The sequence below is a fragment of the Trichomycterus rosablanca genome, chromosome 1 (genome assembly GCF_030014385.1).
Source record: "Trichomycterus rosablanca isolate fTriRos1 chromosome 1, fTriRos1.hap1, whole genome shotgun sequence".
Classification (NCBI taxonomy): Eukaryota; Metazoa; Chordata; class Actinopteri; order Siluriformes; family Trichomycteridae; genus Trichomycterus; species Trichomycterus rosablanca.
The window spans coordinates 19666816-19786697 of record NC_085988.1 but is presented as its reverse complement, the minus strand read 5'-3'; the positions used below and the strand labels follow the sequence as shown (position 1 = coordinate 19786697).

Sequence of the window (119882 nt, the reverse complement as noted above, 5' to 3'; positions counted from 1 at the left end):
CTTGAGCCGGACAGCAGTGGGGTTAATGATCCTTTGGATGGTATAAGGTCCAATAAAACGAGGCGCCAGCTTCCTGGACTCAGAGTGTAGGGGTATGTTTCTGGAGGACAACCAAACAGACTGGCCCGGGAGATACTGCGGACTGGGTCTTCTGTGGCGGTTGGCCGAACGCTGGGTGACGGTCTGGGACTTAAGCAGGGTAGCTCGTACGGACCTCCAGATCTTCCTGCAGCGCCGTAAGTGGTGCTCAACTGAGGGAACTGCCACCTCTGCCTCTTGTTCAGAGAATAGTGGTGGCTGGTAGCCAAGGGAGGCCTCAAACGGGGATCGGCCGGTGGCAGAGCAGATGAGGGTATTATGGGCATATTCGGCCCAGGCGAGGTGGGTGCTCCAGAGAGAGGGGCTGTTGGCCGACATACAACGCAGGGCGGCTTCCACCTCCTGGTTAGCTCTTTCCGCTTGCCCGTTGGATTGGGGGTGGAAACCGGACGAGAGGCTGACTGTGGCTCCCAGGGCTTTACAAAAAGCACGCCAGACCTGGGACACGAATTGGGGACCCCGGTCGGATACAATGTCCAGGGGAATACCGTGGATCTTGAAGACCTGGTCAAATAAGAGCTGAGCCATTTCAAGGGCTGAAGGGAGCTTGGGTAAGGCTACCAGCCGAACCGCCTTGGAGAAACGGTCCACTACCGTCAAAATGGTCGTCATTCCCTGAGACTCCGGAAGGCCAGTGACGAAATCCAGGGCGATGTGAGACCAGGGACGTCCAGGGACAGAAAGAGGCTGGAGCAGACCCGCAGGGGGTGTGTGGGAGGACTTACTGCGGGCGCAGGTGGCGCAGGCAGCCACAAACTGCCTGGTGTCTGCTTCCAGGGAAGGCCACCAGAAATGGCACTTAAGGAGGGACTCAGTGCGATTAGCTCCAGGATGGCTGGCGAAATTGGAGCAGTGGCCCCATCTGAGGACAGCCGGTCGTACAGCAGTCGGGACAAACAGGCGGTTGGAAGGCCCATCTCCAGGGTCGGGTTCCTGTTCTAGGGCCTCTTTAATAGCTTCCTGGATATCCCAGGTGACACCGGCTAGGACGCAATTGGGAGGCAAGATGGAGTCGTCGGAGGGTGGAGTGTCCTCGGAAATGAACTGGCGCGAGAGCGCGTCAGGTTTGGTGTTGCGGGAGCCTGGGCGGTAAGTCAGGGTAAAGTCGAAACGACTAAAGAATAGAGCCCATCTGGCTTGGCGGGAGTTCAGCCGTTTTGCTGTCTGGACATAAGAAAGATTCTTATGATCCGTGCAGACCACAAAAGGCTGTCTTGCTCCCTCCAGCAAGTGCCTCCACTCTTCCAGGGCGAGTTTGACTGCCAGGAGCTCGCGATTACCCACATCGTAATTGACCTCCGAGGGGGTGAGCCGTTTGGAGAAGAATGCACAGGGATGAAACTTGTTGTCCGGGCTAGAGCGTTGGGAAAGGACCGCTCCAACTCCACAAGAAGATGCGTCAACCTCCACAAGGAATTGCTTCGAGGGATCTGGTTGAGAAAGAACGGGAGCAGAGGTGAACAGAACCTTGAGACGGTCAAAGGCGGCCTGAGCTTCCAGGGGCCAGGAGAAGGGGACTTTGGTGGAGGTCAAGCGAGTTAGGGGGGCCGCTACCCTGCTGTAGTCGCGGATGAACCTCCTATAAAAGTTTGCGAATCCTAGGAAGCGTTGCAAGGCCTTACGGCAGGAAGGAACAGGCCACTCAGTAACGGCACGGATCTTTTCGGGGTCAGCCCTAATTCGTCCTGGCTGGATGACAAAGCCGAGGAAGGCGATGGAATTCGTGTGGAACTCGCATTTCTCAGCCTTGATGAATAACCTGTTCTCCAACAGGCGAGACAGGACCCGCCGGACGTGAATGATGTGCTCCTCAGGGGACCGGGAAAAAATCAATATGTCGTCCAAATAAACAAACACGAACCGGTACAGGAAATCGCGTAGGACGTCATTTACCAGGGCCTGGAAGACCGCGGGGGCGTTGGTCAGTCCAAAGGGCATCACCAAGTATTCGAAATGGCCGAGGGGGGTGTTAAAGGCCGTCTTCCACTCATCACCTTCCCGAATACGCACCAGGTGGTAGGCGTTCCGGAGGTCAAGTTTACTAAAAATGACAGCACCCTGCAGAGATTCGAAAACAGAGGATGAAAGTGGAAGGGGATACTTGTTCCTGACCGTGATCTGGTTCAGCGCCCGATAGTCTATGCAAGGCCTCAATGACTTATCCTTCTTCTCCACAAAGAAGAACCCTGCACCGAGGGGAGAGGAGGAAGGACGGATGAGACCAGTTTCGAGACACTCAGAGATGTAATTCTCCATGGCTTCACGCTCCGGATGAGACAGGTGGTAAAGACGGCTGGTGGGAAGTGTGGCTCCGGAGAGGAGATCGATAGCGCAGTCGTAGGGCCGGTGGGGAGGAAGAGATCGAGCTCGGTCCTTACTAAATACTTCCCGAAGATCATGATACTTGGAGGGGACCTGGGAGAGGTCAACATCATCGATGAAAGGAGGGGGGTCGGTACGAGGGCTAGAAGGATGGACTGCTGACTGTAAACACCGGGAGTGGCAGAGATCGCTCCAAGCAGTGATCTTACCCTGCTGCCAATCAAGTTGAGGATTATGTGTTGAGAGCCATGGGAATCCCAAAACCAGAGGGGACTTGGGAGTCTTGACTACCGAGAAACGGATGGACTCGCGATGATTGCCCGAAAGGACTAGGGTTACCGGGGCCGTACGGTGAGTAATACGAGCGAGCATGCGCCCATCCAGAGCAAAAGCGGTTACAGGGGTGTCGAGAACCTCCAAGACGCACCCTTTCTGGGTAACAAGACTTTCATCGATAAGATTGTCCTCCGATCCGGAGTCGACGAGTGCAAGGAGGGACACTGGATTCCCGGGGAAGCATAGGGTAGCAGGGACCTGGAGGCGAGGACGAAGAGGTGGGGTTGTGGTTCTTGAGCTCGTCAGAATCCCCACTCCTACTGGCGAGCTCCCCCTTTTGGGCGTATGGGGCACGAAGCGAGAAGGTGCCCGGTTTGGCCACAATAGAGGCATTCGCCCGAACGCAATCTTTTTAGACGTTCCTCTGGGGCGAGCCGGGCTCGTCCAAGCTGCATGGGTTCGTCCCCCTCAGCAGTGGGGGAAGCTGGAAAAGGAACAGGCGTTTCATGAAGGGAGGATCTAGGAAGAACTGGCCTCGGGGTCAGAGCAGGACGTGACGACCGCTCCCGGCGGCGCTCCCGGAGCCGGCCGTCCAGACGAATAGCCAGGTCAATGAGACCCTGAAGACTAGAAGGCTCATCCCGGGCTGCCAACTCATCTTTAAGACGCTCTTCTAGGCCACGGCGGAAAGCTCCCCGGAGGGCGGCGTCATTCCAGCCGGCATCAGCCGCAAGCGTCCAGAACTCAACGGCATAATCAGCAACAGACCGGGAGCCCTGGTGTAGCCCCAAAAGACGACTGGCCGCATCTCCGGCATGATTCGGGTGATCGAACACCGCCTGAAACCGACAGAGGAAATCTTCATAAGAACCCACATGTGGACCCACAGATGACTGGGCGGCCTCGGCCCAAGTTAGGGCTCTTCCCCTGAGGAGTCCAATCACATAGGCTATCTTGCTAGCGTCGTTGGAGAAGGTGGTGGGTCGCTGGCTAAAGACCAGGCCGCACTGGTACAGGAAACCCCGGCATTTATCCAACTCACCATGGTAAGGCTCCGGATGGGTGGTGAGACCCTCAGCCAGGGACGGGGCTGGGGAACCAAACTCGGAAACAGGTACGTGTGGCGCGGTGCTGGGGTTCAGGGACGAGATAGGTTGGGCGGAGGTAAGGGCTTCAACCTGCCGGGAGACCTGCCCTAATTGCTGCACAAGCTGGCAGTTGCTCTCAATGAGAGACCTGAGCAATTGGTCGTGCTGAACCAGCTGAGTGGCCTGGTGGCTCAGCAGGGACTCCAGGGTTCCCTGTCCATCTGTGGAAGGGTTCGCGGGTTCCATAGTGATGACCAGATTGTACTGTTAAGAGGGGTTTGGAATTGGAACCACGATGCGAACACAACCACAGAGACAGGAGCAGGGTTTAAGTGATTTATTAAGAATAATAGTCCAGAAAGAGAACCAGGGAACGAGGGTGAAGGCGAGGGTACGAGTGGCTACGCTTGGGGGTAGGAGGCTGACAGGAACCGCAGGTGGCAGGTGGATGAGAGATCCAGGGACCAGGCAGGGAAGGCAGGAACACAGGAACAGAGAGCCGGTGAGGGATCCAGGAACCAGGCAGAGAAGGCAGGAACACAGGAACTGAGAGTCGGCGAGGGATCCAGGTACCTAGGCAGAGAAGTCAGGAACACAGGAACAGAGAGCCGGCGAGGGATCCAGGTACCAGGCAGAGAAGGCAGGAACACAGGAACAGAGAGCCGGCGAGGGATCCAGGTACCAGGCAGAGAAGGCAGGAACACAGGAACAGAGAGCCGGCGAGGGATCCAGGAACCAGGCAGAGAAGTCAGGAACACAGGAACAGATTGCAGGCGCAAGGGAAACCAGACAGTGTGCATAGCAAACAACAACTGACAATCTGGTCCTGACTGAGAGGAAGGCATGGGCTTATAACCAGGAGGCTGATGAGAAGGTAATTAGGGCCAGGTGAGTCAAATTAGGCAGGGGAGAGATCTATTGGCTGGAATGGGAGGAGAAGTACCTTCAGCCACCGCTAGATGTCACCAAAACCACCAGAGGAGCGGCCACAGAGAACAGCAGCTCAGGAGGAGCTCTTAACAGTGTGATGTCAAAAGTCCAACCTCTGACAGCATCACTTTTAGATTCCTTAAATAGAATTAGAAAGCAATATCCTCAAGGGACCAACCAATAAGAATCCTTTTACTGCTATCCCATCTGAGCAGTAAAAATAAATCAAAGCTTAAAAATTGGTTGGATGTCGTAGTGATTTATTTAATAGTTGCCAATTATTTTCAGATATTCAGTAAAACTGTGATTTTATGTGGCTAGTTGCGTTTGGGATGCTGCAGGACTGAACTGCTAATGAACTTGCACTGGTCTCAGGTACCAATAAGTAAGTTTCAGTAACAAGTCTTAGATGACTTTTTTATATTCTCAGTAACGTACACTATATTGCCAAAAGTATTCACTCACCCATCTAAATCATTGAATTCAGGTGTTCCAATCACTTCCATGGCCACCAAGCACCTAGGCATGCACACTGCTTCTACAAACATTTGTGAAAGAATGGGTCACTCTCAGGAGCTCAGTGAATTCCAGCGTGGTACCGTGATAAGATGCCACCTGTGCAACAAGTCCAGTCATGAAATTTCCTCACTACTAAATATTCCACAGTCCACTGTCAGTGGTATTATAACAAAGTAGAAGCGATTTGGGATGACAGCAACTCAGCCATGAAGAGCGGGGTCAGCGGATGCTGAGGTGCATAGTGCGCAGAGGTCTTCAACTTTCTGCAGAGTCAATCGCTACAGACTTCCAAACTTCATGTGGCCTTCAGATTAGCTCAAGAACAGTGTGTAGAGAGCTTCATGGAATGGGTTTCCATGGCCGAGCAGCTGCATCCAAGCCTTACATCACCAAGCGCAATGCAAAGCGTCGGATGCAGTGGTGTAAAACACACCGCCACTGGACTCTAGAGCAGTGGAGACGTGTTCTCTGGAGTGATGAATCACGCTTCTTCCGTCTGGCAATGCGATGGACGAGTCTGGGTTTGGCGGTTGCCAGGAGAACGGTACTTGTCTGACTTCATTGTGCTAAGTGTAAAGTTTGGTGGAGGGGGGATTATGGTGTGGGGGTGTTTTTCAGGAGTTGGTCTCGGCCCCTTAGTTCCAGTGAAAGGAACTCTTAATGCTTCACCAAAGAGATTTTGGAAAATTTATGTTCCCAACTTTGTGGGAACAGTTTGGGGATGGCCCCTTCCTGTTCCAACATGACTGCACACCAGTGCACAAAGCAAGGTCCATAAAGACGTGGATGAGCGAGTTTGGTGTGGAAGAACTTGACTGGCCTGCACAGAGATCTGACCTCAACCCGATAGAACACCTTTGGGATGAATTAGAGCGGAGACTGTGAGCCAGGCCTTCTCGTCCAACATCAGTGTCTGACCTTACAAATGTGCTTCTGGATGAATGGTCAAAAATTCCCATAAACACACTCCTAAACCTTGTGGAAAGCCATCATCTTAAGATCATATTAAACCCTATGGATTAAGAATGGGACGTCACTCAAGTTCATATGCGTGTGAAGGCAGACGAGCGAATACTTTTGGCAATATAGTGTATGTATTAGTAGACAAATGTCACTACTAAGTGCCATACCATTACCACCAATTGCACTGTGGGTGCAACACAGCTTCAGGTTTGGGCGGCATGGTGGCTTGGTGGGTAGCACTGTCACCTCACAGCAAGAAGGTCCCGGGTGGAGCGGTCCAGGTCTTTTTTGTGTGGAGTTTGCATGTTCTCCCAGTGTCTGTGTGGGTTTCCTCCGGGTGCTCGGGTTTCCTCCCACAGTCCAAAGACATGCAAGTGAGGGGAATTGGAAATACAAAATTGTCCATGACTGTATTTGATATTAAACTTGAACTGAAGAATGTTGTGTAAACAGTAACTACCTGTCCTGTCATGAATGTAACCAAAGTGTGTTAAAATCCTAATAAAATAAAGAAATATAAGGTAGTAAATACAAGACAATAGATGCAAAATATACACAAACAGACCATAACTGTAAAGTCTGAAAGTTAATTATGTCAAGTAATAGGGATAAAGGCCTTCAGCAATCGACTTTAGTATAGAAGGTAAATTGGGTACAAATTATTGTAGTGTTTAGTAAACAGTATCATCAAAGTCCCAGAAGTGTATTAGAGTTTCTAAAGTGTAGAGTGCAGTAAATGTGCATTATCATTATCAGCCTTAATGTTCAAGTAAAGACAGTTCCAAGGCTTATAGTGCAGCGTGCATAAAGCTAGTGGAGCTTAGTGAGTAGATAATGTGCAGTATAAAATGGAGAGGCAGGATTGAGATTAATAACAGTCTGCAGCGTGTGTTTCCATTCTGACCTTGGTAAAAATAAAACAGTTTCCTTTACTTTTATTGGGTGCAGCCTTATTTATTTAGCACAGAATGTAGCCATTATTTATCATACTACCTAATAACAAATTACAAGGCCATATTGCAAAGTTTACACCACCAAATTAATATAATGTATATACACTGATCAACCATCTCCTTGTTTCTACACTCACTGTCTATTTAATCAGCTCCACTTACCATATAGAAGCACTTTCTAGTTCTACAATTACTGACTGTAGTCCATCTATTTCTTTACATACTTTTTTAGCCTGCTTTCACCCTGTTCTTCAATGGTCAGGACCCCCACAGGACCACTACAGAGCAGGTATTATTTAGGTGGTGGATCATTCTAAGCACTGCAGTGACACTGACATGGTGGTGGTGTGTTAGTGTGTGTTGTGCTGGTATGAGTGGATCAGACTTTTTAAACACCATGTCCACTCACTGTCCACTCTATTAGACACTCCTACCTAGTTGGTTCACCTTGCAGATGTAAAGTCAGAGACGATCACTCATCTATTGCTGATGTTTGCGTTGGTCATCTTATGAACCTTCATCAGTGGCCACGGGACGCTGTTGGCTGGATATTTTTGGTTAGTGGACTATTCTCAGTCCAGCAGTGACAGTGAGGTGTTTAAAAACCCCATCAGCACTGCTGTGTAATGACCCACCACCCAAATAATACCTGCTCTGTGGTGGTCCTGTGGGGGTCCTGATCATTGAAGAACAGCATGAAAAGGGGGTAACAAAGCATGCAGAGAAACAGATGGACTACAGTCAGTAATTGTAGAACTACAAAGTGCTTCTATATGGTAAGTGAAGCTGATAAAATGAACAGTGAGTGTAGAAACAAGGAGGTGGTTTTAATGTTATGGCTGATCGGTGTATATATATAAAAATACTGAAGAATGTATCTGAAGAAAATCAAATCAGTATTTTTTTTTCTATTTTATTTATGCATTTTCTCCCATTTTTTTCCAATTTAGTGTAGTCATTTTGTCTTCCGCTGCTGTGTGATCCCTGATTGCAGTTGAGGTGGGTATATTGCTGCTCACGCCTCCTCCGACCCGCATGCAGCCTTTAGCGGAACCCTTTTTCACCCATGCATTCTGCACAGGCGCCTTTGTATCTGGGTCTTCATAAAGGTTTGAAGACCCCACCCACATAGTCCGGTCATCCCGCCCTAGCAGAAACGTGTCTGCTCCAGGCACTGGCAATTATGCCTGCTAGATGCCGCCCAGCCGACCGGCGGCAATGCCGAGTTTCGAACCGAGGGGTTCAGAATCTCGCCGCTGGTGTGCTAGCGGAATAACCCGCTGCGCCACCTGTGCGCCACTTAAATCAGAAATTTAATTAAATATACAGTATTTTTTTTTTTTTTTAACAAATTTGTTCCGATCATTCAGTCACATTAAACAAATCATTTGCAGAAATTGCTCAGTTGCAGAAATCATTAAAATCTACTATGGAAGTGGTAGGTTCCATAACCTCCAAAAGGGGGACATCAGACTCCAAAAAGGAAAGCATCACAGTGGGTAGTCAGGATAGTGTCTCAGGCACACATAATTAAAACCCTAATTGAAATAAGTGTGATGCAACCAAATGAACTAGAAAATTACCATTTACCACCACATTTAGAGTCTACTTTCTACTACAAAAAGCATGAAATTAATCTGTCCTACTCTTCTAAATGAAATGGTGGTGAGCTGACCACTCAGAGCTGTATATTGTTTTTCATTCTGGCGTGTGAACAGTTATCGAAAATTAGTAATTAACTAGCATTTTAGAGCTGGACGTTCCACAATAAAGTGGTGGATGTCCTCACGGAAAGTGGTGTCTTTAAATCAATGAAATACAAGTATTTTCTTTTGACATGTTTGTAAGCCAATGACAGGCAAATTAATTAGAAGAAAAATGTGTCTCTTTCCAGGCATTGCGCTGGACTGCGGACAGGCAAATGAAAGACCAGTCTGTTTGCACTAACACTGGACATGTGGACACCCTATTAAAATCTCAAATCAGAAAAAGTTGGGACAGTATGAAAAATGCCAATTTAGTTTGACTTTTATTTGATTGCAGACAGGATGAACCTGAGATATTTCATGTTTTATCTGCTCAACTTCATTTCATTTATTAAAAAACATCCATTCCTGCATTTCAGGCCTGCAAAAAGTAAAGCATTTACCACTTTGTAATGTTGCTATTCCTTTTCACCACACTTAAAAGACGTTTTGGCACCGAGGATACCAAGTGATTTAGTGTTTTAGCTTTTATTTTGTCCCATTCTTCCTGCAAACATGTCTTAAGATGTACAACAGTACGGGGTCGTTGTCACATTTTTGTTTTAAAATTCTCTATTGGGGACAGGTCAGGACTGCAGGCAGGCAGGCCAGTCCAGTACCCATATCCTCCTCTTCCTCAGCCATGCCTTTGTAATGTGTGCAGCATGTGGTTTTGCATTGTCTTGTTGAAAAATGCTGGACGTCCCTGGAAAAGATGACGTCTTGAAGGCAGCATATGTTGCTCTAAGACCTCAATGTACTTTTCTGCATTAATGCTGCCATCACAGAAGTGTAAATGACCTTTGCCAAGGGCACTGACACAAACCCATACCATGACAGACCCTGGCTTTTGGACTGGATGGTCCTTTTTGTCTTTGGCCCGGAGCACACGGCGTCCATTTTTTCCCAAAAAAGACCTGGAATGCTGATTCATCTGACCACAATACACGTTTCCACTGTGTGATGGTCCATCCTAGATGCCTCCGAGCCCAGAGAAGTTGACGTCACTTCTGGACATGGTTAACAGGCTTCTTTTTTGCACAGTAAAGTTTTAAGTGGCATTTGTGCATGTAACTCTGTATTGTAGTGCTTGACAAAGGTTTACCGAAGTAATTCCTCGCCCATGTGGTTATATCAGCTATTGTTGAGTGGCGGTTCTTGATGCAGTGCCATCACAGGCGTTACAAGATCACAGGCATTCAGCTTAAGCTTGCACCCTTGGCATTTACGCACTGAAATTCCTCCTGATTCCTTGAAAGGTTTAATGATATTATGCACTGTAGAGGGAGAAATATGCTAATCCCTTCCAATATTTCTTTGAGGTACATTGTTTTTAAACATTTCAATCATTTTCTCACACATTTGTTGACAAACTGGAGATCCACTGATCATCTTTGCTCATCAGAGACTCAGCCTTTCCTGGATGCTGCTTTTGTACCAAACCATGATTACAATCACCTGTTGACATCACCTGTTTAAAATCACATCATTTAGTTTTTTCACCTCATTACTAGCACTAAATTGCCCTATCCCAACTTTTTTGGAATGTGTTGCAGGCCTGAAATGCAGGAATGGAGGTTTATTAACAAATGAAATGAGGTTGATCAGATAAAACATGAAATATCTCAAGTTAATCCTGTCTGCAATCAGATGAAAGTCAAAGTAAATGTAAGGAACACTGCATTTTTGTTTTAATCGCATTTTCCATACTGTCCCAACTTTTACTGATTTGGGGTTGTACATGTCTTTGGGTGTAAATAAGGAAATGTAATAAAGAAGCACCCTTTCCAGGGTGTATTTTTGCCTGTGCCAAATGCCTTTACAATCAGGATGAAGCACTTATTAAGGACAAATGAATGAATGACATTCAAGTTTTCACCATTTAAAAACAATACTGAAGTTCAGGTACTGTAGCAGATGTATTTTACACCAGTCTTTCTCACTCACTTACTCATTTCCATCCTTGAGAACGTTGAATGATGGGACACGGCATGTAGCTGCTGTTTGTTTATGACTTCCTGTGCGCTCATCAACGCCTCTTAATGCAGAGTAGGTCACGAAGGCAAACACATAACACTCAATCACACATGCACAGTGATGGTGCTGATAAGCATATTAAAGCAGCGCTACTGACCTTGCCTATGCGTTTCCCACTCATACTCCATCACCTATTGATTCACCTGACTGTACCAGCCAGTCAAAACCGGATGTATAGCATCTGTACTACATAAGCCACATACACGCAACAACAGTGAAAGTGACAGAAAAAACAACATGGAGCAAGAGATAATTAGACAGGCAGGAAAATTAATTGAGCTTGGCCTAATAGTGTTGAACATTACAGTTATTTATCTGGCAGATGGGCTAATCCTGCGTGATTTAAAACTAGGGCAAAAGCTAATTCAGCCATATAGCTGAGTGCTTTAAATGCAAAAAAAATCTAATTTACACAGTTTTCACATTACTCTGAATGTAAAGGACCGACTAAAGGACCGTCAGCAAAATATGTCTTTTACTTATGTACTGAAACGATGTGGCTAATGTATTTAATGAGCAATAGACGTCTACAGTTCACATACACTGATCAGCCATAACATTAAAACCACCTCCTTGTTTCTACACTGTCCATTTTATCAGCTCCACTTACCATATAGAAGCACTTAGTTGTAGTTCTACAATTACTGACTGTAGTCCATCTGTTTCTCTGCATACTCTTTTTAACCTTATTTCACTCTGTTCTTCAATGTTCAGGACTCTCTCAGGACCACCACAGAGCAGGTATTATTTGGGTGGTGGATGATTCTCAGTGACACTGACTGTTACAGTCTGACTGGTACTGGCTGGTACAGTGTGTGTTGTGCTGGTATGAGTGGATCAGACACAGCAGCACTGCTGGAGTTTTTAAACACATAACTGTCCCTGCTGGACTAAGAATAGTCCATCAACCAAAAATATATCTAGACGTCCTGTGACCACTGAAGGTCTAGAAGATGATCAACTCAAACAGCAGCAATAGATGAGCGATCGTCTCTGACTTTACATCTACAAGGTGGACCAACTAGGTAGGAGTGTCTAATAGAGTGGACAGTGAGTGTATTTAAAAACTCCAGCAGCGCTGCTGTGTCTGATCCACTCATACCAGCACAACACACACTAACACACCACCACCATGTCAGTGTCACTGCAGTGCTGAGAATGATCCATCACCTAAATAATACCTGCCCTGTGGTGGTCCTGTGGGGGTCCTGACCATTGAAGAACAGGGTAAAAGCAGGTTAAGCTGATAAAATGGACAGTAAGTGTAGAAACAAGGAGGTGGTTTTAATGTTATGGCTGATCAGTGCACATAAAGTATGTATACATATGTATTTTGTAAATATAAATGTTTATAAGAATTATTATTTATTTGGGATGTCCCGATCACGTTTTTTCGTTCCCGATCCCGATCCCGATCTTTAATTTTGATCCCGATCCGATACCGATTCTCAAACCGATACTTGTATTTTCTAGATATTGTCTAGATAAGAACTAGATAACACTGTTCACACAGTGCACACTTCAAGTACATTACAGTTATTCAAATTAATCCAATGTACATGTTTAACAACTGAATAGCTCTGCAGTGCTGTAGGAAAAAAATTGCCTGCATCCAAGCTATTGCTTAATGTTCTTTTACAAAATAAAAGTAAACAAACCTAGTGCAGCATTGTAGTAAAAATGAAGTGAGATAATTACAGTTTCACTTTGAAGTTTATATTCAAAGAACATAATTCTGTTTAATGCAGTGATACACTAAAAATGAACAGAAATCTCCACTCACAAGTGGTGTAGCAGCTTAACTTGAATATAAAAAAACAAATAAGTTACAGTACTTAACAGCATTACAGTAAAACCTGAATACCAAAATAAAATGGAAAGTCACTCTTTTGTTATGAAGGAAAGCCAGTTCTTAAAGTGCTTGTATTGTGACAATGGTTTGATGGACAGGTCTACGCAAAGTGAGTGTGTTTTGACCCTTTGGGGCTTCCATAGTGCATGGGATAGCGTGCTCGGAACAGAAGAAGTTAATAAAGTGTTTTGCTCCCGACAATTGGTGAATATACCGTGTATTTTATTTCTTTATTAAGCGAGTGCATCACTACGACGCTCGGTTACATAACTAAGCCAATCAAAGTGCTTGATACTGAGATGTCGTTCAGTCTTGTAACACGTAAACTCGTAAAAGCTGCATGTTATGGTCCTGAAGTTTTCATACTCGGATTAAAAGTTATTGTTTTGTAAACCGGAGTGATCCTCGACTCACACACCATATAAATAGTAAAATTCTACAGTAATGAACGCGGCTCTGCTCCCACCGCCTCGTGAAACGCTCGCATTACAGACATTACACCGCTGTTGGACAGCGGACATGCTGACGTAAAACAAAAGATTGGGTTATGATCGGCATTAGTAAAGCCGATTTCCGATCAGTTAAAAATGCCTTGATCGGCCCTGATCCCGATCTGTGAGATCGGATCGGGACATCCCTATTATTTATAAATATAAAGAATTTTTAAATATGATGCCTGCCAGACACTCAAAAAAGTTGGGATAGGGCAAAAAAGGTTCAAAAAGTTACACCATTTTGAAACAGTTCACAATAAGCAGGTGAACTGGTAACAGGTGAAATAATAATAATTGGGTTTAATTAGGGACAGTGGTAGTCTAGTGGGTAGAGCTTTGGGCTATCAATCAAAAGGTTGAGGGTTTGAATCTACCAAGTTGCCACTGTTGGGCCCCTGAGCAAGGCCCTGTACCCTGTCTGCTCCAGGAGCACTGTACAATGGCTGACCCTGTGGTCTGACCCTAGCTTCCAAACAAGCTGGGATATGTGAAAAAAGAATTTAGTTGTACTGTACATCTGTATCTGTATAAATGACAAATAAAGGCATTCATTCATTCAAAAGAAGAATCCACTAATAGCTCAGTCTATGGAAGCAAAGATGCCAACGTCTGTTGTGGTATGGAGGCGCATCATGTGTGATGCCACCACTGATGCTCACGGTAGATCCATGATTATTCTGCTTTGTAGACAGAGAGTGTGTTTGCTTGACTGGCCTACCTGCAGTCCTGATCTGTCTTCTATTGAAAATGTATGAAGCATCATGAAGAGGAGAACCAGACAATAGTGGCCACTGACTGTTCAGTAGTTGAGGTCTTGTATCAAACAATAATGTGATGTAACATATTCAGTGTGTTACAGGCATTAAATTCTACATTTGTTTTTATTCATGAAGTACAATTAAACTGGTCAGTAAAACATTGTCCAATCTTTTACTTTTGTCAGTTAAATAAAGATACAAGAGAGTTAACGAATCACAGATACCGCATTTTATAAAATGTCCCAATGTTCTGTTTACAAAGGTGAAAGGTCTTGGTTTAAAAAAATAAAGATAATCACCTAAAGTACCTGTCATTGCTTATTAGCTGAAGCCAGAAGGCAGAAGTAATTACTGAAGGTTATTGGGTGGTTAAAAAACCTTGTTTGTCTTTCCACTTTATTACACCAGAACTTATTAAAAGCTTAATATTAAAGTTTTACTGTCTGGTATCACTCTGACAGATATATGTTTCACATTTGATTCTGGTTCCTCTTAGGGTTTGCAGATTCAGAGATGCAGTGTATTTTGGCATCTATGCACGGTAGCCTATTTGTATATTCCATATTTACTTATCTGTCTGTCTGTCTGTCTGTCTGTCTGTCTGTCTGTCTGCCTGCCTGCCTGCCTGCCTGCCTGCCTGCCTGCCTGTCTATCTATCTATCTATCTATCTATCTATCTATCTATCTATCTATCTATCTATCTATCTATCTATCTATCTATCTATCTATCTATCCATCCATCCATCCATCCATCCATCCATCCATCCATCCATCCATCCATCCATCCATCCATCCATCCATCCATCCATCGCCTTCTAGCTCCAATACCAAATTAAGAAGCAAACGTAAGATACTATGTCATGTTACATGGCTCATCAGCTACATTTGGAACAAGGGGAAGATTGTGAAAGCTTGTTTCTTTTGCCAAATAATTTCCTGTTAATGACAAATAAATTTCTGTTAATGACTATGTTTTTGATAAACTATTGCTTTGACACAGTGGTATTCCCACTTGGGGCAGGTTCTTCTTGTGGAGGGGTGCATAGAAGATATGCTTAGAGTGAATAATTAGAATAGAATTCAAGAATAGAATAGATATTGTGAAAAATGTCATCATATGTTCCTTATTACTGACAAGCTTATTCAGAAATCATGGATGTTCCACACAGATGTACCCCAACCAGGCATAACATTAAAACCAACTGTCTAATATTGTGTAGGTCCCACTTGTGCCACCACAACTCTGACCCAACAAGGCATAGGGCCACAAGATAATGTCTTGTGATATTTCACACCAAGACCTAAGCAACAAGCTGTAAGGTGGGACTTCATTGAATTGAATTGAGACCTGGGGAATTTAGAGGCCAAGTCAACACCTTGAACTATTTGTCAATATTTATTCTGCCAAAAAAAGCCACTGCCATTAGGGAATATTGTGGCCATTAAGGGGTTTAATGGTTTGCAACAATGCAGAGGTAGGTGGTACATTTTAAGGTAACATACACCAAGACAAAGCCAAATTTCCAGTTTTCCTAGCAGAACATTGCCCAGAGCATCACACAACGTTCACAGACTTGCCTTCTCCTCATAGTGCATCCTGGTAAGTGATGCACATCCACCTGGCCATCCACATGATTCATCAGACCAGCCCACCTTTTTTTCAAGTCAAGTCAAATTTATTTGCATAGCGCTTTTTACAATAGACATTGTCCCAAAGCAACTTTACAGAATCCAGGACCAACAGATCATAAACCCATGTTGAGCAAGCCGAGGGCGACAGTGGCAAGGAAAAACTCCCTTAAAATTACAGGAAGAAACCTTGAGAGGAACCAGACTGAGCAGGGACCCCCATCCTCCTTGGGTGGCCTGGGGCCCAAGGTCCAGTTCCTGGTCCAGTTTTGATTCTCATGTGCCCATTACAGGCACTTTTGGCAGTGGACAGAGGTCATTATGGGCAGTCTGACCATAGTCTGTGGCTATGCAGCCTCTTTAACAGCATGCTGCAATGCATTGTGTATTTTGACACCTGTATATCACAGCTAGCATTAACTTTTTCAGCAATTTATCCAGAGGGGCTAGCCTTTATTTCCCATGCACATTAATGAGCCTGTTTTTGGTTCAGTGGTTGTCCTTCTCCTCCCAATTTTGATAGGTACTTACCACTGCATGCTTGCAACAACCATCAAGACCTGCTGTTTTAAAGATGCTTTGACCCAGTTGTCTAGACGCCACCATTTTTCCATTGTCAGAATCTGTCAGTTCCTTATGCTTGTCCATTTTCCTACTTCCAACACATCAACTCAAGTACTAACGGTTCACTTGCTGCCTAATACAACCCACTGTTGACAGGTGCCATTGTAATCACAAACAGTGTAATTTACTTCACCTGTCAAGTGGTTTAACTGTTTTTATGTTGTTGCTGATTGGTGTAGTTAAGCAGCTAACAACACTCTGTGTAGCGTGGACCAGTTGACCCTGATTTTGAATTTTGGTGTGCATATGGCAGGAGCTTCATCAAGGCTGCTTAGCTACTATATAGTGTTTCATGTCATACTGTATGTGGGGTACACCATTAGAACATACTTAATACTTAAGCCCTTAATACTTGAGCCTTGTCTAAAGTGGTTGGTGGGGGGGGGTGTTATTATGCTGACGTGGTTCGTGCCTGCTTTATCCCTTAATGGAAAGGGTCACTGCAAATTTCTAACTGATCACCTGATTAACAGTTAACCCGATGAACCATTTGTAACCTGGTGGAATAAAAATGCTTTACATTGTGGGAATTTGCACCATTTACTCTACATTGCCAAAAGTATGTAAACACCCATATAATAAATGATAAAACACCCTAATTCTGTGTATTTGGGTGTTTTAGCCACACCTATTGCTAACAGGTGTATACAATCAAATAAATAAATAAATTTGTTTCCAACGGCTGCTCAGGTGACACAGTGGTTTCACAAATTCACAGGCAAAATTCTTCTTAAAAGCTCTTCCAGAACATTGAAGGTTGTTATAGTCGCATATAGCAGCTATACCATGTGGCAGTGGCAGTGAAGTTATTTGGTTAGTAATCAGACGATTGCTGGTTTATGTCCCATCGCCAGCTTGCCACTGTTGGGCCTTTGAGCAAGGCACTTAATGCTCACTTGCTTGTATTGTATACAGTCATAATTGTAAGTTGCTCTGTATGAAAGCATCTGCCAAAGGGCAAAAAGATAAGAAATATAGGCTGTTATGAAAGACTGATTCATGTTAAGCCCCATGACATAATATGCACCCTAATGGTTAGGTGTCCACATAGTTTTGGTCATATATTGCATGTCTCCTGTTTGGCTAATTAATTAATAACCTTGCCATGTTTATAGTAAAATCATTCATGCGTCAGTGAGGATTCATCTGTGCTGTGACAGGAGTTCTGCAGCCATGGGGTCAACAAACATGCACATCTGTGAGCGCCAAACCACACACACACACACACACACACACACACACACAACCTCAGCTTTAAGCTTAAATACAGGGTGATTTTAAATCTTTCTCCAAAACTCGCCACAGGGTTTGCAATCTGTCTGCTATTTAATCTTCAGCTGGGTCACCAATTCCTTGCTTTTTACCCCTTACTCAACTTTAAATTAACCTCTGTGTTAACAGCAAACGTACTTCAAATAACTTTGTCCTTTCTGCAGAGAGTAAAGAAACATAACATACACTGATCAGCCATAACAATAAAACCATCTCCTTGTTTCTACACTCACTGTCAATTTTATCAGCTCCACTTACCATATAGAAGCACTTTGTAGTTTTAATTACTGACTGTAGTCCATCTGTTTCTCTACATACTTTTTTTAGCCTGCTTTCACTCTGTTCTTCAATGGTCAGGACCCCCACAGGACCACCACAGAGCAGGTATTATTTAGGTGGTGAATGATTCTCAGCACTGCAGTGACAATGACATGGTGGTGGTGTGTTAGTGTGTGTTGTGCTGGTATGAGTGGATCAGACACAGTAGCTGGAGTTTTTAAATACTGTGTCCATTCACTGTCCACTCTGCTAAACACTCCTACCTAGTTGGTCCACCTTGTAGATGTAAAGTCAGAGACGATCACTCATCTATTGCTGCTGTTTGAGTTGGTCACTTTCTAGACCTTCATCAGTGGTCACAGTACGCTGCCCACGGGGCGCTGTTGGCTGGATATTTCTGGTTGGTGGACTATTCTCAATCCAGCAGTGACAGTGAAGTGCTTAAAAACCTCCAACAGCGCTGCTGTGTCTTATCCAGTGTAGAAACAAGGAGGTGGTTTTAATGTTATGGCTGATTGGTGTATATACATCTATTTAAATTATAGAAAAGTATATACTATATATAAACATAGAATAAACAATACAGCAGCGACAAAAAACAGAACAGCATCAGACGGAGTGCAATTTAGATGTACAGTACAGTACACTGACATACTTCAAGTAAAAAAAGTGCAATAGAGATTATTTACATGTAGATAAGGTGAATATGTGCATTGACTGCATAATGGAAAAATGTGGGAGGCACGTGTGATGTGCAGCATGTTTGTTAAAATCCAGGTTTATTCTGTTAAAGCAGAGGTATGCGGGAATAGTCCTTGTTTAGTATGGTAATGGCCTGGAGAAAGAAGCAGTGGAGGTGGTGGTTGGTCCGAGTCTTTAAGGCTCTTATTTTTGGTCTCCGCTGAGATGAAAAGCACTGGAAAAATAAGTGACCAGGGTGTAAAGCAACATCTTTAGGGGAAAAATAAAACAGAATGCCAATGTAACAACCACCACTGGGAAAATGTGATTTTTTCCTGTTTCTAGCTGTTTGTTTGTACACTAAAAAGTGCCCGGTTAGTGAAGTGCACCAGCCTGCTCATACATAGCTCTAGGCCTTCCCGCAGCGGTAAACATGAAAGACGGAGCTCTTTTATTCAGTTCACTTGTCCTCCCCTGCTACTTTATAATAGACCTGCACCAGGCTGCGATGCATCCAAATTATAATGTACACTGATTGAAAACCTAGTCATTAGCATTAGCCAGTGATTTGGTTTGGAATGAAAGCATGCAATGCTGGCAACTCTACAGAGGTACTGGTAATGCAGATAATAGTACTGGGATGCAGGTGTGTGTGTGTGTGTAAATGCTCTAGACATGACTAAGGGGGAATGATAGACCAAAATAAAGGTATTAATGTAATTTAAATGAGGTATTAATGAGACTGCAGGATCTGACAGATTGTAACACCATTAAAATGTAAAAAAATGTGGCAACACACACATTTTCTTATAGTCAATTAAAATCTGTGTAATTCCATAACCTGACTCTTAAACATAAACTGACCAGCCAAAACATTAGGACCACCCCTGCAACACTTCTGAGAATAGGGCTGCTCAAGTGCAAGCCATACAGAGTGTTCATGCTAACTCTTGCACCTACAATTATCATGCAGGCACTGGAACAGAACAGTGGAACAATGGGAGAAGGTCGACTGGTACTACACATAGAGGGCATGGAAGGGCACTGGACCAGTAATCAGAATGTTGCTGGTTCAAGCCCTACCACTGCCAAATGGCCACTGTTGGGCCCCTGAGCAAGGCCCTTAAGCCTCAACTGTTCAAATTGTATTTAGTTGCTTTGGATAAATCATCTGCTGTAAATTAATAAGCCTTTAAGCTTGTGTTTATAGGCAGTTGTAGCCTAGTGGTTAAGGTACTGGACCAGTAATCAGAATGTTGCTGGTTCAAACCCTACCACTGCCAAATGGCCACTGTTGGGCCCCTGAGCAAGGCCCTTAAGCCTCAATTGTTCAAATTGCTCAAATGAAGTTGCTTTGGATAAAAGTATCTGCTAAATGCTGTAAATTAATAAGCCTTTAGATTGTGTTCATAGGCAGTTGTAACCTAGCAGTTAAGGTACTGGACTAGTAAGCAGAAGTTTGCCGGTGTAAACCCCACCACTGTCAGGTTGTCACTGTTGGGCCCCTGAGCAAGGCCCTTAAGTATCAATTGTTCGAATTGTATTCAGTTGCTTTGGATAAAAGCATCTGCTAAATGCCTAGCGGTTAAGGTACTGAACTAGTAAGCAGAAGGTTGCCGGTTCAAACCCCACCACTGCCAAATTGCCACTGTTGGGCCCTTGAGCAAGGCCCTTAATCATTAATTGTTTGAATTGTATTCAGTTGCTTTGGATAAAAGCATCTGCTAAATGCTGTAAATTGATAAGCCTTTAAGCTTGTGTTTATAGGCAGTTGTAGCCTAGCGGTTACATTTACATTTACATTTTTGGCATTTAGCAGACGCTCTTATCCAGAGCGACTTACAGAAGTGCTTCCATATATGGTTAAGGTGGTTAAGGTACTGGACTAGTAAGCAGAAGGTTGCTGGTGCAAACCCCACCACTGCCAAGTTGCCACTGTTGGGCCCCTGGGCAAGGCCCTTAACCCCTTAATTGCTTAGACTGTATACTGTAAGTTGCTTTGGATATAAGCATCTGCTAAATGCCAAAAATGTAAATGTACATAGTACATATTGAAACTAAACGCAACACAGAACAGAAGTGCAAACAACACAATATAAACAGTGCAGACAAAAAGTGTAATAATTACAAGGATCTACAATAAATATAAAGGACGTTTTTCAGGGCTTAAGAAAATGAAGATTAGTAATATCTATAGATCATTGTATTTTTAATGTATAGATGTTCCTACATATGTTTGTTATTTTTTACTGCATTAGGAATACATAAAAAATGTTGATTATGGTGCAGCTGGTAGAATGGGTGTTGCGCAGACCTGGGTTTAATCTCTGCCTCTAGGGACTGTCAGTGAAAAGTAAGTATTATCACTGTTATTATTGAGCGTCCAATTTATTTTTAAGCTTGATGTTATATTTCATACATTTGGGTTACAAATAGATTAAGAAATTAGGTGTGAGGAAAAATGTAATGCCTTAAATCTCTAGCCATACCCTGATAGAAAAATCAACTCTTTACAATAGAAGACATATTTTTGCATTAATTAAATATTGGAGTAGTGCCAAGAAAACAGATAATTAACTTGTAGTACTACTGAATAAAAGAAGCTGTTTTAATATGAGATATATACATATGTTATACACCGATCAGCCATAACATTAAAACCACCTCCTTGTTTCTATACTCACTGTCCATTTTATCAGCTCCACTTACCATATAGGAGCACTTTGTAGTTCTACAATTACTGACTGTAGTTCATCTATTTCTCTACATACCTTTTTGGCCTGCTTTCACCCTGTTCTTCAATGGTCAGGACCACCACAGATACCGTGTCCACTCACTGTCCACTCTATTAGACACTCCTACCTAGTTGGTCCACCTTGTAGATGTAAAGTCAGAGACGATCGCTCATCTATTGCTGCTGTTTGAGTTGGTCATCTTCTAGACCTTCATCAGTGGACACAGGACGCTGCCTACGGGGCGCTGTTGGCTGGATATATTTGGTTGGTGGACTATTCTCAGTCCAGCAGCGACAGTGAGGTGTTTAAAAACTCCATCAGTGCTGCTGTGTCTTATCCACTCATACCAGCACAACACACACTAACACACCACCACCATGTCAGTGTCACTGCAGTGCTGATCCACCACCCAAATAATACCTACTCTGTGGGGATCCTGACCATTGAAGGACAGCATGAAAGGGGGCTAACAAAGCATGCAGAGAAACAGATGGACTACAGTCAGTAATTGTAGAACTACAAAGTGCTTCTTTATGGTAAGTGGAGCTGATAAAATGAACAGTGAGTGTAGAAACAAGGAGGTGGTTTTAATGTTATGGTTGATCTGTGTAAAATGGGTAATAAATGGAATTATCATTTACAAGCTGTATTTTCTGTTTACTTGTGTTGTATTTACCTTATATTTAAAGTAGTTGGAAGATCTGAAACATTTAAATGTGACAAAATTTAGCAAAAATAAAAGAAATGCTTTTTTCACAGCACTGGATGCTTTGTTTCTTCTCACCTCTGAATATTAGACTCACCATTACAACCTGCTGCAAAATGAAAACATTTAGGCCTGCAGCCATCATAGAAAGACCTGTAAGCCTATGCAGATGCCCGTGTGTTGTACGTGTGGGTGTGTGGGTAAATAGGAGGGGTCTATTATGTCGCACCTTGGTTGCTTGTTGTTGTGCACACTGGCAATCAGCTGAAGAGACGTGGCAAATTCAGCTTGCTGATAAGACGTGTCGATGGGGCTTTGTTTTGTTGTCATTGTCGAGGCCAAGTACGGCGTCTGTGTTTTCTGAGGCATGCTGGTCAATATTGGTACTAGAGACTTTTTTCATAAGGCTTTGTTTGTCTTTCCTCACCCCTGCCTCTCTCTCTCTCTCTCTCTCTCTCTCTCTCTCTCTTTCAGCCTTTCAGTTCAGTACATGTCGTTTCTATAGATTACGCCCAACCCTCTTTGATGTTCTTTATTCCGCTGTTAATGTTCACTACTTTCTCCGCAGTACAATTTAGTTGCAGGTACAAGGCAGCCATTAATGAGCAATACAGCTGTGTATGGATCTGATGTTCTTGCCTCAGTAAAAGTGTGTGTGTGTGTGTGTGTGTGTGTGTGTATGACTGAGTGAGTGTGTGTTTGGCTCCTGGGCAAAAGCAAGCAGTCACAGAGACAGTAAACTAAACACATCTGCCAACTTCCCCTTTCAGCCGCAGGTTATCAAAGCCACACTGAGCAAACGATTAAAGAAAAAATCAAACCAATAGCACTCATTTCAGCAGCAGTGTTTTTTCTTTCAGAAAGCCAAGTGACAAAAAAACCTCAATAATGGTGACATACAGTTTATCTTGTGTTGTCAAGATAGATTGTACATTTGCCAAGTTCAATTTTATAAAATCTAATTACCTTTTCTCTTAACTCTATTATTTAGACTTACTCTTACCTTAGGGGAGTTTTAGAGTGGCTATTCTCCCTCTGGTATTTTTTAGGAAGTGGACTCTTAAGAGAAAGTAACCAGAGCTTGGAACTGACTCTTGGACGAATGTAACAATTATTTATGTTTTAAAAATGATGCATTTTCAAGATCTATAAACCGACTACTGCATTGAATATACACCGATCAGCCATAACATTAAAACCACCTCCTTGTTTTTACACTCACTGTCCATTTTATCAGCTCCATTTACCATATAGAAGCACTTTGTAGTTCTACAATTACTGACTGTAGTTCATCTGTTTCTCTGCATGCTTTGTTAGCCCCCTTTCATGCTGTTCTTCAATGGTCAGGACTCTCCCAGGACCACTACAGAGCAGGTATTATTTAGGTGGTGGATCATTCTCAGTACTGCAGTGACACTGACATGGTGGTGGTGTGTTAGTGTGTGTTGTGCTGGTATGAGTGGATCAGACACAGCCACGCTGATTGAGTTTTTAAACACCTCACCGTCACTGCTGGACTGAGAATAGTCCACCAACCAAAAATATCCAGCCAACGGCGCCCCGCGGGCAGCGTCCTGTGATCACTGATGAAGGTCTACAAGAGGACCAACTCAAACAGCAGCAATAGATGAGCGATCGTCTCTGACTTTACATCTACAAGTGGGACCAACTAGGTAGGAGTGTCTAATAGAGTGGACAGTGAGTGGACACGGCATTTAAAAACTCGAGCAGTGCTGCTGTGCCTGATCCACTCATACCAGCACAACACACACTAACACACCACCACCATGTCAGTGTTACTGCAGTGCTGAGTATCATCCACCACCCAAATAATACCTGCTCTGTGGAGGTCCTGGGGTGGTCCTGACCATTCAAGAACAGGGTGAAAGCAGGCTAAAAAAGTATGTAGAGAAACAGATGGACTACAGTCAGTAATTGTAGAACTACAAAGTGCTTCTATATGGCAAGTGGAGCTGATAAAGAAACAAGGAGGTGGTTTTAATGTCATGGCTTTCATGCTTTTTTTCTATATTTGTAATTGTTCCTCTGTTAAATTCTGCAAAATTTCTGTTTTTCTCTTGCCTCCCTAGTACAATACAACATTTCAAGCAAGTATTTATTCAGAAGATGGTACGGAAACTGGGCTGAACATGTTCAGGAACATGGAGCGCTTGTGTTGAAATGTGTCTGGCAGAAAATGAAGATCACTTCCAACGTTGCATGTAATGCAATCGATTACACATATGTCAAGGTATGTAGCGTATTTTTTATAGTTCAGATTGCTTCATCCTAACAGGAATTACAACATAATATTCAGGGCCCCTTTCAAGTGAATCTTCCTGTATATTTAGGGTAGTTTTGTATCTCAAATGAACCTGACTGCAGCAGAGCACCTGGAGGAAACCCACACAGAAAAGACTTGGATCACGTCACCTGGGAATCAAACCCAGGACCTTCTTGCTGTGAGGCAAGAGTGCTACCAACTGATCCACCACGCCACCCTTATGCAAGTATTGTTCTCTCAAAACATCTACATTTACATTAGAAGTAAAATTACCAGAGTAACTTAGAAAATATGCAAAACAGCTGAGAGTACATCAACATCAAGTACTCATTACATGATAGATTAGAGATCAATGTTGTCTAGTGTGGTTTAACCTCTAACTAAAAAAACTATTTAAAAGCATTCGTAATAAATGCAAAAGTTAAAAACATAAACAGCATTGTCTTAATTAGTTCAAACCCTGAAAAAACAGAATCTCACCCTACAAAAATGATTATATCAGACATGGACAAGCCAGGCACCCTGAAGCTTAAGGTCTGAGCTGGAGAGCAGGATTTGTGGAGGGATCAGAGACCTTAGTGACCTGAAAGCAAGGACTGTAATTATAAGCTTGATACAAGACGTCTGCAACAAGAAAAAGCCAATCTAGTTATTTCAGCAAAGAAATTATATAAGAAAAAGCTGGTAGGCTGGGAACAACAGCATGTTCCGTAATAATATTATGGAACATAAGGGCAGACCACTAAATAAAGAGCTGCAATGGCACATTGAGAGATGATGATATTTTGTTTTTGTTGTTTGTATTTACCTGATACTGTGAAAAATAAATCTAGTGGTCTAGTGATGAAGTGGTCAGTGAAGTGTTGTTAGAACACTTAAGGTTATGGTTCAGAATCACACCAAGATTCTTAGCTGTGTTGGTTGAAAGGACAATGAGGCTGCTAATGGTGACTAAAAGGTCAAGTGTATCATTTTAAAGAAAGGTACATCAGTTCAGATTTGTTCGTATATAATTTTAGGTAGTATCATGCCATCCAGGTACCAATGTTACAAAAGCAGTCTAAAACTTATGAGGTAAATGAGTGTTACATATGTGTTTGCAAAAAATTGTGTTATTTGTGCTGCAGTGATACAAGAAACCATGAGATACAATCACAGTATGCTGTAAACTAGTGAACAAAGAATAGAAAAATGGACCGAGATTCTTATATCTGATGATCCAAGGACGGGGAAGACCTGTAGTGACTCACAGGTCAAGTGTAATTCTTTACAGATTATTCATATTTAGTTTTAGGTGGTCGCCACTCGGTAAACTAGTGAATTAAGAGAAGAAAAGTGGACCAAGAACTGACCCCTGAGGAACTCCATTGGTCTGAACTCAGCCAGAAAACAGAAACTGGTGTCCTAATACATTTACATACACAGTAAAACAGTCATAGCACAATCTTAATGACATGGCACTTTGGCTTGAGGGTCATGGGACTTGCTCAAGGACCAAGAAGTGGCAGCTTGGTGAAGACAATATTTGAACCCTAAAACTTCTGATCAAAAGCCCCAGGCCCTAACCACTTAGCCAACAGTGTTTTTTCCCCCAATTTTCCTCCCAATCTAGTTGTATCCAATTACCAATTGCATTATGCTTCCTCTCTACTGATGTTGATCTCCACCCTGATTGAGGAGAACGAGACTGACACATGCCCCCTCCGATAAATGTGTAGTAGCTGACTGCATCTTTTCACCTGCACAAGGCGAGTTCATATGCGGATCAGCTTTGTGTTAGACGCATTATTCCTCGTCTCTGTGCAGGCGCATATCAGTCAGCAATCAGCCAGCAGAGGTCGTAATTGAATCAGATATGAGGTCCCGTCCGGCTCCGACTCTGTATGAACAACAGCCAGTCGTTGTTCGCGTAGGTGCCCAGCCGCCAGATGGCAGAGTTTCAAACCGGCGAGTTTGAAATGTCAGCTCTGGTGTGCTAGTGTGTTTTACCGCTGTGCCACCTGAGCATCCATATACAGTGTATCACAAAAGTGAGTACACCCCTCACATTTCTGCAGATATTTAAGTATATCTTTTCATGGGACAACACTGACAAAATGACACTTTGACACAATGAAAAGTAGTCTGTGTGCAGCTTATATAACAGTGTAAATTTATTCTTCCCTCAAAATAACTCAATATACAGCCATTAATGTCTAAACCACCGTCAACAAAAGTGAGTACACCCCTAAGAGATTACACCCCTAAATGTCCAAATTGAGCACTGCTTGTCATTTTCCCTCCAAAATGTCATGTGATTTGTTAGTGTTACTAGGTCTCAGGTGTGCATAGGGAGCAGGTGTGTTCAATTTAGTAGTACAGCTCTCACACTCTCTCATACTGGTCACTGAAAGTTCCAACATGGCACCTCATTGCAAATAACTCTCTGAGGATCTTAAAAGACGAATTGTTGCGCTACATGAAGATGGCCAAGACTACAAGAAGATTGCCAACACCCTGAAACTGAGCTGCAGCACAGTGGCCAAGATCATCCAGCGTTTTAAAAGAGCAGGATCCACTCAGAACAGACCTCGCGTTGGTTGTCCAAAGAAGCTGAGTGCACATGCTCAGCGTCACATCCAACTGCTGTCTTTGAAAGATAGGCGCAGGAGTGCTGTCAGCATTGCTGCAGAGATTGAAAAGGTGGGGGGTCAGCCTGTCAGTGCTCAGACCATACGCCGCACACTACATCAAATTGGTCTGCATGGCTGTCACCCCAGAAGGAAGCCTTTTCTGAAGTCTCTACACAAGAAAGCCCGCAAACAGTTTGCTGAAGACATGTCAACAAAGGACATGGATTACTGGAACCATGTCCTATGGTCTGATGAGACCAAGATTAATTTGTTTGGTTCAGATGGTCTCAAGCATGTGTGGCGGCAATCAGGTGAGGAGTACAAAGATAAGTGTGTCATGCCTACAGTCAAGCATGGTGGTGGGAATGCCATGGTCTGGGGCTGCATGAGTGCAGCAGGTGTTGGGGAGTTACATTTCATTGAGGGACACATGAACTCCAATATGTACTGTGAAATACTGAAGCAGAGCATGATCCCCTCCCTCCGGAAACTGGGTCGCAGGGCAGTGTTCCAGCATGATAATGACCCCAAACACACCTCTAAGACGACCACTGCTTTATTGAAGAGGCTGAGGGTAAAGGTGATGGACTGGCCAAGCATGTCTCCAGACCTAAACCCAATAGAACATCTTTGGGGCATCCTCAAGCGGAAGGTGGAGGAGCGCAAAGTCTCGAATATCCGCCAGCTCCGTGATGTCGTCATGGAGGAGTGGAAAAGCATTCCAGTGGCAACCTGTGAAGCTCTGGTAAACTCCATGCCCAGGAGAGTTAAGGCAGTTCTGGGAAATAATGGTGGCCACACAAAATATTGACACTTCAGGAACTTTCAATAAGGGGTGTACTCACTTTTGTTACCAGTGGTTTAGACATTAATGGCTGTATATTGAGTTATTTTGAGGGAAGAATAAATTTACACTGTTATATAAGCTGCACACAGACTACTTTTCATTGTGTCAAAGTGTCATTTTGTCAGTGTTGTCCCATGAAAAGATATACTTAAATATCTGCAGAAATGTGAGGGGTGTACTCACTTCTGTGATACACTGTATATATATATATTTTTTTTTATAAAATGCAAGGGTGGCAGAGCAATACAGCAGGTAATGTGTGTACCATGCAGCAACAGTGTCTAGGATATCCGGGTTCAAACCTTGCCTTCATTAACAGTCTGTAAGGATCTGTGTTTTCCACATGATTGTATGAGTTCATCTGGGTACTTTGGTATCTTCCCACTTATGTGTATAAAATAGACTGGATGCTCTAAATTGCTCTTTTCAAAAAAGAGGGTGTATAGCCGTTTGATGGATTTAAGTCCTGATAATATTATATTCCTGTCTAGAAAGAAAACGTCTATACATATATGAATGAATAAATAATATAACACACGTCTGCAAACCCACGCAGACACCGGGAGAACATGCAAACTGCACAGAAAGGACCCGGACCACGTCGCCTGGGGATTCGAACCCAGGACCTTCTTGCTGTGAGGTGACAGTGCTACCCATCGAGCCACCGTTCCGTCCGCTGCCAACATTTGAAAATAAAAATGAAATCACACATTAAAAATTCTTTGGATAATAATAGAGTTGCAATGTATGATTATTAGATATTTATTTATTCATTTTCACTGGGTCCTGGGACACCTGAAACGACTGGGTGCGAGGCCGGAACACACCCTGGACAGGGTGCCAATCCATCACAGGGCAACACACTCTCACACCTTCTGCAAGTCTTTAAGAAGTGAAACAAAACCAGAATACAGAAGAAAGTCCTACAGACCAGAGGCAAGAATTAGACCCAGGTCCTTAAGACATGTTGCTGTGTGGCAGCCACAGACAAAACCAAAGAAACAAACTTTGGGCACCAAACTTGGCCATCCTGGCCATAATAAAGCATTTGGTAAATATGGGATAGTGGTAGCCGAGTGAGTAGAGCTTAGGGCTAATAATTTCAAAGATTGAAGATCAAATCCAGCCTCTGCCGTGCAGCCACTGTTGGGCTCATGAGCAAGGCCTCAACCCTGTCTGCTCCAGGGGTGCCATACAATGGCTGACCCTGTGCTCTGACCCCAGCTTCCAAACAAGCTGGGATACATGGAAAAAAAAAGAATTTCACTCTACTGCACACGCATATACCCCAATGATATATACCCCTAATATTGTGTTGGTCCCCCTTTTGCTGCCAAAACAACCCTGCCCCTTTGAGGCATGGAGTCTGACACCTTTCTATCAGAACCAGCATTAACTTCTTCAGCAATTTGAGCTACAGTAGCTCGTCTGTTGGATCGGACCACACGGACCAGCTTTCGCTCCCCACGTGCATCAATGAGTCTTGGCTACCCATGACCCTGTTGAGGTAGAAGATCCTGCTTCTAACACATCAACTTTGAGGATAAAATGTTCACTTGCTGCCTAATATATCCCACCCACTAACAGGTGACATGATGAAGAGATTATCAGTGTTATTCACTTCACCTGTCAGTGGTCATAACGTTATGCCTAGTCGGTGTATGTATATATGACAAATAAAGGTGTTCTTGTTCTTCTTCTAATTGTACCATTTTTTTTTGGCAAAAATGATTTTTTATGTCTGCAAAAATAAGAAAGTTGTTTTAAATTATTTAAGAAAATTAACAAATCCAGATTTTTATTTTTGCTTTTGTCCAACCTTTCCAGAAAATGAGTTTATACATCAATTTTGATTATTGATTTGATGATGTAGAAAGTTTTATAATGTCATTTAAATGTGTGGCATGGCCTTCTAATTACTTGTTAATGATTATGATTGACTACAGCTGGTAACTCCTCTGTTTTCCATGTTGTTGTCTGGCACCCACTCTAGCCACTCTACCAGCTGTGCCACTATGCCGGCCAATTTCCCTTATTATAGTCTAAATAAACAAAGTACCATCACTTACCTCAGCTATTTATGGCATCAGTTCTGTCGGCTGTAAATTTTAACAGGCTGCACAAAATATGAATCATTTATTCATTTTCACCAATTGCTTCATTTGGGTCTGGGTCAAAGTAGGTCCAGTGCCACCCAGACAGTGCACCAGTCTATCACAGGGTTACACACTCACTCTCACACACTCACTTTTGCTTACCTAAGGCTGTTTTAGTTACCCATGCAGAAGTATAAAGGACATGAGGTGTATTCTGAACTGAATAGAAACACCTCACTCACTTACTCACTTTCTTAACCGCTTATCCAATTAGGGTCGCAGGGAGGGGGGGTGCTGGAGCCTATCCCAGCTTTTCAATGGGCACAAGGCACACTGTAACACCCTGGACGGGGCGCCAGTCCATCGCAGGGCAGACACACATACACACACACATACACACCCATTCCTCTATAGGGCAATTCAGTATCTCCAATTAACCTGACTGCGTGTTCTTGGACTGTGGGAGGAAACCGGAGCTCCCGGGGGAAACCCATACAGACACAGGGAGAACATGCAAACTCTGCACAGAAAGGACCCGGACCGCCCTGCCTCGTGATCGAACCCAGAACCTTCTTTCTGTAAAGCGACAGTGCTACCCACCGAGCCACCGTGCCGCCCAATAAAAACACCTTGAGGCCAAAAATATGCAGACACCTGCCAATGAGGTGCCAATGGTTGGACTATCCAGCCCCAAATACTCTCCATCCACTATAGCTTTTTTTCTTTTCTATAAAGACTATGAAGGCACAACATTTCAGTGTGTCATTTGTGCCATTACCGGACCTATTCTAAAAGTTCTGAATAGGGTTGACGTCAGTGATTTTGTGCAGGCCACTGGAGTTCTTCCAAATCAAGACCACATCTCTATCAGACCACATTTTAGGGCTCTTGCTTTGTACACGAGGGCACAGACATTCTAGACCAGGTAAAGAAAAGTCTTTTGCAAACTGTTGGGAGCAAATTGTTGTTTCAGTCCAAAAACATGCAAGTGAGGTGAATTGGAGATACAAAATTGTCCATGACTGTGTTTAATAGTAAAACTTGTGAACTGATGAATCTTGTGTAATGAGTAACTACCGTTTTTGTCATAAATGTAACCAAAGTGTAAAACATGACGTTAAAATCCTAATAAACAAACAAACAATAGCGCCTTTCACCAAGCTCAAGGTTGCTGTACAATAATAGAACAAACTAAACAAAAGTGTGTGAAGATAGATTAGACATAAAAGTTCAAGAAGAAGAATGAAAGTGTTGTGAAAAGAGATAGGTCTTCAAGGAAGCCTAAAAGAGAAGAGATAGAGCGAAGAGTAGAGGGCAGAGAGTTCCAGATTGCTGGGGTGGCAACGCAAAAAGATCTGCCACCCATAGTGGACTACCTAAATCTGGGAACGGAAAGCAGATTAGTGTCCGAGGACCTCAATCTGCATGACGGTGTGTGACGTGTGAGTAGTTTAGTGAGATAGGCGGGGCCGAGACCGTGAAGTGCTTTGAAAGTGAGAACTAGTATTTTATATTGAATGTGCATGGAAATCGTAAGTGTTAGGTAGTTTCTCAAAGTCGCTCAAAGTCCTGTCCCTTAAACTAGACTAGAACTTAACCAGGAGAAGAATCATTCGTTGAATCTTGTACGAGGAAAGCACCCAGACCAGACACCAAGTCAAAGTATGAATGCCATAGTTTATTGAAAGAAAACAGAGTTTTTATTAAGACAAGAAAAGTGTGTGTGTGTGTGTGAGAGAGAGAGAGAGAGAGAGAGAGAGAGAGAGAGTGTCTAAATGTGTGTGTGAAGGCTAAACTACATGAGAAAGTTTGAGAGAGAAGGACAGTTTTGATCAACAAGAACAAAACTAGCCAAAACCAACTTCAGAACTGCATTCTCAGATCATGAACGGTGAGAAGAGCAGAAATACTAGGCATAATACCATAAGTATGTGGACATAAGTGTAACTAAGATCTAACAGTAAGCCAGTGAAGTTTTTCCAGAACAGAAGTAATGTGTTCATACCTCCTGGTATAGGTCAAAACCCTAACAGCAGCATTCTGAATAGTTTGTAGGGGACAGAGGGTTTGGGCTGGAAGTCCATATAGTAGCAGACATCCCAAGTTGCAAAAACTCATTTCAGGGAGGTACCCCCGGACCCGGACCTCAACCCCAACCCCCCAAAAGCTAAAAAAGCCTCTCGCACACACCAAAGGATATGGGTGATAACATTTAGGAGCTGCTAACTGAGCTACTAAGCTAACTGTTCGTGTCACAAACACATTAATGTGTACTACATAGTGCACTAGATAGTGTGAAAGATAATAGATTTATGTTCCCTACATAGTGCACTAGATTGTATATTAGAAAATAATTTATGTTCCTTACTTAATTAATAGACTTATGTTTCCTACGTAATGCTTTAGGTAGCGTATTAGTTAACAGACTTGAGTTCCCTACATAGTGCACTAGATAGTGTATTAGATAACGCATTCATGTTCACTACATAGAGCACTAAAAAGTATAACTAGATGATGATTTGTGTTCTTTACATAGTGCACTAGATAGTGTATTACATAATTAATTATTTTCCCTACACAGTGCACTAAGTTGTATATCAGATAACTGATTTATGTTCCCTACATAGTGCACTAGACAGTATATTAGACAATTGATTTATGTTCCCTACACAGTGTGCTAGATTGTATATCAGATAACGGATTTAATACGTGATCGGGGAAAAAGTCTGTGTCTCCTGCATGCGCGTTTGTGTCGCTCTTGGCCGCTCGTTCTAGATTCCGGGAGATTTTATCTGACTTGCGGGCATCAGGGAGCCGCTGTGTATATGCGGGAGACTCCCGGAACTTCTGGTGAGACTTGGGATGTCTGTAGTAGGGAATTACAATAGTCTAATCTGGTGGTAAAAAAAGCGTGTATCAGTGTTTCCGCAACCTCAAGAGAAAGAAAAGGACGGAGACGAGTAATATTGCAAAGGTGAAAAAAGGCAGATTTAGGTAGTGATTTCACATGAGGTTCGAATGAGAGCAGAGGGTCAAACAGAACCCAATTAGACGGCAAGACAGAAACATTCCCAATGAGGAAAGGAGCGTTGGTGAAGGAGGAAAGTGAAGTTTTTATGCCCACATAAAGAAGCTCAGCCTTAACGTAGTTCCTGGATACATGAGGTGAGTGAGGAAGTAGGAAAAGAGTTGGTTTGAAAGCAAGGATGAGTTGGGTATCACCTGTGTAGCAGTGACAATAAGACCGTGTCTGCGTATGATAGAACCAAGTGGGAGGACGTAGATAGTAGGGGTGGGCGATATAATATCGTTCACGATAATACCGGTATAGTTGTAAATTCGATATGATTTTTGCCATATCACGATATTGTCAGCAAACGCGCGTCACTCGCTCTCAAGCGCGTAATAGTGAAATAATGGCCACCAATGCAGAGAGTGGTACCGGAGGTAGCTCCCTAAAAGACGAGCTACATCACTAGTGTGGAAGTTTTTCAGATACAGAAGGTCAGACTCCAAACAAACGACTGTAATTTGCAAAACGTGCAAAAATACTGTGACGACAAAAGGTGGCGACACATCAAATGTATTTCACCACCTAAAGCAAAAGCACCCGCGTGAGTAGGAGGAGTGTCAGTCACTGCGCGAGTCCGAGAATGATGCAAGGCCAAAAACTGTCAGTGAACGAACACGCCAAACCTAACAACGAAACGACTCTTTTCGGACGAATTATTCATAGGAATCGAATCAGAAAACTGTGCTCTTATCTATGTTAAAGATTCATTCGTTTTGCTCACTCTGTGGGCAAAACAACTCTGGTTCAAGAGATTCAGATGTATAAACCAATCAGAGCTTTCGAATTAAAATTTTGGGCAGAATCTCTCTCTTCATTGGTTGCTGTATAATTGACAGATAAGTGAAGGAATTACCAGTTTCAGCTTTCAACCGCGACAGCCGAGAGAATAAATGAAGTTAAATGATCTAAGAAGGTTTTCATTAGTTCGGTGGATAAACACAGTTAAATATGGATTTTTATATTCTGGAAATATTCTGGAAATATACAAGATGGCCTCCAAGGCAAGTTGCGGTTATGATTTTATACTGCTGTGTGATTGATCTGGGTTGCAGTGCTGCTGTTTACCATGCGATTTCATTTTGCAATGATCGCAAAGCATTATCAAATATTAAACATTTTCTGGATTTTTTTGATGCTCATTAATTTGAAGTAAAACGGACAGTATAAACGTGATTGTAAGATTCTGCTGGTTTGTTTAATCAAGTCAAGTCAAGTCAAATTTATTTATATAGCGCTTTTTACAATAGACATTGTCTCAAAGCAACTTCCCAAAAATCCCAACAGATACAAAAACCCCCTGTTGAGCAAGCCGAGGGCGACAGTGGCAAGGAAAAACCCCCTTAAAATTACAGGAAGAAACCTTGAGAGGAACCAGACTCAGCAGGGCCCATCCTTCTTGGGTGGTCTGGAGGATACTTTAAATAAATAGGATTTACACAAATCATACAAACACAGAATAAAAATGAACTAAAAGTTATAACTAGCAATAAATAAATAAATAATAATAGAGTTATTATTCAGTCCAGTCTGTAATAAAGCCTGTAGTGAGTTCTTGACATTCTTGGTGCAAACACGCCAGGGTCCGTCACATCCGGCAGGAGCAGCATTGTTGGCACGGCAGTCTCGACCTCATTCCTTAACCTCGGGCGGTTAAACAGGTTTCCACCAGTGGGACCTCGAGGTAAAACAACCGAAAATGTAGTTAAAAATGTAAAATGTGAGTTGACTAAAATATCAGTTTTACAGAGAGTTTTAGACTCCGGCAGCCCTAATTATTACAGCATAACTAAAAGGGAGAGCGAGCAGGTAACAAGATCATGAAGACTTTCACAGGACATCAGCGCCCATCTCCCCTACCCAAACCTGAGTGATCGGACAAGAAAGGCAGAACAACAGGAGTATTTGTGTAATGAACAACTTGACCTAACTGAAACTAATAAAACAACTATATTTTGATAATATGCAAGAACTCATAGCATATTGCTCACTTTATCTTAAAGATGTTTTCTGATACTCCTGTGATTGAGGGTTGCCACAGCATATCTAGACCGCATTCCAGACTTTTTACACTGGATGGCCTTCCTGATTCAGATCTCAGTGCTGGGCACCTCCCAATGGCTGTGGAGATCGTTTCGGACCATGGACTCCATCACAGAGGTCAATGCCATGTTTTCTAGGAAATTCTGGGTCACCACAAGTTTCTATGACCAAGAACCCCCAAGTTCTGCACCTTTGTCTATACTAATCAAAAGCCTGAGAAAATAAATATGTTTTCAGTCTAGACTTAAACATTGAGACTGTGTCCGAATCCAGAACAGAGGCAAAAAGATTATACAAATGTTGTCAGTATGAATACAAATACAGCCTGTAATAATACAAAATTTAAACACTGTAATTAGTCAGAATTTATCAGAACTACAATGTTTTGTGTTTTTAAGACTTATAAACAATATAAGGTAAAATACGGGTGGTGGCCTGCCATTGTACTTTAAGTTTACATTATATTGCATCGTATCGTATATTTTTGTATTTTGCAATTTCTGTATTATTCCACTTATTCCCCTCTCTGTGTGTAGACTTGTGTTAAGTTAGGATTAATGTATGTCTGTATTTAACACACTGTGGGTCTATATGCATCTTTAATATCTAGTGTGTGTCTGTGTATGTGCTTAAAATTAGGACTGGTGTAGTGTGAATTACAGTAATTGCCTTGTTTGTTTTGTTTTGCTGGTTCTATGGGCTGCTACGCCACTGCTCTACTGCCTCTGATTGTTTGTCATTTGCCATTTCGAGTGGAACTAACAAGCATGCCGTGCAAGTGGGATTGAGAAATTGTGTGTGCGTTCGTGATAGCAGGAGATGAAGGAAAAAATCCCCCACTTTTGTTTCCCGCCTCCGTCTTGTCTTTGCACCTACGCACGTATTTATGTGTTACGATGTTTGCGTCTCATTGGCACGCAATGAAATCTACAGTGGATTATTGTCCTGACGCAAATCCACCTGGCTGTGGAGGAGGACAAAGATGTGTGTGAACATGGATGGCACACCTGAGTCACTATAAGTACATTATCTCTAATGTCCACTCGTATGAAGTGACCTCATGGAGGTCGGCGTTAGATAAGAGGTCGGCCGAGCTCCACGTTAGATAAGAGCCTGATAGCGGAACGCTTCTGAAAAAGGTCACGGCTATTGTAAACCAGTGAAAGATGGAAACAGAAAGAGTGATGAGGGACGAGAGGAAGTTGCTGCGTTGCGAAGGCCGAATGAGGATAGGCCGGAAAGTGAAGAATTAAAATCTGCTGAAATGAAAGCACAATGACTGACAGGAACACAGAAAGTGAGAGAACATCGCACGCTTGTAATTTTTTACATTATTATTCATAGAGTTTTTTTGTCATTATTATCCATTATTCATTATAAGAACAACATCAATAAAATGACTCTACTTTTAATACTCATTTAAGAAAACAGTGCTCAAGTTCATTTCTGTTCAGAGTGAAGTGACAGAATCTAAGCAGAGTGAATCAAACAGGGAAATGACTTTCTCTGTGCCACTTGCTGTGTTCTCTCAAAATACATACGGGTCTTAGATGTGTTTTAGACTCACAACTACCACAAATCAGCTCCACTTACCATATAGAAGCACTTTGTAGTTTTACAATTACTGACTGTTGTCCATCTGTTTCTCTGCATGCTTTGTTAGCCCCCTTTCATGCTGTTCTTCAAGGGTCAGGACCCCCACAGGACCACTACAGAGCAGGTATTATTTAGGTGGTGGATCATTCTCAGCACTGTAGTGACACTGACATGGTGGTGGTGTGTTAGTGTGTGTTGTGCTGGTATGAGTGGATCAGACACAGCAGCGCTGCTGGAGTTTTTAAACACCGTGTCCACTCACTGTCCACTCTATTAGACACTCCTACCTAGTTGGTCCACCTTGTAGACCTTAAGTCAGAGACGATCGCTCATCAATTGCTGCAGTTTGAGTTGGTCATCTTCTAGACCTTCATCAGTGGTCACAGGACGCTGCCCATGTAGCGCTGTTGGCTGGATATTTTTGGTTTGTGGACTATTCTCAGTCCAGCAGTGACAGTGAGGTGTTTAAAAACTCCATCAGCGCTGCTGTGTCTTACCCACTCATACCAGCACAACACACACTAACCATCACTGTCACTGCAGTGCTGAGAATGATCCACCACCCAAATAATACCTGCTCTGTGGTGGTCCTGTGGGGGTCCTGACCATTGAAGAACAGGGTGAAAGCAGGTAAAAAAGTATGTAGAGACACAGATGGACAACAGTCAGTAATTGTTGAACTACAAAGTGCTTCTATATGGTAAGTGGAGCTGAGCATGGTGGCTCGTTGGGTAGCACTGTCGCCCCACAGCAAGAAGGTCCTGGGTTCGATCCCCAGGTCTGGGTCCTTTCTGTGCAGTTTGCATGTTCTCCCTGTGTCTGCGTGGGTTTCCTCTGGGTGCTCCGGTTTTCTCCCACAGTCCAAAAACATGCAGTCAGGTTAATTGGAGACACTGAGTTGCCCTATAGGTGAATGTGTGTGTGTATGTGTGTCTGCGATGCAATGGATTGGCGCCCCATCCAGGGTGTTACTATGTGCCTTATGACCAATGAAGCTCCAGCACCCCCCTAATTGGATAAGTGGTTAAGAAAGTGAGTTTTTACCCTTTTATGATGTGGATATTTTATATTACAGTATTGTACCTCTTTGGTCCTTTAATAATAATAATAATAATAATAATCATAATAATAATAATTATTATTATTATTATAAAAGTTTGTTTATGTCACTGTCATAGATATATTAAATGTAGGGCTGATGGTAGTTACTGGTAGGTCCGGTGTTGAATGCAGCAGATATGGGCAAGCATAAAAACCTGAGTAACTTTAATAAGGGCCACATTTTTGAAGCCAGACATCAAAAATCACCAGCTGAAAACAGGCCCAGCTGGATGATTACAGATACTTACAATTTAGTATTCATGAACACTGGCTTTTTCTAAGATAAAAGTGCTACACTAAGTGTAACCCTGGTATTGGCAGTGTTATAATGAATTTAAAAGCTTATACTTTTAGTAGCAGTCTGGCTTCCATTGTTATATTGTGGTGTGTTGTAAAATAGCCTTTGTGGGTCTCAAACCCTGACCCCCATGAAACCTGCATGCCTCCCCCACCAATCCATATGGTGCAGCTACCGCTCTGAGAGCACTACTCTGAGGGTTAAGGGTCTTTACTCAAGGGCTCAACAGGGATATAAACTGCAACCCTAGGGTCACAAACACAGAGGTACCGCTGCTCTTTTTAAAAATATGTTGTTTTCATTTAATATGTCACAAAACGTTCTCAGTTTGGATTTTCTTGCTTTGTTAAATATCCAAATGTCTACAGTACAGCTTCAGCAGCAGATCTGACACTTTCTTTAGAAATGTAAATTACACAGAAGCGTCCAGATATTCTGCTGTGTGCTCCAGCTAAAATATTGCGACAGGATCGTAAAAACCAGACCCCTATTGACACCACCACCATAAACACCTGCTCCTAGCAGGATCCCCAAATCCATGTCACTGGAATTCATTCGTTTTTATTGGAAAAACACAAATTCTGTGAACATAATATATATACACACCGATCAGCCATAACATTAAAACCACCTACTTGAAAAAACACAAATTCTGTGAACATAATATATATACACCGATCAGCCATAACATTAAAACCACCTCCTTGTTTCTACTGTCCTTTTTATCAGCTCCACTTACCATATAGAAGCACTTTGTAGTTCTACAATTACTGACTGTAGTCCATCTGTTTCTCTACATGCCTTGTTTGCCCCCTTTCATGCTGTTCTTTAATGGTCAGGACTCTTCCAGGACCACTACAGAGTACCTATTACTTGGGTGGTGGGTCATTCTCAGCACTGCAGTGACACTGACATGGTGGTGGTGTGTTAGTGTGTGTTGTGTTGGTATGAGACAGCAGCGCTGATGGAGTTTTTGAACACCTCACTGTCACTACTGAACTGAGAATAGTTCACCAACCAAAAATATCCAGCCAACATCGCCCCATGGGCAGCGTCCTGTGATCACTGATGAAGGTCTAGAAGGTGACCAACTCAAACAGCAGCAATAGATGAGTGATCGTCTCTGACTTTACATCTACAAGGTGGATCAACTAGGTAGGAGTGTGTAATAGAGTGGACAGTGAGCGGACACGGTATTTAAAAACTCCAGCAGCACTGCTGTGTCTGATCCATACCAGCACAACACACACTAACACACCACCATCATGTCAGTGTCACTGCAGTGCTGAGAATGATCCACCACCTAAATAATACCTGCTTTGATGGTCCTTTGAGGGTCCTGACCATTGAAGAACAGGGTGAAAGCAGGCTAAAAAGGTATGTAAAGAAACAGATGGACAACAGTCAGTAATTGTAGAACTAGAAAGTGCTTCTATATGGTAAGTGGAGCTGATAAAATGGACAGTGAGTGTAGAAACAAGGAGGTGGTTTTAATGTTATGGTTGATCAGTGTATATACTGTATATATTTTTTTAAACAGTAGAAGAAAGGAACAAGGTTTGGCCAAATGCAGTGAATCAACCAAGACTATGTACTATCACTATCACTATCACTATCACTACTGTACTATAGTTACGAAGCTCATGTAGCTAAAATTAGAGAAACGTATGCCTAAGTGTGTGACATCCTTTTCACATTGTGCCTAAATCTAGATAATTGCCTTAAAAGACACCATTGGCTCATTATTATTTAAACGTACCTGCATGATTTTGACATTTACAATCTGAAATGCATTAATGGCTTTAACTTTTTATAGTTAGACATTTTATTCTATTGTCTATTTCATTTTAATGGTTTATCATTGTTTTATCCTGATCAGTGCTAGATACCCAGCTGATAGCACTGCTCAGATTCAAACCTTACTGCTGCAATTTACTGCTGCGCTACCCGAGCACCAAGCTACACTCACTCACTCACTCACTTTCTTAACCACTTATCCAATTAGGGTCGCGGGGGTGCTGGAGCCTATCCAAGCTTTTCAATGGGCGCAAGGCACACAGTAACACCCTGGGCGGGGCGCCAGTCCATCGCAGGGCAGACATACATACAGTGTATCACAAAAGTGAGTACACCCCTCACATTTCTGCAGATATTTAAGTATATCTTTTCATGGGACAACACTGACAAAATGACACTTTGACACAATGAAAAGTAGTCTGTGTGCAGCTTATATAACAGTGTAAATTTATTCTTCCCTCAAAATAACTCAATATACAGCCATTAATGTCTAAACCACCGGCAACAAAAGTGAGTACACCCCATAGTGAAAGTTCCTGAAGTGTCAATATTTTGTGTGGCCACCATTATTTCCCAGAACTGCCTTAACTCTCCTGGGCATGGAGTTTACCAGAGCTTCACAGGTTGCCACTGGAATGCTTTTCCACTCCTCCATGACGACATCACGGAGCTGGCGGATATTCGAGACTTTGCGCTCCTCCACCTTCCGCTTGAGGATGCCCCAAAGATGTTCTATTGGGTTTAGGTCTGGAGACATGCTTGGCCAGTCCATCACCTTTACCCTCAGCCTCTTCAATAAAGCAGTGGTCGTCTTAGAGGTGTGTTTGGTTTCATTATCATGCTGGAACACTGCCCTGCGACCCAGTTTCCGGAGGGAGGGGATCATGCTCTGCTTCAGTATTTCACAGTACATATTGGAGTTCATGTGTCCCTCAATGAAATTTAACTCCCCAACACCTGCTGCACTCATGCAGCCCCAGACCATGGCATTCCCACCACCATGCTTGACTGTAGGCATGACACACTTATCTTTGTACTCCTCACCTGATTGCCGCCACACATGCTTGAGACCGTCTGAACCAAACAAATTAATCTTGGTCTCATCAGACCATAGGACATGGTTCCAGTAATCCATGTCCTTTGTTGACATGTCTTCAGCAAACTGTTTGCGGGCTTTCTTGTGTAGAGACTTCAGAAGAGGCTTCCTTCTGGGGTGACAGCCATGCAGACCAATTTGATGTAGTGTGCGGCGTATGGTCTGAGCACTGACAGGCTGACCCCCCACCTTTTCAATCTCTGCAGCAATGCTGACAGCACTCCTGCACCTATCTTTCAAAGACAGCAGTTGGATGTGACGCTGAGCACGTGCACTCAGCTTCTTTGGACGACCAACGCAAGGTCTGTTCTGAGTGGACCCTGCTCTTTTAAAACGCTGGATGATCTTGGCCACTGTGCTGCAGCTCAGTTTCAGGGTGTTGGCAATCTTCTTGTAGCCTTGGCCATCTTCATGTAGCGCAACAATTCGTCTTTTAAGATCCTCAGAGAGTTCTTTGCCATGAGGTGCCATGTTGGAACTTTCAGTGACCAGTATGAGAGAGTGTGAGAGCTGTACTACTAAATTGAACACACCTGCTCCCTATGCACACCCGAGACCTAGTAACACTAGCGAGTCACATGACATTTTGGAGGGAAAATGACAAGCAATGCTCAATTTGGACATTTAGGGGTGTAGTCTCTTAGGGGTGTACTCACTTTTGTTGCCGGTGGTTTAGACATTAATGGCTGTATATTGAGTTATTTTGAGGGAAGAATAAATTTACACTGTTATATAAGCTGCACACAGACTACTTTTCATTGTGTCAAAGTGTCATTTTGTCAGTGTTGTCCCATGAAAAGATATACTTAAATATCTGCAGAAATGTGAGGGGTGTACTCACTTTTGTGATACACTGTACATGCACACACACACACACACCCATTCACCTATAGGGCAATTCAGCATCTCCATTTAACCTGACTGCATGTTTTTGGACTGTGGGAGGAAACCCGTGCAGACACGGGGACAACATGCAAACTCCACACAGAAAGGACCCAGACCGTCCCGCCTGGGGATCGAACCCAGGACCTTCTGTGAGGCGACAGTGCTACCCACCGAGCCGCAGTGCCGCCCCACCAAGCTACAGTATTTAAAAAAAAATTATAATTATTAAAATTATTAATAATATTATTATTAATTATTATTATTATTATTATTATTATTTTATTTTGGAGCTAATTTCTTATTCTCATCTAATCTTGTCCATGTTGATGATATATATTTATATCTATTCATGCTTATTTTAGGGTGGCAACTGTCCCTGTTGAAGAAGTTTTGCATGTTGTCCATTTGGCCATCATGACCTCTGAATACTCTTGAAAACATGCATAAGATCAATAGGCCTCTCCAGTTACTCTCAAAATTAATAATTGTGTGGGTGGTGGTAGCTTAGCACTTAAGGTAATGGACTAGTAATGGGAAGAAAACCCACCACTGCTGGGTTGCTACTGTTGAGCCATTGAACCTTAGTCCTCAAATACCTGGATTTTTATTGTAAGTTGCTTTGGATAAAAGCATCTGCTTCATTTTATAAATGTAATGTGTGAGTGTGAAATGCCATCGATTTGGTGGTTTCAGGGATTGCCAAATCCACTGATACACTGTAACTATGAAAAGAGGTAAAATAAATAATAAATAAATAAAGCTGGTCATATGCAAGTAACTTTGACATGTATAATATTCCAGATGTTTCATTCTTTTTAAAATGAATAATAACATATAGAACAGCTTGTGAGCCCAAGTTTTACAGGCACATTTATGTGACACCTTTTTTCCAAAAACACCACCAAACAATGTTGCTTAAGTGTAAAAAATATTTTAGGAGTGCAGTTTTTACAGTGGGCAGCACGGTGGCAGTCCGGGTCCTTTCTGTGTGAAGTTGTTCTCCCCGTGTCTGTGTGGGTTTCCTCCGGGAGCTCCGGTTTCCTCCCACAGTCCAAAAACATGCAGTCAGGTTAATTGAAGACACTAAAGTGCCCTATAGGTGAATGGGTGTGTGTGTCTGCCCTGTGATGGACCCCGTCCAGGGTATTACTGTGTGCCTTGCGCCCATTGAAAAGCTGGGATAGGCTCCAGCCCCCCCCCCCCCCCCCCGCGACCCTAAATGTAGAAGCGCTTAAGAAAGTGGATGAATGAGAGTGAGTTTTTACACTAGTATACACAAATTTAGAGTACTTGTTGCAAAACAACTAAACAACAAGAGGCTTCTAAGAGGCATGTAGTAATACAAACATACAATGGATTCAGAAAGTATTTAGACCCTTTGAACTTTTTCAAACTTATCTGTGCTGCGAATTTGATTTTGAATGGATAGAACTACCTTTTTTCTATTTATTTATGCATTTTATCCCTTTTTCCTGTAGTCAGTTTGTCTACCGCTGCTGTGGATCCCTGATTGTGGTAGATGAGCATATGTTGCTGCTCACGTGCCCTCCGCCACGTGCGCAGTCCTAGCGGACCCCTTTCTACACCCGTGCGCCTGCACAGACACCTCTGTTCGCTAACCAGGGTCTTTGCATAGCGTTTGAAGACCCCACTCACTTGGACCGGTCATCCCACCCAGCAGACATGTTGGCCAATTTGTGTCTGCTGCAGGCCCTTCCAATTGTGCCCGCTAGAGGGCGCCCAACCGACCAGTAGCAGAGCCGAGATTCGAACAGTGAAGACATGTTTTAAAGTTTTTTATAATATCAATTACAAATCAAAAACTAAAATTTCTTATTATCGAAAGTATTCAGACCCTTTGCTTCTGTTTGCTTTAATCATAGTTAAGCTGTGTCCACAACTCTAGTGTCCCAGTACAAGCCATGAAATCCAAGGACCTCTCTGTGGTATGGCAAGGTATAGATCAGGGCAATGATCTAAAACATTATCTAAGGCTTGTGTTCCCAGGACCACGGTGGTCTCAAAAAAGTTCTAATGAAAGAAAGAACCTAATGGTTACTCTAAAAGAACTCCAAAAGTTCATAGCAAAACATGTTGGACAGACAATCCATAAATCTGGCCTTAATGGCAGAGTGGCAGGACAGAAGCCATTTTTGAGCGTCAAGTTTGTTTAATGGTATGTAAAAGATGAAAAAAATCTTTGGTCTGATGAGACGAAATTTGAACCTGTTGATCAGTTCTATATCTGAAAAACTCACACTGAACATTGTTCAGCTGATCCCATGCCTATGGTGAAACATGGGAGAGGCAGCATGATGCTATAGAGCGCTTTCCACCAGCAGGAAATGGAAGACTGGTAAGATGGTAAGATTTGAGGGATAGATGAATGCAGTAAAATACTGGAATATCCTTGAAGAAACCCCCCAGAATAAAAAATATCTCATACTGGTCCCTGACGGTTCACCTTTTAATAAACATACAGCCAAAACAACACTTTAGTCCCTGAATGTCCTAAGTGGCCCAATCAAAGCCCAGACTTAAACTGCATGTGAAGAAATCCAAAAATGATATCCAAACTAATGACGCTTGAGACAATCTACCTTGAAGAATAGGATAAACTGCCCAATTTCAGGTGTGCCAAGCTTGTAGAGACATCCACAAAGAACTGCAGCTGTTATCACTGCCAAATAGGCTTCTATAATGTGTTGAATACATGGTCTTTTTTTCATAAAAGATTTTTGTTTTTTTTAAACATTTAAGTAAAACACTCTAAAAACATCTTCTTGCTTTGTTATTATGGGGTATTTTGTGTGGATTAATGGATAAAATGGTAGTTTTATCCATTAAAATTCAAAGCCACAAGACAATATTGTGCATTTAAAGTCAAAGGGGTCTGAATGCTTTCTAAATCCACTGTATGGTCATCATTGTCAGATCATGGGTTCGATTCAAGGCTGTGCCATAGCCATCCATGGATGAAAGCCCAAAAACCATAATTAGACATAAATACAATTACTAGTGATTTATTTTAACATCCAGCAAGTGCAATCCAACGTTTTTTTTTTGGGTCAAATAGATTCCAAAACTTCTCACAGTGAAGGCTATGAGATTTTATTATTGGCATTTTGAAAAAATAAACAGTTGAGTACCTTATACAAATAAAAAATGGATAAAAAGCATAAGTGGATGGGTTTTTTTTTTAATGGTAAGTATTTGAGTCTCTGGTAACCAAACTGTCAAGCCAGATGGAGATACTCAGAAAAATTGGCTCAGAGCAGAATCACAAAGTCTGTCTCACAATGGCACTTTCCTTGATTAGCTGAATGACACCTAGTGAACAAGTGAACCAATGTTTTACCAACATACACAAATGACCACAGACTGCTGTCTTCTGCCGCCAATCAATATAATGTATGCATGTTAGTGTGTTAACATAATGGCCCCAGTTCTAATCAAAGACACCCACTTGGATGATTGCTGTAGCTCTTATTTAAGACTTTAAATAGTAAACGGTAAAAAGATCTAAAGCCTTGTCAGGCATGTTTCACCCTGTCAGCTAAACTCTGAACTGTAATATTGCAGCACACATCCATCATCAGTCATCCTGGGCTCTTCTCCAAAAAAAAATATCCTAATGTGCATCTCTGTGTAAACAACTGAAGATGTGTTCCATTTCAGGGGCAGCTGGATAAGTAGCTGCATCCTTTAACGATATGTGCTTCTGTGGGCAGAATTTGAGGTAAACATAGTCATGCACCGTAATTTTAATGAACACATACACTACAACTACAAACCATTTTTCGTAAATTAAAATACAACTATTCACTTAATAAAAGAGTGCAATATTTCTTCTGCTTTTTAAAGACTGTGAATCTTTTGTCATTTGTAATCTTGTAATTTTTATACATCTTTTATATATCTCTTGTAATTTTATTATATAATTTATATATCTTTTTTATATATGCTTACATTTCTTACATTTTTTATATTTCTTTATTAATATATGTATATACACTTTTTTATAACGGTATATTCTTGAAAGCTGCTGTAACGTTACAAATTCCCCCCTATGGGATAATAAAAGGCTATCTTATCTTATCTATCTTATCTTATAAGTTTATTAAAGTTTTTTTGGGTAATGATAATAGTTTATTATTTAACAAAAGTGCATAAGTGTTCTTTTACCTCTCAAAATTCTGGATCACTGCAAAAATAAGAAAAATATATGTATATACACTGATCAGCCATAACATTAAAACCACCTCCTGGTTTCTACACTCACTATCCAAGCTCCACTTACCATACAGAAGCACTTTGTGGTTCTGCAATTACTGCCTGTAGTTCATCTGTTTAGCCTGCTTTCACCCTGTTCTTCAATGGTCAGGACCACCACACCACACCAAACACCACACCAAACACCTCACTGTCGCTGCTGGACTGAGAATAGTCCACCAACCAAAAAAACCCAAAAATATCCAGCCAACAGGCCCCTGTAGGCAGCGTCCTGTGACCACTGATGAAGGTCTAGAAGGTGACCAACTCAAACAGCAGCAACAGATGAGTGATCGTCTCTGACTTTACATCTACAAGGTGGACCAACTAGGTAGGACTGTCTAATAGATTGGACAGTGAGTGGACATGGTATTTAAAAACTCCAGCAGCGCTGCTGTGTCTGATCCACTCATACAGCACAACACACACCAACACACCACCACAATGTCAGTGTCACTGCAGTGCTGAGAATGATCCACCACCTGAACAATACCTGCTCTGTGTTGGTCTTGTGGGGGTCCTGACCATTGAAGAACAGGGTGAAAGCAGGATAAAACAGTATGTAGAAAAATAGTTGGACTACAGTCAGTAATTGTAGAACTTCAAAGTTCTTCTATATGTTAAGTGGAGCTGATTAAAATGGACAGTGAGTGTAGAAACAAAGGTTTTAATGTTATGGCTGATCGGTGTATAATAACACACATGGATATATACACCCTATGGACTAATTACTTTTTTTGCAGCACTGTACTTTAACTTGGCACATTACTCCTACCATATCTTAAATCCTTATAACCTACCATACCATTTCTCAACGAAGGGCGTCAAGTTTCGAAGATTTTAAGTTTAGGGGAAGTCAAGTTATACGGTACCTCTGTACTTAAACAAAAGGTAACTGCCAGGTTGCCATTGTTGGGCCCTTGGGCAAGGCCCTTAACCCACAATTGTTTTGATTGAATTCTGTCACAAGTGATGTTGAATTAAAAGCTTTTGCTAAATTCCAACAAAGTTAGGTGGTAATAATTAGAATAAGTGAAATGACTATTAAAATTCAATGATCATTCGGGGGCGGATGGAACCAAATCATTTGAGCAGAATCTTTGTTACTTGTCTGTAATGTGTTTGGAATTGACTGATTAGAGAAATGAGTTGCATACTGGACACTATAACACACACACACACACACACACACACACACACACAGTGGATTTGCTGACATTTGCCGAACCAGGTGTGTTATTGCAGGAACCTCAGCAGCAGCCTCTCTGCTCCTGACCAGAGCCGGACACCCCCCGCTGGCTTCGCAACCAAAGCCCACCTCAGGGGCGGGGACATAACGGGGACATAACAGGACAGAGCCAATCAGGACACGACCGCCGCATGTCTGATTTCCCTCGTCAGTTCGAGCGCTCGCTCTCCGGCTGTATAGCGGACTTGACCTGACTGAGAGCAAACACTGGAATAACGGAGACCTGCTGTCCCACTGCGCACGCACGAGTTTACGCACGGGACCCTATTTCAATATACACGTTTTATTGACATTAAACGTCTTTATTTTGTTATAAGAGCAGTTCTGTCTGTGTAAGAACCGTTACTGAACCATTTTAACGGTTTGGAATCGTTTTAAACGGCTGTTTGTTCGCTCGCGCGCGCGTCTTTGGCAACTGTGAGAACCATTTCAAATTCAAATTTTAACGGTTTTCTTTTGTACGTTGGCTGCTAACTCGATATTCTGCTAACAGTTGGTGCGTTTGTGTCGAAATTTATAAAATTACCGGTTTGTAATGTTTTAAACGCTCGCTCGTTTAATTCCCCCGGTAAATTAAGGACACGTTAGGGATTAATTTAACGCTTTGGTAGTCTTTAAATCTCGTCTGTGTGTTTGTCAGGTCTACCAGTATATATTTAAATGGTGTTTGAGCAACTTCACTGAACCGACAGCACCTGATGCCGGTTTGAAAGTTTGACGCTGAATTGCGTGTCAGACCCGAGGAGGAGCAGGCCTGTGAGAAAGTGGACAGGATTGTACCGCTTGGATGGACTTGCTGTATGTAATGAGCGGTAGCGGCTGTGTTTTCGGTGTGAAGATCCTGTAACGGCGCGCTAAAGTCTCCGGTAGGCAGTTGCGCGCGAGCGCCCTGGTGAGTCGCGAGCTGCGGATATAAGCGGAGTCTCCAAGCGCGAGGGAAATGATCCGTGTAGGACTGCTGCTCGACCTGCTCCTCATCACCGGTAAGATCCACTAAAAATAGTCTCAGCATTTAAAGTAACCGTAACTTTTCTCCTGAAACGTTAGATCACACTGTTCCGTGCGGTGCCTCGAGCGCATGTGTTCCATACAGTTAACCATTAACGTTACATTTGAATGGATTTCATGCAAATACAATTCTTGTCCTTTGCTTATGCAACGTAAACAAATACAGAAGAATCTCTATGAACAGTAGTTAGTCTATGAAGATTATAGAAAAGTCTATAAACAGTAAAACAGCAGTAAAACACTTTTGAAACAATGATCCAAAACAACTGGACCAGTATCGTCATTGTGTCTGCATGAAGTACGGAAAGCACCAAACTACATATTGTTTTTTCTTAAATAAATAATGCAGCTCATGCCATGTTCATTCTTGATATGGGTTCTTCCCCTGCATGATGCAGACAGTCCCATTATTGGTTTAATTTTCTTTATCTTATAATTGGTATTAAGGAAAAACTTAATTGCTTTGCTGTGTTCCATACAGGATGATTTTTATTTCTGGAATTTGACCACTTTAAATTAAACAAATATGGGCATTAAATGCATTAGTGACATTACACAAGCCATTCAAGTCATTTCAGTAGCTCCATTGTCAAACTGATATGTAATTAGAAATAAGTAAAAATCTGTAAAAATACAGAATATTGTGACTGATGTCATATGAGTCATTGTCAGGATGTACATTTTCTTGATGTCCAATTCCAATGATTAAAAATATTACAAGTATACAAGTATACATTTTTCTTTGAGTCGGGGCATCTACATACATTCTCTTACACATTTTTGCATTTCAAAGTATGAATATATCAGGTGGTTTGACCAAATAACCAAATATTCAGTTACACTATAAAAAAAAGCATAATTTACTCATAACAAGTCCTTCATAACAAATCTTTTTTGACTACTGATAAATTTTTAATACATATATATATAATATAATATAATATAAAGAAATATAAAGAAATAAGTAGGCATAGGGTTGGATTGTCATAAAGAAGTAACATTTCTGGGGCAATGACATGGTCTGTAGCTTTTTCAAATTATTCATTCATTTTTGTCTGGGTCCAGTGCGTCCAGTTCAATGGGTGAATTTTTAAATTAGGGTTAGGGATTGTTTAGGTCCTGGTTAGGCAGGTTTAGTTTACTCTGCAAGGTGGTTGGACGTTAAAAAGATGTTTAAAACCTGTCTAGAATTTTATAAAATCATTTGTCAAGTGTTGTATGCTGTAAAGTCATTTCAAATATTCGAAACAATATGTAATGATATTAGACATCTTTTTAAGGTGTGGTTGCGCCACTTGATATTTTCTGGTTGGTGATACTGATTCTGCATACCATTTTTATAAACTTATTTTTCTAAACTCATTTTTAAAAACTCAATGATGCATAGATTCGTGCAGATACAAAAGCATTTTGTATTAATAAGGATATTAAAATTTTAAAATTACTATTAAAAAATTATAATGCTACTTATACACAAAAGTGTTACTTTGATTTTACTTCATTTACATTTATTTAATAAAATATTAAAATAAAACGTGTTGCATCAATTAAACATATAACATCAACATATATTGATACACTATACTTCATTTATGTGCAGAAATATCATGGTAACCTTTATTTTGGCTTTATTATTTTCCTATATTTGTGCTTCCAGAATATGTTAGTGATGTACATATTGCCTTAAAGGTTTGCTTGTTTACCCCTCATGTAAACACTAAACTGTTAATTCTGAAACCCAGACTATATTGTTCTAAAAAGATTGAAGATGGTCATCATGAACCTCTTCTTATCTTGAAAAAACAATGTTTAGGTGCACAGCAAGCTGTAATACTCCTGTTCCTTCTCTGCTGCACTGTACTCTTGTGCATGCTGACAAAAGATGTTACTGCATATGATTTCATAACCCTCCTGATCTGAACAACAATTTCTGCTGAATAACCCTTCTATAATTCTTAATAAAGTTCTTAAAAGAGGTTTCATCTCGACTGTGATCCAGGCGTTCAACATCAGTGTCTGAGCTCAGCATAGCTCTTCGACTAAATGGGCAGAAATTTCCACAGACACAGACCAATATTTTTTGTATGATGTGTTATTATGGAACTTCCTTGCTTTGTGTGGCTGCTCGTCTAAATGTGACACACTAATAACACTTGTGTATCTTTTGATCTTTATGACCTAGGAACCAATTTCTGCTTATTTACTTTTCATTTTACCCTGCTATCTGCTATCTGACAGTGCATTACCTTCTTTCTTGCTTTTACTATAATTGTGGTGCATCAAGTAAAAACAACAAAAATAACATTCAAGCAGTCTGCTTGTAGTTCCATGAAATGAACTACAAAGAGTGCAGAGAGCAAGTATGTATGTATGTGTACCTGGTATGTCTGTATGGATAGACTATGCATGCATGTTTTTGAAGCACTTGTTGCTAAAAGTAAGATGAAATAACAATATAGTAGATGAAGGGTCAAATTCACATACACTTGTAAGGGACACATCTGTCATGGCACAGCAACTATTCTGCAGAACACTTGAGTGGAACACTCATCATCTAAATACTTTTTTGTCATTTATTTGGGGGTTTCTCATAATATGATATAAATATGATATGATATCAATGCAATATGTATATACAGCAACAGTAAATAACTGTATAGAATCTCTTATATACAGAGATTCATTTGAAGTAGACGAATCTATAGAATTACTTAATCTTAACACATGGCCCTCTAATTCCTTTAAAGAGCCACAAGAAACACAAAGAAAAGTCTAGAAAGTTCTGCGCAGATCTCAGAACCCGGATCAAAAAGTCGGCTAAGTCAAAGAGTCATTTTTCTAGCTGAAGCATTCAAACCCAACAACACTGTACCTATTGTTGAGCTTGGTGGCCGTAGTATGCTCTAGAGTAGCTCTGCTGCCAGTGAAAGTGGTTCATTAAAGAAAGTGAATGTAAAAATGAATGACTACGACTAAACAGTGGGGCTAATTCCAGGGCTTTGTGCAGGCCACTGGAGTTCTCATTAAACCATGTCTTTAGGTATCTTTGTGCACAGGGGAATGGTCATGCATGAACAGGGTTCTGTTGCCACAAAAATGGAAGCTTTTTATTAATTTGCATTTCACTGATATACCTGCTAGCAATTGGTTTGGCTGACACACTTGAACACATCCAATAATTAGAGGGGGTGTCCACATACTTTTGGACATATAGTGTATAGACAGTGATAAAGCACATTGGTTTAAACTGTGTCTAGTTATGTAGAAAGAGACCAGACCTTGCTCGAAATAGATGTTGAATAGGTTGTATTTATATGTATTTTAATAACCTGCCTGTTCAACACTTTTAAATTGGAGTGTGGGGTATTGTCCATTAGCCTTTTGTCCTCATGGTTTGTTGTGCAATTTGCTTGAATGAAGTGATGAAATGATGCTGATCTAGAAATATGATTCCACTTCACGCACTACAAATATAAGGAGACCTCTGTCACAGTCAATATACTGCTAGTTAGTCTCAAACACAGATACATTTATGCACATAAAACAGACATGTATAGTGCCCAGATTTAAGTTGTTTAACTGAAAAAGATCTTCCAATTTGTTGTCCATCCATATAATAGATGCTGTGTAAGTGTGAATGTTTATCGAGCATGGGGTACATTCATCATTCTGAGTAGCATGTTTTATGTTGCACTCTGGTACAGCTGAGACATGCTGTAATGCGAGCGCTGATCGACAAGGCTTATTTATGAGCTGTGTTAATGATCGCACATTTATTATGCATACGGCACCTCCACCTCACTCAACCCTGTACCGGATTGGATAGGTGGGCCGTACAGTGGTGACATGACATTTACATTTATGTAATTTATCACACGCTTTCATCCAAAGCGACTTGCCATTGTGACTGTATACAGTCCTTGCGTAAGAACCCAACAGCTGCAACCTAGCAGATGTGGGGCATGAACCAGCGACCTTCCAATTAGGCCACTGGAGTTTCTCCAAACTGAACTCATTAATCCATGTCTTTAGGTACCTCACTTTGTGCACATGGGAACAGTCATGCATGAACTGGGTCCTGTTTGGGTATAAAAAGCTACAGAAGCTGAGCATCCCATGTCTTCATTACTTCACCCCATTTTCAACCCCACAACCCCAGTTGTGACAGATTTGGATGTTTTGGTGTGATATTTGCTTGCTGTTTCACAATATTATTGTACCAGGCAACCATTAAAATGACACAAGCAGGTGGTGAAAACAAAAGAGTACTGCCTTCATTTGTTTTTAACTTTACACTGATGTAAAAAACAAATTGGCCTAATTCTGATTGCCTCTTTTATTGCATATTTGTCATATTGAATGATAATTAAAGAAGACATTTGTACAAAAGTAACATGAGCAAAAAGACAGTATGTTCAAACAAAATTAAAAAAAAACTGCGTTTGGGAAATTCACAAGCTACAGTTCAGTATTATTAAATGATTTAAAGAATCCAAAAGAAAAGGCAGGGTAGTCATTACTAAATACTTGTGACTTCAAATCTGTTAGATGGTACTACAAACCGACATGCTTCTGTAATAAATATAACCTCACAAGCTCAGACAGACTAACAAAAACCCTTGTCATTAATCACAATGTGTATCTGCATCTACAAATGCAAGTCATAAATCAACATTTAACTGTGGTGTGATTAACCTTTTCGTAAATAGTGAACATTGTGTTCATCAGGCCAATTAGAAGGTCCATCCTGACTGTTACCAATAGTAATCTTAAAAAAACAGAGGGTGTTAGTGCCAATAGCATGGGTAACTTGCACATCTGTGGAGGTGCCATCAATACTGAGGGGTGCATATGCATTTCAAAGCATTTGGAGTAGTCTTGGCTTTTTTAACTGATGAACTAGAGTACACCACAATGATTTCACCATTTCTGTGAAATCATTGTGAGCCCATGTGTTTAATGACCTTGCAGAAATGCATATGCATGCAGGGTAGCAGACAGTAATGGGAATATTAAAACAGTCTACAGTGTGGTAACCTTTAGATCCTACACCCAGACAAAATTCATTTATCTTACACCTAAACAAGTCAAGAGACAAATAGAGTCGATACACAACGTTACAAAGCTGCCTGTTTTTCTCTTTGATGTTTAAAAGCTGATTTTAATCAGTACCTGTAAGGCAAAGCAGTAAACATTATATGAGGAGAACGCTATCTCCTCATTTTAGGAGTGCAAACAGCAGAGAGTGCCAGACGTGGTGCTCTCATTGTAGACAGGTGTGTGCATGTGTGGGCGTGTACCCAGGTGTGTGAGAGAGTGTGTTTAAGAGACAGACGGTCAGGCAGGAGGTCTGACTGTGGTTTGACTCTAGTCGATAGATGTTACCAGGTGTGGAAAATCAATCTCACTAAATAAAAGACTATCCAAACAATTCTTTGTAGTGGGTGCTCAGGATTCAGTAACGATTTAGTCAATGTGATGTGGTTTTTAAGTCCCTGGTACTTGAGCAATATTTATTTGTAATGTCAGCAGAGTTGATGGGACGTTATTTCAATGCTTTTCATTGGGCTATGTTTTTATTACCAAGTAAACAGAGTTATTTCCCTGTCAAAAGTAATTATTTGGAAATGCAACTATGGGGTTGTAAGTCACAAATCTACAGATTCATTCATTAACATTTATTAACCGCTTTAACCAGCTCAAGGTTTGTGTGGCTTTGGGTGGCCTACCCGGAAACACTTGACGAAAGGCAAGAATACACCCTGGATGGGTGCTAACCCAATGCAGGGCATTACATACTCACACAGTCACTCACAGACAGTACATCCAGGCGAAAACCAGACTACCCTAGAAACAAGCATTCTGAATACAAACCAAACATCTCACAGAAAGTGACGCAAGACAAGGATTCTATTCAGGTTCTCAGACAACATGTTGCTATTTTACATTCGCTCCTGCAGCTACAGCATTGTCCCTCTTGCAGGTCCATTAATTTTATTATAAAATTAATTTATAAATTAATTTCATTTTATTTTCATTATTCAATTTATCCTGGTCAGGATCTCAGCAAGCCTGGTTCCACTGGGAAACACTGGGCACACGGCAAGAATACCCTGGGCTTTATTTTACTTACATTTTTACATTTCCATATACACTGATCAGCCATAACATTAAAACCACCTCCTTGTTTTTACACTGACTGTATCCATTTTATCAGCTCCATATAGAAGCACTTTGTAGTTCTACAATTACTGACTGTAGTCCATCTGTTTCTCTGCATGCTTTGTTACCCGCTTTCATGTTGTTCTTCAATGGTCAGGACCACTACAGAGCAGGTATTATTTGGGTGGTGGATCATTCTCACCACTGCAGTGACACTGACATGGTGGTGGTGTGTTAATGTGTGTTGTGCTGGTATGAGTGGATAAGACACAGCAGCGCTGCTGGAGTTTTTAAACACCTCACTGTCCCTGCTGGACTGAGTATAGTCCACCAACCAAAAATATATCCAGCCAACAGCGCCCTGTGGGCAGCATCCTGTGTCCACTGATGAAGGTCTAGAACATGACCAACTCAAACAGCAGCAATAGATGAACGATCGTCTCTGACTTTACATGTACAAGGTGGACCAACTAGGTAGGAGTGTCTAATAGAGTGGACACGGTATTTAAAAACTCCAGCAGCGCTGCTGTGTCTGATCCACTCATACCAGCACAACACACACTAACACACCACCACCATGTCAGTGTCACTGCAGTGCTGAGAATGATCCACCACCTAAATAATACCTGCTCTGTGGTGGTCCTGTGGGGGTCCTGACCATTAAAGAACAGGGTGAAAGCAGGTAAAAAAAGCATGCAGAGAAACAAATGGACAACAGTCAGTAATTGCAGAACTACAAAGTGCTTCTATATGGTAAGTGGAGCTGACAAAATGGACAGTGAGTGTAGAAACAAGGAGGTGGTTTTAATGTTATGGCTGATCAGTGTGTTTTATTATTGTTTTATAAACAGTACACTATATGTGAACAACATCCTTATTATTGAGTTTTGGTGTTTCAGCCACAACCATTGCTGCATAAAATCAATGACATATACGTAATTATCATATACTTACAACTTTGTGGCAACAGTTTGGGGAAGGCTTTATACACCCCCAATGCAAATAGAGGTAGATAATTTGACAACAGAGGGATGATTTGCTAACCAGGCATTCTTCTTTAAAATCAGTGTTAATGCTCATTTGATGGTCTGAATAGGCACAAATAACACAGACATACTCCAAAGTCTTTTGAAAAGCCTTGTAAGAAGAATGCAGACTGGCATAGTCTTAGACTCTAGTTTAATGCCTATTATTTTGTAACACTACTCAGGTAAATGAGTTTGGAAAACTCCCAACTGATTATGTGGACGCAGAGGGGTGTGCGTGAACACATGGACGAGAATTTTCGTCTTTCACCCATTAGGGTCGGTTGTGATATGCATTGTAGTTTCCATTTATTCTATCATTCAATTTATGAGTGTTATTTAATGACTGCCTTAAAATGTGGCACTTTTGTTTAAAAATCTCTGAAATCTGTGATTTTTGACCAATGAGGTCCGTGAAATTAAGCACATTTTCCAGAGATTTTAGTAGGGCCCTACATATGAGTTATGTATACTAAGATTTCAATCCCACATTTTGTGTACGTCTGTTCTCTTGTGTGTCTTACTTTCAACATGTTTTTGTCTTTTAAGCACTCAGACACATGGATCCAGCTGTCTTCAACAAACTGATTAGAGATCCTTCAGTAGTGAACTTTATATAGAAACTTTTGCCACTTCAGACTGTGTGGGCCTGGTTTGCTGTTCTGTGAGCACTCAATATGTCAGCTGTCTTTTGCAAGCACAGTGATTTTTTTTTTATTTGAGCTGTAGTGAACAATTCAGAACAGTTTCAATATGACTTGCTTGATTATTATTAAAATGGATACAACTGACTTAAAAAGCCATACAGTTCATTTCCAGAATCCTTAACAAATTCAAGAATAAATGAAAGACAGAAGTAGCAGTAAAACATTTTTCTTTCCATTTATTATTATTTTTTTTACTTTGTGTTATATTTTATACAGTATATGTTATACTGGTGTAATATGAATTTTGAGTGTCGTCTCAAAAAGTGTGTGCCATACAACAACATGGGTCCAGAAGATCTGGGTTAGATCTCAGCCTTTGGTCAAGCCTGTAAAGTGTTTTGCATAGTCTGTGTGGGTTTCCATTAGGAACTCCAGAGTCCTCTCATCTCCCCAAAATAATGATTTGTTTATTTTATTAGGATTTAAATGTCATGTTTTACACACTTTGATTACATTCATGACAGGACAGGTAGTTACTGGTTACACAAGATTCATCAGTTCACAAGGTTTAATGTCAAACACAATGGACAATTTAGTATCTCCAATTCACCTCACTAGCATGTCTTTGGACTGTGGGAGTAAACCAGAACTCCCAGAGGAAACCCACGCAGACACGGGGAGAATTCCACACAAAAAGGTGCTGGACCGCTCCACCTGGGAATCGAACCCAGGACCTTGTTGTTGTGAATATGGAAATATGAATATGAAATGGTGGAATGCCCCCATGTTCAAGCAAGTGAGTGTTGCTCTGTGAGGGATTTGTCCTCTATCCTTGTAAGATTTGTAATCCTACTTAGTACCCATTGTTTTTGTGGTGGTGCTGGACCCACGCTGATCAGGATTAAGCGATTAGCAATGAATGAGTAAAAGAATAAATCAACATGCATTAACAAGCAAAACAGAATACAGCAGTAAACCTTTATTTATTCGTCTTCCGTAACAGTATCATCCTACTTAGAGATACGGTTGATTTGGAGCACATGGCAAAAACACTGGGGTTAAGGCCGGAATACACTTTTGACTGACTGAAATCACACTCACAAAATAAGAGCAAATTAGAACTGCTAGTCCTTCAGTCCTTCAGCTACTGTAGTGTTTCGAAGGTGTAAAGAAACTAGAGTTAGCAGAGGAAGCTTTTTACAAAAGCTAGGTCCCCACACACAGCTATGTGGCATTAATGCTATCTGCTGCACCACTTTGCCCCTCAATAGTACACAAATAATACAACATAGGACAAGACAGCCCAAGTGATGTTAGTAAATACATGTTTAGATGTGTAACAAAATGCATAAAGTGTGTGCAGATCAAAGACAGGTGATGCTTGTCTATAGGCACAATATAGACTTTTATTGCCATTATTTGAACTTTTATTGTCAATTTAGTCATCATCAGTTCTGATAATTCAAGTTTTTCATAACACAAAAAATCTACAACTTTGGTGATTGAGGGCTTGGAGTTTTTTTTTAAATGTGAAGCCATTTTACTGTCCTGTTTTACAAATGATCTTACAGAGGCAGTAATGCCGTTCCTACTTAAAAAATCGCAGGGCCAATTATGCTTTCTTGGACTCCCAGCCAAGAATGGCTGTGGCTTTATCACAAACCAACAACTGGTGGACAGTAAAAAGCATGTCTGTGTTGTATCAGCATCTCAGCTCTTTAAACATCTCATATGGTATTGGTTATATTTTTTTGGTGCTTTTATTGTGTCTCATTCTTGGATCAAAAGTCAAAGGTTTAAGCTACCATTGCTGGTTCCTCCAGCAACACCCATAACTCCAGTTGCTTGTATTGTATCCTGTCTCAATTGTAAGATGTTTTAATGTTTTGATTAAAAGCATCTGCCAAATGCACAAATGTACAAATGTATTTTAATAATTGAATAGTGTAAACTGACTTATAGACACTTAGATAGTGCAGCAGTAAAATACGCTAACCCAATATTGCTGTAATCCAGGGTTTCAGGTCCCCAAGCAGTGTCATAGTCAGTTGGGCGTCTAAATACAGACATGATTGGCTATGTCTGAGGGGGGCGATGACATATGTACATCATTGACAACGTTTGGGCGGTTGTGAAAAACTGAACAGAATGGATACATAGTGAGCAAACACAGGTTGGACCAGCAGGAATGGAGGCATTAAGGAAGTTAATTGTCCTGCCAATCACCTGATCTTGACATACGGCGAAGGACAGGAAGTTTTGGGGCATTCACGGTCAGATGTGTGTTTTGCTGATAACAAGGATTTGGAACACAAAATCCTGGAAATGACAGATGGTTTTGGGCTTATGCCTCGGTTGGAAGACTCACGCCAAAAGAATGTGAAAGAGATGGCAAGAGAAACTGTTTATGTTTTGTGTGTGTGTGTGTGTGTGTGTGTGTGAAGGGGGGGGGGGGGGGGGGGGGGGGGGGGTTAGGGTTGGGCTGAAAGAAATAGAGGGGTTTCAAACGGAATAGAAGTCTGTGTATTTGGAATGGACCTCAGGTGATTCAGGTGTCTAGCGGGAATTTTGTCAAAATTGGCAGCAGTAAAAGCCAGCCCCCATGTGAGTGCTCTCATCGATCAATCATTGCATTGTTATGCAGATGATGTCCAGATCTGTATAGCATTTTAACCACATGACTACAGCTGGATAAACTACTCTTTTTAATCTAACACAAAATAAGACATCTTAAATATGGCTAAATAAGGAAAGACCTAAGGTTAACATATGCTTTAATCATAAGGCATTCAATGCCACACATTAAGGGTCTTTTTCACATTCTAATGGATTCATTTCACACAAACCCTGGAACTCATATGCATTTATGACCAGAAGATTTACATTTTGTAATGGCTTTTTGCTAATATTCCATTACACAGATACAGCTCATCCAGAATAATGCTGAATGGTCAAAAATGAACAGGGGCAGAGTACTTAGATTCTAAAATTGGCTACCAGTCAGTTCAGTTATTGTATAGATTATAAAGCTGATTTCTTCTCACTAAACTAAATGTATTTTTAAGTGATAATTAAACAACCCATATAAAATGAACTGTATAAACAAAAAAACACACGCCCACATACACTGATCAGCCATAACATTAAAACCACCTCCTTGTTTCTACACACTTTGTCCATTTTATCAGCTCCACTTACCATATAGAAGCACTTTGTAGTTCTACAATTACTGACTGTAGTCCATCTGTTTCTCTGCATGATTTGTTAGCCCCCTTTCACCTTGTTCTTCAATGGTCAGGATCCCCACAGGACCACCACAGAGCAGGTATTATTTAGGTGGTGGATCATTCTCAGCACTGCAGTGACACTGACTGGTGGTGTGTTAGTGTGTGTTGTGCTGGTATGAGTGGATCAGACACAGCAGCGCTGCTGGAGTTTTTAAATACCGTGTCCACTCACTGTCCACTCTATTAGACACTCCTACCTAGTAGGTTCACTTTGTAGATGTAAAGTCAAAGTCATCTATTGCTGCTGTTTGAGTTGGTCATCTTTTAGACCTTCATCAGTGGTCACAGGGCACTGCCCACAGGGTGCTGTTGGCTGAATATTTTTGGTTGGTGGACTATTCTCAGTCCAGCATTGACGGTGATGTGTTTAAAAACTCCATCAGCATTGCTGTGTCTTATCCACTCATACCAGCACAACACACACTAACACACCACCACCATGTCACAGTGTCACTGCAGTGCTAAGAATGATCCACCACCTAAATAATACCTGCTCTGTGGTGGTTCTGTGGGGCTCCTGACCATTGAAGAAGAGTGACAGGATGATATCAGGCTAAAAAGTATGTAGAGAAGCAGATGGACTACAGTCAGTAATTGTAGAACTACAAAGTGCTTCTATATGGTAAGTGGAGCTGATGAAATGAACAGTGAGTGTAGAAACAAGGAGGTGGTTTTAATGTTATGGCTGATTGGTGTATAGTCCACATAACATAACAGAACTGGGTCTTCTCCACTAATGTGTAATGAGAGTTCTGGGACACAGTTCTATACGTAGAGTGACAAATAACATTTGGAACTGTTTGACCATAAGTATCAGCGGTTTGTCTAGTGCAAGAAAGGCACAAGTAACTGGCAACCTTGATCATGTGACTGACATAATTAAATCACAGAAATACCATGGCATTTTGAGTTGAAATGTTTTGCCTGAAATTGAACTTTGGTTATGATTGGACTTTCCAGCAAGATAACAATCTCAAGCACACTTTAAAGTCAACCAAAGCTGGAACATTCTGGAGTCTCCAGATTTAAATCCAATAGAAAATCTTTGATGGGATTTAAAGAAAGAAGTAAGGAAGAAATAGAAAGAAAGAAGCTTGTTAGCACTTAGCGAAATCACTTATTACAGGTTATCAAAACAAAAGGATGTTCCACCAGGTACTGAGGATGGGGGTTCAATAATAATGTTAATGGATATTTGTGTTTTGAGTACTAAATGCTTTTTATTTAAACCCGAAATTATGTAAACTTAAGTTTACAAATTTACTTGTAGATATTCAAAAATGTTCTTTCTCCATTTTCTGGGACTTCTTGTATATTTTCATTCAAGTCTATATACATCACCATAATAGCCTTTAGGGTGCAACTGTATGTACAGAGAAAGTGTAGTAAGATTGTGTGTGTATGTACAGTGTATCACAAAAGTGAGTACACCCCTCACATTTCTGCAAATATTTCATTATATCTTTTCATGGGATGACACTATAGAAATAAAACTTGGATATAACTTAGAGTAGTCAGTGTACAACTTGTATAGCAGTGTAGATTTACTGTCTTCTGAAAATAACTCAACACACAGCCATTAATGTCTAAATGGCTGGCAACATAAGTGAGTACACCCCACAGTGAACATGTCCAAATTGTGCCCAAAGTGTCAATATTTTGTGTGACCACCATTATTATCCAGCACTGCCTTAACCCTCCTGGGCATGGAATTCACCAGAGCTGCACAGGTTGCTACTGGAATCCTCTTCCACTCCTCCATGATGACATCACGGAGCTGGTGGATGTTAGACACCTTGAACTCCTCCACCTTCCACTTGTGGATGCGCCACAGGTGCTCAATTGGGTTTAGTCCATCACCTTTACCTTCAGCTTCCTCAGCAAGGCAGTTGTCATCTTGGAGGTTGTGTTTGGGGTCGTTATCCTGTTGGAAAACTGCCATGAGGCCCAGTTTTCGAAGGGAGGGGATCATGCTCTGTTTCAGAATGTCACAGTACATGTTGGAATTCATGTTTCCCTCAATGAACTGCAGCTCCCCAGTGCCAGCAACACTCATGCAGCCCAAGACCATGATGCTACCACCACCATGCTTGACTGTAGGCAAGATACAGTTGTCTTGGTACTTCTCACCAGGGCGCCGCCACACATGCTGGACACCATCTGAGCCAAACAAGTTTATCTTGGTCCCGTCAGACCACAGGGCATTCCAGTAATCCATGTTCTTGGACTGCTTGCTTTCAGCAAACTGTTTGCGGGCTTTCTTGTGCGTCAGCTTCCTTCTGGGATGACGACCATGCAGACCGAGTTGATGCAGTGTGCGGCGTATGGTCTGAGCACTGACAGGCTGACCTCCCACGTCTTCAACCTCTGCAGCAATGCTGGCAGCACTCATGTGTCTATTTTTTAAAGCCAACCTCTGGATATGACGCCGAACACGTGGACTCAACTTCTTTGGTCGACCCTGGCGAAGCCTGTTCCGAGTGGAACCTGTCCTGGAAAACCGCTGTATGACCTTGGCCACCATGCTGTAGCTCAGTTTCAGGGTGTTAGCAATCTTCTTATAGCCCAGGCCATCTTTGTGGAGAGCAACAATTCTATTTCTCACATCCTCAGAGAGTTCTTTGCCATGAGGTGCCATGTTGAATATCCAGTGGCCAGTATGAGAGAATTGTACCCAAAACACCAAATTTAACAGCCCTGCTCCCCATTTACACCTGGGACCTTGACACATGACACCAGGGAGGGACAACGACACATTTGGGCACAATTTGGACATGTTCACTGTGGGGTGTACTCACTTATGTTGCCAGCTATTTGGACATTAATGGCTGTGTGTTGAGTTATTTTCAGAAGACAGTAAATCTACACTGCTATACAAGCTGTACACTGACTACTCTAAGTTATATCCAAGTTTCATGTCTATAGTGTTGTCCCATGAAAAGATATAATGAAATATTTGCAGAAATGTGAGGGGTGTACTCACTTTTGTGATACACTGTATGTTTGTTTGCAAAAGAGAGTGTGCTGTGACTGTGAATATGTGTTTATGGAAAAGTGTGTGTTTGTGTGAACCTCCCCTATCACTCTCAGTCCTCATTTTAGCTTAACACTGCAACTTATTATCGTTAAACTGATAATGTTGGCTAAGCATGTGAAATTAGCAGAGCAGCAGCCGCCTGGTCCAATGAATGTGCCGTAGCTCCAGTGAGAACGAGCTCCCTCAATTTTGGCTCGCGTTCAGTTTCTCTGTGCTGTCAATCACACTCAGCGTCTTAATATGACGTGTCACACATAGTAAAGGGGCCAGTTGCTCTGACCCACATTTTCCTAAAATCTTAGACTGTCTGTCTTGGAGAACAGCAACCCTGAGGCATTATTTTAAACTGGCAACTTCTGTACAGCCCAGACAGAATGTATTCTTTATCTTGTGTAGAGACCCCTTTTCTTATCAACTCAGGCTAAGTGGTACAGGAATTTGAAAGGAATACACGCTCAAAACATAAAATGTTTTACTAAAATCAATATATATTTATCCTCCATATTCTATGTGGATTTTCTTTTATATTTTTTCTGACCGTTTTGATGCAATTACCCAAAAAACCCTCAACTTATATGCAAGACAGGAGAGCTGCAGGCTGGCACAGATCTTTTAACATGTGGAAATCTTCTTCATTTCATTTGTCATTGGCTGAATCCTACAGAAAGCTCGAAAGCTTGTGGAGAAACACACTATGCTCTTTGTATTTCTCTCTTGCTCATACTGGTGCCTTACCCACACAGTAGGCAGTGCTGTCTATTCATTAAAAGCAGGGGTGCCCAAATAATTCCACGGGCCAAAAATAAAAGGTTATATTATTTTAATATTGCATTAAATCAGTATATATCACGTTTTTTATTGTTAAATAGAACACTACTGTTTGTTCTAGTTAACAGTGCTTTTATTGATTTAAATTTTCGTTTATCCGTTTGCCACTGCCTCATATGCTCCATGATTAACAGCCTCACTCATGTCATCATAGATTACTTGATCTCTGCTGACAGGAGCTCCACAGCGCCCCCCTCTCCTCTCCACTGTGTCATGTAAAATTGTGGACAGTTAATGGATTGCAGCTAGCGTTATAGGCAGTTAAACACCTCTTAAACAAATTCCCAGTTACTGATAAAAGTAGGCCCTACTTTGATCTAGCAAGGCAGGCCAAAAAAAAAGACGGTCCCAAATTGGGCAGCCCTGATTTAAAGGTTAGAGGTTAACTGGTGTGTCATTACATTGAGCTAACTAGCTAATGCAAATGAAGCAGAGACAAGGTACAGATATTTGTTTTCATGAAGTAAAATTTTTACAAATATATTGATGATTCAAATATAGACTAGCAGGTTATTGTAAGCATATGGAATAGTGTACCTGACTCAGTTGCCTTTTATCCCCTCAACTCATAAATTAGGATGTAAGAGCAACACAATAGCATTAAAATAACCACAGCATTTCACAATATGACCGGACTGTAATTAAACACACAGTGCGTGTAGTTGTTGCTCACTCGATTCAACGCATAATGAACACAATTATAACAGCAAATGTGATAAAACTGTGCCAACACAAAACATTTTCGAGTCATTTTCGAGATTACAGCAGGTTTTAATAAAAATGGGAACCTATGTTAGTTAGCTGCTAATAATCAGATTCATCGTGAATTAAACACTGAGACAATTTCCCAACACAATAAACTGAAATGTGTTGCCTCATTACCTGTGTGCATCTTTTGCTGATTAGCACTGGTTATTATACAGGCAAGTCCATAGAGAAAAAAACTTGAGCACAGAGTAAATGAGAGTTTGTTTCTTGTTACTTTATTCATATTTAATGTGCATTTTACTTTTGTCTTACGACAATTACCCAGTCGGTAATGGGATTTCCACAGCCTGTAAAAAATTTAATTGACCCATTGCAATGGACGCATCACAACCCTACATTAAAAAAGGTTCATTTTAAAAGGGACTTAATCACATCACTTCTGTTAGGTTGCTGCAATGTGAGATTTTAAAGAAGCACAAGGCAAATATGTATAAGTTGTTCCAAATTGGCCAAATAGTGGGTGCCTGACTAACAGGTGCATCAGTCACAAAAAATTTAAAATCTTTAATATTTTAGGCAAAAAGTTATAACAGCATATGTTAATATTTGACAAACAGATACTCACTTACTAGAAAAGTTGTCATTTTACATGGTAGTTGCTAAATACCCTAAAACTGCAGCCGCAAAAATGCTTGAATACTGTGCATCATGAGTTTCACACAGAGTTGCCATTTAAAAACCTTTATCAAATTAAAACATGGTATAAGAACTATAAATCCTGCGTCAACTATGTCTCAGACGTTACTAGATTTCCTACATATGCATGGATATGTTTAAAAGCATAAAGTTGCCTACAATGACCACCAACTGTGAGAAAGTCATAATAATAAAGGCAGCGTCTGGTAGAAGAAAAATGATTGTCTTGCCATGTCAAATAACAAATAAATTAAAGGCAGTTTAACAAGACAAGGTGCATCCTGTGGTCCAAATATGATGTATGATAACATGATATTGCCCCCATAATTACTGCTAATATTCTGATAATCCAATCAGGTGTTTTAGGGCCTTCTCAGGTTCCAGATTTAAACTTGACTAAAGCTTTATGAGAACTTCTGCAGCTGAGGCTGTAAAATCTCTTTATCACTTAAAAGATGTAGAGTGATTTGTTAAGTATTATTTAAGGTTCTGAAAGATTTTTGGTGGGATAGACATCCCATCACAATTCATTTAGGACTTGAATTAAAGCAAAAAGGTAAAAGAATTAAATATGTTCTGAAAGTGTCAGTGAATGGTTTGATAAACTCTTGGCTTCTTGATATATATTGTTCCAGCCACCCCTGTATTTTGTCATTTTAATTTTTTTAAACCCTTTATCCATGCTTGATCATGCAGATAATATTTTTCTGGTTATAAGCCTCTAGTTTCAGGCCAAATTTAGGTTCCAGGTTTGATCCAGATTCTTTTTGCTGTATTCCAGTTGACCCTTCCTGTACTTGATCAATAGTGTTATGCATCACCATGAAGTCGTTGATTGTTAAGTGATTTTCTAATGATTACCACTGACACATTCCTCCCAGCCTTAATCAGGTCATCCTGTAAAGCGTTTAGCAGTAACATAATGAATTTTTCTTTGTTGTCCTGATGAGATTGCCTAATTTAATTAATTAATTTAATTTAATTCTTTTAAATAAAGCATGTATTGCTCTTATAATCTTATCAAATATTTACTTTTACTATTTTTATTATAAAGTATAGAACTTAATGTCTGAAAACAAAAAATTTTTTAGTGTAATAGGGGCGTTAATCACTAACTTACCAAGAAACCTATAAATGAACTAACCAATGTACAAAATGTATTAAAACAGACAAACAAATGAATAAAAATGCTAATAAACGGAAGCTGAAAATCAAGTTGTGTGGCATGTTGCAGGGTCAGTCACCTTCTCTAACTGGATTTAATGCCTGGATTTAATGCCTAAAGAAACGTGATAGATAATTAGATCATTATTAAAGCAGAACCAACTTTGAATAGTAAATTTCACTTAAATTATTTATTTCAGCTGCCCCTGTTAGGGGTCGCCTTAGCGGTTCATTGAGACACTTGTTTGATTTGGCACAGTTTTTACACCAGATGCTCTTCCTGGTGCAACCCTCCTATTTATCCAAGTTTGGGAGCGGCATTGAGGGTGCACTGATTACATAACTCTACACGCTTTCTGTATTTGTAAATTCAGCCTTGGATTTGAACCCCCTGAACTCAGATGCTGCTGTTACTAGCAGTCCGGCTCTTACCATTACACCACACACGTCTGCTAAATATGATGTTTACACAAACACTGGCAGCTGAAGTGGCATGTATTCCAAACTGCACTGTAATACAGTAGTTTGTCTAATATTGAATACTTTCCCTAGACGATTTCTATCTTGTTGTAACACTGTGGAAAACAGTAGTTTATAAGCATACTTCATCAGCTAGTACCCTATTATGACTACATCTATCCTGCTTGTTTCTACTGTGATTGATGTGATGAAGTGAAATCAGTGTAGGCAGGGAGTTAGATTTCATGATTGATAAAGTGCTCTTGCTGGCATATCTGTGTGTGTCGGCTGTTAGCGCCAGTTAGCCCCCATTGACCATCCGCCCACATCTTACAAGCCCATTACTTTTCTATATTGCTGTGCAATTTCATAATGGTAACTGTTGTTTCCGTCTGTTGTTGAGACTAAAAGCTTGTTTCTCAAGGTGTCTAAGTGTGCCATGTCACTCTTGTGTACAAAATGTATTTTCAGGCATTTGAGCACACAGACACACACACACATACCTACACTAATGCCTGGGCCAGCATGTGTCTGATTGCAATCGGCCTCCATACTGTGACCGTTTCCTTGCTTGCCGCTTCCGCTGTCTATCATGCCATGTTTACTTCTCCCCCCCACACACACTTTTATCTCTCACTCTCTTGCTCTTGTTTCACTTCTACTACTTTTCTTTCTTAATGTTCCCTAGTCTTTTTGGATGAATACAGAAATGAATATCTGAAACAGTGGGCAATGCATACATTTGGAGAGCTGGAGGGGTGTGTCTCCATTCACACAAGTAGCACACTATTTAGTATAAAGAATGGTATTTGGAACACAACAGCTCTTCTTCGTGCCATGTGTAGCCTGATACAGAAAGTTTAATGCTGATATAATCTGTGAATGTAATTCTCCTTTTTACACCGATCAGCCATAACATTAAAATCACCTCCTTGTTTCTACACACACTGTCCATGTTTTCAGCTCCACTTACAATATAGAAGCACTTTGTAGTTCTACAATTACTGACTGTAGCCCATCTGTTTTTCTGCATGCTTTGTTAGCCCCCTTTCGTGCTGTTCTTCAATGGTCAGGACCCCCACAGGACCACTACAGAGCAGGTATTATTTGGGTGATGGGTCATTCTCAGCACTGCAGTGACACTGACATGGTGGTGGTGTGTTAGTGTGTGTTGTGCTGGTATGAGTGGATAAGACACAGCAGTGCGGCTGGAGTTTTTAAACACCTCACTGTCACTGCTGGACTGAGAATAGTCCACCAACCAAAAATATATCCAGCCAACAGCACCCCATGGGCAGGTCTAGAAAATGACAAACTCAAACAGCAGCAATAGATGAGTGATCGTCTCTGACTTTACATCTACAAGGTATTGTAAAACTCCAGCAGTGCTTCTGTGTCTGATCCACTCATACCAGCACAACACACACTAACACACCACCACCATGTCACTAAATAATACCTGCTCTGTGGGGGACCTGACCATTGAAGAACAGGGTGAAAGGGGGCTAACAAAGCATGCAGAGAAACAGATGGACTACAGTCAGTAATTGTAGAACTACAAAGTGCTTCTATATGGTAAGTGGAGCTGATAAAATGGACAGTGAGTGTAGAAACAAGGAGGTGGTTTTAATGTTATGGCTGATCAGTGTATTTCCATTGTTACTTTTTTCACCCTTAACTTGCTCGTTTATTTTTTGGACTGCCGAAGCAGTGAAAATTCTTTCCACATCTACTGTATGTCTGTAATGGATTGTGCTGTTAATAGTATATTTCAGTCTGGCAAACAGTGGTTATGGGTGGCCCTGAAACCACTTTGACCCTGATCTAGATGAAGCAGCTACTAAAAATGGACAGATTAATGCACTGGCTACTATAACAGTCTTTTGGATCAGATCAGTATATTGATATTTGCAACTGTAAAGCAGCCAGCAATGAGAATAAACAGACATCATTACAACACAGCTAATTAAAAGCCAGCAAATAAGTACACTCACTTGTTGGGTAATTTTTTTGCAGCTGTCTCCAGCTGTTTTTTTTTTCTCCTGTCATGGCTGATGTTGGACGGGTGGTATTTTTCCACAAGCAGAGACCAACACTTTTATTGCAGTGTAGTCTACAAGTCACAGCCATCAGCTTTCAATCAGTACGTACTTCACCAAAAGGCCTTATGACAAATAGGACTCCCTGCTGCTTCAGGGAAGAGGAGATGAAAGAGAGGGTAAAAGCTGGGGAGGGGGGAGAAAAGAGGTGCAGAGAAAGTAAAGGAAGGGAAAGAAGAAAATGTTTCCTAAGATCCAAAATAAAGAGGCATATTAAATAAATTGGCATTTGCAGTCTGATAGATGTACGTAGTTAGTAGGTTTGTTGGTGGTGATTTACAATAAGTAACTTTGGAAATGACACATAATTAAATGAACAATAACAATATTTAATAATATTTAATAATTCAATTAATTTTGAGTTTGTTCTCCTGTGGTGACGACTTCTGTGGTGGTGAAGCTTGAGTGTACCTATGAATCTGAGAGCAATATCGTCTGGAACTGTGCTACTAGCAGGGTCACCGTTGACTGTAAGGTCAAAGAAAAGGTTCCATACAAAGAGTGATCACAACCCCACCTATAAAGAAGTAGAACTGTGGGTGTGAAGGTGCATGCTGGGTCAACCTAGCACAATGAAAATGCAGAAGAACATAGTCCTTGGGAAATATTGTCAAGGTGCGAAAAATGATAGGGGTCAGTCACTGGTGGATTTCACCAATACACTTTTCTTCCTACACAATAGGCACAGATACACTTGAAAGACTACATCCTGATCAGTCAGTAATGGAAACAGTCAGTTATTAATGCACACATACGCCTGATCACAATCTTGTGATGTTGACGATAAAGCTTGGATTCAGAACGAAGCGGTTAAGTTGGACCTTGAAAAAGGCAAGTTGTAGCCTAGTGGTTAGAGTACTGGACTAGTAACCAAAAGGTTGCTGGTTCAAGCCCTGCCACTGCCAGGTTGCCACTGTTGGGCCCTTGAGCAAGGCCCTTAACCCTCAATTGCTTAGATAATATACTGTCACAGTACTGTAAGTCGCTTTGGATAAAAGCATCTGCTAAATGCTGAAAATGTAAATGTAAAAAAATTCATGCAGCAATACCAGGTGGAGGCTGCCAACAAATATGAGAATCTGTAACCACAGACACCAAACAGGCTGTGGCAGTAGATTAAGGATATCATGCTAAAAGCTGCTAAGGAAACAGTACAGAAAATCTGCAACAAATGCAAGAACTGGATTTCCAATGTCACCTTTGAGTGGATAAGAAAGAAGAGTGAAGCAAAAACAAACATCCCAGATAAAAACAGAAAACTTTGACATGAAGTGCACAAAATGCTAAGAAGAGATAAACAAGTAAGAAAATACAAAGAAAGACAGCAGCAAATCTGTGTTCCAGATAGTGTAGAAGCTCACCAAACCATTCCAGCCTCAAACTACAGCCATCCAAGACAGAAGTGGGAAGGAACTGGTTGAACCAAAGGTGTGTCAAAATTGGAAAGACTGCAGTGAATAATTGTAAATTGATGAAGAGGAGAATTTACAAAGAAACCACCACCAGAGATCAAGTGTGCCATGCTAATATTGGCTAAGTGAAAGTCAGCCGGGTCCAGATGACAAAGTACTTGAACTGCACAGGTTTGGTGGGGAGATGACTCTGAACAAGCTGCACAAGGTCTGCAGGAAAGTGTGGGAGACTAGGATCTGGTCAGAAGAAGGAATACAATCAGTGTTCATTCCACTGCCTAAGTAAGGTGACTTGCTCCAATAAAGCAACTACACTACCATTGCACTGGGCTCACATGCCAGCAAGTTCCTGTTGTGAGCAATCCTGAAACAAATGCAAAACAAGCTCATACAAGAAAGAGAAAGGAACCAGATGATATATTTTGTTTTAGTGATCTCACAAAGGCATTCAACACGATACAGCATGACCAATTATGGATAACCATGCTTAAGTTTTTCCTGGATGACCATACATCTGGTCCATCTACTGAGAAACCTGTTTTGTCAACAACATGCTGCTCTCAGGACAATTAATCACACAACACCATGGTTCACTTAGGTTCACTCTAGGGACATAGGGTAATTTACCCCTTTACTGTAAATGTTTGTGATAGTTAATAAAACCCAGGAGGAGAGGGATGATAGCAGTTCTACACTCAACCCTGCTGTGATCCTTCAGGCTTTTTTGACATAAAGATGAATGACTTTTTTAGTGTTTTGAAAATGTTTCCATCTTTTACTCACTGTACTATTATTGCTTGTGTTACTATAAGACGTGTTTATCTATTCTAAAGGCAATTTTTTGTGTCAATACTCTATTGATTGTTAGCATGGTCTAAACGTCTTTGTTTTGTGATCTAACCAACAGTAACAAATTCAGACCTGAGTTGATTTGAAACAACAAAAGTTTTACAAGGCTCAACAATAGTATGGGAAAAATATATATATTTAATTTAGTTAATAATGTTGGTAGAAATTACATTGCGTTATACTTTTGAAGGAACTGGCCAATATATCATGTCAACAACACAATAAATACGTTTTGTGTTTTGTCTTCACTGTATTCCTGTATTTATTTATTAGGATTTTGTTTTACACACTTTGGTTACATTTATGACAGAAACGGTAGTTACTCGTTACACAAGATTCATCAGTTCACAAGTTTTAATGTCAAACACAGTCATGAACAATTTTGTATCTTCAATTCACCTCACTTGCATGTTTTTGGACTGTGGGTGGAAACCGGAGCTCCCGGAGGAAACCCACACAGACACGGGGAGAACATGCAAACTCCACACAGAAAGGACCCGGACCGCTACTCCTTGGAATTGAACCCAGGACCTTCTTGCTGTGAGGCGACAGTGCTATCCACTGAGTCACTATGCCGCCACCTGTATAAGCTTATTTCCATTGAATATATAAATGCAGTTTGGGTGCTCAGGTGTCACAGTGAATTACTGTAGCCCACTACCTCTGGGATTTAGGTTTAAATCCCCTGTTATTGACCAGTTAGTCATCTTCATTTAGATGTTATTTGCTATGTCTAAGGAAGGAAGGATGGTCGAGGCCCTTTGATAGATTAGTGTCCTGTCTGGGGTGTGTTACTGCATTGTGCCTGTTGTCACAGAAGAAGCCAGACCCACCACGCCCTTGACCAGGATAAAGCGCTGGTAAAAATCATGAAAATAAAAGTTTGCAACATTGCTAGAAGAAGGTAGATGATTAAGCAGTACTGACTGTCACTCACAGTCATTTAATCTGAACCCCATCAAGCATTTGTGGGGGCACCTGAAGAAAAAGAAAAGCAAGCATTCAGTTGTTCTTTGAAATATTTTACATTTTTTGCGTTAAGCAGACGCCTTTATCCAAAGCGACTTACATTACTGGGACAGTATACAGTCTGAGCAATTGATGGTTAGGGGCCTTGCTCAAGGGCCAACAACAGCTAGAAGCTATGACAGCTTCAGTGCTGGCTGTTATTACAGAAAAATTAGGAACATACTAAATGTAAAGAAATTTTGTGTTGTACAAATTATTTGATTTGTAATATAAACATAGTGGTCTCAGACTTTTGCCAAACTGTAATTAGAGAACCCATTTGGATTAGTAGCTAGTTTATCACGGAATATTGTTACATTGTGAATAAAATGTCGAATAATCTGCTTTGTTTATACATTATTAATACTGTTCAGGGATGACATAATTTTTTGCTACAGTAAAATGTAATTAGAAGTTTGGGTATTTTATCCCAATTAACATGATAGAATAGACAGCCCATGCTTCCATTTAGTACAGTCCTGGTGGACATCATCTGACTCATTCTAACCTTGACCGAATGCAGAATTGATTAAATTTCCATTTTTCCATCTTTTAAAAAGAAAGCAGTTTGAAAGCAGTTCAAAACAAAACTAGATTTCATCACAGCACTTTCTGATATTTCAGTTCCCAGCTTTTATATACAAATAATTAAAAATAATTTAATCTTTAATGTTTTTTGAACTCGTCAGCATCCTCTAGCAAGTAACTTGATAACACATTTCTGCCATCACCCATCTCCAAAATAACAGCAGGCCGACTCCTCATAGATATGTGGAAAAAAAGTATAGCAGAAAGAGTTCATTGCTACTTTGCGGCTTGTTTTGTTCTGCTTAACATGATTAATTTGCTTTACCTCTTGAACCCATGGAGCTTAACCTTTAACCCTGAAAGCTGTATGAACCCACCCTGAACCCCATCTGCTGCTCTCCCTTTGCTAATGGTGTAACATAGAGGTACTTGAAATGTCAAAATCCTTAGCAGAGTTTCACATCCAGCTAACCATTATACAATTATAAAACCATTATAACAATATTACAATTATGGATAACCATTTTAAAAGTGATTTTCAGCAGCTCACAATATGATGCAATCACTATTTAGGGTCCCATTTTAGGTTCAAATAGACACTAAAGTTTAAATTGTTTTTTTAATTCTTTGTTCACAAGAGATAAACTGGACACTGACATATCAGAAAGTGCTGCATTCAAAATAGACTGTCTGTTTTACCATGTTCATTCAAATATACACCGATCAGGTATAACATTAAAACCACCTCCTTGTTTCTACACTCACCATCCATTTTTATCAGCTCCACTTACCATATAGAAGCACCTTGTAGTTCTACAATTACTGACTGTACTCCATCTGTTTCTCTTCATGCTTTTTTAGCCTGCTTTCACCCTGTTCTTCAATGGTCAGGACCCCCACTGGACCACTACAGAGCAGGTATTATTTGGGTGGTGGATCATTCTCAGCACTGCAGTGACACTGACATGGTGGTGGTGTGTTAGTGTGTGTTGTACTGGTATGAGTGGATAAGACACAGCAGTGCTGCTGGAGTTTTTTAACACCTCACTGTCACTGCTGGACTGAGAATAGTCCACCAACCAAAAATATATCCAGCTAACAGTGCCCCGTGGGCAGCGTCCTGTGACCACTGATGAAGGTCTAGAAGATGACCGACTCAAACAGCAGCAATAGATGAGTGATCGTCTCTGACTTTACATCTACAAGGTGGACCAACCAGGTAGGAGTGTTTAATAGAGTGGACAGTCAGTGGACACGGTATTTAAAAACTCCAGCAGCGCTGCTGTGTCTGATCCACTCATACCAGCACAACACACACTAACACACCACCACCATGCCAGTGTCACTGCAGTGCTGAGAATGATCCACCACCCAAATAATACCTACTCTGTGGTGGTCCTGACCATTAAGGAACAACATGAAAGGGGGTTAACAAAGCATGCAGAGAAACAGATGGACTACAGTCAGTAATTGTAGAACTACAAAGTGCTTCTATGTGGTAAGTGGAGCTGATAAAATGGACAGTGAGTGTAGAAACAAGGAGGTGGTTTTAATGTTATGGCTTATCAGTGTCTTTTTGCATCTAATTTCTGTACATGATATTTTTATTTGTTTTTGTGGGACCAATTCTTGCTTTTAATTTAAATGGTTAGAATTAAAAAACCTTAAATATTTAGCAATTTTTCACGAAAAAAATATATTCATGCATTTCTCCTTTTCGCTCTCAATCTACAGTATTTGTAGTTGTTTTCAGTTACCCAGTTGTATCTCGGCTACTGCTGCAGACCTGACCAAGGAGGCACATTTACATTTCTGGCATTTAGCAGACGCTTTAATCCAAAGTGACTTACAATTATCATTGAATACAATTTGAGCAATTGAGAGTTGAGACCCTTGCCCAGGGGCCCAACAGTGGCAACTTCATGGTGGTAGGGTTAGAACCCCTGATTATTAGTCTAGTACTGTAACCCTTGTGCCCAGTGTTTCCCAGGGAAATTGGGCCAGCCTTGACTCTGACCAGAATTAAGCGATAATGAAAATAATGAAAATGTCAGAAGAGCCTCTGTAAAGTCAGACACTGATGCTGAACTAGAACAACCGACTTGCAGTTATTGTTCCGATTCATCTTAAAGGTGTTTAGTGGAGTTGTAATTTATATTATGATTTTATACACCTGTTAGCAATGAGTGTGGCTAATCCATCTGATTTCAGTTATTAGAATAGATGCATTAATTCATCCAGAATCACATTATATGTAAACTCCTAATTATGGAAATCAAATGTTTCAGCGAAATTGCCAAAACTGCCTCTTACTCTCCCATTCAGTTAATTAGCCTTATTTAACAAGTAAAGTTCATAAGCTACACATAAATTGAGATGGAAATTGTTAACATTATGCTGTAATCAGACTATTTTTTCTTCTAAACTTATATATAATGATGGAAGTTTAAGTTAGTAATTAGTATCTTATGTTCCATCAGGCTCCATGTGCTCGGTGGTGCCACTGTTCCCAGACACTCTGGACTGTGTACGGGCTGTGCAGGAGTGCATGGCCAAATCTGAGTGTGCAAACCTGTACCAGCAGCTGGAGTACTGCGTAGATGAGGAGGCTGTGGCTCCGCTGGGTCCCGAAACCCAACAGGCTTGTGCCAAAGCCCATAATTCCCTGCTGCACTTTCAGCCCCTGCAGGAGTGCAAGTGCCAGCGTGGCTCACGAAAGGAGCTATTCTGTCTCAGAGTGTACTGGACTGTGCGGTTCCCCCAGGGTGAGTGACCTCACATAGGTTTCTGTGTGTGGGTGTGTGTGCACATGAACGCTTCATTGTGCATGAGGAAAGATGTGTTCATGTGTGGAAATGTTTGGAAATGTTTGAGTTCTGTGTAGATCAAGCAAGAATAATATACCTTGTCTGTTTACTTTAGAGCTGCATGATAATGCCTAAAATAATAATTATGACTATTTTGCTAAGTACTGAAATACAGACATTGCCAAAAAATATTAATAGCACCCCTCCTCTTCTTTCAGAAAATGCACCACTTCTCCCAGACTATAGTTGAAACTCTCCAGTGTGTCAACAAATGTGTGAGAAAATTATTGAAAGGTTTAAAAATAGTTCCTAAAAGAAAGATTGAAAGAGATATGGCATACGTCCATCCACAGTGCACAATATCATTAAGCGATTAAACCAGAGGATTTCATTCATCCCTCATTCATCAATAGCTGATATAGCCACATAAACAAGGGATTACTTTGGCAAACCTTTGTCAAGCACTACAATACAGAGTTACATTCACAAATGCCATGCCCAGGTGGCGCAGCAGGATAATCCGCTAGCACACCAGTGCTGGGATTCTGAACTCCACGAGTTCGAACAACAGCTCTGCTACCAGTTGGCTGGGTGCCACACTGGCAATGCCTACAGCAGACAAAATTGTCCATTAAAGTTTGCCAGGTGGGAAAAAGACTGGACTAAAAGTGGGTGGGGTCTTTGATGCTGTGCAAGGACTTTGGTTAATAGCCCCAGGCACCTGTACAGAAAGCTCTCCACACACAAATACTGGCCTCAAGTGCGAATTCGCTGAAAGTATGGGTGAATAAGAAGGGGTCAGTGGACTGCGCACTCGTCAGAGGGAGCGTGAGGCAGGCATAAATACCATCCTTGGACATGACCAGCAGCGGAAGACGAATTGACTGGGCTAAATTGGAAGAAAAGCGAAGAAAATGCATAAAATTAAAACAGCAAAAAGACTTTCATCCAATCAATCGGACAATCATACAATGGAAACGTGTGTTGTGGTCAGACGAATCAGTATTTCAGATTTTTCCAAAAGGTTGGAATTGTGTCAGTGCCCTTGGCAAAAGTAATTTACACTTCTGTGACGGCAGCATTAATGCAGGAATGTACATTGAGAAGAGGAAAAGAAGAAAAAAAAAGCTGAGAAAATTTGCTTGAATGATCAGTTGTAAATCAGCTGGAGATATACAGTAGCGATCTATGGGCTTAGTGACTTCTTAACTATTCTTTCAAAAGTTCAACTAGTTAGAAACATAATCTGTGTTTTAGGTGATATACATACTGATTATTTTGTATGTTAATGTATAACTAGTGAGCTTTTGATGTTATACAGCAGTCTCAATACCAAACATGCAAACAACCCACCAGTATTAAAATAGATCAATGAAGAAATCCAAAGCTTGTAATCATGTTTACAACATTGTCCCTAAAAGGTAATCTTTGTGTCACATGCATTTTCTCCGGAGAGATATTAGCAGTCTTATCAACAAACGCTTTCAGCTACCGTCAAATGAAGTGTCAAGTGTTCAGGATTGTGTTTCAAATCGCGAGTTGTATATCGGCCTCATCTTGCAGCTGCGTAATTGCAGTGTGATACACGCCGCTCCACTCATTTGCATTGTGCTTCTTGCTGCATGCAAGATTATGATGAGAAAAAAATGAGGCAGTTTAATATCGATGTCAAAGTGGAAAAAATAGGCATTTGCTGTGTGTGTGTGTGTGAATTATGTTATCCACACGTGTTTCAGACCTAAGTCTCATTCCCAAATAGAGCCGATAATACCAAGCAAATAAAGCTCCTTGCACTGACACACACTTTCCCCGTGTTAAGGCATGGAACTAACTGGGTTAGTTATTATGTGTTATGCATAATCATTGAGTCATTATATAACCCTGTAATTTGATTAAATGCAGCTCCTAATTAGCTGTAACGGTAAGGTAATGGTGCACTTCTGCAGGCTTAATTACTCAGCAATATTCAGCCTGGATGCGAGGCTCCATGCATGTATCTGCTTTGATAAGACAGAGTGTGTGTCATTGCAGGGTACGATGATATTGAGACGTCCCCGTACGAGGACATCGAACTGGAGCTGGTGAGAAATAATGAAGCAACAAAACTGGCCTCCATTGTAGCAGGTAATTAGCATATTTAACACTAAACTTAAAACTATGGTACACTCTCTTATTGATCAGGTTTTGGGAATTAAGGTTTAAGAGTTGAGAGCTGAAAAGGACGGCGACATCAACCAGAAATAAATCTGCTTTCATGCACATAGCTACAATAACTCTAAAATGAATAAAAATGTTTGACAGTTTATGCTTACTGTAATGAATAACTCATGCAGACAAAGAGGCACCCACACCACCTGCTGCACCACTTTGCTGCCCAGTGTTTTAATTTTTATTTTCATCCCCAGACATAGCCAATCATGTTTGTACGTAGATGCCAGACTGGCCAGTAGCACCACAGAGAATTCAAACTCTAGATCCCAGCAGTAGTGAGCTAGCATAATTTACCACTGCGCCATCTGTGCGTTTATTGTTAAAATATCTTTAGAAGATCTATTCAGTAAGTTGGTACCATGAAAAAATATGCTCAGTATTAATTAAAAATATTTCACCATTTGATCAGTCATACATTCTTTCATTTATGCACTCAAGCTTGTTCAGGGTTGTAGAGCATCCTAAATATGTCATCATAATATTTATATACACTGATCAGCCATAACATTAAAACCACCTCCTTGTTTCTACACTCACTGTCCATTTAATCAGCTCCATTTACGATATAGAAGCACTTTGTAGTTCTACAATTACTGACTGTAGTCCATCTGTTTCTCTACATACCTTTTTAGCCTGCTTTCACCCTGTTCTTAAATAGTCAGGACCACCACAGAGCAGGTATTATTTGGGCGGTGGATCATTCTCAGCACTGCAGTGACACTGACATGGTGGTGGTGTGGTAGTGTGTGTTGTGCTGGTATGAGTGGATCAGACACAGCAGAGCTGCTGGAGTTTTTAAATACTGTGTCCAGTCACTGTCCACTCTATGAGACACTCCTACCTAGTTAGTCCACCTTGTACATGTAAAGTCAGAGACGATCGCTCATCTATTGCTGCTGTTTGAGTTGGTCATATTCAAGACCTTCATCAGTGGTCACAGGACGCTGCCCATGGGGCGCTGTTGGACGGATGTTTTTGGTTGGTGGACTATTCTCAGTCCAGCAATGACAGTGAGGTGTTTATTAACTCCATCAGCGCTGCTGTGTCTGATCCACTCATACCAGCACAACACACACTAACACACCACCACCATGTCAGTGTCACTGCAGTGCTGAGAATGATCCACCACCCAAATAATACCTGCTCTGTAGTGGTCCTGGGAGAGTCCTGACCATTGAAGAACAGCATGAAAGGGGGCTAACAAAGCATGCAGAGAAACGGATGGACTACAGTCAGTAATTGTAGAGCTACAAAGTGCTTCTATATGGTAAGTGGAGCTGATAAAATGGACAGTGAGTGTGTTACCTCATTTTCATTAACCAAGTGCTTTGGCTGCTTTAGTTAACCAGTGAATCATTTAATTATCAGATGCTTTCCCCTGCCAGATGTGTGCGTTTACTAAAGCGTGAAATAAAATAATGACAATTGAAGAGGATCTTTTATTCTGGCTTTGGTCAGATTAATTCATTCATTTTCACTAACTGTTTTATTCTGCTCAGCATACTGATAGCTCCTGCTTCACCTGTTAAACAATGGTTGCAAATCTTAAATACACCCAGGGCACCACACTCACACTTATCATTACCTATTATATCTTCTTCATATTTTCTCTTTTGTAGGATTTAAGCAAATTTTGTAATTAATATCAAAAATATTTAAAAAAAATATTCATTTTTATTATTTTTTTCCCCAGAATATACTGGAAATGCAATAGGTGTAGTCCTAAATGCATGCTAAGATTATGCATATAATTTTTTAAAAAGCCATTATTAGTGTACACAGTTTGTTTGTTTGTTTATTTGGATTTTAACGTCATGTTTTACATTCTTTGGTTACAATCATGACAGACACACGGTAGTTACTCGTTACACAAGGTTAATCACTTCTCAAGGTTATATCAAACACAGTCATGGACGATTTTGTATCTCCAATTCACCTCACTTGAATGTCTTTGGACTGTGGGAGGAAACCGGAGCACCCGGGGGAAACCCAGGACCTTCTTGCTGTGAGGCGACAGTGCTACCCACTTAGCCACCGTGCCGCCCAGTTATGGGGTAATTGTAGCCTAGCGGTTGAGATACTGGACTAATAACCGAATGGTTGTGCAAAATACTTAATGCTCAATTGCTTAGATTGTTTACTGCCAATATCTGCTAAAGCATTTTTTAAATGCTGTAAACGTACACCAAGCCACATTTATATTATGGATGCATTTCTTAGTAAAGCAATAAGCCACAAGAGGCCGTGCGTTACTGTGATTTTAGCACGGGGATGACGTTTTTGGTTAAAACTTCTTTCCCCGTGCTAAAATCATAGCAGTAATGCACGGTCTCGAGTGGCTTATTGCTTTTATAAAACGGCGGTCAACATAAAATATAATAAATACAACAATGTTTAATTCATAAATGTATTTATTGTGTATAAACTTACAATAAAGCATTCTTCCGCGACGCAAAATAGTTCGATTAACAGTGTTGCTAGGCAACATGAGGGCGAAAATAACATTAACTTTTTCGATTCAGTGGCGTATTAATATGGAATGATGTGAGGTGGTCATAGGTGTGCGTTTATCGGGGATTTTACAACGGCTTCGAACGCGGCTCAGCCAATCAGATTTTAGGACCGGAACTATCCGTTTTATAATATTGCTTTTATGTGCCGGTGTAAGGCATGTAAGTGGGAAATAGACATCCAGAACATCCAGGACCAATCGGCAACTTTTGATTTTGTAACGGTGTGGGTTGATACAGTTGACAACCCACTGAGAGAGACGGAACCCAAGGTGCAGAGCACAGAAAAGAGACGAATGGAGATAAATAACAATAAATGTATATTTTTTATTTAGGTAATTTCCTAAGTACTAAGAGGAAGAGCACTAGGTGGGACCCGCGACCGCGGCCAGCCGACCAGCTACTCGATCCACCAATCGACCAACCCACGGCGCAAGATCCCGAATGCTTCTTCCTGGATCCTAAAAAGAAAACAAAACAAACACAAAAAACCGTAACGAGAAAAGAGTTAAATAGAGGAATCGACTCACGAGTCGGATTCAACTGCGGAACCGATTCATGAGCCGATTCACTCGCGTAAACACAATAGCTTCCTAAAACACGGAAGCAGCGAACGTATCTACAGAGCGATAACTCTGATAGAAACAATGCAAAAGCGTACGCTTTATAAATAAAGCAGTAGCGAGCGAACGCACACCGGCCAACTACCGTACCGGCTGAGGGATTGACTCAGCAACGCTCTGGCTTTCCTTAAATAGCAAACCCACAGGTGCTGCGAGTTAGCGCTGATTAGCGCTAGTGTTTTTGGGACTTGTAGTCCGCTTGCCATGGGAATGGGACGATCTACGGTTTTTGCTGCAAGAGGCGCTGAGCAAAAGTAATCGACCCGTTACAGAGCCCCTCCGTCTAGGGACGGCTCCTGACGTTCCCAAGCCTGCTGATCGGTTGCGGCGAAATTCCCGGATCAGCTCTGGGTCCAAAATGTGTCGTGTGGGGACCCAAGAGCGTTCTTCCGGGCCATACCCTTCCCAGTCAACAAGATATTGGTTGCCACGTTTTGCCCGGCGTACATCAAGGATGCGTTTAACTGTATAGGCAGGGGCTCCGGCAACCATTCGAGGAGTAGGGGGATTGGGGTCAGTAGGGGGGTTCAGGGAACTGCAGAGTACTGGCTTGAGACGCGATACATGAAATGTGGGATTAATTTTCATGGTACGTGGCAATTGGAGAGTGTATGCTACTGGATTGATCCTCCTGAGTACTTTGAAAGGTCCCACATATCTGGGTCCTAACTTCTTTGACTCTAGGGCAAGAGGAAGGTCCTTGGTAGACAACCACACTCTTTGCCCTACACGGAAAGAAGGACCCACCCTTCTCCTACGATTAGCAGCAGCTGTTCTGGAGGCTGTGGTGGTCCTTAGGATTTTCTTGGCCTTCTGCCAGACTCTCTTGCAGTGCTGAACGAAGTGCTGAGCTGAGGGAACCCCTACATCTGCCTCCTGTTCTGGGAACATGGGGGGTTTGTACCCAAATTGGCATTCAAAAGGTGACATCCCAATGGAGGAGTGCCATAAGGTGTTATGAGCATATTCTGCCCAGAGCAGGTGGCTTGACCATGATGTAGGATTGGTCGAAACTAAACACCGGAGGGTACGCTCCAGGTCTTGGTTAACTCTTTCTGTCTGCCCATTCGATTGAGGATGGTAACCAGAGGATAGACTGGCAGAGGCTCCGAGGAGTCGGCAGAAGGCCTTCCAGAACTGACTTGTGAATTGAGGTCCCCTGTCAGAAACTAAGTCACTAGGTAAACTGTGGACACAAATAACCTTATCCAGAAGGATCTCGGCGGTCCCTTTGGCCGAGGGGAGTTTGGGCAGAGCGACAAATTTGCAAGCCTTCGAAAATCTATCTACAATGACTAAGATGACTGTATTACCCCTAGAGGGGGGCATCCCAGTAACAAAGTCAAGGGACAGATGGGACCAGGGACGGGATGGGATGGGAAGAGGATGTAAAAGGCCTGGAGGGCGTGTCCTGGGCTCTTTATTACGAGCACAGACCTCACATGCCCCAACATACTCCCTCACCTCCCTTTCCATCGACGGCCACCAAAATCGTCTGCATAAAAACTCCTGTGTTCTATTGGCCCCAGGATGGCCCGCAAAGGGGGAGGAGTGCCCCCATTGCAGAACTTGTCCCCGAACTGAGGATGGGACAAATACTTTACCTGAAGGGCCGTTCCCAGGATCTGGCTCCTGTTGCTGAGCCTCCCGTATGACCTCTTCGAGGCCCCATCGAAGAGGTGCCAGGATCTGGGATTCCGGGATAATAGACTCGCTGGAGGGAGAAAGATATGGAGACTCCCACTGGCGTGACAAAGCGTCTGGTTTGATGTTTTTTGAACCAGGTCGATATGAGAGGACAAAATCAAAGCGACCAAAAAATAATGCCCATCTGGCCTGACGGGGATTAAGACGCTTAGCCTGTTGGATGTAGGCCAGATTCTTATGGTCTGTCCAGACCAGGAAGGGGTGTTTAGTGCCTTCCAGCCAGTGTCTCCATTCTTCCAGCACGAGCTTGACAGCTAACAGTTCTTTATTACCCACGTCACAATATACGCACATGGATGTAGGGTGTTGTTGGAGCCCCCACGTTGAGAGAGAACTGCCCCGACCCCTACATCCGAGGCATCAACCTCTACGATGAAAGGGACCTCGGGGTCGGGTAGTTTTAAAACTGGGGCAGTAACGAGGCGTTTTTTGATTTGATCAAATGCCTCCTGGGCTTTAGACGTCCACAGAAATTTGCCGGCCGTTTTTTTTGTAAGCGCCGTAAGCGGTGCCGCCATAGTGCTAAAATTTCTAATGAAACGCCTAAAAAAGTTGGCAAAGCCCAGGAAGCGCTGGAAAAGCTTAAGCGAGGTGGGGCGAGGCCATTCATTGATGGCCTTGGTTCTTGACAGATCCATTTGCAGGTTGCCTCTGAAAACCACAAACCCAAGAAAGGTAACCGAGGTAGCGTGAAACTCGGACTTTTCAAGCTTAACGTAAAGGTGGTTTCTTAGAAGCAGCTGCAAGACCCGCCTAACATGACTTATGTGTTCATCTAGAGTTCGACTGTAAATCAAAATGTCATCTAAATAGACAAAGACATAATGCCCCAAAGCCTCCCGAAGGACCTCATTAATAAACCGCTGAAAAACAGCGGGGGCATTCATAAGCCCAAAAGGCATCACTTGGTATTCATAGTGGCCCGATGGCGTTATGAAGGCTGTCTTCCATTCATCCCCTTCCCGGACTCTGATGAGATTATAGGCATTGCGCAGATCCAATTTGGTAAAAATTGATGCCTGCTGCAAAGATTCAAATGCGGAATTCATCAGAGGAAGGGAATATCGGTCCTTAACAGTGATCTTATTGAGGCTCCGGTAGTCTATGCAAGGGCGCAATGTGCCGTCCCTTTTCCCCACAAAATAGAAACCTGCTCCGGCCGGGGAGGACGATGGGCGAATGTGACCAGAGGCCAGAGAGTCCCTAATGTATTCCTCCATAGCCTTGGTCTCTGGGATTGATAAGGAAAACAGCCTGCCACGGGGTGGAACCATGCCAGGTAGCAGGTTAATGGCACAGTCAAAAGGACGGTGAGGTGGAAGTGACAGCGCTTGATGTTTGCAAAAGACTGCTCGGAGATCATGGTATTCTTCTGGGACCCTTGAAAGGTCAACCATTTCTGGTGCGCCCTTCACAGAGGGAAGGAAACACGAATAGTCCTTGAGGCATGTCTTGTGACAGAGAGGTGCCCACAGTGCTACCGAGCGTGTGCACCAGTCAATCCTGGGATTATGTTGCTGGAGCCAGGGGAACCCCAGGATTATGGAAAGATCAGGGGCCTGGGTGAGAAGAAAGGATATTTCTTCGGAATGATTACCCAGAGTCAACACCACGGGCCGAGTCCTACGAGTAACCGCCCCGGATCCTAATGATCTACCGTCCACGCTCGTTATGGGCTGTGGAGCTTGCAGGGGTGTGGTTGGGATACCGAGAGCTTTAGCCAGGCTGGCATCTAGGAAATTTCCAGCTGATCCAGAATCAACAAAAGCCCAAAGCTTCTTTTGTTGCCGGGTACCCCAAAGAAGTGTGGCTTCCAGGAACACCCCTGCAGACCGGGGGGCAACTAATTGGCCCATCACAGGTCCCCCTGCCTGTGGTGGGCCCTGGCTTTTAAATCAACCTCCTTGCCCGAAACTGGGGAACACTCCTGGGTACTGGTAGTGTGACGTGGTCTCCTCCAGGCCTGAGACTTCATCTCGGCACGCGGGAGTCCAGTGTTCCCAATTTGCATGGGTTCCTCCTCCCGATCAGAGGTTCCAGATTGTGGTGGGAGGGAATGGGAAGGTGGATAATATGGGCCTTGAGCACGGTTCAAAGGCCCATGAGCCCTGGCCCCGCGCTCACGTTGCCGCTCTCGGAGGCGATTGTCCAGGCGGATAGTTAGCTCATACAGGGAATCCAATGAGGTTGGGGAGTCCCTGGTGGCCAACTCATCCTTAAGCTGCTCCGATAGCCCCTCCTGTAAGGCCGCCATAAGTGCTTCTGGGTTCCAGCCACTCCTAGCAGCGAGGGTGCGAAACTCCAAAGCATACTCCGCTACAGAGCGCTGACCCTGGCGAATATGGAGGAGCTTATTAGCGGACTCCTTACCAGTTGCTGGGTAGTCAAAGGTCTGCCTGAACTCATCTGTGAAACGATCCACTGATGAGCACAGGTCAGGACAGTTCTCCCAGATGGCAGTTGCCCAGGAAAGAGCACGACCTGTTAGTAGGGCCACTATGTGAGCCACATTTGACCGCTCGGTGGGGAAGCGTGACGGCTGAAGCTCAAAAGCCAATGAGCACTGGAGAAGGAATCCTCTGCACCTAGCCGGATCTCCAGTAAAGCGCTCGGGCGCGGGCAATTGTGGCTCGGGATTTTTTTCTAGCTCCGCTGGGTCCATAATCAACGGCTGAGTCAATCTGTAACGGTGTGGGTTGATACAGTTGACAACCCACTGAGAGAGACGGAACCCAAGGTGCAGAGCACAGAAAAGAGACGAATGGAGATAAATAACAATAAATGTATATATTTATTTAGGTAATTTCCTAAGTACTAAGAGGAAGAGCGCTAGGTGGGACCCGCGACCGCGGCCAGCCGACCAGCTACTCGATCCATCAATCGACCAATCCACGGCGCAAGATCCCGAATGCTTCTTCCTGGATCCTAAAAAGAAAACAAAACAAACACAAAAAACCGTAACGAGAAAAGAGTTAAATAGAGGAATCGACTCACGAGTCGGATTCAACTGCGTAAACACAATAGCTTCCTAAAACACGGAAGCAGCGAACGTATCTACAGAGCGATAACTCTGATAGAAACAATGCAAAAGCGTACGCTTTATAAATAAAGCAGTAGCGAGCGAACGCACACCGGCCAACTACCGTACCGACTGAGGGATTGACTCAGCACAGAGCAACGCTCTGGCTTTCCCTAAATAGCAAACCCACAGGTGCTGCGAGTTAGCGCTGATTAGCGCTAGTGTTTTTGGGACTTGTAGTCCGCTTGCCATGGGAATGGGACGATCTACGGTTTTTGCTGCAAGATGCGCTGAGCAAAAGTAATCGACCCGTTACAGATTTCTTTGAAACAGAGAATCTAACTCATCACCTAAGTTGGGCAATTCACAAAAATCTTTTAGTTGAGCAGATCCATCCAGGCACCTCTGAACACCAACTTCAGTCATGTTTTTGACTCAACCTCTGGCCGATGCTCTGTTGATCTCAGTCAGTCTCCACTATCACAAGATGACCAAGAAGAACTTCTGAGATTTGGTGAGAGCTGGTATTGGACTCTCATCAGCCTGGGCCTCCAGCAGCTCAAGTCTGATATTTCACTGATCTCACTCTGAAACACCATAATAAGAGCAAAAATTCTGTGCAGTCTTCATAGAAAACCTGTCCATAATATAAGTTCATAGGACTTTTCTTGCCATCCCCAGGAAATCAGACTCCAGAGAAACCCAGGCCAGCATGAATTGCAGCACGGCTAGTGTGATCACCACTAGAATCAATGCACAAGAGTCATAAAACATCTGTAATGGCTTGACCTGCGACTACCTGTAGAGTGCTCGCTTCTGATGCTCTATAAAGTTGTATCGAATCCTGCCTCAGCAATCGGATTTTCCTTTACAATTCTTTTCAGTCTGTCCAGAAACAGCTTGGTGGTGAGTCATCTGAATAGCCTTTCCTCACCACAGGTACTCAAGCAGATTCTGAGCCAGCTGCATACCCTAGACTAAAACAAAACTGATGGGCTAGCACCTAACCCACCCACAATACTACACACATACAAGCTTATTTTTTTACCATCAAAGATCCCCATGCCACTCACCATCTTGAACCCCATCTGCCAGCTGCTGAATGCTTTGATTAAAAACTGGTTTGCTGTTGGGAATTCCTGCTGCAGTGCTCTTACGCTTTTCTACTGAGCAATCAAAGGTTGCTCATATTTTAATGCTACTCTCTGGGTGGGCCCTGATGTGGGCCGCCTGCATCTAGAAAAACTGGCCAGACCTGTGCCCATTGACTGATTCACCACAGACCTGTTGCAGATCTTTGACTGCCCATTTGGGTAAAAAGCAGCTTTACGACTTCTCCATATTCAGCAGGGTTGATGCTCTGTCCCTGACTATGCCATCTAGTTCTGTACCCTTGCAGCCAAGAGTGGGTAGAATTCTGTTGTGCTAATAGCCACCTTCCAGGAGAGGTTGTCTAAGGAGCTCAAAGACAAGTTGGACACCCATGACCCATCTCTGTATTTAAAGCTCATGTATGATCTTGACATTCAATTTACAGTTACATTTTCGGCATTTAGCAGATGCTCTTATCCAGAGCAGCTTACAGAATTGGACAACTGCCTTCAGTAACAGAGGTCTCCATGGGCTAGACACAAAATAACCAGCCCAGACTAACTACAATCACTTTTCCACCCTCACTATACTTAGTCAATGTGTAGGAGAAGCCCATGCAGCTTAAGAATGTCTGCCTTTCTCACCCGGAAGTGGAACCCAGCTTTTTAAGAAGCCATTGCTTTAACTGCTGTAGAGTGGAACATTTCTAATCAGTTATCATGGAGTTTCATGCTCCAAGGAAAAGCCATTGTCAGTACCAACAAGGGGAAACTGTAACTGACCTGTCCCATCATCTAGTGACTACGTTGACAGGATTCTACTGAACTGAGGGCAGTGATAGCTCAGTGGTTAAGGTACTGGACTAGTAAGCAGAAGGTTGCTGGTTCAAGACCTGCCACCACCAAGTTGCCACTGTTGGGTCCCTGAGCAAAGCCCTTAACCCTCAATTGCTCATTGTGTAAGTCGCTTTGGATAAAAGCGTCTGCTAAATGCTGAAAATGTAAATGTAAAAAACTTGATGCAGGCTTCTGACCTGTCTGTCATACTGGGCTTTATGTGACTGTAGCACAATTCAGGATTGGTGCTGCAACACACTCAAAAATTTTGGTACAGGGACAAAATAAGAATGACTTGGGCCATGTCTTGCCACTTAGTACCTTCATAGGAAAATTGTCGACATTTGCCAGTGTAAGACTGCAAATAATTTAGGTTTTTCACCATCTACTCTACATAATATCACGTATTAAGATCTAAGGAGTCTGGAGAATGCTCAGACTGTGTGCATAATCCTGGAGAAAATATTAATCATTAGTCATTCTACTATTTTTAATTAAATACAGGTAAAAAGGCTTTGCAAATCATTGTCTGTTTTTATTTAATTTTTTATTCATATTTTTGGAAATGAGTTTGTGTATAAGACTGAAGACTTAATAAAGAGCTAAACACATTTACTGTAAATTAAGGGGACTTAACTGACAAACCTGGACTGACTTAAATAAACATGAAACAATGTCTTTACAAAGGTTAAGTCAACCCAATAATTAGCTTTCGTAATACTCACTGCTTTCTTTCTGATCTCCATTCACTTCTACTGATCTTATATAACACCCTCAAGGCCAAAGGCAAAAGTGTTATATTTCATATATTTTTATTTTGTGTTTTCCGTGTTCTGGAGCACTGGACTGAAAAGGTGTGACGCACTGTCTGTCACCCTGCTTACTATTTGACTCTCCTTCACACCTCTTCTCACAACTTTTATCTCCTTCTTGCTCTACCTCAGTCTCCTCATTTCCTACGGATGGACAGAACCAGTGTCTGAAGGCAGCTCAGGACTGCGGGCTGTTCGAGAAGTGTGGTGCTCTGCGTGCTGAATACGTCCTGGCCTGCACCAAGCCGGCACAGGGTTCAGTCTACTGTAACAGACAGAAGTGCCATCGGGCATTGCGAAAGTTCCTGGAGCGTGTTCCTGAGGAGTATAGTTTTGGTGTGCTGTTTTGCTCCTGCACTGAGCCACTGTGCGGGGAAAGAAGGAGGAAAACCATCGTTCCCTCCTGTTCCTATGAGGAGAGAGAACCCCAGCCTAACTGCCTGAACCTCGAGAGCTACTGTCTCCGTGATGATCTGTGCAGGTGTGCATGCACATACACTGGATATAAAAAGTCTACAACCATCCTTTTAAAATGCCCAAAAAAATCAGACCAAGATAAAGCATTCAGATTTATTTCCATATATGTGACATATAATCAGTGCTATTTAATTAAAAATCAAATCAAACTAAAATTATTCAGAGTGAAAAAAAAATAGAAAAAATAAAATAAAGTGGTTGCATAAGTATGCACACCCTCTTATAATTGTGAATGTGGTTTCAGAAAAATGTCACATTGAATAGTAGTGAGGGACATGTTCCATCAATTAAAGTGACTCTGATTAACCCCATATAAAGTTCTAGTAGTTGTTCTAGTAGCATTTTTTCTGACATTTAGTTGCATCATACAGAAAAAGCTTTATTGTTAAAAAGGTATCAGTCAAGAGAAGGGTACAAAAAAATTTCAAGGCATTACATATGGAACACAGTAAAGACGATCATCAACAGATGAACAACTGGTCGTCCGTCCAAAATTGATGAAAAGAGAAGAAAAAAACTGGAGACATACAGCAATATAAAGGGACTGGAGGAATTTCTGACTGAATGCTGTCATAAAATCAAAAGGTGCTTCAACAAAGTATTAGTTTAAGGGTGTGCATATTTATGCAACTACATTATTTGTATAAGTTTGTATATGCCAATAATACCCACAAAATGGCGCCCAGCCGACCGGTGGCAACACCAAGTTTTAAGCCGAGGAGTTCAGAATCTCTGTGCTGGTGTTCTAGTGGAATTAATTTGCTTTTTAAATTGAATTGAATAGATTATAGGTCACATTAAAGATGGATAAAGTTCTGAAATGGTTCATCTTGGTCTCATCTTTTATATCATAAGACCTGGCCATTTCACAGGGATGTGTACACCTAAATATATGCCTATGCACTCTCTACCTTATGCAGACAAATTAAGTAATAAAAATCTAAAACAACGCAGTTGCACTACCTAAAAGACACTTACAGACTTCAGGAATGAACAAATCATAGTATCCAGACAGCCAACAAGGAAAATAGTTAATTGATTAAAAAATGATGAACTAGGCTTAAAAAGCCCAAACTGGCATTATTTAATGTAATCATGATCTGGTGCTAGCTAATATAACAATTTAATAAGGAATCTGATAAGTGGTGTGAAAGTTAGTGTCTACTTACCAGCTGATTTTTTATTGCATATTTGTTGCACTAAAGAATGCCAGATCGTTAGCTCATTACAAAAAAAATTTTAATATAATTTTTAACACTATCATCAAATGTAAGCTGTTACTTTAAAGTTTTAACATAAACACAATTTAAGAAAAGCTGTTATTAAAATATGTCATTTTGTAAAGTGTTGCAAAGCTTGACTGACCCTCATCTCTATCTATCTATCTATCTATCTATCTATCTATCTATCTATCTATCTATCTATCCATCTATCCATCTATCCATCTATCCATCTATCCATCTATCCATCTATCCATCTATCTATCATCTATCCATCTATCCATCTATCCATCTATCCATCTATCCATCTATCCATCTATCTATCATCTATCCATCTATCCATCTATCCATCTATCCATCTATCTATCTATCTATCTATCTATCTATCTATCATCTATCATCTATCCATCCATCCATCCATCCATCCATCCATCCATCCATCTAATCTATTTAGGTCCAGACTGGCTGATTTTCAACAGAATTGCCAGCCGTCCTCATACTCCCCCTCAGGCTGTGTGCGTGACAGTGGAGCTGTGTGTCTGAAGGCCTACGCCGGAATGATCGGTGAGCAAACCCACTCTGATAGACCCACCTAGCCACTGCAGCCCGGGGTTCATACCTGTTTACACTCACTGAGTACAGACTATTAGCCTCACTGTGCTCTTAATACAACAGTTTGTTCAGACTTGTGAAGGCTTTAAGTGTTCTGGTCTTAACTTTAAACCTCTCCAAATAAAGAGTTTTGTCTAAAACTGGCCAGTATGAAAAAAATACTGTAATAAAGTTTATTGACCTGTACCACCATGGCATTACTGCAGTGGCATGGTGGCACAGCTGGTGGCTGCAAAGCCACATGGGCCTTGGTTTGATCTTTACCACAGCTCACAGTCCATTGCAGAGCACCACACAGTGTAGCACACTCCTATTTACTCACAACTAGAGGCAATTTAGAGTAGCCAGTCCTCACAGAAACTGACTAGAGACAAGAGATGAACCCAGTTCTGCAGGGCCCATGGTATTTTGAAAAACAGTGTTAAGAGTTAGGCTGGTTATTTGCAGGTGTTGTAAGTTTCAGCTTTTTTATTTTTGTTGGATGTTGAGCTCAATCACAGTGATTTTAGACACCAGGTTTGCTTTAATTGTCTGCTGCTGAAAGATAGTTGATCTTTATATCTAAAGGCAGCTGCGGATAATCAATCAACAATACAAGTGTTTAAAAATAACTTCATTGTAGTGCATGTTTCCTTACAGAAATGTCGATGTTTAGTTTGGCTGAATTTCTTATTTCTCTTTCCATTTTCAGTCCATGCACATTCCATTACACAGACACAATAATTAGGAAATGTCCTAGCAACCACAGCAGTGTAGGCCAAGTCTGCAGCATGACATGGACCTGTACCAGGACACACACACTGATAAAATTAGCCAGACACGTGTCACGTAAACGAGAGTTGATGCGGCTGTCTGTGTTAACGTGATTGGAGCCAAAGGCTGAGCTAGCTGTAGGTTCTCACAGATGGTGGTTAGGTTAATTGGCAGGGCATGTATTAGTCTGTCTTTCATTGTAAATGTCAGTCTTTACTTAGAGATATTTTTTATTTCTTTCTCTTTCTTTCTCTGTCATTTATTATCTGCTCTTCTTCCTGGCAGGTACGATCATGACACCAAACTATGTGAGTAACAGCAGTATGGCGGTCTCTCAATGGTGTAACTGTGAAGGAAGTGGAAACCAGCTGCAGGAGTGTCTGCGCATCTTGCACATGTTCAACAGCAACATCTGCTTGCGTGAGTGTTACTGCTTCAACTGCTAATGAAAGCATTCGCAGGTTTACAGTCATTTTAAAATATAAACATTTTTTTCTTCTTTTTAAAATACTTTTCTTTTTGGCATTAAAATAATCATTGCAGTGGTTGTGCAACCTTCAGAAGCACCGTGGAGTGAAATCAATTTTATTTTCATTAACCGCTTTATCCTGGTCAGGGTTGTGGAGGGTCTGGTTTCAACAGGAAACAAGGCTATATTGTAATTTCAGCTATATACAAGTACATATTGAACAATTCAATACACACAGTGCAGATAAAAAATAGTACAATAAATACAAAGACCATCAATAAATACAAGAGACATTTCTAATCTAAAGTGATTGAGAGGGGCGGGACCAAAGTAGTGTAGTGTTGGCCAGTACATGGTACTGAGTAAATGATTTGTTTTGTTTGTTTTATTAGGATTTTAACGTCATGTTTTACACTTTTTGGTTACATTAATGACAGGAACGGTAGTTACTCATTACACACAAGATTCATCAGCTCACAAGGTTATATCGAACACAGTCATGGACAATTTAGTGTCTCCAATTCACCTCACTTGCATGTCTTTGGACTGTGGGAGGAAACCGGAGCACCCGGAGGAAACCCATGCAGACACAGGGAGAACATACAAGCTCAGAAAGGACCTGGACCACCCCACCTGGGGATCGAACCCAAGACCTTCTTGCTGTGAGGTAACATGTTCTAATAAACAGTTAGCAATGTGTACTGCCCTACACTGCTCACAAGACCCTGTACCTACCCTGGACAGGACAACAATTAATCTCAGGAATTTTGCCTACCTCAAACATAGCCAGTCATGTCTGTGTAGACTCCGGCTGGCCGATAGCATCGCTAAGATTCAAAACGAATATCAGTGGTGGTGGGCTAGCCTAAAAGATAATTATTAACATATCCCTGTTTAAAGATCCAATCACTATTTGTTTTTCATCTTTGTTAATTTCCCATTCTTTTAATAGTTGTTTTATTAAGCAATCAAGTCATTCTGATGGCCAACTGAATATTTAAAGTAGAGCAGTTATGTGCATTATTCATTTCACAGATTTGGCAAGAGTCAGTTTGAAGAAATGCTGCTGCTTAAAACCTTCTCACTCACTTATTAATGCATGAGAGTATTTAGCCAAGATTAGTGGGAAATGACCGTGATGGTTGAATTTATTCATGCTGACTGGAGAGAAAACTTTCAATAAGTTAAACAGCATTTAAATGCACATTGTGCTCAACTGTTTATTCAATGAAAGTGTTTGAATTTATTATAAAACCTTTGAAATTGCATTTATTCCTAACTATTGGTATATGGGTATGATCAGGGCTAAACATTATCGAATAAACTTTTTATTAAATATAGCAATCTATGTGTTTCTGTTTGTGTTCCAGGTACTGCAATAGAGAACATGGGAAGCTCCAACCCCCGGCCTGTGGAGGGAACACTTCTTCCACCCCCTCGACCCTCTCCTCACATTCACTATGAAAATGTGGACCTGCTTACAAACCTCAATTCAGTAAGTACTCAAATCAGACATCTAAACATGTAAACTGTAGTACAGTTTTTCTAACACGAACTACTAAACATACTTCCCAATATATTTTAAAGACAAACTGAAATAACTGGGTTCGCTTCCCAGGTGGAGCAGGCTGGGTCCTTTCTGTGTGGTGTTTGCATGTTCTCCCCGTGTCTGCGTGGGTTTCCTCCCATAGTACAAAGACATGCAAGTGAGGTAAATTGGAGATACAAAATTGTCCATGACTGTGTTTAATATTAACAACTTGAACTGATGAATCTTGTGTAACCAGTAACTACCTGTCCTGTCATGAATGTAACCAAAGTGTGTAAAACATGATGTTAAAAATCCTAATAAATAAACAAATATACACTGAGCATTTTATCTGCAACATACAGTACATTGATCATTATTGTTTTCTAAGCTAGACCAACCATACAGATGAACTTTGAGTGTAAACATTTACTGACTGTATTTCCAATCTGTTGGTTCACTTTCTCACCCCTCACCACAACTCCCATTGACTAGATGTTATTTAGGTGGTGGACCGTTCTCAGCACTGCAATGACACTAAAGGCTGGATTCACGTAATACGTGGCAAAACGACTTTTGCATTGGCTGTGCCATTGTTTCCTGTGGAAAGAGGTGCTGCCTTTTAACTGGCTGCTGTGTTACCTTGAGTTACACATTTTCCGCTTTCGATGGTCATTTTTTACCGCTTGTCACTGCGCTCAAAGTTCAATCAGACAGACCCAGTTTGCTGTGACCTTTTTAAAGCGCTGCCAGTAAGACAAGTTGTTTATATGACAGAGTCAAAAGTGAAGGACAGACATGGCAGAAACTGATTCTCACTGTTTCACAAAACCCTAAACTGTTGTGTTCCACTTTAAATTAGAACCATGGCATTGTGGGAAAAAATACAGCACTGCAACTAGTGAGCTGTGAAATGCGGAGACCGGGTTTGCATTTTAGGTAGCAATTCCACGTTTTCTAATCCTGGAATCACTTGTCATGGCTTAGTAGCTCTTTAATAAGATGAAATGCACCCTTCGATGGAAACAATACGGTTTCATAAACTTGTTTCCTTTTGTTATCTTCTCACGTCTCCATATGACGATGCTAAAGAGCCTTTTGTTGTATAAACTTAAATCTTAAATTTTAATAGATTAATCCTGTGCATGAAATTTCAATGTATTTATTTTATTAGGATTTTAACGTCATGTATTACACACTTTACATTCATGACTGGACAGTTACTGGTTACACAAGATTCATCAGTTCATGTCTTTAATGTCAAACACAGTCATGGACAATTTTGTATCTCCAATCCACCTCACTTGCATGTCTTTGGACTGTGGGAGGAAACCGGAGCTACCTGAGGAAACCCACACAGACACGGGGAGAACATGCAAACTCCAGACAGAAAGGACCCGGCCCACTCCACCTGGAAATCGAACCCAGGATCTTCTTGCTGTGAGGCGACAGTGCTAGCATGAAATAAACAGCTGTAGTCTCTAACTGTACACCTAAAATCAGTGCTGATGGGTTATGTGTTTCTAAGTGTTTAACAGTATTTAAAAATTACCACACACAACTTAGTACCCTTCAAAAGTGTTAATGTGTTAATCAGCATTTTGCAAACAAATTCTACATGTTTTAGGTCACTGCATTTAAAAACTATGCAACTAAACTTAGTGTAACTCAGAACTAAACTGATAAGTGCACTACCCTCATTGTAACAGCAATACAAAATCTATTGTACTGGACACACTAGTCAATAGACTATCATTTGTACTACTGAACATACTACCTAATGTTAAAAAAACTTTACCACCACTAAAGCTCCTGCTCAAGGCTACCAGCAGTTTCTGTTTTATATAAGACCTATTTTATAGACCTTTTGTGGAGGGGTTTAAATAATGACCATCTGGACAAATTTCCTCTTAGCATAGTGTAGCACTTTTCTTTCCAGCCTCAGGTGAAAGAAAAGTCTTTTCTGTACTTTTTACTGGGTATAATCAAATTAGCCCTGTTTTTATGGACATGGAGAAGTCAGCTATCAACTGTACTCACAAACTATCAAACTATATTACTGATAACGCTTTAATGCAAACACATGCCATTAAACACACTTCTCAACACACTGTCAGCTATTAGAGTCTTTTTTACACATAATTAAACACTTTTGCAAGTCACAGCTGCTCAAATCATCCACAGTAAAACCTGAGTGCAATGTGGGCTCACAAAACAACCCACAATGCAGGTCAGCTCCTCTGAAGGCTGTCATTTTGCCTTTAGAATGGAGTGTTTTACTGAACGCATGGCTAAACAGGATCAAAGCCAAGACAGAGTCACAGCCTAGTGCTTTCAAAACCTGCAGCGGGATGTGTGAAGCAAAGGGTTTAATTGAATCTCGTATAGAGTTGAGGATGCTACAAGAGTGCTTTTATTGGTTTACTGTATTGATTTAGGAAAATACTAGATAACTTAGATCATTTTAATTAGTTTAGCCAGGAAATTGTTCAGACTCTTTTACTCATTCGTTCAATAGTACGTTTAGTTTGCAAACTGATGTGCATTTAATTTAGTAATACTTGATGTTAATTCTTTAGACAACAAAACCCTGAAAAAATAGCTACGAATGCACTGTTCTATTACTGAGTATCATATTGAGGCAGATAAAATGCTAAATCAGTATCAAATTAGATTTAACAAATTTTCTCATCCAATATACTGAAATATTTCTTTCAGTGATTGTTTGTGATGGTAAGTGACACAACATGGATCTTGAATGACAAAGCATATAGCACGTGGCCTGTGATGATTACTTGGCAGTAGAAGGATGCAGAGAGCTTGCTTGGTCACTGATATGAGATTAGTATTTGGTATCTGGATTAGTATTTGGTATCTGTAAATACCCTGAGCTCTATATTGATATTGTATTAAATAATAAATAAACAATAAATAAAAAAGGACTGTTCTATTCCACCAACGACACTTAGGGTATGAAGGTGTCCAGATGTATCAATACAAATACAAATTGTGCCTTTATGCCACCAATAATCATTAATGTTTAATTTACTAAAGCTCATTGCACAAGTTGCTACAATCTCATCAGACTAATGTAATATTTAAACTGCAAGGAAAAAAACAAGCTAATACATGCACTATATGGCCAAAGGTATTTGGACACCTGACCATAAGCCCGTTGGACATCCCATTTCAAAAAAATTTTTTTATCAAATAAAGTGATGTCTATGTCAGTGGCGGCTCCTGCCAAATCTCTCAGGAAGGGGCAATTGTTGCGATGATGGCCAAGGTGACCCATTCAATGGGTAAATTAATGCTTAAATAATTAACATCTTAAGTCATCTGTCAGTTTGCCCTCACAAATACTTTGAACATGGAGAAAGAGAGCAGCTTTACCATCAATCATAAAATTAAGTAAAGCCTTCACACTAACAATTTAATTCAGTCTTCATCAGCATTTTATTTTAGGTGCAGCAGATCCTGAGGTAATGGTAGTCATGTTGACGAGACGCTAGCTGCTCCAATTAGGGTTGCCAACTTTCAGAACTAGAAATAAGGAACACCCTGGGCTGATGGGTTGGCGGAAGGCATAGGGTGGGGGGTGGTATGGCGGGTGTTTACCTGAGCGGGAGCGGTGGGGGGGTGTAGGCGGTTAGGGTTGCACCTATAAAAAATATAACCGGTCTTACACCGTCATAGGAACATTATCAAAATGTTTTATTTAGGCTGTTTAACATTTTTTATTTTCATTCTTTATAATAATAAATCAGAACCATATTTTAGGCAAAACAACATGAAGAATATCATGTGAAATTTTTTCTCAATAGGAAAAATACATGCGACGCGCTCTGCCCACTGAGCTACTCAAACATTGAAGTAATAACAGGTTGTTACGCTGATATGCCTGCGCACACACTGCCTTACTAAGACTAAAAGTGAACACTACTTAAAATAATAACCAAACGCTCTCTAATTCCCCCGGTAGCAGCAGTTTCCTTCTGTTTCATACACATCGCCCTGTCTCAGTCTAATCTGCAGCATTTCTCTCCCATTGATAAAAATACGGAACAATTACACAGAACAAATAAGGAACGATTACGTGTGACGCAGGCACGTAAGTGCGAGCCCTCCCGGAACTCATTCAAAATGCATTGCAGTGCCTGCAGTTTGAAAAAAAGAGCTTTAACATGAGAGTCTATGAGAGCAATCTGGGGCGATTTTCAGTCAGACTGAAGTTGCCCCAAAAGGGGCGGTACTGTACAGAACACAACTCGATGCTGAATGGACTACGATATTCCGAGGCAAGACAGACTGTCAAGAACAGTCACAGCTAGTTTAACACTGGTTGAATGTGATAGAAAAATGTCTTCCCTTTCGCCCTTTGGTGGTGCGCCCTAAGGAACGAGCCGCCCCTGCTCTATGTGATCTTTTCAGCTATAACAACATATAATCTTCTGGTAAGGCTACTCACAAGACTTTGGAATATATATGTGGGAACTTGTGCCAATTTAGTCAAAAATGCATTTATATGGCTGGTTGCTGATGTTGGTTAAAAAAGCCTTAAATGATGTTCCTGTTCATTCCAAAGCTATTCAGTGTGGCTGAGGTCAGAGCTCTGTGCAGGCCACTGGAGTTTCTTCAAACCAAGCTTCTTCTTTATAAACCTTGTTTTGTGCACAGTGGCACAGTCATGCTGGAACAGAAAAATGCATTTTCTCAACTATTGCAGTAAAGTTGGAAGCATATAATTTCCTTTATATAATTAGTTTATTACACCTGTAAGCAACTGTTGTGACTAGAAACATGAATTTATTAAATAGAAGGGGTTCACTTTGTTTATACAGTGTTTGCTAATATCTGTAATTCCAAATACTTTTTGTGCGATACGAGGTACTCTGTTACCGACATTCTATTATGCTAAGGTTAAAACTCAGCAGTGCTATGGGTTGGCCAGGCATCTACAGAGACATAATTGGCTATTTCTGATGGGGGACTGAAACCCTGTGATAGACTGGCACCCTGCCCAGGGTATTCCTGCCCAATGTTTTCCTGAGAATCTGGACCTGCCACAACCCTGACAACGATAAAGCGATTAATGAAAATGAAATGAAATACCTAGGAGACTCAACTACATATGTATGAGAAAATGATACCATGTGCATGTTTTATGAACTGAGCCTTTGAGGTTTTTGACAGTTTATTACGTAACACACAGTATTTCTGTGCAAGATGTGACCAAATTTCAACTAAAAATGAAAGCAAAAGGTAAGTATATCTATCTCTCAGTGTCACCTACTGGCCCCAGCGCACACAAAACTACAGTATATACTATTATACCAGTGGTTTCTTCTTTTCGGAAAGAAAACTATAAGAGTGACTACTGTATGTTTGAGTATAAAATGTCTTTTATGACAAATATTAAACAAAATATATTAACTGCTTTCAGAATTTGTGATTTTTCTCTTTTGCCCAGTGTGTCCTTCAGCTGGGTCATTCTGGCAAGGAACAAAGGGGTATGACATAGACATTTATTTAATTATCCCAGCCAGTGACAGACATGTTTGATGAATTCAACCTGAACATACAGTATGGTAATATCATCATGCTATCATCAGTCAGTTTAGTGTCATCCAGGCCTTAATAAAAGGACAGTTGATAAAGGAAGAGTATAGGTCAGGGAATGAGTGAATATCAATGACTTAAACACTTTATAGTATAGTTGTTCTGTGCCAAAAATCATACAAGCAACAAAATGGCTCAACAAAAATTGTACTTATTTAATAAAGTAGTGATGTTAATATTAATTAAAGATTTTTGGATTTTATGGCAGAGCTACCATACAAGAACATTTCTGATGAATTTTTATATCGACAAAGGTTCGATTATCATTATTTCCTACATATGTTAGGAGTGAGTTAAAGGGTGACTTCACAAAATGTCAAAGTATGGTTGGGGATGCAAATTTTTATGGGCAGCAAACTCTGTCAGATGACTGACCTAATACATCTGTAGACTAATTAAATTGTACTTTTAAAAAGTTGAGCACTCAGCTTCACATTGCAGTTCTCTAAGGCACCCTGTTATTCCATCTACCTCATTTTTTTTTAATGATAAATGACTCAAGCTCCATTAAAGTTGTACTAAACTATTCTGAATTTGATGTGAATTTTACATTGTGCTTTTAAAATACTGCAGTTGAACTGTTAAAAGAGGGCACATACACCGATCAGCCATAACATTAAAACCACCTCCTGGTTTCTGCACACACTGTCCATTTTATCAGCTCCACTTACCATATAGAAGCACTTTGTAGTTCTACAATTACTGACTGTAGTCCATCTGTTTCTCTGCATGCTTTGTTAGCCTCCTGTCACCCTTTTCTTCAATGGTCAGGACCCCCACAAGACCACTACAGAGCAGGTATTATTTAGGTGGTGGATCATTCTCAGCACTGCAGTGACACTGACATGGTGCTGGTGTGTTAGTGTGTGTTGTGCTGGTATGAGTGGATCCGACACAGCAATGCTGCTGGAGTTTTTAACTACCGTGTCCACTCACTGTCCACTCTATTAGACACTCCTACCTAGTTGGTCCACCTTGTAGAAGTAAAGTCAGAGACGATCGCTCATCTATTGCTGCTGTTTGAGTTTGTCATCTTCTAGACCTTCATCAGTCACAGGACGCTGCCCACAGGGCGCTGTTGGCTGGATATTTTTGGTTGGTGGACTATTCTCAGTCCAACAGTGACAGTGAGGTGTTTAAAAACTCCAGCAGCGCTGCTGTGTCTTATCCACTCATACCAGCACAACACACACTAACACACCACCACCATGTCAGTGTCACTGCAGTGCTGAGAATGATCCACCACCTAAATAATACCTGCTCTGTAGTGGTCCTGGGAGAGTCCTGACCATTGAAGAACAACATGAAAGGGAGAAACAGATGGACTACAGTCAGTAATTGTAGAACTACAAAGTGCTTCTATATGGTAAGTGGAGCTGATAAAATGGACAGTGAGTGTAGAAACAAGGAGATGGTTTTAATGTTATGGCTGATCCGTGTATTTTGATCTCTATAAGCATAAGGCACAGCATATTTATTATTTGTTGAGTTGTTTGAGGATGGGGATGATAATCTCATAATAGAGTCATTGTATGCTCACTGCTTTTTCATTTTAACATGGTAGAGAAGGTTACTTGTGTTCACATGGCAGGTCTAGTGCACCACTAAGTAACAAACTCCAATCATGTTTAGTTGAAGTCTGTCAGTTTCAGTCTTTTCCATGCATGTCAGCTTATTTTGTTTTTGTTCCCGTGCCCTGTCACTGCCCCTCCTCTGTTGTTTGTACTTATTCTCTATTAGCTCTTGATAAGCATATTTTTTGTACCCTTAGTGTGTCCAAAGTGTTGTCGTTTTGTTAGCATTACATTATATATTCTTAGTATTGTTATGTCCGAGTTTCTTGTCGTTGTTTTGCCGTGTCTGAACCACACCTGTGACTTTTGATCATGAATTGTCTTTGTATTTAATTACCTGTCTGTGGACTTTTATTACAATTCATGGATTTGCCTCAATAAAATGCTTGCTGAGCACCTGCCCTTTCAACTTGCTTCAACTTACCTTTGAATCCCATATGAAGAAATCGCTTCTTACTCTCCATGTAAGATTTTTTCGCTAGGAAATGCCACTGCTGGAGTTTTTTTTTTGGTTCATGTAATAAGCAACAAACTTGGCCAGGTCCTTGATGGTAATCCAGATCCAGATGTTGCAAAGAACCACAACATCACACATTTATCTCCTTAATTACCTGCTGGTGGTGTTTGATTATGGAACTGTGTTTTACTACACATAATTGTGATGAGAAAGTTCCACTTTTAATTAATCTGTCTAAAGAGTATTATCCCCAAAGTGCTGTGGATAATCCAAGTGCTTTTTGCAAATGTCAGTAGAACGTTGATATATTTCTTGATTAACAGTACTTTTCTCTTGGCCATAACAGTGGTTTCTTCTTGGCCACACATGAATCCTTTATATGCCTTGTCTTTTCTGAATTTCCAAGATCTTTTGTGACCTTCCGAAAAGCTATTGAATGAATTTTAACAGGTTGGCCAGTTACCATATATCAAGATTTCCTTTATTTGGAGATAATAGTTCTTATGGTGGTTTGGTGAAGTCACAACGTTTGTGAACCCAAACAGGCTTATATACACCGATCAGCCATAACATTAAAACCACCTCCATGTTTCTACACTCACTGTCCATTTTATCAGCTCCACTTACCATATAGAAGCACTTTGTAGTTCTACAATTACTGACTGTTGTCCATCTGTTTCTCTACATACTTTTTTAGCCTGCTTTCACCTTGTTCTTCAGTGGTCAGGACCCCCACAGGACCACCACAGAGCAGGTATTATTTTGGTGGTGGATCATTCTCAGCCCTGCAGTGACACTGACATGGTGGTGGTGTGTTAGTGTGTGTTGTGCTGGTATGAGTGGATCATACACAGCAGCACTGTCCACTCTATTAGACACTCCTACCTAGTTGGTCCACCTTTTAGATGTAAAGTCAGAGAAGATCGCTCATCTTTTGCTGCCGTTTGAGTTGGTCATCTTCTAAACCTTCATCAGTGGTCAGAGGACGCTGCCCATGGGGCGCTGTTGGCTGGATATTTTTGGTTGGTGAACTATTCTCAGTCAAGCAGTTACAGTGAGGTGTTTAAAAACTCCAGCAGCGCTGCTTTCTGATCCTCTCATACCAGCACAACACACACTAACACACCACCACCATGTCAGTGTCACTGCAGTGCTGAGAATGATCCACCACCCAAATAGTACCTGCTCTGTGGTGGTCCTGAGGGAGTCCTGACCATTAAAGAACAGCATGAAAGGGGGCTAACAAAGCATGCAGAGAAACAGATGGACTACAGTCAGTAATTGTAGAACTACAAAGTGGTTCTATATGGTAAGTGGAGCTGATAAAATGGACAATGTGTGTAGAAACAAGGAGGTTTTAATGTTATGGCTGATCAGTGTATATATTCAGCTCTTCTGGAATTTACTTAGATTGTGGCATTGTATTCCTGTAGAAGCTGGAAGGATACTGCTTGACCTGATGGTAAGAGCTTCCTGTGTGAGACTGTCTAAAATTAAGCCTTACTTTGTCCAATTAGCTAAATTAGCTTACCAATTATATTGTTATATAAGCAGTACAACTTGTTACCAGGCACATTTTAACCATATCACTAGCCCTAAATCATATAATTCTTTTCACAAAGCCTCCACACATACAGCATTCTTTGCACAAAGCAAAAACCTTCACAAATACAGTCTTAAAGTGAGGAAAGCATCACCAAATATCCCAACATATTTTTGAGTAAATGCTTGCTAACTTCACGTTTAACTGAACATTAAAAACCCCATTCCTGAAATTCAAAAATTTTAGTGTATGAGTCGAGTCAAGTCAACTTTATTTATATAGCGCTTTGTATGACATTAGAGCCAAAAAATAAACAATATTTTTATGGCCCGCTTGCTTTAATTCAGTATTTTAGGATATTTATAATCATCATTTGTTTGTTGGTAAATTATAAAATAGCCAAAAAGTAAATGCCAAGTCTGAATAAATTGCATTTGTAGTCAGCACTGTGATCAAAGCAGATACGATCCCACATTTAAGCAGTCTGCTCTGCCACCTCCAATTACTAAACTCTCCATCCCTCAAGATAATGACTCTTGTACAAAATTAAATCAATATTGATCTGGTGGGCTCTTTGCTGTGTTCCCATATTATACTGAGGTTTGGCTCGTGAGCCATGCACCAAAGTTCCATCGATGTGACGAAAGCTCAGTGGCAACAACCCTGGCTTAGACTCTTAATATGTATCCAACTCAATCAACTCAGCTCATGTCACAGCTTTATGTTTTAACTCACAGTTGAGTCACATCCACAGATCGGCAAAAATATCCAGCCACGAACACGTCATAGCTCATAGACGTGCATTTTATTAGCAGTTGCAGCTGGGGTAGGGATGTGGGCAGATTGCACATAAAGGGCTGATTTACATGTGTGATGTTAAAGCCCTATAACCATTTCCATTTTTAACTAGTGCAGAACAACAAATGTACATCATGATTTTTGAGTCGTCTAAAGATGGGATAGTGGTAGGTCAATTCTGTCCAAGTCACCAGAAGGGTGAGTTTACATTCCAGATCTGTGATTTTGGGACATTGAGCAAAATGATATCAGCTCAGCTCTATGCTTGGATTAGTTATTGGTAGACAAATCATCTGCAGTCTGTAGTTTAATGTTTGTGTGGAACCCTGTGGTATCTATTCATAGCCAGGCAACTATAAGGCAGATGAGGTCATTTTACAGTGTGTAATAAACTGAAGAGACTCAATAATAATTTGCACAGACTCAGTTACAGTGGGGGAAATAAGTATTTGATCCCCTGCTGATTTTGTAAGTTTACCCCCTTACAAAGACTTGAACAGTCTATAATTTTTATGGAAGGTTTATTTTAACAGAGAGAGACAGAATATCAACAAAAAATCCAGAAAAAAAACATTAAATAAAAGTTATAAATTAATTTGCATTTAATTAAGGGAAATAAGTATTTGATCCCCTACCAACCAGCAAGAATTCTGACCCCCACAGACCGGTTATGTGCCCATGAGGCACACAAATTAGTCCTGTCCCTGTATAAAAGACTCCTGTCACAGAATCAGTTTCTTCCATTCAAATCTCTCGACCACCATGGGCAAGACCAAAGAGCTATCAAAGGATGTCAGGGACAAGATTGTAGACCTGCACAAGGCTGGAATGGGCTACAAGACCATCAGCAAGAAGCTTGGTGAGAAAGAGACCACTGGAGCTCCATGCAAGATCTCACCTGGTGGGGTAAGAATGATTCTGAGAAAGGTGAGGTCAGTCCAGAATTACACGGGAGGAGCTTGTCAGGGAGCTGGGAGCAGAGAAATGCTGGATATGACCCCAAGAACACCATCCCCACCGGGCATTTCTTTGCCTCCAAACACGGCGAGTGGAGTTGATGCCAAAGAGCTCAATTTTGGTCTCATCTGACCATATCACATTCTCCCAAGCTTTCTCTGAATCATTCAGGTGTTCATTGGCAAACTTCAGATGGGCCTGTACATGAGCCTTCTTGAGCAAAGGGACTTTGCGGGCATACGGCGAAGTGTGTTACTAATGGTTTTCTTGGTGACTGTGCTCCCAGCTCCCTTGAGATCATTGACAAGCTCCTCCCGTGTAATTCTGGACTGACCTCACCTTTCTCAGAATCATTCTTACCCCACCAGGTGAGATCTTGCATGGAGCTCCAGAGTGAGGGTGATTGACTGTGATCTTGTATTTCTTCCATTTTCGAATGATCGCACCAACAGTGATCTCTTTCTCACCAAGCTTCTTGCTGATGGTCTTGTAGCCCATTCCAGCCTTGTGCAGGTCTACAATCTTGTCCCTGATGTCCTTTGATAGCTCTTTGGTCTTGCCCATGGTGGTCGAGAGATTTGAACGGAAGAAACTGATTCTGTGACAGGAGTCTTTAATACAGGGACAGGACTAATTTGTGTGCCTCATGGGCACATAACCGGTCTGTGGGGGTCAGAACTCTTGCTGGTTGGTAGGGGATCAAATACTTATTTCCCTTAATTAAATAAAAATTAATTTATAACTTTTATTTAATGTTTTTTTTCTGGATTTTTTGTTGATATTCTGTCTGTCTCTGTTAAAATAAACCTTCCATAAAAATTATAGACTGTTCAAGTCTTTGTAAGGGGGTAAACTTACAAAATCAGCAGGGGATCAAATACTTACTGTATTTTCCCCACTGTATGTCTATTGCCATTTCTATCCTATGATCTACTTCTAAGACAAATCTTGCTTACTTTTTTCCACCAAACAACCTATAATTTATATTTTACTTAATACTGTATATACAACCATATGGTGTTGTGGATTCTGATTTAAAAATAGGATACATTATTCAGAGAGTGGGAGTGTGTTTAAAAACAATTTAATAGAGTTTACCCTTTACTTATGTGTGTAAATAAAATGATTTGCATGAAAGACCAGACTAGACAAATGTGTTTGCATTTTGCTGGGCGTAAATTGTCTAAGACCTCCCTCTCGGTCTGAATTCTTTATTATGTTTCTGTTTTATTTTACAGTAGCTGTTCTAATATTGTTTTTATCTACTTTGTCATGTTGTATTAGTGAGAACAACGAATGGTATATTAAGTTCTCTGCATGAAGAAATTGCATTAAGGAGAATATTTTGTAATTGCAGAAAACCCTTGACAATACAGAGTCAAACCCATTTAAGCTAAGACTGTTTTTTGCTATTATATAACATTGTGGACAGTTATGTGAATAGATTAAGCATCTCTACTTTTATTATGAGAAAACCGTAACCTGGATGCTATATACACCAATCAGCCATAACATTAAAACCACCTCCTTGTTTCTACACACACTGCCCATTTGATCAGCACCACTTACCATATAGAAGCACTTTGTAGTTCTACAATTACTGACTGTAGTCCATCTGTTTCTCTGCATGCTTTGTTAGCCCCCTTTCATGCTGTTCTTCAATGGTCAGGACCCCCACAGGACCACCACAGAGCAGGTATTATTTGGATGGTGGATCATTCTCAGCACTGCAGTGACACTGACATGGTGGTGGTGTGTTAGTGTGTGTTGTGCTGGTATGAGTGGATAAGACACAGCAGCACTGCTGGAGTTTTTAAATATCTCACTGTCATTGCTGGACTGAGAACAGTCCACCAACCAAAAATATATCCAGCCAACAGCGCCCCGTGGGCAGCGTCCTGTGACCACTGATGAAGGTCTAGAAGATGACCAACTCAAACAGCAGCAATAGATGAGCGATCGTCTCTGACTTTACATCTGCAAGGTGGGCCAACTAGGTAGGAGTGTCTAATAGAGTGGACAGTGAGTGGACACGGTATTTAAAACCTCCAGCAGCGCTGCTGTGTCTGATCCACTCATACCAGCACAACACACACTAACACACCACCACCATCAGTCAGTGTCACTGCAGTGCTAAGAATGATCCACCGCCTAAATAATACCTGCTCTGTGGTGGTCCTGTGGGGGTCCTGACCATTAAAGAACAGGGTGAAAGCAGGTTGAAAAAGTATGTAGAGAAACAGATGGACTACAGTCAGTAATTGTAGAACTACAAAGTGCTTCTATATGGTAAGTGGAGCTGATAAAATGGACAGTGAGTGTAGAAACAAGGAGGTGGTTTTAATGTTATGGCTGATCAGTGTATTTATAGGCATGCTGACAGACTGCTGGTATTTATCTAAAGGCATTCTGTTTACTGGTAAAAACTCCAAGTTCTTTGATCAGTGTGTGAATGTGTGTACATGCATGGACCATGTGTGCATCTTCTGTTGTTTGTGTGTGTATGCGTATGTGTGTGTGTATACACAGAGCACTGTGGCTTAGAGATAATCTGGGCCTCCAGACAAAAAGGATTCAATTCTGTTTCTACTGTCACTTCCGCCTCTCATTCTCAGCCAAATCTTTCTCAAAACACTCTTCTGTCTTTCCTGATCTTGCTCGTTCCGTCTGTCTTTTTCTGATTCTTTTTCTGTGTGAAAGGATTAGTCAAAGGTGTTTGCACAAGGCAATGCATCAATCAGACTTTATTAATATTAATTTATTCATGCCCATCTGTCATTCTCTTTATTTTCTCTGCTATCACTATTTTCTAATCATGGTATTTGTCAACCCTTCTGTGTTTCGTACTCTTTAACTTAAGACACTTTGCACCTTGCACCGGTAGCTTCTTTATGTCATTCTTACCACGATTACTTAATTTTACTTCTCTTTGTCTCTTTTTCTGTTATGACATGCCTGGCATATTTCTTACCGGTGCTCTATTGTCATACTGAGAGAAAGTTGCCATATTTCTAATCTGATTGGTCACAGGACAATTTCCTTATCTTTTCCTTTTTTTTGTCTGGCTGCATTTTACCATGGTCAGCAATGAACATTTCTGTGTTGGAGTAAGTTGAGTGGCAGCAATGATGTGACATTGTGGTATTATCCACCAATATTGTATCCAGTGGTATTTTGCCACTTGTGCCCATTATTATTGTGTTTTTATTACTACAAACCAAGTACAGGACCAAATACAAAGCATCCAGATAACCAATTTACAAATCCCATTTTAAGAAACTTTGGGACATTTCCTAAAATGCAAACAAGAATCTGTAAATTCACTTGATGCATGCTCAGTAATCCAGGTACACAAATCCACAAAGTTGAATCAGTTCATCTGGACACAAGTTTGTTGTAGAGATACGTTGTATCACTCATCTGAGTGACTTCTTCAGTCTGAGCTGGTAATGAATACCCCAACCTTATATGCAGACGATTTGCATAACGACTGATCACCGCCCATTTCATAACAATGAAGCTGGTGATCAGGTCCATATGCAAATCACAATGACCATTAATCTGTAAATCTGTAAATTGTTATTTTTTTAACTGACAAAATTACAAAGAAAAGATTTCCTATGTTTTACCTGACCAACTTAATTTGAATGTATAAATATAAACAATCATTTGATGCTTACAACTGACCCCAAAAAAGTTTGGGACTGAGGCATAATTAGTTCTGTTTTATACAGTAGCGAACTGTGACTCTTAAACCTTAACACCTGAGCCACCCAATTTGTCTGATAAAAAAACAGCCTTATTTACTGTGCCCTCTTCTTAATGGCAGCATATGTCTCTTTAAAATTCCAGTTCCCCTTTGCATCAGTGGTACCTCCTCACGCATACTTCTCACCCGTGCCACAAACTCTGCAACACCCCAATAGCATTCATTCAGTGCCATCTGAGGACTCGAGGGTCACACGCATTCACCAGTGGTTTCTGGTTCCTTTCTCTACATGGAAGGAAATGTTCTGGATTTTGTGAAGCTTTGCCTGTAGTATTATGTATGGCAGATGGTACAAGATCTAAATAATTGGCATTTTTGCTTTGAAAAACGGACTATTCTTTGATGCTTTGATTCTTTGTGAGCCACGACTAAATTGAGCCTTTACCTGCTTTTTGTACAATTTTTCAAAATAGTGTAACTAACACATTCTATAATGTTTTCACTCTCAATTTGCTCCCGTCCCAACCTTTTCTACTGAGCTGCAGGCATCAAATTCTAACTTTGTCTATATTAACAAAATACAAAACATACAAATACAAGTCACGTCTTTGTACTTCCGTCAGTTAAATAAAAATTCAAAGCACTTAACAAATGACAGGTTCTTCTTTTTATTGCATTTTACAAAATCTCACAACTTAAAATTTGTAATGTTTGTAATATTGCCATAGGTTAATTAAGAACGTTCAATGATATCTGCTGCTATTTACATTACTAATTTATTAATTCATTAATTTTTACTTTTGCTTTGTCTTGGTTAAAGTTGCAGTGAGTCCTGGATGAAAGCACCTTTTTAATCATTGTAATTTATTTGTATTACCAAGCATAATCACTAGTAGAATTCTCAAGGAACAGCCAATTTTATTTTGAAGTAATCAAAATCACTATAATTAATATCAGGTGGGGCCTAGTTAGCCTGGCCTCTGATGGTGGAATGTGATTGGTTGTTCTTAAGCAAGTTACTCTGATAAGTGGCTGCTCACTTATCCAAAACTGGTATTTTACTAATTTAATAATAAATTAATGTTCAAATTGTTAAATGATATTTTAATTTGATATTTAGGGTTATGATGTGTAAAATACTTTTTACAAAATACTAAAATGCTTTTAGCAACCCAAAGATTTTCAACAAACACTCAATATAAAATTGTCTTTATTTGTAGAAGTAATATTGCTAGGCACAGATAAAATGCTAGGGCTTTTACCCCTGAATCACTTGAATGTTTAATGTCACACCTGTTTGGCAAGAAGAGAAACTGCAAATCTCTATTGAGACTGAATTTTTCCATTGCTGTCTGTCATGGTCATGCCAACATTACAAATATTGTACCACGCTCTCATGCCTTATTTTTCTGTTTACAGAAATAGGGTTTGTACCCATTTCATTTATTTTTTATCCTTTTAGGTGGAGGAGAGCGAGGAGGAAAGGGAAAAGCAGGAAGAAGAGATAAAACCTGTAGAAGAGTTCAACATCATCCCTCCAATTTCAGAGAAAGCTACGGTCACTAATCTGGGCTCGGAGACGGGCAGAGTTCACAGCCAGGCCTCAACCCCTTACGCCTCTCTGCTTTTGCTAATGCTGCTGATGCTGCTGACTGCCCTCAGCAGGGGGTAGAACTCACTTACTCAATCACACACACTCACACACACACTCACACACACACACACACACACACACACACACACACATACCCTCTCTCCTAAATAGCCATTCACACCCAGACTCTAAGACTTTATTCTGAGGGATGGAGAGAAGGCACGAAAGAAGAATGACATGAGATGATATCAGATGAGACGAGAAGCGGACAGGAAAGCCCTCATTCACTACTGTCCTTTCCTTTCAGTCTGTTTCTACTTCTTAAAAAAGATGGCCGTGTGTACCAGTCATTGCTTGTTCACTGGGAATCACTTAATCTGATTTCATACCAGAATTGTTCTGAATCCACTGTTCATGGTTTATAATTCATGACTCATTGGACTGAATTGAATGGGGTATCATGACTGACTGTGATGGAGTGAATCAGTGAATCAGTGGTGTAATGTATCTGTCGTGTGATTCACCTTTGCTTTGCTTATGCTGGCTAAATGTCAGTCAGCATTATTGCTGTTTAGGATCTGATGTATTGCTTTTATTCAGAGACGCCTACAAGTGCACAGCTTGTTATTTTGTTGTCTTTTGCATTTAGACACCCAGTGTTTTGTTGCTGTCAAGGCTTTTATAAGTTTGTGTGTGCAAGCAAAAGGCTCATTTATTCAGCATCTTCACACTTGAATGTTATCAATGAGTGATTTTACACACCTCTATTCAGGAGAGTGTTTTTTTATTCTGCATTATTTTCTAGAGAACTTACTTGGTCCGAATCCAACAACTAAAAACTGAACTTTTAACAGCAAGTAGTTTGCTGTATGGTCTAAATATAAGGAGAATAGACAATGTAGTAGCCATCTATAGCAATTATTGATAGTTTTGACCCAGCAAGTGAACGAAGTTTTTTTTTATTCAGCAACAGTTTAGAACAGTCTACAAGCAATTGTTGTCAAATTAAACACAGCATTTGCCTGGAGGAAAAGCCAATATGTTTGAATAGAAAAGGTCCAAATGTGAAAAAGAAATCTATATATGAAATTCAGCTTTTTATGTTCTAGATACATGTGGGCAAATTTTAACCCACCACATTTACATATGTGACAACCATGACATTGTCAACCAGGAATTAGAGTTTTGAGATGGAACCGCTCTGCTTATCATGTAGCTATGATCTTATAATAGGAATTATTAACATAACGTTTTATACTGCTAGTGTTTGTTGGCAGTTTTCCATACCTGCCAGTCTGTCCAAGTTTAATTCTAACCCTAGCAAGCTAAGTTGGCACACATGAACAGTAAAAAGCACAAATGTAAAAGACGAATCCAGCTGCCTATTGACCGATACATGTCTTACTCCATTTTTATATTGTTAGCTGATGGTCTAAAGTCTGTGTTGCATTCATTGTGTTACATTATGAAGGACTGCTTACTTAGAGAGCAACATTTGTGTTACTGGTAAATGATGCAAATTCACAGTTAAACAGAATTGCACTCTACACCAAGTCTTATACTTACTGGGAGATTTTGATGTGAAACCTCACATAAATTTTATTGCACTTGAGAAGTTCTGCATACAAACTTTTAAGTTTTCAAATGCAAATTAACCCACTTCCAACAATATTAGCTTTTTTTTTATAGCCAAAGGAAGCTAAAATTGGGTCAAATTGAGTTAATAAAGATATGTGGCTGTAGACAGACAAGACTTTTAAATTATTAGTGGACATAAAAAAATGCAAACACTCACTAACTTTCTTAACCGCTTATCCAATCAGGGTTGAGTGGGGTGGGGTGTTGGTTGTTGGAGCCTATCCTAGCTTTTCAATGTGCGCAAGGCACATAGAAGCACCCTGGACAGGGCGCCAGTCCATCGCAGGGCAGACACACACACACACACACACACACACATACATTTACCTATAGGGCAATTTAGTTTCTCCAATGAACCTGACTGCATGTCTTTGGACTATATTTGCATGTCAGAAAGGACCTGGACCGCCCCACCTGGGGATCAAACCCTTGCTTTGGGGACCTTCTTGCTGTGAGGCGACAGTGCTACCCACTAAGCCACCGTGCCACCCACAATGCAAACATATATAACTTAAATTATGTGCACAGGGCACTCAGTTGTCACAGTGCAGCACTCCGTCGACGAGCAGGACATCTAAATGCACTCAATTGACTATGTCTGCCATGGATTGCATTCTTGCATTGTGCCCAGGTTCCCTGTGGAACTGGACCCACCGTGACCCCATCAAGCATAAAGTGATTGATAAAAATGAAATATATAAAACTATATGCCTAGATTAGCAAATAAGCTGCCTCCAGAAGTTAAAAAAAAGTTGGTAGGGTGACAAGCCAAACCAGTTGTGATATTTGACAGCCACCGTGGGATTGCTTTCACTTAAAGGCACTGTTTTCAGATGGTGCAAAGATCAGATTTCAGCCAGGAATTAAAAAAGCTTTCACACAACAGAACAGACTAAACTCAGCACAAATGTCCTCACGTCTGGAAATAAACTCAAGTATGAAAACGCCACTAGAACATACAGTACATTTAGAATTATTTGACTTTTGCACCTCTTTCAAGTCTGAAATATTTATATATATATAAATATCCCCTACTCAGTGCAGATGCAAGCGCTTTTCTTTTATTGCTCTATCTGCGATGTGCTTTCATTTTCAGAGTCAGCACAGTCATTGGACTCTAACTAGGGGGCATAAAAAATAATAAAAAAACATTCACTCCAAACAATATGACTAATAAAGTCAAAAATACATAAATAAATGTGTACATTTACATAAATCTGTACATGAATATATGTGTACAGCAGGTGGTGTGGGTCCAGCCGGGCTTTGGAACCTGCGGGAGGAAGTTATTAGGCAGCCGGAGATAATGGTTTACAACGCAAACTGTTTATCTTCTCGTGTGTTGTTGGGGAAAAATTGCTTCTGAACGAATAGAGGAATAAAATGAGGGAAATAGGTGAGGGAGAAAGGGAGACATAAATGAGATGGGAGGAGAGAAAAGAGCGCCTCCAGCCCAAACATACAGCTGAACATCTCCTGCTCTATTTAGTTTCCTGTGTCTTATAGTCGCTTTTTACAACATACATTGTCTTAAAGCAACTTTATAGCATCCAGGAATAAAAAACCCTGTTAAGGAAGCAGAGGGCAACAGTGGCTAGGAAAAACTCCCCAAATATTACCAGGAAGAAATCAGACTCAGAGATCCACCCTCCTTGGTGACTTAGAGGAAAATTTGATTTCAATTATAAATCCATTGCTGACATATTCCCCCCCCCCCCCCCCCCCCCCCGCCCCCTTCCCTTTCATTCATTCTTATGTATGTCTTTGAAGTCAAAAGCATCTTTCCTTTCATTCCACAGGGGCTTTAGCGTAGGAGGGTTATTAAACCCAGACCCCTTCTTTTATCCTCTATCTTCTGGCAGCTCAGAGGAGTCCAATGCGAGGCTCTGAGGTCGGGCGCTGATCTCTCTAACCTCCCGCCTGTCTTCTATTGAGAACCGGCACCTCGCATTACACCATGCACATGTCTTAACAATAACCTCCCCAAATTGCTCTATTATGTAGAGCACAAAGCGCTGATTGAACTGCTATTCTGCTGTCCATGCTTCCAATCTCCCGAGGCACAGGTCAGCACTCGTGTTTCCCCCTGAATCAACCTCAGTTTAAGCCACAAATTAAATTGTCAACCCAAAATCAAACAGACTGGGTTTTGTTTAGGTGAATAAACATTACCTTACTGATCATGCAGCACTTGTGTAAATATTTCTACTGCAGAAAATAGGGGAAAGTACGTTTCTTGTCCAGATACAAAAACAGAATGCAGGAAAAAATGCCAAAAATGATGAGCAGTGGTTATTTATTGATATATGTATAGATAAAGTGGTTAGTTTATTGCTTGTTTTTTCTTTCTTTAATTAATAAGAATTGCTCCCATCTCTTAAAGCTGTGTAGGCCATCTCGAGGCAGCACTTCTGTTCATACTGTAGATATCACAGCTCAGCCAGCGGAAGATGCTCAACTCTGAAACAGTGTTATAGATTCATTTAGGAATACAAACTCTACTAGTATTTCATATCCAAATGAAAAACATACATGTCTGCCTATTTTTTAATTATTATTATTATTACTGTTTTCTGGCCTTTTTTTGGAAAGAGGGTTAGTTATGTCTTATTTCATGATTTATGAATGTAAGTTGTAAAGCATATTTTTATTTAATCTTTCAGTCTGTTAAATCTGTAATGTAAAGCACTTTTGGTGTTGAAATGAAAACCAAAGGCTTCAACATTCTTGGAAAATTCACAATAAAACCCTGACTCATCCAGTACATGGAAAAACAAACGTTTTAATGTACAGTTACTGTTTAATTGCTGAATTTAACATATTGGAATATTTCCCCCCAACATCTTAAATGTATCAAATAAATAAAAAGTGTGCACTTAAGTTCACAAAAACTCTGTTTCCTGTAAGGGATATGTTTACTTTTCATTCATTTTTACTTACACATTTTGCATTAGACTGTACACCGCCTCCTTGTTTCTACACTCACTGTCCATTTTATCAGCTCCACTTACCATATAGACGCACTTTGTCGTTCTACAATTACTGACTGTAGTCCATCTGTTTCTCTACATACTTTGTTAGCCCCCTTTCATGTTGTTCTTCAATGGTCAGGACTCTCCCAGGACCACCACAGAGCAGGTATTGTTTGGGTGGTGGGTCATTCTCAGCACTGCAGTGACACTGACATGGTGGTGGTGTGTTAGTGTGTGTTGTTCTGGTATGAGTGGATAGGACAAAGCAGCGCACCTCACTGTCACTGCTGGCCTGAGAATAGTCCACCAACCAAAAATATATCCAGCCAACAGTGCCCCATGGGCAGCGTCCTGTGACCACTGATGAAGGTCTAGAAGATGACCAACTCAAACAGCAGCAATAGATGAGTGATCGTCTCTGACTTTACATCTACAAGGTGGACCAACTAGGTAGGAGTGTCTAATAGAGTGGACAGTGAGTGGACACGGTATTTAAAAACTCCAGCAGCGCTGCTGTGTCTGATCCACTCATACCAGCACAACAAACACTAACACACCACCACCATGTTAGTATCACTGCAGTGCTGAGAATGATCCACCACCTAAATAATATCTGCCCTGTGGTGGTCCTGTGGGGGTCCTGACCATTAAAGAACAGTGTAAAAGCAGGCTAAAAAGGTATGTAGAGAAACAGATGGACTACAGTCAGTAATTGTAGAACTACAAAGTGCTTCTATATGGTAAGTGGAGCTGATGAAATGGACAGTGAGTGTAGGAACAAGAAGGTGGTTTTAATGTTATGGCTGATCAGTGTATATCATGATTATTATTATTATTGTTATTATTATTATTATTTGTAGAAATTGTAGTAAAAAAATTACCAAAAAGTACCAAAATTATCAATTAATTTTCACAGATTTTTACTCTTTTTAAAAATGTTTGAAATCCAGAGTGTTTCTGTCTCTAGAAGGTCAAGGGAAGGTCATATTAGTTGATTCATCAAATGTACTTGCAGTAATTATAGTTTTTATTATGGATTTCCCCCCTTTTCTCTTCCAATCTGGTCATTTTCCCATTCCTGACCTGTGAATCTGCTACAGCTTGCACAATGCTCAATGTTGTGATCGCGCTGCTGGATCACATCATGCCCTTATTGACACATGTCCAATCTGTGGTCACTTCCCACACAAAGCAGTATTGCGTATGGAGAGCCATCTCCCCACTTGTGCAAGCCTAAAGAATATCAGAAGGTTGCTGGTTCAAGCCCCGCCACCACCAAGTTGCCACTGTTGGGTCCCTGAGCAAGGCCCTTAACCCTCAGCTGCTCAACGTGTTCAGTTCATTGTGTAAGTCGCTTGGGATAAAAGCGTCTGCTAAATGCTGAAAATGTAAATGTAAATGCAAGCGCCCAGACCAGTCCCTGAAGTTACATATCGCAGCAGCAGGAAGAGACTCTGTCTGACCCTCCCTCCCTCCCTCCCTCCGTCAAACACAGCCAATTGTGTTAGTGTGGCTGCGTCAGACTGTTGAGTCACTTGAGTGGGCCATTATTATTCTTTTTATCTTTTCTGTGTTTTAATTTAGGACCTTTTTACATAAACAAGTTAATCATAAAAAAGATGATGCCTTTTACAATGCATGCTTCACACAGACTTTACAGATGGATACTCAGCCTGTCCAGGACATTCCATCTTATTTGACCTTAAGTTAGTTCTTTTTAATCTATCAGTGAATTGGCTTCTTTTCACACATGAGCCCTCCTGAAATTTACCCAACAGTAATTGGGATGCCAGTCTAGCAAGAATTTCATTAATTATGTTTAATTGTTGGATAGGATACCATTGATATAGTCTTTATCTGTGGTCAAAAGTAAATGTGGTCATTTTGGTGAAATAAGCAAATAAAAATGGATTTATTACTTTAATATTAGTTTGTTTATTTAGTGTGTCTGTATCTTCAGTGTAGGAAGCATTATTACACAGCCCCAAATCAGAAAAAGTTGGGACAGCATGGAAATTGCAAATAATAAAAAACACTAATAATAACAAAACATGCAAATAATAAAAGAAAATCCATTCCTGCATTTCAGTCCTGCTACACATTCCAAAAAAAGTTGGGACGGTAAAGCATTTACCACTTTTTAATGTTGTCATTCCTTTTCACCACACTTAAAAGATGTTTTGGTACCGAGGATACCAAGTGATTTAGTGTTTCAGCTTTTATTTTGTCCCATTCTTCCTGCAAACACGTCTTAAGATGTGCAACAGTACGGGGTCGTCGCTGTCACATTTTTTTATTTCAAAATTCTCCACACATTCTCAATTGGGGACAGGTCAGGACTGCAGGCAGGCCAGTCCAGTACCCGTACCCTCTTCTTCTGCAGCCATTCCTTTGTAATGTGTGCAGCATGTGGTTTTGCATTGTCTTATTGAAAAATGCATGGACGTCCCTGGAAAAGATGACGTCTTGAAGGCAGCACATGTTGCTCTAAGATCTCAATGTACTTTCCTGCATTAATGCTGCCATCACAGAAGTGTAAATTCCTCTTCTGGACATGGTTAACATAAGGCTTCTTTTTTGCACAGTAAAGTTTTAAGTGGCATTTGTGCATGTAACTCTGTATTGTAGTGCTTGACAAAGGTTTACCAAAGTAATCCCTCACCCATGTGGTTATATCAGCTATTGTTGAGTGCCGGTTCTTGATGCAGTGCCGTCGGAGGGATTGAAGATCACGGGTGTTCAGTTTAAGCTTGCACCCTTGGTCTTAACGCACTGAAATTCCTCCTTATTCCTTGAATGGTTTAATGATATTATGCACTGTAGAGGGAGAAATATGAAAATCCCTTCCAATCTTTCTTTGAGGTACATTGTTTTTAAACATTTCAATCATTTTCTCACACATTTGTTGACAAACTGGAGATCCTCTGATCATCTTTGCTCATCAAAGACTCAGCCTTTCCTGGATGCTGCTTTTGTACCAAACCATGATTACAATCACCTGTTGACATCACCTGTTTGCAGTGGCGGCTGCTGGTCTTTCAAAGAGGGGAAGCTCATTGTCGGCTTACATCATAAAATTTGTCAATTTATTTATATATAAATGTATAAATTCTCCCCTTTGTTAGTTTTCAAGAAAATGGCATGAAATGGGTTGCAGTTTGTCTTCTGACTTCACTCGCAAAATCCGCGATGGTACTGAAGCTCCCAGCGACAGCTGTCAATCAAAACGGGATTCAGCCTTTCGACTGATCCTCCAATCATCTTGCAGAAGCTCAGCGTCCACACAACTGTACATATTTGACCATTTAATTTTTGACATTTTAGGGGAAGCTGAGCTTCCCTTGCAGTCTTAGAGAAATCGCTACTGCCTGTTTGTAATCACATCATTATTTAGTTTTTTCACTTCATTACTAGCTCTAAATTGCCCCGTCCCAACTTTTTTTGGAATGTGTTGCAGGCCTGAAATGCAGGAATGAAGGTTTATTAATAAATTAAATATCTCAGGTTCATCCTGTCTGCAATCAAATAAAAGTCAAAGTAAATGTAAGGAAAATTTTTATTTTATTTGCTTTTTCCCAACTGTCCCAACTTTTTCTGATTTGGGGTTGTAAAAACATCTTAGACAATAATGACTGAGAGCCATTTATTCCTTAATCTCTCAAAATTTGCATACATTTCTTTTTTGTTTTTTCAGTTTTCTGCGTTCACTTGACTGTGTTAATGTTTAAACTCACTTTCTTCAGTATGTATTAACCAGTAATGTACCAGATTATGTTGGTGTGTGTTTACCTAATTGCAAATTGTAAAGTCATGTTATTTAATGCATATAATAGCCACTGTCAGGGCCTAGATATTACAGGGCCAGTACATTCGATCTTAATCTGTGGTCATTTGTTAAAGCTTGTAAACTTATTGTTAGCTTTTCCATATTCTTGTCTGGTATCAAAGCATATTACATAAGGACCAGAGACATAAAGTGTTACATGCTGAGTGCATCACGCTGACTGTGCCTTTAATTTAACAAAGAATTCCAACTGTGGCTTGAACAGCCGAAACTTTATTCATTTTCGAATTTCTCCTGTTTGTCTACCTAGTTATCTTCTGCTCATTCTGTCTTCACTTAACTGTGCTAATGTTTATAATTACTCGCTTTAGCAGAGTCTTACCCATTAATGTGCCAGCTTTCATTCACACGAGTCAGCCTGACAATTATCTGGAAATTGTACTTGGTCTTGACCCTGTGAATTGCTTTGTTAGTCCTCTGTGGGACTTTAGTAAACTCTTTTCCAGACAGTTATTGGAAACTTACTGGGTAAAAGTGCAAGTGAAGCATGAGTCTTCATACACTGATCAGCCATAACATTAAAATCACATCCTTGTTTCTACACTCACTGTCCATTTTATCAGCTCCACTTACCATATAGAAGCACTTTGTAGTTCTACAATTACTGACTGTAGTCCATCTGTTTCTCTACATACTGTTTTAGCCTGCTTTCACCCTGTTCTTCAATGGTCAAGACCACCACAGGACCACCACAGAGCAGGTATTATTTAGGTGGTGGATCATTCTCAGCACTGCAGTGATACTAACATGGTGGTGGTGTGTTAGTGTGTGTTGTGCTGGTATGAGTGGATCAGACACAGCAGCGCTGCTGGAGTTTTTAAATACCGTGTCCACTCACTGTCCACTCTATTAGACACTCCTACGTAGTTGATCCACCTTGCAAATGTAAAGTCAGAGACGATTGCTCATCTATTGCTGCTGTTTGAGTTGGTCATGTTCTAGACCTTCATCAGTGGTCACAGGACGCTGCCCATGGGGCACTGTTGGCTGGATATATTTGGTTGGTGGACTATTCTCAGTCCAGCAGTGACAGTGAGGTGTTTAAAAACTTCAGCAGCGTTGCTGTGTCTTATCCACTCATACCATCACAACACACACTAACACACCACCACCATGTCAGTGTCACTGCTGTGCTGAGAATGATCCACCACCTAAATAATACCTGCTCTGTAGTGGTCCTGTGGGGGTTCTGACCACTGAAGAACAGCATGAAAGGGGGCTAACAAAGCATGCAGAGAAACAGATGGACTACAGTCAGTAACTGTAGAACTACAAAGTGCTTCTATGTGGTAAGTGGAGCTGATAAAATGGACAGTGAGTATAGAAACAAGGAGGTGGTTTTAATGTTATGGCTGATAGGTGTGTATTGTCAGCAATTAATGTGGCAATGTGGTTTATCTGAATATTATGGGGCAGTTGTAGCCTAGTGATTAAAGTACTGGACTAGTAAGCATAAGGTTACTGGTTCAAATCCCACCACTGCCAGGTTACCACTATTTGTCCTTTGAGCATGGCCCTTAACCATCATTTGCTTAGACTGTCCACTGTAAGTTGCTTTGGATAAAAGCGTCTGCTAAATGCCGTAAATGTAAATGTATTAGCTTTTCCGCAGTCTCCATGTCTCCATAATTAAGTGTTTTTATAAAGTGATAGGAAACATGATGTGTTTGCCTTAAGAGAGCAGATGAAAACATGCAGCCTATTACTTCATTTTTTTGAATAATCTAATTTGTCTCAATAGAATTTTGATTTCTAAATGGAGACATGGCTGTCACTACTGACGCGGGCACAGCACGTATCCAATCAGCTGCCTTAATTAAGAACATGCACACTTAGGGTAGGGCAGATTGACGTGTGTATCCACATGCCGCTTAGTCCGTTTGATGGCTGTTGTACTTTTAAATTGCTGTCAGGCTCTCTGAGCAAAGGACAAAGGACGGCAGGAGATAGCAGGCGGCCCGAGCGGGTCTGCAACTTACATTAAAAACGCTTTGGTGAAACAAATAAACAAGCCATGCGTTAAATGAACTCACATAGAGGGAGATCTGTGCATTAACCCGGGGAGCCGATCGTACGCTGCTGAATTTTGAACCCTGTTTATTTTTGTCCTAGCCGTTATCACTCTGTATAATGTTTAATGTTATATATTTCATATATTTTGCTTCAGTTAAAGTCTTCTGTATCTGGGATATGAGTGAGACAGATACAGCTAAAGACTTTTAATGGGTGAAAGAGGGGGAAAAGATTAAAAACATAACAGAGGGAGTTAGGTAGTGAAGATAAACAGAATGGCAGAGTCAAAAAGATAAAGAATAAAAACATAAAGCGAGAGGAGAGGCGGAAAGCTTGTGAGAGGATTAGGTGCTCTCAAAGAGG

At 41.1% G+C, this 119882-nt stretch overlaps 1 protein-coding gene across 1 annotated transcript; it reads left to right on the top strand.

Annotated features, from left to right (window-relative positions):
* The first annotated feature begins 47948 nt into the window (after positions 1–47948).
* Positions 47949–109626, top strand: gfra3 (GDNF family receptor alpha 3). Its single transcript, XM_063000657.1, has 8 exons — positions 47949–48191; positions 74606–74890; positions 76964–77056; positions 87875–88223; positions 89894–90003; positions 91090–91224; positions 92644–92768; positions 108921–109626. The coding sequence occupies exons 1-8, from the start codon at positions 48149–48151 to the stop codon at positions 109128–109130; spliced, it is 1350 nt and encodes a 449-aa protein (XP_062856727.1). The 5' UTR covers positions 47949–48148; the 3' UTR covers positions 109131–109626.
* Positions 109627–119882: the final 10256 nt, after the last annotated feature.

Coding starts and splice junctions, on each gene's coding strand:
- gfra3 (XM_063000657.1), top strand. CDS start 48,149: ATGATCCGTGTAGGACTGCTGCTCGACCTGCTCCTCATCACCG. Junction 74,891..76,963: donor GACTGTGCGGTTCCCCCAGG/GTGAGTGACCTC, acceptor GTGTCATTGCAG/GGTACGATGATATTGAGACG. Junction 77,057..87,874: donor ACTGGCCTCCATTGTAGCAG/GTAATTAGCATA, acceptor GCTCTACCTCAG/TCTCCTCATTTCCTACGGAT.